Genomic DNA, 144,179 nt, shown 5'->3' with positions numbered 1-144,179 from the left:
TCTAAACTCTCCCTGCCTGCCTGCAGTGATCTGCATTGTCAGTAACGCTGATTAGTGACCACACAGTGTCTACTCTCTCTCTAGCCAGAACGAATGCGGGCTTGAGATGAATTGATTAGCCGCTGTATAGATCTATATTGTCATAACAGTGATCAGTGCGCACACACAGTCTCTACTCTCGGAAATGCCCCTCTTCGGCAATGGCTGCTGAATATACAGGTCTGTGACATCACAGAGCTGGCTGCTGATAGGCTGCATTCCGCCATGTGATTCAGGGTGATCCCGCCTACCGACCTTCCTCTCTTCCCAGGCTTCCATGCCCCATGTCCTCACATGTGTAGCCGCCATTTTAGCCCCCAGCCCGCACAATGAATTGAATGAAACGATTTTTTACCATGTATTTTAACTCCATTTCCCTTAGTTCTGCTTTACTGTATTGTATTGTTCTGGCCCACTTGATTATAATTAGGGATGAGTGAATCGACTCTGATTAATCCAAATTCGTTACAAATTTCCGGAAACATTAGATTCACAACAAATGTGAATATTGCCACGATTCTATCGCACAAATCGCTTCATTAAACTCCATTTTGTGCGGTCCAGGCTCCAGGGCATCTAAAATGGCGGATCCACATGTGAGGACATGGGGCAAGGAACTCTGGGAAGGCGGAAACAAGGGTAGGCAGGATCACCCTAAATCACATGCAGCCTATCAGCAGCCAGCCACTCCTATGATGTCACAGCCCTATATAATCGGCAGCCATATTGCGGCCAGTCACTTCAGCCTTTCTCTGCAGAGAGATAGATAGCAACAGACAGTGCTGTGTGATACACAGAATTTTTTTTTCCAGAAATGATTCACCTCCTAGTGGCTCCTGAAGCAGACACTGTTGAGGAACCTGAAGCGGACATCAGTGACATGCTGACACTTGTTGATGATGATGAAGCCGATCGCTCTTGGGAGCCGGGTGCAGAAGGGGCTTCATCATCATCAGGAGAAGAGGGTTGCAGGTTGCCCGTGAGGTAGCAGCTGAGCCAGCCGGGTGGTAGCATGGTTTGCAGTCAGCATGGTGGCAGAAATGGAAAGTCTAGAGCCAAATGTGCCCAGGGTAGACCACCTGCTTCGCGGCAGCCTACCTTCCCGGGACGTAGTGAAACAGGGGTTCCTGGAGTCGGCGGCAGTAGCAGTCAATCAGTGCGGACTGTTGGTGGGAAAATCAGCTACTCAGCGGTGTGGCAGTTTTTCATTAAGCATCCGGAGGAGGTTAACCTGGCCACATGAAAGATGTGTTGGCAGAAGGTCAAGCATGGCCAGGGTCCCAATGTGGGCAACACGGCCCTGCATCAACAGAGTCACCATAAAGCGGCCCGGTGAGAACCGTGGTTCCGATGTGGTGGTCCAGCCTGCTGCATCACCCTATGGCACGCCGCTCCCTGTTTCAGCCAGCCAAGGCTCCGCGGCCTCAACTGAAGGGAGCTGTGTCATACCCATCTTCTGTTGCTCCAGATGCTCCTGCTCCTCCTACTTCAAGTCAGTCATTCCTCCAGCAATCCATTGAAGAGATGTCCAAGAGACAACAGCATGCATCCACTCATTCAACTGTGCAGAAGCTGAATGTGCTCCTGTCCAAGTTGCTGGCGCTGCAGTCCCTCCCTTTTCTAGTGGTGGACTCTGCACCTTTCAGATAACTGATGGCTTGTGCCAAGACGAGGTGAAGAGTGCCAAGCCGTCAATTCTTTGCGAAGAAGTCAGTACCAGCCCTGCACAATATTGAGAAGGTGGGCCAGTCGGTGTGTACCAAAGTGCACTGCAACACCGACGTGTGGAGCTGTAACAACGGTCAGGGACAATACATGTCCTTTAAGGCCCACTAGGTGAATGTGGTTCCTGCACGGCCACCACAACAACAACTTGGACAGGTCACGCCGCTTCCGCCTCCACGCTCTCAGGCCATTGGTCCTGTGACAGTGTGTGACTCCGCCTCCTCATCCTCCACCATGTCCTCAGCCTCCACTGCAGGGACAAGTATCAGTGCCCCTCCATCATACCATGTGTACAGAGGTGTCATGCTGTTCTTCACATGGTTTGCCTTGGCGAATGGAGTCACACAGGGGAGGAACTGCTAAAAGTAATTCATCAAGAAATTGAATCATGGCTTACTCCACGAAAACTGGAAATGGGAACCATGGTGACTGACAACAGGAAGAACATCTTGTCTGTTGTCACGATGCCGGCTGGCAGGTAGTGGATCCTCTGTGCCAGAGAGGGATGGCGAGGACCGCGCTAGTGGACCGGTTCTAAGCCACTACAGGTTTTCACCAGAGCCCGCCGCAAAGCGGGATGGTCTTGCTGCGGCGGTAGTGACCAGGTCGTATCCACTAGCAACGGCTCACCTCTCTGGCTGCTGAAGATGCTGAAGATAGGCGCGGTACAAGGGAGTAGGCAGAAGCAAGGTCGGACGTAGCAGAAGGTCGGGGGCAGGCGGCAAGGATCGTAGTCAGGGGCAACGGCAGGAGGTCAGGAACACGGACTAGGAACAGACAAGGGAACGCTTTCACTAGGCACAAGTGCAACAAGATCCGGCAAGGGAGTGCAGGGGAAGTGAGGAGATATAGGGAAGTGCACAGGTGGGAGCCAATTAAGCTAATTGGGAAGATTGGGCCAGGCACCATCATTGGTGCACTGGCCCTTTAAATCGCAGAGACCCGGCGCGCGCGCGCCCTAGGGAGCGGGGCCGCGCGCGCCGGGACAGGACCGAGGGAGAGCGAGTCAGGTACGGGGGCCGGGGTGCGCATCGCGAGCGGGCGCTATCCGCATCGCGAATCGCATCCCGGCTGAAGGCGGGACCGCAGCGCACCCGGTCAGTGGATCTGACCGGGGCGCTGCAACAACGAAGATGAGGCGAGCGCTCCGGGGAGGAACGGGGACCCGGAGCGCTCGGCGTAACAGTACCCCCCCCCTTGGGTCTCCCCCTCTTCTTGGGGCCAAAGAACCTGAGGAAAAAAAACTCAATTTTTCCGAGATGAGGTCCGATGCAAATTAGGAGGGGTTCTGTGTGGAAACGTACGAGACAGTCCAATCTTTTATTGTAAAAACAATAGATGTAGAGGGGTCTGGCGAGACTGGTCACAGGAACGTAGAACCTGTTGATGAGAGAGGCCAAAAAAAAATTTCCTGCGGATCCGGAATCCAAGAAGATCAAAGTAGAGAAGGAGAAGGTAGAGGCAGATATCCGCACAGGCACAGTAAGGCGTGGAGAAGCAGAGTTGACATCAAGAACTGTGTCACCTTTGTGCGGAGTCAGCGTACGTCTTTCCAGGCGGGGAGGACGGATAGGACAATCCTTCAGGAAGTGTTCGGTACCGGCATAGTACAGGCAAAGATTCTCCATGCGGCGTCGTGTCCTCTCTTGAGGTGTCAAGCGAGACCGGTCAACTTGCATAGCCTCCACGGCGGGAGGCACAGGAACGGTTTGCAGAGGACCAGAGGAGAGAGGAGCCGGGGAGAAAAAACGCCTCGTGCGAACAAAGTCCATATCCAGGCGGAGCTCCAGACGCCATCCGGAAAAACGCATGTCAATGCGAGTGGCAAGATGAATGAGTTCATGTAGGTTAGCAGGAGTCTCTCGTGCGGCCAGAACATCTATAATGTTGCTGGATAGGCCTTTTTTAAAGGTCGCGCAGAGAGCCTCACTATTCCAGGACAACTCGGAAGCAAGAGCACGGAACTGAATGGCGTACTCGCCAACGGAAGAAACACCCTGGGCCAGGTTCAGCAGGGCAGTCTCGGCAGAAGAAGCTCGGGCAGGCTCCTCGAAGACACCACGGACCTCAGCGAAGAAGGACTGGACTGTGGCTGTGGCAGGATCATTGCGGTCCCAGAGTGGTGTGGCCCCAGACAAGGCCTTTCCAGAAAGGAGACCACGGCAGAGTCTAGAGTCCTCATCAAATTTGTCCGGCAGAGACAAGCAGGGGTTAGGAGCGGCCGGTTGCTGCGGAGGAGTTGCAGGAGCCGGCGGAGGAGATGGTTGTTGCAGTTGCAGCTGCTGTAACTGTGACTCCAGTTGCTGTGTCACGGTGGACAAGTATGCCAGCTGGTGATTTTGTTGGGTGATCATCGTGGAAATGTCGGCAAGACTTGACAGCGGCACCTCAGCGGAATCCATGGCCGGACGCTGCGGAGGAGTTGCAGGAGACGGCGGAGGAGATGGTTGTTGCAGTTGCAGCTGCAGTGTCAGTGGCAGCAGCTGCTGTAACTGTGAGTTCAGTTGCTGTTCCACGGAGGACAAGTATGCCAGCTGGTGATTTTGTTGGGTGATCATCGTGAAAATGTCGGCAAGACTTGACAGCGGCACCTCAGCGGAATCCATGGCCGGATCTACTGTCACGATGCCGGCTGGCAGGTAGTGGATCCTCTGTGCCAGAGAGGGATGGCGAGGACCGCGCTAGTGGACCGGTTCTAAGCCACTACAGGTTTTCACCAGAGCCCGCCGCAAAGCGGGATGGTCTTGCTGCGGCGGTAGTGACCAGGTCGTATCCACTAGCAACGGCTCACCTCTCTGGCTGCTGAAGATGCTGAAGATAGGCGCGGTACAAGGGAGTAGGCAGAAGCAAGGTCGGACGTAGCAGAAGGTCGGGGGCAGGCGGCAAGGATCGTAGTCAGGGGCAACGGCAGGAGGTCAGGAACACGGACTAGGAACAGACAAGGGAACGCTTTCACTAGGCACAAGTGCAACAAGATCCGGCAAGGGAGTGCAGGGGAAGTGAGGAGATATAGGGAAGTGCACAGGTGTGAGCCAATTAAGCTAATTGGGAAGATTGGGCCAGGCACCATCATTGGTGCACTGGCCCTTTAAATCGCAGAGACCCGGCGCGCGCGCGCCCTAGGGAGCGGGGCCGCGCGCGCCGGGACAGGACCGAGGGAGAGCGAGTCAGGTACGGGGGCCGGGGTGCGCATCGCGAGCGGGCGCTATCCGCATCGCGAATCGCATCCCGGCTGAAGGCGGGACCGCAGCGCACCCGGTCAGTGGATCTGACCGGGGCGCTGCAACAACGAAGATGAGGCGAGCGCTCCGGGGAGGAACGGGGACCCGGAGCGCTCGGCGTAACATCTGTGCTGGGACAAGGAAGCCTGAGACATGCGCCTTGCATGGCACACGTGTTCAATCTGGTTGTAAAGCTGTTCCTGAATTGTTTCCCCCATTTGCAAAACATCAACAATGGGAAGGAAACTTTGCATGCATTTAGCCACTCGTACACCGCAAAGCACACCCTCCTTAAGCTGCAGCGTCAGAACGGCATCCTCTAACATAGTCTGATTTGCGATGTTTCCACACGTTGGAATTCCACCCTCAATATGTTGGACTGACTATACGAACAGAGAAAAGCCATCACCAATTTCTTGATGATCCAAGCGGATAGGGGGACTCCCCTGTGTAACTAATACGTGACATCTGCCGCTTGCTCAGGCACTTTGAGGAAGCCACATTGTTAGTCAGTCGCCAGGATTACGGGATTAGCAACGTCATTCCACTGCTTCATCTACAGCACATGCTGTAAACAATGGCTGGTCAGGGCACTGGAGGCATGGTGCCTACATCTCACAGCCTCATGAGCCCTGTGGGGGCTGAACTGGAGGAGGAAGAGGAGGAGGGGGAGGGATACAGTGGAGCACAGTTTAGGTTTCGCGAGATGGCCAGTTTTTCTAGTCATCTGACAGGAAAGGAGAAGCAGGAGCAGCTAGAGGAGCTAGAGGGTTATAAGGAAGGCTAGACAGAGGACCCAGACACACCGTGGCAGTATGCAGTGGAGATGGAGACTGGGAGTCCTTCTGAATCACTTGCACAAATGGCACGATGCATGATCACGTGCTTGCTTAGTGACCGCCGAATTGTCACCATTCGGCAGTGGGATGACTTCTAGCTCTCCACCTTATTGGACCCTCACTATCACCACAAAATGCTGGCCTTTTTTACACCCACTGGAAGGGAGGACAAACTGATCTACTACAGAGACATCCTACGTATAGAGATGTCGCGAATTGTTCGCTGGCAAACAGTTCCCGGCGAATTTCGCATGCTTGCGTTCGCATCGCCGGGCGAACATATGTGTAGTTCGATCCGCCCTCTATACTTTAACATTGCAGTAAACTTTGACCCTGTGAGTCAGAGTCAGCAAACACATTACAGCCAATCAGCAGCAGTCCCTCCCTTCCAGACCCTCCTACCTCTTGCACGGACGCCATTTTAGCCTCATTCAGCATGCTGCAGGCTTAGGAAGTGGAGGGTTAGAGAAGCTGCTCCTGCTGTATAGGGAAAGCGATAGCTAGGTTGCTGCTAGGTGGTGTATTCAGGGTCCAGTTTACTCCTAAAGCACTAGTGTAACATCTGCTTTAAGGACAGCACCCAAAAAAGCCCTTTTTAGGGCTGAAAGATATCAGTCCTGGTTGGGAGGGAACCGCTGGTTAAAAGGGGTACTCCAGAATCAAACTTAAGTTCCTTCAAGCAACAATCTACTACAGTATTCAAAGGGCTGAAAGATATCAGTCCGTTAGTCTTGCAACAGCTGGAGGCACCCTGGTTGGGAGGGAACCGCTGGTTAAAAGGGGTATTCCAGAATCAAACTTAAGTTCCTTCAAGCAATTAACTACTACAGTATTCAAAGGGCTGAAAGATATCAGTCCGTTAGTCTTGCAACAGCTGGAGGCACCCTGGTTGGGAGGGAACCGCTGGTTAAAAGGGGTACTCCAGAATCAAACTTAAGTTCCTTCAAGCAACTATCTACTACAGTATTCAAAGGGCTGAAATATATCAGTCCGTTAGTCTTGCAACAGCTGGAGGCACCCTGGTTGGGAGGGAACCGCTGGTTAAAAGTGGTACTCCAGAATCAAACTTAAGTTCCTTCAAGCAAATAACTACTACAGTATTTAAAGGGCTCAAAGATATCAGTCCGTGTGTTTTGCAACAGCTGTAGGCACCCTAGTTGGGGGCCACTGCTTAAAAGGGGAACTCCGCTGGCAAGCTTTTTTTCTTTAAAGCAACTAACTACTACAGTATTCAAAGGGCTGAAATATATCAGTCCCTGTGTTTTGCAACAGCTGGAGGCACCCTGGTTGGGGACCACTGCATAAAAGAGGAACTCCGCTGGCAAGTTTTTTTGCTCATTGTCACACTAGTGCAAATCACATTAGGTGTGGCAGTTGTGCAAATAAAAAAAAAATACCTTTTTTGGCTGTTAAATAAAATCAATCGTCACTGTTAGTTCACATCACAGTTGCCATTTTTCCTGCCTGCAGGGCAAATTGTGTCACCCTAGTGCAAATCACATTATGTGTGACAGTTGTGCAAATAAAAAAAAAAAACCTTTTTTGGCTGTTAAATAAAATAAGTCGTCACTGTTAGTTCACGTCACAGTTGCCATTTTTCTTGCCTGCAGGGCAAATTGTGTCACCCTAGTGCAAATCACATTAGGTGTGACACTTGTGCAAATTAAACCAAAAAAATTACAGGCAGAGGAAGGCCACCCCGCAGGGGCCATCGTGGTGCTGGGATTCCCTTTAGCCCTAAAATGGCCAGTGTTCAGAGGTCACGTACCCTGAACCCCCAAAGTCTTAGGACTTAGTTGACTGGCTATCACAAGACACCCAATCTACTACTAAAGCTTCCGCTCAGAACATTGACGCACCGTCCTTCTCCTCCTCTAGCTTAGCTTCGGGCACCTCTCATGCTACCACTTGCCCGCCTGCCGCCACCACCAACACTAGCACCACAGCAGCTTTACTTGATCCGTCAGAGGAGTTATTTACACATCAGTTTGAAGACATGAGTGATGCGCAACCATAATTGGCAGAGGATGTAGTTAACAGGGATATGTCTCAGTCAGGCAGCATTACACATATGGACGTACGGTGTGATGATGATGTTGTACCCGCTGCTGCTTCCTTTCTTGAGGTGTCAGATAGCGGTAAAGGTGTTGATGATGACGATGTGTCCGTGGATGCCACGTGGGTGCCCGCTAGAAGAGAAGAAGAGGGGGAAAGTTCAGATGGGGAGACAGAGAGGAGGAGGAGACGAGTTGGAAGCAGGGGGAGGTCGTCGCAAGGAGCTAGTGGCACAGTCAGACATCATGCATCGGCACCCGGGGTGAGCCAGACGGGACGCCAATCAATGCATGTTGTTGCCACCACCAGAATGCCGTAATCGCAGAGCTCAGCAGTGTGGCCTTTTTTTTGTGTGTCTGCCTCTGACAACAGCGAGGCCATTTGCAACCTGTGCCAGAAGAAACTGAGTCGTGGGAAGTCCAACACCCACCTAGGCACAACTGCTTTGCGAAGGCACAAGATGTCCCATCACAAACGCCTATGGGATCAACACGTCAGTACAAGCAGCACACAAAGTCGAAGCCGCCATCCTCCTCCTGGTCCAGCATCTTCAGCCAGATCAACCACTGCTGCCCTCCTTGCCCCCTCTCAACCATCCGCCTCTCCTTCTCTTGCCTTGAGCAGTTCTTGCTCATCTGCCCACAGTCAGGTGTCTGTCAAGGAGATGTTTGAGCGCAAGAAGACAATGTCTCAAAGTCACCCCCTAGCCCGGCGTCTGACAGCTGGCTTGTCGGAACTGCTAGCCCGCCAGCTTTTACCATACAAGCTGGTGGAGTCTGAGGCCTTTAAAAAATTTGTAGCCATTGGGACACCGCAGTGGAAGGTACCCGGACAAAATTTGTTTGCACAAAAGGCAATCCCCAACCTTTACTCCATTGTGCAAAAGGAAATTATGGCATGTCTGGCACACAGTGTAGGGGCAAGGGTCCATCTGACCACTGATACCTGGTCTGCAAAGCATGGTCAGGGCAGGTATATCACCTACACTGCACACTGGGTAAACCTGGTGATGGCTGCCAAGCATGGAATGCGTGGCTTTGCAGAGGAGTTGGTGACACCGCCACGACTTGCAGGCAGGCCTGCTGCCACCACCTCTACTCCTCCTACTCCATCCTCTTCCATAACATCCTCGGCTGAGTCCTCTTCCACTGCTGCGTTTTGCTCCACATCAACGGTGCTGCACTTTTTCTGCTGCTGCAATTTTTCTGGCCGCTGCTTTCATCTTGATTTTATGAAAAAATTTATTTTGCAAAGGATTTCTCTGTGATTTTCACCGTCCCGCATCATAGAGTCTTCTGGACTTTCTGATAATTTAAACTTGAATTTTCCAGAGTAATAACCATTACACAAAGGAAGGCTTGTTGCGTGTGATTTTTAAACTTACATTTTAAAATAAAATACAGAGAGGGATGAACTCTGTTTCTTTATTTGATGAAAAAATGTATTTAGAAAATAATTTCTTTGTCTGTTTCTCCGTCCTGCATTATGGAGTCTTCTGGACTCTTTGATATGCGCTTGTTCTTATTTTTCAGCCATGTGTACATGCCTAATTTTTCTGGCCTCTGGTGCTGCACTTTTTATGCTGCCGCAATTTTTCTGGGCGCTGCTACAGCTGCCAAATTTTACCAAATACCCAATTTTTACCAAATACCAAATTTTTGAGCCATGTGTACATGCCAAATTTTTCTGGTACTCTCTGCTGACATCTCTGTCCATTTTAGCAACCGTGCATATTAGATGTATGGTAAGGGTAGCATGGTGGCTCAGAGGTTAGCACTGCTGACTTTCAGCGCTGGGGCCTTGGGTTCAAATCCCACTATAGGCTGCCTAAAGGGGGGAATCTATGTGCTGCCTAAAGGGGTATCTAAATATGTGCTGCCTAATATTGTGGAATCTATGTGCTGCCTAAAGGGGGGCTCTAACTATGTGATGCCTAAAGGGAGGTTCTAACTATGTGCTGCCTAATATGGAGGAATCTAACTATGCGATGCCTAAAGGGGGGCTCTATGTGCTGCCTAAAGGGGGCTAAAGCACGTTATTCCAAACCATTTAGGAATGTTAGGTGATTTATGCCCTTTATGAATTAAAACCAGACTCTGCATCAACTATGTAATTTTCCATGGGAGTTTTGCCATGGATTCCCCTCCAGCACGCCACAGTCCAGGTGTTAGTCCCCTTGAAACAACTTTTAAATCACTATTGTGGGCAGAAAGAGTCGCTGTAGGTTTTAAAATTTCGCCTGCCCATTGAAGTCAAAGGCGGTTAGCCGGTTCGCGAACTTTTGAGGAAGTTCGCGTTCCGCGAACCGAAAATGTTATGTTCGCGACATCACTACCTACGTAGTCAGTTGGCCGATGCACCATCGTTCATCCACTCTCAGGTCCTACTCGGGGGCCCTCTGCGCTCACCTTCCACTGCCATGGCTGCTGGGGAGGGGTGGGGGGATCAGGAACAGTACCAGCTCCATCAGCAGCAGCTTGAGTCTACAGTCCCTGATGTAGTAGCTTTCTTCAACCGCATAGTGAAGCAACTCATCAGCAGCAGGTAGACCTGGACCAGCAGGTGATGGCATACCTTAACATGACCATGCAAACACACCTTGAAGATCCGCTGAACTTCTGGGCAGCCAAACTTGATTTCTGGCCTCAACTAGCAGAGTTTGCCCTGGAAAAGCTGTCCTGCCCGGCCAGTAGTGTGCCATCAGAGCGGTTGTTTAGTGCGGCGGGGGCATTAGTAGCCCCAAGGAGAACTCATCTGTCCACACAAAATGTGGAGAGACTGACCTTTGTGAAGATGAATCAGGCATGGATCAGCCAGGATTTCCACCCACCAATGCCTGATGCATTAGAGTAGATTGACCATGGTGCCACACCAACATTTTACAAATATGGATATTCAGCCCCTATATTGTCTCCTCATGCTGCTGCCACCTCCATGCTATGTCATTCAGCCACTATATGGTCTCCTCATGCGACCACAAACTCCAGGCTGTGTCATTCAGCCACTATATGTTCTCATCAAGCTGCTGCCACCTTCACGCTCTGTCATTAAGCCACTATGTGGTCTCCTCATGCTGCCACAAACTCCAGGCTTTGTCATTTAGCCACTATATGTTCTCCTCATGCTTCCTCCAACAGCAGGCTGTGTCATTCAGCCACTATATGGTCTCCTCATGCGGCTGCCACCTCCTCCGTGTTCACTCCGGGTCTGATTACGGGCGACCACCGGGCCGTCACGCCTTCGCCCCCGTGTGACGTCACGCCTCCGCCCCCGTGTGACGTCACGCTCCGCCCCTCAATGCAAGCCTACGGAAGGGGGTGTGATAGCTATTTACTACCATTCTGGCCCACCTGCTTAGAAATGTTTCATAAACTGTGACTCCACAAAACATTTGCCACAGGGACCTGTCCACTCTTCCTTGGACTCCCTCTATCCATGACCCTATTCCTCTTCTATTACTCATCCCCATAGGTTTGTACATGCAGTAGCTGAAGACCATATCTTACCCTTTACTTTCATTTGGGGGAACAGGCCTCTAGGCCATTCTTCTTTGACTATGTGCAACTATGACATTTTGTTTCTACTATATTTGGGCAGATGAATCTTAAACGCTCCACTATATATATATATATATATATATATATATATATATATATATATATATATGCTGCTTCTACCCTATAAATCACTAAATCTACCCCCCCCCCCTTTTGCAATGCCTGGGAGATAAAGATTGGTAAACAGTTTTTCAAAACCCAGTTTTTCAAACCCCAAAATGCTTATATCAGTGATTGCTACAGAAGCACAGGAAACTTTCTTTAAAGTGGTACTCCGGCCCTAAGACATCTTATCCCCTCGGGGAGCTGCACGCCGCACTGCCAGTTCAGAATCTGCGTGTGATGACCACGAGGCCAGAGTATTGTGATGTCACAACTCCGCCCCCGTGTGATTGCGGGGCCCCCCAGCAGTGGGATAAGATGACTTAGGGCTGGAGTACCCCTTTAAATTTTTATTACAATGGTGCAGAGTTCCAGCATCTCTCCATGGATAGCCCCTTAAGGACCGGGGGGTTTTCCGTTTTTGCATTTTCATTTTTTGCTCCTTGCCTTTAAAAAATCATAACTCTTTAAATTTTGCACCAAAAAATCCATATGATTGCTTATTCTTTGCACCACCAATTCTACTTTGTAATGACGTCAGTCATTTTGCCCAAAAATCTACGGTGAAATGGAAAAAAAAATCATTGTGCGACAAAATTGAAAAAAAAAACGCTGTTTTGTAACTTTTGGGGGCTTCCGTTTCTACGTAGTACATTTTTCGGTACAAATGACACCTTATCTTTATTCTGTAGGTCCATACGATTAAAATTATACCCTACTTATATAGGTTTGATTTTGTCGTACTTCTGGAAAAAATCATAACTACATGCAGGAAAATTAATACGTTTAAAATTGTCATCTTCTGACCCCTATAACTTTTTTTTTTTCTGTGTATGGGGCAGTATTAGGGCTCATTTTTTGCACCATGATCTAAAGTTTTTAACGGTACAATTTTTGCATTGATAGGACTTATTGATCGCTTTTTATTCATTTTTAAATTATATAAAAAGTGACCAAAAATGCACTATTTTGGACTTTGGAATTTTTTTTGCACGCACGCCATTGACCGAGCGGTTTAATTAATGATATATTTTTATAATTCGGACATTTCTGCACGCGGTGATACCATATATGTTTATTTTTATTTTTATTTACACTGTGTTTTTTTATGGGAAAAGGGGGATGATTCAAACTTTTAATAGGGGAGGGGTTAAATGATATGCATTCACTTTTTTTTTCACTTTTTTTTTGCAGTGTTATAGCTCCCATAGGGACCGATAAGACTGCACACACTGATCTTTATCATTGATCACTGGTTTCTAATAAGAAACCAGTGATCGATGATTCTGCCGCATGACTGCTCATGCCTGGATCTCAGGCACTGTGCAGTCATTCGGCGATCGGACAGTGAGGAGGCAGGTAGGGGCCCTCCCGCTGTCCTGTAAGCTGTTCGGGATGCCGCGATTTTGCCGCAGCCCACTGAGTTAACCGGCATGGTTTCACTTTCGCTTTTAGCCGTGCGGCTCAGCTCTGAGCGCGCAGCTAAAGGGTTAATAGCGCGCGGCGCCGTGATCGGCGCTGCGCGCTATTAGCGACGGGTCCCGGCTTCACTATGACGCCAAGCCCGCCATGATATGATGCGGGGTTACCGTGTAACCCCGCGTTATATCACGGGAGCAGGACCAAGGACGTACCAGTACGTCCTTGGTCCTTAAGGGGATAGTATCCATCAGCTTTTGGAAACGGTACTTAAAGTGATGACAGAGGTGACAGGAGTTGTTATTCCCAATATTCCTGTTTCTACACTTTTATTTACGTTCAGTTTTGCCCTCCACATCTATTGAGGAATGCTATGCTGAGATAACACACATTCAAAAATGGAATAAACGATAGAATTACTACCTCTGTTGATTATTGTTATTTTTACACTTATACGTGTTATCCCTGGCTTACTATTTGTTGAACAATAACAAAAGGATACCTTTGAGCTAGTTTGAAACCTTTTGCCATATTTGATTACTACCTGTTTGACTTGAAAAATGTATAAAAACTTTGAATATAAAAAAAATGTTGCTGGGGCCTCACTAAGCACCAGAATACATCCTTTATCTTTAAAGGGGTACTCCACTGGAAAATATTTTTTTCTTTAACCCCTTGGGGATGGAGCCCATTATAACCCTAAGGACGGGTGCAATTTTTTCAAATCTGACCTCTGATATCAGCAGTCATCCCGGGCCGATCACTGCCCAGTGAGTGGCGGTGATCAGAAATGCAGAGGGCGTACAGGTATGCCCTCCATTCTTAAGTGATAAGACGCGAGGGCGTATCCATACACCCACCATCCCCAACAAGTTCATCACCTGGTGCCAGAAAGTTAAACAGATTTGTAAATTACTTCTATTAAAAAATCTTATTCCTTCCAGTACTTATCAGCTGCTTTATGATCCACAGGAAGTTATTTTCAAACGTATTTTCTGTCTGACCACAGTGCTCTCTGCTGACACCTCTGTTTATTTTAGGAACTGTCCAGAGTAGGAGCAAATCCCCATAGAAAACTTTTCCTGCTCTGGACAGTTCCTGAGACAGACATAGGTGTCAGCAGAGAGCACTGTGGTCAGACAGAAAGGAAATTCAAAAAGAAAAAGGACTTCCTCTGTAGAATACAGCAGCTGATAAGTACAGGAAGGATTAAGATTTGAATGGAAAACAGAGGTACCATATGAACAGAGGTTGTCTTCATGGTTTGCTAAGTTTCCCTTACTGCAATAGTATAAATAAAGGTTAGTGCCTTGGGTATTATAATATCAATGAAATTTAGATTTGAACTTAGTTTTGGAATCTAAACTGTATGTTTTTGCCTGTTTGCAGTCCCAAATGCCATGTGTTCCTTTGTAAGCACTGGGGATATTTACTGCTTAGCAATGAATTAAACAAGCAATTAATTATGTATGGCTAGTAATTATCATAGGCTGCAGCCATTGTGCTTTATGCAATATGTTTTATTGTTGCAGTTTTATCTTCTGGCCTGAACATTTACGTTAATGCACTTATCTTGAACTACATAGCTACAGTTATAAATGGAGTGGATGTTCCACATTGCTGAAAATTTAATAACATTTTAAACATACTACTTCTTAGGAATATTGTATACAATAGCCATCATGCATCAACGACGTCTTAAGGAAATGCGCACCCCTTGTTGCCTATATCAGCCAGTGACGTACGGCTTTTATATTCTAAAGTGCACAGGAAAGAAGAAGCATGATGTCTGATTGGTGACTAATGGAACAGAGATACTTCTCCAAGACCAATTTGATACATGAGGATCACTTTTGTTATTCGTTTAAACGTACATTATAGTCATTTATCAATAGAGTTCTTTAGAGTTAAGTGTAGTGTTGCATATTGCCGTATAAATGTGTCAAAACTTTAAAGAGGTACTCCGGTGGAATTTTTTTTTTTTTAAATCAACTGGTGCCAGTAAATTACTTCTATTTAAAAATATTAACCCTTCCAGTACTTATCAGCTGCTGTATACTACAGAGGAAGTTCTTTTCTTTTTGAATTTATTTTCTGTCTGACCACAGTGATCTCTGCTAACACCTCTGTCCATGTCAGGATCTGTCCAGAGCAGGAGAGGTTTGCTATGGGGATTTGTTCCTGCTTTGGACAGTTCCTGACATGGACTGAGGTGTCAGTAGAGAGCACTGTGGTCAGACAGAAAAGAACTTCCTGTGGAGCATACAGCAACTGATAAATACTGGAAGGATTAAGATTTTTTAATATAAGTAATTTACAAATCTGTTAAACTTGCTGGCACCAGTTTATTAAAAAAAAAAATTCTAACTGGCCTTTTCATAAGATTGTAAAGAGAAATCAAACAGCAGTCATTTAAAACTCTTGTCCTCCAAATGTTGTTACACTACTTTTTTGCACATCTGACCACTGTCACTTCAAGCATTAATAACTCTGGGATGCTTTCACTTATGAATTTTATTCAGATTTTTTCGTAACATATTCTACTTTAACATAGTGGTAAATTTTTGCTGATACTTGCATGATTTCTTGGTAAAAATTCAAAAATGTCATGAAAAGTTAATTTTTTTTGCATTTTTCTAACTTTGAAGCTCTCTGCTTGTAAGCCAAATAGACATTCCAATTAAATTATATATTGATTCACATATACAATGTGTCTACTTTATGTTGGCATCATAAAGTTGACATGTTTTAACTTTTGGAAGACATCAGAGGGCTTCAAAGTTCAGCAGAAATGTTCAATTTTTTTCAAATAATTTTCAAAATTGGAATTTTTCAAGGACCAGTTCAGTTTTGAAGTGGATTTGAAGAGCCTTCATATTAGAAATACCCCATAAATGACCACATTATAGAAACTGCACCCCTCAAAGTAATTAAAATGACATTCATAAAGTTTTTTTTAACCCTTTAGGTGCTTCACAGGAATAGCAGCAAAGTGAAGGAGAAAATTCCAAATCTTCATTTTTTACACTCGCATGTTCTTGTAGACCCGGTTTTTGAATTTTTACAAGGGGTAATAGACTATATCCTCACTATATCTCTTGTTACGTTTCGTGAGGGGTGTAGTTTCCAAAATATTTTTTTTCGTTTATGTCAGAACCGCTGTAAAATCAGCCACCCCTGTGCAAATCACAAATTTAGGCCTCAAATGTACATAGTGCGCTCTCACTCCTGAGCCTTGTTGTGCGTCCGCAGAGCATTTTACGCCCACATATGGGGTATTTGCATTTTCAATGCTCCCAGCATGTCTGGACAGTCAGTAGCTGTCCTGAAATGCTGGGAGTTGCTGTTTTGCAACAGCTGGAGGCTCCGTTTTGGAAACACTGCCGTACAATACATTTTTCATTTTTACAACAGGGCTCCGAAGTAAGAGAGTGCCATGTGCATTTGAGGACTAAATTCGGGATTGCATAGGGGTGGACATAGGGGTATTTTGTGCCAGAAATTCAAAATTAGGGTGCCTCTAGCTGTTGCTAAACTACCAGCATGCCTGGACAGACAGTGGCTGTCTGGAAATGCTGGGAGTTGTTGTTTTGCAACAGCTGGAGGCTCAGTTTTGTAAACACTGCCGTAATATACCTTTTTTATTTTTATTGGGGGGGGACAGTGTAAGGGGTGTATATGTAGTGTTTTACCCTTTATTATGTATAGTGTTTTTAGGGTACATTCACACAGGCAGGGGTTTATGGTGAGTTTCCCACTAGGATTTTGCATTGTGACGGAAAACTACAACTCCCAGCTGTTTGGGCATGCTGGGAGTTGTAGTTTTGCAACATCTGGAGGGCTACAGTTTAGAGATCACTGTATAGTGGTCTCAAAACTGTAGCCCTCCAGATGTTGCTAGGCAAATACTCACCGGCTTTCGTAGGATCGCTGCACCATGGAAACACATCGCCATCCTCTGCTGCCCGCCGCCAATCGCAGATGGTAGGTGGACCTCCGGCGCCAGTCACCATCGGTTCCCCCGCTCTGTCCGGACTACAGTGGTTAAAGCATCATATCACAGAAAAAAGAATTATTGTATATATGTTACTCACGAGGTCATGCAGATGCTTTAGATGTCTTTGGTTATGTGTCTAGCTACTGTTTTTAGCTCACAAATCCCTCTGGTCTGCTGCTCACTCATTCTTTCCCCCCCTCCGATCCCCTGGGCCAATGTATGAGATACATACAATAAAACCCTCCCATACTGCGGTGTTACACTTAGTTTAACATGCTTACCAGGCCTGTGTCTATCCTGTTTGGCAGGCATCGGAGGGCTGCACTGATGGGTGACGTCCTTCTGTGCTGTGCCAGCACCTCCGCGCAAAGTCAGGGACGTCACACGTCAGACCCGGCAGCCACTGCAGCTCACGGAAAGTGGACTGCGGCGTCCAATCCTGCTCTGCGCTGACAAATACTGGCCAATACATGGCCGGTATTTGTCAGTGAATTGCCATACCCCCGCATAACCCTTGGCGTACCCCTAGGGGTACACGTACCCATGGTTGAGAACACCTGCTCTACATAGGGAGCCAATCTATAAAGCGTCTCCAGTAAGTCTCCTTCCCCTCTGACACCATATCTATGGCTTCAGGTATGTTAGTGATTTTAAAGCAGTGAAATAAAATAGTACTTGAAATAAAATAGTACTTGCTTGCTCACAAATTAAAGGAGTTATCCCCCATAAGGGGATTTTAGTACATATCTGGCAGACAGTAATGGACATGCTTAGGAAGGATCTGCACTTGTCTTGGGGCTAAATGGCTATGTTGTGATATTACCATAACACTGTGGCTATCTTTTTGTGAACTGGAATTTCCTGTTTGAGTTTACTTCTTTGCCTACAAATCCCATAATTCCATTTTCCGCTCTCCCACACATCAGCCACCCCACCAATGGAAATTTAAATGAGCTGCATCCATTCAAAAGACCTGTGTTTTCCAATCAGGGTGCATACAGCTGTTGCAAAAATACAATTTGTTGCAAATTGATCTATCTCCCACCAAGCGAATGCTCTACCCATTGAAGCAGACTGGCTCCCTGTCATCAGCTGACTATTGATGTCAGGTCTCGGCCGCAACCTGGGAAAAACCTGAGACAGCAGTAAGTTTGTATGCTGTTAAAAAGAAATATTGGGGGGAAAATCACATAAGAATTGTGAGAATACCATCACACACACATACAGACACTATATTATGAACTACACTAACTTTACAGCCCCTGTAGTCAAATAAAAAAAAGAATAATTCCTGGAATACCATTTTAATTCATTGGAAGTAGTCTTCTCAGCTTTGCTGTGAATAGATGTGTGATTACATGGACATTGGGTGTTATTTATCAATTTTTCCTGTTGACAGTTTCTTTTTACCCTTTTTTTTCACTTTGGTTTTCGTGGACATGCACCAAATTTATCATTTGGTGCAAGTTGTTAGTCATTTTGGCTCAAATGTTGAAATCAGCTGTTCACAGCGCCTTTTGCACAGAACTTACTGCTACAGAGGAAAGCGTATTTTACCATGTAGAGCAGCCATTTCGGTGTTCCTCCTGCAGTATATCAGCAGGCGATAGCTTGCTAATTGTATTTGTAAGATTTTCTTTTTTTTTTTTTGTTTCCTAAAAAATAAGGACACTGAAAATAGTGGCACATTGGTGAAAGCACCTGTTCATTTTACTACTTGTCTTCTATTAGAAAGAATCAAACAGGGAGCCTGATAACATTTTTTTCTTGCATATTTTTCGGACTTTTTGAGACAGTCTATCTGAAGGCATACCTGTTATTTCAGGTAACATAAGAATAATATGCCCTGTGAGGAGCAGCACTATTTCTGGCCATTATATAACTTGTATATATATATCACTTTTCTTCAGATGTCTGCTCTGCAGGCTTCATCTATAATTTGCAGCTCTCCCAGAGCTGCTGGAAGGAGCACCCCCCCCCCCCTACGTATATTTGTATTGCTGGTCTTGCAGACACAGGACAAAGCTGAGAGAGACGATTTTCAAAGTGGAATACAGTCTCACAGTAGAGTGGGGGGGGAGCGTAGAACAGGAGAAAGAAGCATTATTTTGCTTGTACTATTGATCTATACAAAGTTTGTACAAATGAAAGTTCTTATTTAAGTTTCTAATTTCTAGTCCAAGTTTAGACAAACTATTAATAAGCTTATATTAGGCAAAGAAAATGCAAAAGATTATGGCAAGTTTTTGTGGTATGAGGCATCACATTTTAAGTCATGCCTCTTTTTGATCCATGTCATGTCCCTTGTTGTAAGTCACAGGTGAGGCACATTTTTACAGTTTCTTTTTGGTGGAATATTCATAATAAATGTGTCACACCAGCCACAGTTTAGGGTTAAAGGCCAATATGCACATTTCTTCCAAAGTTTTAATTTTGCATGGGCAAACTTCAAAGTAGACTGATTAGTAATCCAAATGTTCCTTTGTTTGCCTTGTCAGATGTGTTTTGAGGTTTCTTACCTCTGTTTCAATAACCACAGCAGTTATACACACATACATTGCAGAATGTTATATATAGATAGAAATGGGCGCCAGAATCAGCAGCTGGTGCGTATCTAAAAAGGTGTCATAGATCTGCGCTGCAGTAGCGCTACTAGCTGACGTGTGTCAATAAACATGTCAGCAGACCTACAGTATTTGTGGTTCATTCATATTAAATCATCAGTAATTTTATTTCTAAAAGCAATCTTAAAATACTTGAATCTTCATATAAAACCTTCCATACAAGCTAGCTTGATAGTATGGCTTAGTGAGACTGATCGGGTCATACATGTGCTGTTTATGGGAAACTTTCTCACAGTTTATCATGTTCCTGTTTGCGCACGTGTAGTACGCTGGTGAAGAGGTGTTTCCCTAAACAGGGGGACTGCAGCGGGATGGATCGCTATTAAAGAGGTGTTTTCTTCAGCAGAGGGACTGCAGTGCATTCTCAAAAGGAGTGCTCACTAAAAAAGAAAAAGAAGAAAAACCAAAAACATCTACTTTTTACCATCTACCCAAGGTCCACAAGGACCAGACCAACCCACCCGGTCACCCCATAATATCAGGCTCAGGATCAGTGACCAGCAATGTATCTCAATATGTTGACCTCTTACTGCAAAATTATGTAGTTAAATTGCCATCACATCTAAAGGACACACCAAGTCTAATCCAGATCATAAAGGACCAGGAATAGAAATCTGGATACAAATGGACTGCCGTTGATGTAGCAGCCCTATATTCCAACATTCCCCACCAGAAGGGCATCAATGTAATGAAATCTACACTGAGAAGAGACTGCCTAATGCCAGCATTCATTTTGGGCATAATCACTTTTGCTTTGAAGGAAAAATCTACAGACAAACTACAGGTACTGTGATGGGGACGCGTTTTGCCCCATCATTTGCTAACTTATATATGGGGCGTATGAAGAGGAATTTATTTACAGTGCACACAAATGTAAAGACAATATCGTCCTATAAAAGAGGTATATAGACGACTTGCTTTTTATTTGGGAGGGTACCGAAGAATCATTTAAGACTTTCACGGAATACCTGAATTCAAATACCTGGCACCTAACATTATTAGGAAAATGCAACACTACATCTATTGAATGCCTGGATCTGAAACTCACATCTGAAGGGTCCAAAATCATCTAAAAAATTTTTTTCAAAAAAAATATCCCATTTTGCCAATTTTACAGACTACGTATGAACTGCACAAAAACAGACTTTGTAACGCAAAGCAAAGTTATGAAAAAGAGAATAATGGAAAAAGGAAATCCCAAGAAAATAGTCCAAGATGCCTACCAAAAAGCATATACATCCACCAGAGCTGCAAATACAAAAGAAAAAGGGAAAGAACCTAAGAAGACCAACAAGGATGAAAAAGGGTGTGAAAAATTCAGGTATAACTTCATCACAGACTACAATGCAGATAGATACAAAATCAACAAAATAATGGAAAAACATTGGAAGGTCCTACTAAAGGTCCCTTTCTCAAAGAGACTTTACCAAAAAAAAACATGCTTCACATACAGGAGAGCAAAAACGATAAAAAAATATGGTGACTTCGAGCCGCCTGAGAGGAGAAAAACAAACAGGAACAGATAATGAGAATACTAGGAATAATGAGAATGGCTGCTTTAGGGGCGTGGCTTGGCTGCAGAGGGAAATGGACGCTTGATCTTTGAGCTCCGGCACACAGCGACTTACTCAGCATCTTACCCCGAGTTATAGCTGCCTATTCTCCTCACAACCCCTTCCAACTGCTGTCTAAACGGCACAGCTCAATATGTCGACTCGCAGGAGGAACAGGAACCTCGGGAAGCCGAAAAAACTTACCGACTTCTATACGGCCCCGGGCAGCCGCAGCTCCCAAGATGGCGCTGGCCAGTCTTCTCGGGGACCGCGCGGCAACAATGGCGAAGCCTCTCATCCCACTCCGGCTCTGTCCACGGGATCGCAACGCCGCAGCATTTCACTGCCTCCGTCACCCGCTTCTACTGGGGACACTCTGGGACTTACCACGGCGTTGGAGCAGCTCATCCACCGGCCTCCGGAGGCCGCGTCCTCAAGGTATGCACCGCTGCAGTCCTCTTCCCTGCCTCCTTCCCCGGCTTCTGCTAGTCCTCTGAAGCAAAGGCCCCGCATGTCCCAGGCTGCTGGTGGGGACCTGACAGAGGGATCTCTTCCATCCGACCCTGAAAATACGCAGTTCTTCACTGATTTCCCTGCTGCAGATGTCCCTGTCACTGAGGTCACTTTAAAAAACATGCTCCTGGCGCTCACCTCCACTTTATCTGCTACTGTGCAACAATCATTGGCCCCGATACGATTGGCCATAGGCGAAGCGGAAAATCGCATTCAACATACAGAGCAGAAAATGGCGGAATTCGCTCAATCCCATAATGACCTCATAGACGTTCACTATGATCTGGAGTCGGAGGTTCAGGACATGAGGAGCAAAATCGCTGATCTAGAGGATAGGTCAAGACGCAATAATATTAAATTCAGGGGCATACCAGAAGATGTGGCGACTAAAGATCTGACCTCTTACCTTTACGGACTTATGTCTGCTCTGCTGCCAGATACCTCACAAAAGGATCTCCTCCTGGATAGGGCCCACAGGGTGCCTCGACCACAACATTTGGCAGAGGATGTCCCCCGGGACGTACTAGTTAGAGTGCATTTTTACCACATAAAAGAGGCGTTGATGGCCAAGTCGAGGCAAAGAGATGCAATCCCAGAAGAATATCGCATGGTCTCCCTGTATACTGACCTGTCGGCTGTCACCCTGCAAACTCGCAGAAGCCTGGCCCCCATTACGGCTGCCCTCCGGGACCACCAGATTATGTACAAGTGGGGCTTCCCAACGCGTCTCCTCATCCATAAAAATGACCGTCTGCATGTCATTAGGTTCCCTCAAGACTGAGCCCGTCTACTCTCGACATGGGGGGTGGACGTGCATCTACCCCCCAGTGAACGTTCCTCCTCACCTTCTCGTTTACAGTCAGACTGGAAGGTGGTTTCCCATCGCAGAAAGGGTCATACTTGAACTAGTGCGCATCTTGATGTGCTCGCTCCTCTGCATTCTACAAGTGACTCTTCTACCCCGTTTTGCTGTGATGAATATTACTCACCACATTCTGGACCTTCTCGGTTCCCTGGACCTTTGGGAATCCTTTGTTCCTGGTTTTTCTTTGTTCTCCCTTGTTTTGTCTTCCCTCCCCCTTCCCTCCCTAACTGTCTTTTCTAGGTGCTGTGCGACGAGAGGCAAAACTTTAACACCCAACCTGGAGCTCCCGTTGACTACCGCTTCATCAGAGACTCTCTTCTATAGCATATTGAACTGTAAATATGGTACTTAAGTTTGCTTCCCTGAATGTGAATGGTCTAAACTCCCCCCGCAAGAGATCTTATTTATGGGCAGAGGCTAAATCCCTAGCTTGCGATGTTTTTGCTGTACAGGAGACGCACCTCTTAGCGACTGACGCACACAGAGTACAACACCCTATGTTTCCCCACATCTTTCACTCTCACTTTGGGTCAAAATCTAGGGGGGTTCTGCTTGCCATCCGCAACTCGGTGGCGTTTCAGCCTACTCAGGTTGTTTCAGACAGAATGGGATGGTACGTTTTGATAGTGTGTAATATAAACAATGTGACTTACACCATTATGTCCATTTATGCCCCTACTAGGAAACAAATGGCGTTTACTAGGAAAATTTTCCGTATCTTACACAAATACCAACAGGGAAGTGTTTTACTATTGGGCGATTTTAATGCAGTAGCTGACCAAACAGTAGATCTCTCTAACCCAGATAGACTTCGACCCGTCTCACTGCATTCCCTTTTCCTCCAGGAAGACATGTTTGACATTTGGCGCATCTATCACGCTAATGAACGGGATTATTCATTTCACTCCCAGGTTACCAACAACTATTCTAGAATAGATATGATCCTAGTGGACAAATCCCTCCTAGACTCCCACAAGACCTCCACGATTGGCCATCTTAAATGGTCGGACCATAGACCGATCACTCTTGACATACAGGAACGGGTAGCACCTTCCAATGCTTATCTGTGGAGATCCAACAAATTTTTACTCAAACATCCCACATATAGAGTCGAATTACTGGCAGATCTGTCTTCTTATTTCTCTATTAACTCGTCCCCGGACATATCCCCCTAGACATTGTGGAACGCCCATAAGGCTGTTATCAGGGGCTCGTTTATCAAATGGGGGCACATAGTTAAGAAACAACGCATGACATCTCTGCTTGCCGAACAAGATACCTTAATGTCAGACAACATGAAGCACCCTTTCCCCCGATTACACGAACAGATACGGGTGGTACGCAACAAAATCCAACAGCTTTTTCATGATGACTACGCTAGAAAATCCCAGAAATTACGACCACATTATTATGCATTTAATAATAAAACGGGGAAGTTACTAGCCTCTCGCCTGAAGGATAAACATGTGAAGCCTAAGATTCCGTTTGTGTGGAGCGGTAACCCCCCCCATAAAATCCTTCATCCGAAACACATTGCTGATAGCTTCATGTCCTTTTACTCAGAATTATACAATCTGGCCACCGACCCACTGACCCACTAACCCACTCAGTCGGACATAGACGCCTTCTTGTCACATATTTCATTGCCGAACCTCTCTCCCTCCCAATTAGAGACCCTGAATGCTCCCCTCTCCATGGCCGAACTTAATATAGTCATAAAATCCCTCCCCGTAGGGAATTCCCCGGGTCCAGATGGACTTACGGCTGGTTATTATAAAGAGTTCTTTGAGATTCTTTCTCCCCACCTACTGACCTTTCTTATGGATGTAATGGCCACTGGAGCTACCCCTAGAGAGAACCAGGAAGCAATTATAGTGGCCCTACCTAAAGCGGGGAAGCCGCCGGATAGACCCTGTAACTTTAGGCCCATTTCCCTATTAAATATAGATTTAAAAATATATGCTAAATTACTATCCAATAGACTAGCCCCCCTGCTCCCACATTTGATATCAGCCGACCAAGTGGGATTTGTACAAGGTAGGCAATCATACGAGAACACTAGGAGAGTCTTGAATCTCCTTCACCATCTGGAGTCTGAGGGTATTCCCTCTGTTTTTCTGGCCCTGGACGCCGAGAAGGCGTTCGACCGCATTCACTGGGGATATGCCTTTTCGGTGCTCCAGGGCATTGGTTTTACTGGCCCCATCTTACTTGCGATTAAAGCCTTATATTCTGCCCCCCATGCAAAGGTGTTTGTGAACGGTGCTTTGTCTACTGATTTCGATATCACGAATGGAACTCGCCAGGGCTGCCCACTGTCCCCCCTAATATTCATTCTCTGTATGGAGCCGTTGGCTCTCATGCTGAAGAATTCGTCTGCTATCCATGGAATTGAGATCGGTTCCCGCTCCCACCTACTATCATTATACGCGGATGATATTATATTAACCCTCGCGAACCCAGTTGGGTCCTTGGCGGGTTCCATCTCTGTTATTGAAGATTTCAGTACCGTTTCATATTATAAACTCAATGTGTCCAAATCGCAGGTATTACCTATGAATCTGTCTATAGCAACAACCTCCCAGTTACAATCTGCCTACCCTTTTGACTGGAGGACTGATTATATCTCTTACTTGGGACTGAAACATACACTTAGTTTTGCTGACCTATACACTTGCAATTATGTTCCGTTTCATCAATCGTGCAAGTTGGATATGGACAGAATGGGTAGAGTGGAGATATCATGGCTAGGCAGGATAGCCTCGTTTAAGATGCTGCTGTTACCCAGGCTGCTTTATCTCTTTAGAAACCTTCCTATTTCCATTCCCAAACATTTCTTTGCCAAGATGCAGTCACTTCTCTCCTCATATGTATGGAATCATAAACGGCCTAAAATTGCACGACATATCATGATGCAACGCAGGGACCATGGGGGCCTGGGTCTCCCTAATATTCACAACTATTATATTGCGACCCTAGCCAGCCAGATACGCTCATATTGGGCACCTGACACATCCTCCCCCTGGTTACATATAGAGACTCATTGGAGCAGACCTGTGGACACTCGCACTTTGCTGTTCTTGCACACTTGGGGCCTTACCTATCCCCAGACATTATCCCCTGTGATGCTTGCAGGTCTGCACTGCTGGGACTCCCTACACTCCTCAGCTCTACACCCACAGGAAGCGTGGCCACCATCTACCCCTCTTGCCGTACTTATTTACAGGCTTAGATGTATCACGTTGGATGTCACTAGGGCTTAATACCATTTCGCTACTGTACAACAATGGGTCCTTACGCTCCTTTGAGGCCTTAAAAATTTCCTATAGTTTAGATAACCGAGATTTCTTTAAATTTCTCCAAATTAGACATTTTCTACAGGGGAAGGCCTCTTTCGTCTGGGTCTATGATCCGACGGTATATCGCTTGTTGGGTACACGGCAAAGAGGTCTAAGGGTAATTTATGATGCTCTCAGCCCTAACACCCCCCTGTCCGCCTGCGCCCCACTCAAGAAATGGAGCGAGGTCTTACACATTAATATCTCGGAGGAAGACTGGAAGAAATCTTTCCGGTGTGTTGGAGGGCCCTTCCGTGTGTTTCTCATCTAGAGGCAGCTATAAAAACGAGACTCCGCTGGTACCTGACACCTGACAGACTACATCTCATCTACACGGACGCCTCACCCTTGTGCTGGAGGTCCTGCGGACACCGGGGTACCCTTCTACACATCCTGTGGGAGTGCCCCCTAATACACACATTTTGGGGGAAAATAGAAGTAATGCTTCGCACTGTATCAGGCTTACAGGTCTCTATGACCCCTGCCTTGGCCCTACTATTGATAGGTATCCATGACTTTCCTCCATCCTTTAGACCCCTTTTCTGCAAAATTCTTGTCTCTGCTAAACTTGTCATAACACGACATTGGAAATCGACCACTACCCCCTCCATGGGAGAACTGCTTGCCTTACTCCACCAATCCTTCCTTAGTGAACGCGCAATGGCGTATAACAATTGCAGCCTGGGTGCCAGCATCAAACTATAGCACTCCTGGCCCTTCCCGGGCTACCTACCAGGGACTCTGTAGTTAGGTTATTTATGATGTACCTAGATATTGCTAGCCATCTTAGCTCATAATAAAGTGCCTATATCCTCCTTCCATTCCTTTCTCTCCCCTTTCCCTCCCTATACATGTTTTCTTCTCATGTTCGCCAGGTGTTTTGGTTCTGGTATGCCTACATAGTTGCACGAATCTGGAAGAGAACCAATGTTATGCCTTGTATAAACTATAGTGTTCATCGGTATTCCATTATGATTACTCTTCATTGATTGACTCTGTACGTATTATCCTTTTTCATATACCTATCTGCATACCTCATGTTATGTATTTTGTTACCTTGTAAACTCAATAAACATATTGAAACAGAGAATGGCTGCTTTAGGTGCAGAGCAAAAACCTGTGAACTATGTAAGAACATAAACCACGGAGCCAGAACATTTATAAGCAATCAAACTGGAGAAACCTTTAGAATTAAGAACAAACTGGATTGTAACTCAACAGTTGTGATATATGTTATTGAGTGTGGATGTCGTTTATCGGGCGGACGTCTCAAACACTAAAAAAAATGTATGAGCGGACACCGCTTAAATGTGACACATAAGTTCTTGAAACACAGCGTGTCCAAACATGCGACAGAAAAACATGGTAATAGCTTTGGAGATTTCAAGGTTACCGCGATTGAACAAATACTGGAAGATAGCAATTATTGATTTGGAAACCTATGCAGAAGAGAATCCTTCTGGATATACAAAATGGACACGTTGTCCCCGCTAGGTCTAAATCAAAATATTGATAATGTGTAAGGAGAATACAATCGGAAAACCCATAAACGCCTTTGGGTTTACCCATCTTAATAAATAACACCATATAACGATGGATCCATATTCAAAAAATACCCGTACATATTTATATACCCATCTATCACACATAAAACATCAATACACAACAAGTAGAAATCAATACCAGGTTCACCATATAAATGATATATATTATATATATGTCATATCATAAATCTAAGTATTGTATATAAATATATATATATATATATATATATAGCACAGGAGAATTAGAGCAGCACGTCCCACAATGATGTGATAGCGGTGCAAGCAGCGAGTGGAGCCCCGGTCAAGGCAATTCAGACATCTAGGAAGGATGCCGCAGCACACGGAAAGTTCAAAAGTGTAAACAGTGGTTTATTCCATGATAATACAAGTTAGCAACGTTTCTGCTGCCAGTGCAGCCTTTGTCAAGCAACAAAATGGTGACCATACAAAATATTTATATGCAAATGAACAAACAAATCAATCAAATCAATTAATGTGAATACAGTGTAAAAAATACATTTAAGATATAGGGTAATTAAAACCACTATAATATACATATTGCACAAGTGCTCTGCAGTGATTTAAAATCAATATACATATGCAAGGACTGCAAGTAAAGTTATAAACAGTATAGCATTGTAAATAGTCTTAACAAGATTACATGTGTACCTAATAATTAGAAACGGGGGCTGAGTGGTCACATGATCCCGACTCGTCTCCATGCAAACCGCCGTTGCTGTGGGTAACAGCAGAGCTGTGGTGTGTGTTGGTAATCGCAGGACGCCAGGAGCGGCCGCGCGGCTCCACCGTGTCAGCTGACCAGGGTGTCACGTGACCGCTCCTAAGTCCGGGCATGCGTATTGAAGAAAATGAGCGTTGTACTGCCATGGTGGTTAAGGGAAAAAAGAGGGGAAATCTAATCTATCTAGCTGAAGTCTCTCAGGGCAAAAGAAAAAAGGATCCTATGTGTATATATAGTGGATAAAAAATCAAGTGTATAGACATTAATACCCTGGGTATTTCCTCAGGAGGAAGGGTATATAAAAAAAAAGAGGCAAGTTGAAAATAAGTAGAGAATAAATACATATAAGGTGATAAATAAAGAAATATGCAAAAATGGAAATACAAAAATAAAAAAATAAATAAAATAAAAAATAATAAAAATGTAAATGAAATAAAAATAAAAAAATAGAAAAATAAATAAATAAAGATGGATAAATAAATAGAAAAATATGAATATAAAGAGTATTAAAATAAAAAAGTAAAATAAAAAAGATAAATATAAATGAAGATGATTTTGATTTTGGACTGTAATCTAGCCCGGCTCCATACATGATTAGCACGCACATCGGGCTATAAAGGCCCAGCACCTCAGTTGCCCGTGCTCACCCCAATCTTATGGAGACGAGTCAGGATCATGTGACCACTCAGCCCCCGTTTCTAATTATTAGGTACACATGTAATCTTGTTAAGACTATTTACAATGCTATACTGTTTATAACTTTACTTGCAGTCCTTGCATATGTATATTGATTTTAAATCACTGCAGAGCACTTGTGCAATATGTATATTATAGTGGTTTTAATTATCCTATATCTTAAATGTATTTTTTACACTGTATTAACATTAATTGATTTGATTGATTTGTTTGTTCATTTGCATATAAATATTTTGTATGGTCACCATTTTGTTGCTTGACAAAGGCTGCACTGGCAGCAGAAACGTTGCTAACTTGTATTATCATGGAATAAACCACTGTTTACACTTTTGAACTTTCCGTGTGCTGCGGCATCCTTCCTATATATATATATATATATATATATATATATATATATATATATATATATATATATTAATCATGCAATTTATATCCAAATTTTATACCTATACATACCCTATATATACCTATATTTCTATATACCTGTACTTATATATACCTATGCATTCCAGCAAATCACAAATATATAACAAATATGACCTACCTGTACAACACATAAAACAAATTCAAATGGACTCTCTCAATCATCTAAAAAAAAAAATACCGTGGACCCAGTAATCCATAGAGCCTATAATATTCTTTTAAACATGAACATATATACTATAACAAATAGGCTCATAATAGAATATGCCAGAGCTTAATTTTATTTTTATTCTATATTAACACTTTTACCAAGAACAGATCTTTTTAGTTATTCACACAGATTTTTTAGCCATTTGAAATAATATATGCCTCATAATCAATCTATAACTGATAGGGCTGCAATCCCACAATTCAGGGGAGCGCTCCTCTCACAATCCCCTATATATGCGCATGATACCAGTTAATATCTTCTGTAACATCACCAGCGCAACACTATTAATACCACAAGCACAATACTATTAACCACTTACATACCGTGCTGGTTTGCAGCGCTGCAGTCCCTCTGCTGAGGAAAACACCTCTTCAATAGCGTTCCATTCAATACTACTAAGAAGCTATATACTGTGCTGAGTTGCAGCGCTGCAGTCCCCCTGTTTAGGGAGTATTTTAAGATTGCTTTTAGAAATAAAATGACTGATGATTTTTTTATGAATGAACCACAAATAGGTCTGCTGACATGTTTATTGACACACGTCAGCTAGAAGCACTACTACAGCGCACATGTATTTTTAGATACGCACCGGCTGCTGATTATGGCGCCCATTTGTATCTATATATAACATTCTGCAATGTATGTGTGTATAACTGCTGTGGTCATTGAAAAGGAGGTAAGAAACCACAAAACGCGTCATAAAAGGCAAATAAAGGAACATTTGGATTACTAATCAGTCTACTTTGAAGTTTGTCCATGCAAAATTAAAACTTTGGAAGAAATGTGCATATTGGCCTTTAACCCTAAATGGTGGCTGGTGTGACACATTTCTTATGAATATTCCACCAAAAAGAAACCGTAAAAATGCACCTCACCTGTGACTTACAACAAGGGACATGACATAAGTCAAAAAGAGGCATGGCTTGAAATGTGTTGCCACATACCACAAAAAATTGCCAGAATTTTGGTGCATTTTCTTTGCCTAAAATAAGCTTAATAATAGTTTTTCCAAATTTGGACTAGAAATTAAAAACTTAAATAAGAACTGTCATTTGTACAAACTTTGTATAGATCAATAGTACAAGAGCATCCACTCGAAAAATCCTGACGGCTGCCCCGTTACTCCAATACGCTAAAAGGCTTTTAAGGTTGCTGTGTGCCAAACACATAATAAGGTGAGTAGCTTTTCTACACTACTCATCTTGAATACCAATAGTATCAAACATACTGCCCAATGGGAAGCTCTGTCTTGTGCTTTTTCAGTATAAAGTTTTAATTCTGTTATAATTCCCCCCCCCCCCCCCCCCCCCCAAAAAAAAAAAAAAAATGCAAAGGAAAAACCACAAGTGTTCATTCTCTAAACATTGCTTTCCTGGGCTTTTTCTGATATAAATTTACCAATATGATACAGTTGCTTCAAATGTTCCAAAAAATATAAAAAATAAAAACACCCCAATGTGATTCATCATTATCCACAATATGTAATAATAATTTCTCAAATAATAATTCCTCGTTATAAATGTTACAAAAAAAATAAAAATATTACGGTAATGTCCTTCTCCTTCCAGTATAAAATTATTGCATCTTGTATATTCTGGGAAATATTTATCTTGCTCCCACAAAATATAATTAAAAATATACAAAAAAACAACAAAAGAACATTTCTTCCTATATTGGTAGCAGTGAAACATTGGGATATATGGCTCTGAGACTGCAGCGTACAATAGATGAATAACATATTAATGATTATTGCTTTGTCTCTGAAAAATGAACGGCTGCATCTTCCGAAATATTAAAATGTCCAGAAAGATTTATTTAGGAGAGCAGTTTTGTAAACTAAGGCTTTTTGTCAGTGTTAGTAGTTTGTTAAAAGTAATAGTTCTTTAAGGCTTGGTGTATAAAGCTTATGCTAGGAAATAGTTTAAATTTAAATTATAGTTCTCTGTAATGATATGTAGAGATCACATTGTAAAAGAAATTACAGTTAACAAAGGGATTTCTTATTAAATACATGTATGGCATTTCTGTGGCGATGTATTGAAAGAGAGGCACATTTGCACTTTAAAGCAAATACTAATAACCCCATGAATAGACGAGGTTATAACTATTTGAGCTATCATTATTTTGTATCTCCATAGTTCTTTCCAACACAGCTACATAGGCTTTTTTGTTCTTTTATAAATGTTAGTGCCCAGGAGAAAGTTTATTGAAAGAGCATTCAGTCGTCATTATAAGTCATACAAAAATCATAGCATGATAGTACAATATACAACGCAGGTTCCTTTAGCTATACACTGTACCACATGCTGCACTAACATTCTGCTCCATCACTCATTATCGAAGAAACAAAGTTAAAATACAATACATTAAAGTGTGTGATCAGGGAGGGGTGTGGGATCTATGGAGGTGTGGTGGTGGGGGAATCACAGGGCCAAACTACTCAGCAAACATATGGGGAGGTGAGAAAGTAGAGGGCATTACTGTCACCGGACTGTCCAAGATGGAATAGTCTGTAAGCAAGCAATCTGTAAGTGCCCAGGGGGCATTTCCCAGCACAGCAATAGCCCAATTTTAGCCAGCCCATCTCTTCTTATTCACTGCCTCTATGTCTTTACCACCCTTTGAGTGACAGCCACTAGGGTGTAAGTGGGAACTTGCTAGATCCTGGCTAACAACCCTTGGGTACTTGATCCTCATTTACATATTAGGAAAAATACTTGAATATCTATGCTGGAAAGAGCTATGAAGATAAAAAAAAGGTATGCCCAGCATCATGATAACTGGTCCTATCTAGCCACCAGATTCATTATACTTGTACACCCTGTTATCTTGATGACAGGTTGGCTTTGAGATTGCAACTGGAAGTTACCATCCCACTTATCAGATTATCCGATAGGAGTCAGATCGGACAAGAAACATAATTTTTACCTTGGACCATTGGTTGCCAATCAGTGGTTCAAGAGCCACATAGGTTGCAACTAGAGATGAGCGAACTTTTAAAAAATTTGATTCGGCCAATTAACCGAATTTTCAGAAAAAGTTGTTTCGGACCGAATTTATTTGCGGCAAATCGCTATTAAAAACAGCTATTTCTGGCCTACAGAGAGCCACAATAGGGGTGTAGAGCGCTTTGCCTTGTCCTAACATGCATAGGGAGTGTGCTGTGCTAGTGAAATAATACTGTTATTCAGTATGATATGCAGATTACAGTCATTGCTATTAGAATCACTGCTGCAGAGCATCGATGTGGCAGCAAGGAGACCATATGGTGTCAAAATTGAAGAGAATATAATAGAATGTAATTGTAATTTAATTTGAATGTATTTAAATTTTTTGACAAGCCAGTCTGGGGAGCATCAAGCTGGCAGTTCTCCGCCAGGCGAGATACCTCCTGTTCCAGCCCCTGCCTCTCAGCGCCTCCCTGACTATGAAGGTGCAAATGTTTCATTTAATCAGTTATGGTTCATTGTTATCATTCCAAGCTGTTCCATTGGATTCTCGTGATAATTCAACAGGTAATATGATGAAGACGACCATAGGGCCTCAGTATTGAAAAGATTACATTTATTTTTTTAAATTTACATTTAAGATTTATATTAGATTCCCAAGTTTAATGTTCCATTGTTTACTTTTAACTTATACTGTATGACCACAACACCTAATCTAACAAGGAGTCACATGGTGGCACAATGACAGAGCCTAGAGGTGGCAGCAGCATGAGGAGACCATACAGTGGGGATAAAAAGTTTGGACACCCCAGGTAAAAAATGTTATTAATGTGCATAAAGAAAGATGGAAAAATCTCCAAAAGGCATCAAATTACAGATTAGACATTCTTATAATATGAAAAAAACAATATTGATATAAAGATAGTGCCTAAAACATAACTTTTAATGAGTGTTTATGTCTAGAAAACACACAAAAAATTCTAAGTGAGCTCATCACCATTAAAACAAGTATTAAACAGCAAGCTGATAACTTAGTCTGAGCCAATAGTTTTCCAGACTCAGTTATCCTCAAAACAATATTGCTACCCTCGGACCTGTTCACTTGTGGACAGACATCCACTATGCTACCCCCTTCAAAGCGTTTCTGTCACTTTGTAATGAGTGACGTCATCAGGATGGCGGAATGTCTTTTTAGATGTATATATATTGATAGCAATGACTTATGACCAGGAGCAGTTGCCTATCTCTCCTGTATACATATAATTGCGCAGCACAGTGGAGTAATAAAATGTTTATATTATCTACATACACTACATACACTGTTTATCCATGGGCATATAATTGCATTGCATTTGCATTAGCTTAGTTTCACCATTATGTGATCAATGCGATCGCCCTGTGGAGTGAAAAAGTTTTTCCTGTAAGAAAATCAACAGAGAGACATCTTATATGGTTCCAAGCGACTGGAGTTGTCCGTCATATAACTTGGATACCTAGAAAAAAGGAAAGACATACAGTGGCTAGTCTCTCAGTCCGATGTCCTGAGAAGAAACGTTTTTATTCAGCAATGCTGTTACTCACTGCGACGTTCCTCTCTTCATAATCTGGCTGCTGAGCAGAACCTGCCGTGTGCAGGGAGCCGTGACTGTCCGGCTGCTGCTGCTCGCGCTCAGTTACACTGGCGTCTTGCCTCATATCCTGTTCCGGCACTCCCACATCAGCTGTGAGCACACCCCCCATCTGACGTTGACACGGAGGTGAGTTCTGGGATTCCCTTGTACACAGGGATTCTCTGCTGACGTATGTCAGAGTCCGCACTCAGCATGTGAGGCTGTATCTAAACGAATCTGCTTTTGGTCTCTGTTATAGCTCTCAGCCAACACTGCAAATGTTCATGCCTAAATATTTAGGTTATGTTTGAAGGAATTCTGCGCAGATCAAGTCCATCGGACTTAATCCCTTATACATCAGCCAACTTATCTCTGCATATATTGGTGCCTTACTTCATGGGCCTCCAGCTGTTTCCAGCACCTAGCAAGATTACGTATGGGGGTCCATATGAGTGTATTTCCCCAAATCCCCACTATTTTTCCATATGGCAACTGGGACCAGCTTGTTCATATAAATATCTTAGGTCATGATATTTGGATCTAGTTTTAATTTTTTCTTTATTTTTTATTTCCAATATATTTTTTTTATCAAAGTCTATATCACCTCTATACTAATATTGTTGGGTATGGATATACTGTAATCTAGTCTCGAGCCATCCGTCAACTGAAATTCCCGATCTCTTAGTATATAGGAAATGTTGTTTTTTGTCTTACTTTTTAGTTGAGTGACAGCATAGTGTTGTATTATGCAGGTGGATACCTATTTTTTTGTGGCGGAGTGGGGGGGGGATTAGGTCGGGGGTCCAGGCCTGCCTCAAATCTAGGTGTAGGGGATATAGTAGGGCCCTAGGGAAGGTGCTCTATCATAACCCTGTTTTTCCCTATCCTCTGGCGCTAATCCTAGGCGGGGTGGCCGCCCTAAAAAGGGAGGTCCCGCTCTGGAACCTCCTAGCTTGTCCCCTAGTCCACCCTCCCGCTAGGAGATGTACTACCTCCTGGGGACTGGCTACAATCCTCCCTCACTACCTATCACACATCTCCATCCCCACTCCGCCTAGTCAGCTTACTACAAGAAGCATCCAAAGTTCAGCTGTTCATTCAATCCCCTTGGTGCCGTGGTTCCCAGGTCATATATCCACCGACTTTCACGTTGTTGTAATAGTTGATCAAGATCACCCCCTCTAGGGATTTTCTCTAACTCCTCAATTCCCACAAAGCGTATTGCTGATGCTTCTCCATTATGGTAAGTATTGATGTAATTGGCTAGGGGTGTGTCCCTTGAATTTTGTATATATCCCCTATGTGTTCAAGGATACGCTTGCGGAAGTCTCTTATCGTTTTTCCCACATATAATAGTGGGCATGTACAAAGGCCCACATAGATAATAAATTTCGTGGAGACTTCCGGTTCCAGCGCGCGGATGTGAGGAGTAGTGAAGGAGAGCTCCGGCCAGACCGCTCCTTATCCCCGTTCCTGCTAACTTAATCGGCAATGAAACAAAACCTACCTGGTGCTGCGGGCTACTGGAGAGGGTCGGGTACCAGATGGACCACTTTGTGCATCGGAGCAGTGACGGACAGGGCCAGATAGCGGGATCACAAGCGCAGCTCTGTGGGGAACCGGAGGCAGGGAAAATGGCAGCGGTCCGCGCCACTGCTGAGGAGTCTGCTTCACCTCAGCTCATAGATGCCGCAGGTATGCTTACTGGACTGACCCCTGGGTCTGATGATACCCTGATTTCAGGACTGCCTTTCTCATTCAAATCGCTTGCCACCTTAATGGCTGCTGAGGTCACTAAAATGCTCTTACCTGATTTAAAAGTGCAAATAGACAGCTCAATTGCCTCTGCCCTAACGCATATTCAAGGAGCGGTGTCTCTCCATACTAGTCCGCTAGCAGAGCTGGAGAAGAGCGTAAATGTAATGGAAGAGGAGATGATGTCCACTAAACAAAAGTTACAGCAGTTTGTCCGCCTCACTAAAACTTTGCAGGATAAGACTGATGATTTAGAAAATCGCTCCCGGAGGAGCAATCTCAGACTGGTAGGTCTGCCTGAAGCCATACTGTCACACCAGTTATTTACTATATGTGCAGATGAGGCGCCACAAGCACTGGGACTTCATATTAAAACTGTAGTAGAAAGAGCTCATAGACTGGGCCCAGTGAGACCAAAAGCTGCTGACACGACCACCAATGCTGATAACAGACCAAGACAGGTGATCGCTAAGTTTCTCAACTATGCTGACAAAGCATTGCTCTTAACAACATACAAAAAGCTGGTGTCTCCTCTGCTTATCCGCGGTCACAAAGTGTTGCTGTTTAATGACTTTTCAGCGGAGATGGCGAAGAGACGAAAAGCTTTTTCCCCGGTTTGTTCACAATTAGTGGCCCAACAACGGAAATTCACCTTGCAATATCCTGCGACTCTCCGCATCTTTAAATGGGATGGCACTACTGAGTCTTTTACTACACCTGAAGATGCTATGGCAGCCCTAAATCTGCGAGCTGCAGTTGAGGGTACTGCTTCCCTGGAGACACACAAGCGACGACGTCATAGAAGTCCTCCTACTCCGTCGGTGGAAATGGAATGACATTGTGGTGCTTATCTTTTTTTTTTTTCCTGGATTTAGTTACTAACTGAACTTCTTCTGAACGACCTACAAGACTGTCTCTTCAAGAATCTTGCCCACTGTGGTGAGATGGACTACCCACTGGTCCAACTGTATTTTTCTTGTTGTACCTATATTCTCCTTTAGACTTTCATTACCCATGAGAAGGTCCCGGCCTGCTCGAGTTTCTTTTGCGGTAGACTTTGTTATATGATTCTCTAGCACATATTTTCCGTATCCCCAAATTTTTTCTCTCTCTTTCTTTCTCTTCCCCTTTTTCGTTCCCTGCTTCTTTGTTTTCCTATCTTATTGTCTTGTTCTTCCTCTCCCCGTTTCTGTATGGCCCTAAGTCTTCTTATCTTTTTCCTATTTTCGAGGTCTGGAGGCCGAAGCCTCTGTATATGTGATGTTGTTACCACTCAGTAACATGAGGGGGTGGGTTTGCGGGAGCCCAGTGGAAATCCGCGGAAGAAGAGAAGTCCTGGATTTCCCTTTCTCACTTGGACCTGAGTGGTCTGTATTGGATTGGGATTCACAATGTGTTCCTATGGTTTATATGTTTACCAATGTTATTTGTTGTATGTTGCTCTCCCGGGGGGGTTGTGTCACACTGTTTACGCTAAATACTAGTCTTTCTCATAGCATGCTTCATGATAAGTATACACCTAGGTCTCGATTAGTCGTTAGACATTGTGATATATGAAAGTAATTTTGTGGAATAATAAAGGCTTACATTCTCCTGAGAAGCGCTCATCGGTTTTGCGACACTTGCACAAACTCAGAGCAGATGTTGCGCTTCTCCAGGAAACACATCTGACTAGGGAAGATTTTCCGAGAATGCATAAGATGTGGGTGGGTATGGTTATAGGATCTCCAGCGGTCAATAGAAAAGGGGGAGTGTTGATATTGATACATAAACGGTTAGCACAGAATATTCAATCTCATTGGGAAGATGGAGATGGAATGTTGCAACACATCCTTCTGCGGGAGGGGGAGGTGCCTTACATTATATATAATGTATATGGCCCACAATAGGGGAAAACTGCTTTTTTTGACACCTTAACATCTCACATTTTACACGATAAAGAACAATATATTGTAGTGGGAGGAGATTTCCACACGGTGTTACATGCATCGGAAGACAGGAGAAGGGAAGCTAGTAATATTCCACATAATGAACTTTATTTACAATCTCTCCTTCAAAACAAGGGCTTATAGATGCGTGGAGACACCTTAACCCAACGGAACGGGAGTTCACACATTTTTCGCACCCGCACCAGTCGTGGTCGCGATTAGATTACCTCTTGGTTTCATATCCCCAATTTACACCTGCGGTTCCCCAGGGGGGTGATAGAGTGTGGAGATTCCCTTCAGTGATGGTCAAGGATGAATCTTTTGTTCAGTTGTTAGGCCGCTGGTGGGAGGAATATGCCACATTAAATGAAGCACACACAGATGACCCTCACTTGTTCTGGGAGGCCGGGAAGGCATTATTGAGAGGAAAGATAATAGCACATGTCACTTATCATAAGAAATTGGCGAGGGAAAAATATGATCATTTGACTGTACAGTTAAGGCGCACATACACTGCTTTTCTAGGTGATCCGACTCCGGTTAATAAATAGGCATGGGTTCAGGCACAACGTGACTATGAGATAGCCCAGACTGCGATTACTGCTTATTACAATGAAAAATTTAAGGCAGAATTTTACAGATTTGGTAACAAGTCGGGGAAATTGTTGGCCAACATGGCTCGTGGTCAACGACCTCTGGAGCCTGTCAGACCTCTTAGAGACAAGATGGGGGTGCTCCATAAGCAACCTAGACAAGTGGTAGAGGTGTTTAGACAGTTCTATCAGGACTTATATACTGCTCAACCTGTTGATCGTGTTGCAGGTGCTCAATTCTTAAATGCCATCACACTTTCTGAGTTGTCTGTAGAGGATAAAAATTTCCTAAATTCACCCATCACATTGGAAGAGGTCTCTCGGACGATCTCTCACTTGAAGAATTGTAAGGCACCTGGCCCTGATGGGTATACGGGGGAATTCTTTAAGAGTTTAAAGGACAAGCTCGGCCCAGTTTTACTAGCGGTTTATGATCGCATGTTGTCGATGGGGGTGTGACTCCCATCTGGCAACCTAGCTCATATCAAAGTTTTACATAAGGAGGGTAAGGACCCTTCTCAACCTGGAGCCTATCGACCAATATCACTGATAAATGTAGACTCCTCTCCAAAATCCTGGCTGATAGGCTAGCAGCTCTTTTGCCATCACTGATAGGGTCGCATCAAGTTGGCTTTGTCAAAAACAGAGCTGCGGTGTTTAATTTGCGAACAGTGTTGGCAGTCCAAGGGGAGGTGCTGTCTCATCCATACTCCAGCCGGGTACCAGCATTATTGTCTTTAGATGCCGAAAAGGCTTTTGATAATGTTCACTGGGCCTAGCTGGAGTTGGTCTTAAACAAGGCGGGAGTAGAGGGTCGTTTTCGGACATATCCGTCCGCCCTGTATAATAGTCCTATGGCACGCATACATCTACCAAGTCATTTATCTACCCCATTTCACCTGCAAAAAGGCACGAGGCAGTGGTGCCCCCTTTCACCCCTGCTTTTTAATCTAGCATTAGAGCCACTGGCGCAATACTTTCTTCAACATGATGTTTTTGAGGGAATCCCAGTGGGGACGGCGGAGGTTAGAATTAGCTGTTTTGCCGACGATATATTATTGTATATGAATAAACCAGAGATGCAACTACCTGCCGTTTTTCGGGTGTTGTCCACTTTTGGGTCGTTGTCAGGGTACAAGGTCAATGTTGATAAAAGCCAGTTGCTGTTCTTGGGGAGTGGTTCCCATAGTCCAACCCAGGTGCCTTTAGTTCAAGTGGCTCAAAAATACATTACTTATTTAGGTATTAAATTAGGCCGCACTCCGCTTTCCCTTTATACACTGAACTATCCCCCTTTGTTCACTAAGATTGAGAGAGAATTGAACAGATGGCAACATTTGCCCCTCTCTTTTTATGGTAGGGTCCAACTCATCAAAATGATGAGTTTTCCAGTTACTTTATCCTCTGCAGACGATTCCTCTATTATTGCGCCATACCGATGTGAAAAGACTTCATGCTAGTTTTACTAGATTCATGTGGGCGGGTAAACGCCCTAGAGTGGCTTATGATACCCTATGCCTTGGTAGGGAGAAGGGGGGATTGCAACTACCTAATGCCCGATTATATAACTTATTCGCCAACTTTAGACATGTCAGGGATTGGATATTTAATACCGCTTATTTCTCTAACACATCTTTAGAATGAGAACTTTGCCCGTTGGGGTCCGTGTCAATACTATTTCACTTACCTTATAAAGATATTCCTAGCTCCTTAAGACGAAATGTATTGTTTAGTGACACTTTAGCGACATGGAAGGCGCTCCGGAAATTATGTGGGCTGCCTTGGTGCCTGTCTAAATATTTCCAAATATGGCGCTCTCCGGTGCGTGATCATTGCACCAATAGTCCAGTAGGTAGATTGTGGCGGTTGATGGGTATCAATACTTTTAAGGACTTTCTAACTGACTCCACTGGGACGATCATGTGCTGGAAGGATTTTCAGGGCAAATACACTCTTCCTGACTCCCACTAGTGGTTGTACAACCAGATATGCTCCTTTCTGCATGATATGGTGAATGGGTACAAGACAGTGGAGAGACCTAATGATTTTGATTGGTTGATGGGAAACACGCAGTCCCGCCGTTCCCTTTCGCTGATCTACGCAACCACCAGGGATATAGCATTACGGGGATGGGGGGACAAGGCTCTTGCAAAGTGGTCCTCCAACATTGATGACATGGATCTTGCTCCCTACTTACTAGAGGGTCTCTTAGCTGTGAATAATTCCTACCCTAATGCACAACTCAGAGAGATACAGTGGCGTATCGTACACAAGGCTACCAATGCATTTAACTGGGGAGGTACACCACCATTTTTTACTCATTGCCCATCCTGTCAACTACATGGTGCGGATTTGTGGCATGGTTTATGGGAATGTCCGCAGGTATCTAAGGTCTTTTCTGATTTTTTATTAATATTAAAGGTTTGGGAAAGACAATTACCACCCAACCCAGAAACATATGTATTCCATTATATACCAGCGAGGGAATCAAATCCTCCGAATAGAGGTAAACTGCCTAAGGGTATACACTTACTCATTTTAGTTGCCAAATTGTGTCTACTCAGACACTGGCTTCAACCGACTGTACCGACTATATTGTACCATTCAATATTGCATAAAGAGATGTTGCTGTCCATCAGTTGTTCAGAATTACATGCCAAATCCTTTTTTACCAAATGGAAACGCTATTTGCAATATTTACCTGATGCAGTAGAAAGGCATAGAATAGTAGTATAGCGTATTTCCAACATACTACCAGGTATCTGACGGAAGCCCTTAAGGACACACTAGGTAACCTAAAATTACCGTCTTAATATGTTAAGGTTGTCTGGCATATTGACTGGTGCTCTTGTCCGATCACATTATTAGGGAGTTGCTCGCTAGCATATTAGTGTGATTGACCTTGGGGAGAAGGTTTAATAGATGAGCATATTTATATCTTGGGGATGAAGAGGGGTGTGGCTTGACTCAGGAGTTATTGGTTGTTGCTTATAGGTTGATGTTAGAAATGTTTGATATGACCTAGCTAACAATTTTGCTCTTATGAAAATAGATCCAGAGCCGAAATCATATGTTTATCTTCATACAGCATAATACTGTACTTTATTGACTGTGTACCACCTATAACATTGTTATGTATGCATTGTATTTTCTCTGGTTCGATGAATAAAATATATTAAAAATAAAAAATTTTGTCGAACAATGAATAAAACTCCTGACCGGTTTGTTTGTATTCGGAATCAATTTGGTTTTACATATATATATATATGGTTAAAGGTTCGACAATGTCCAGATGGGAAACATCCCTGTGGAGGAGGGTTACTATTCAACCATGTTTTACCTCTGGGCTCAGTTGACAGATGGCTCCTGACTAGATGGTCTCTTACGCTCTTTCCCTTCATGAAGGTTATTTGTGGATTTTCCCCAATGGCATCTCTAAGGTCCGTATCCATGCCGAGGATGTGCCAATATTTATTAATTATCATCTGTATCTGGTCACTTGCCTCATCATATCTGCCAATGATTCTTAAGGGACCACTTTGTACAGTTTCTGGCTTGGTTACAAGGAGTTCTTCCCTTGGGGTTCTTAAGGCATGTTTATAGGCCTGATTTAGGACATATTCGGGATACTCCCTTTCCCTGAAACGATGTCTCATGTCCTTCGCTTGTGTTTTATATTCCCCTAATTCCGAACAATTCCTCCTGAGGCGGAGGTACTGCCCCTTGGGTATACCCTTTTTTAGGGGCCCAGGGTGGCAGCTTTCCCACCTCAGGAGGCTGTTGGTGGATGTTTATTTGCGAAAACTGTGCTCTGTAGGATGCCATCTGGTCCTTTGCTAATTTTTACATCCAGGAACGCTAGTTCCAATGGATGTATTTCATGTGTGAAGAAGAGACCGATCTCATTTTTATTGAGTGACTGGATAAACTCTTCAAATTCTCCTCTAGATCCTCCCCACAAGATGAACGCGTCATCTATAAAACAAACCCATATATGTGAAATTTCATTGAATCTTTCCAACTCATCTGAAAAAGTTACAGTTGCCTCCCACACCCCTAGTACCATATCAGCATAGGACAGGGCACATGGGCTGCCCATGACCGTTCCTTTTATTTGATGGTAGGTGTGGCCATTAAACAGGAAATAGTTCCTTGTCAGTACAAATTCCAGTAGCTCTAGTACAAATCTGTTGTGTTCAGCAAATTGTACCCCTCTGGATGATAAATAATTTCGTGTCTGATCGAAGAATACAGGGCCTCCACGTCAATACTGCACAATACCGTGGTTTCCTCCACACTTACTCCTTCTAGTTTTTTAAGGAGATCTGTGATGTTGCAGAGATACGATGGTAATGTTTCCATGAACGGTCTAAGAATCTTGTCCACGTATACCCCCACGTTTTGGCTCAACCCTCCTATACCCGATACTATGGGTCTCCCCTTCAAGGGGGTTAATCCTTTATGGATTTTTGGGAGAGCATAAAATGTGGGGGTAACCGGACATTTTGGGATAAGGAATTCCCTCTAATTCTTATCTATCAATTTATTGACAAATGCTCTGTTGACAATTTGTTCTAATTCCTGTTTAAATTTACATGTAGGGTTCGCCAATAGTACATCATATGTGTTTTTGTCATTAAGCAGATTCAGGCACATCTTGATGTATTTTTTTTCTATTCAAAATCACTAAGTTACCTCCTTTATCTGAAGGTTTAATAAGGATGTCCTTATTGCATTGTAGTTCTTTCAATGACTTTCTTTCACCCCTGGATAGATTGTCTCTTCCCCGGGGTGGTGGGAGAGCCCTGAGATCCCTCAAAACTAGATCTAAAAATACATCAATATGTGCTGTTTCACCAATCGCCGGGAATGTTTTGTTCTTAAGTCTGCAATCAGAGAAGGGGCCCTCATTAATTGGCTCCTCGTTTGACTCCATGAGTTCTACGAGATCCCTGGTGGTTCTCAGATTCTCAACTGTCAGACCCTGCTCGTGAGCCTCCTTTCTTTCCTTTACTTTATGGCATTCATGCCATTTCAGCTTCCGGCCAAAGAGGCATAGATCTTTAGTCCATTCAAACGAGTCAACTCTGACAGTAGGGACAAATGACAGAACCTTACAGAGTAATTGCAACTGAAAATTGGTTAGTTGATATTCAGATAAATTTACAATTTGTGGGGCATAATGCTTTTTTCCTTTTATTAGGGATTTTGAGGAGGGCGCAGTTGGTATGGGTCCCTCTCCAAAAAAGATGAAGAAGCAGATGAGGAGTGTAGAGCCGTGGGGGGGGGGGGGGGTGGGCACATGTTCTATTATTGCCTCTTGCTCTTCCCCTATTCCTATACCCAAATTTATTGGAAATAAAAAATAAAGAAAAAACAAAAACTAGATCCAAATATCATGACCTAAGATATTTATATGAACAAGCTGGTCCCAGTTGCCATATGGAAAAGTAGTGGGGATTTGGGGAAATATACTCATATGGAGCCCCATACATAATCTTGCCAGGTGCTGGAAACAGCTGGAGGCCCATGAAGTAAGGCACCAATATATGCAGAGATAGGTTGGCCGATGTATAAGGGATTAAGTCCGATGGACTTGATTTGCACAGAATTCCTTCGAACATAACCTAAATATTTAGGCATGAACATTTGCAGTGTTGGCTGAGAGCTATAACAGAGACCAAAAGCAGATTCTTTTAGATACAGCCTCACATGCTGAGTGCGGACTCTGATATACGTCAGTAGGGAATCCCTGTGAACAAGGGAATCCCAGAACTCACCTCCGTGTCAACGTCAGACGGGGGGTGTGCTCACAGCTGATGTGGGAGTGACGGAACAGGATATGAGGCAAGACGCCAGTGTAACTGAGCGTGAGCAGCAGCAGCCGGACAGTCACGGCTCCCTGCACATGACAGGTTCTGCTCAGCAGCCAGATTATGAAGAGAGGAACGTCGCAGTGAGTAACAGCATTGCTGTATAAAAACGTTTCTTCACAGGACATCGGACTGAGAGACTAGCCACTGTATGTCTTTCCTTTTTTCTAGGTATCCAAGTTATATGACGAACAACTCCAGTCGCTTGGAACCATATATGATGTCTCTCTGTTGATTTTCTTACAGGAAAAACGTTTTCACTCCACAGGGCGATCGCATTGATCGCATAATGGTGAAACTAAGCTTATGCGAATGCAATGCAATTATATGCCCATGGATAGACAGTGTGTAATATAGATAATATAAACATTTTATTACTCCCCTGTGCTGAGCAATTAAATGTATACAGGAGATATAGACAACTGCTCCTGGTCATAAGTTATTGCTATCAATATATATACATCTAAAAAGACATTCCGCCATCCTGATGACGTCACTCATTACAGAGTGACAGAAATGCGTTGAAGGCGATAGCATAGCGGATATCTGTCCATAAGTGAACAGGTCCGAGTGTAGCAATATTGTTTTGAGGATAACTGAGTCTGAAAAACTATTGGCTCAGACTAAGTTATCAGCTTGCTGTTTAATACTTGTTTTAATGGTGATGAGCTCATTTAGAATTTTTGGTGTGTTTTTTTAGACATAAACACTCATTAAAAGTTATGTTTTAGGCACTATCTTGATATCAATATTGTTTTTTTCTTATTTGGCTTGCCGGATAGTACCACCTAGTGGGGCGGATGAGGCCATTACTTTACTCATCATAATTATTGATTTAAGATTCTTATAATATGTCAACAAAACTTAGATTTTATTTCCATCATTTACACTTTCAAAATAACAGAAAACTAAAAAATGGCATCTGCAAAAGTTTGGGCGCCCTGCAAAATTTATAGCATGCACTGCCCCTTTGCAAAGCTGAGACCTGCCAGTGTCATGGATTGTTCTCAATCATCATCTGGGAAGACCAGGTGATGTCAATCTCAAAGGTTTTAAATGCCCAGACTCATTTGACCTTGCCCCAACAATCAGCATCATGAGTTCTTCAAAGCAGTTGTCTAGAAATCTGAAACTGAAAATAGTTGACACTCACAAAGTTGGAGAAGGCTATAAGAAGATAGCTCAACATTTTCAGATGTCAATATCCTCTGTTCGGAATGTAATTAAGAAATGGCAGTCATCAGGAACAGTGGAAGTTAAAGCAAGATCTGGAAGACCAAGAAAATATCAGACAGAACTGCTTGCAGGTTTGTGAGAAAAACTATTAAAAACCCACGTTTGATTGCACAATCCCTCCAGAAAGATCTGGCAGACACTGGAGTTGTGGTACACTATTCCATTATAAAGAGATAATTGTACAAATCTGGTCTTCGTGGAAGAGTCATCAGAAGAAAACCTCTTCTACGTCCACACCACACTTTGCAAATGAACATATAGACAAGCCTGATGCATTTTGGAAACAAGTTCAGTGAAACCGATGAGGTTAAAATTGAACTTTTTGGCCGGAATGAGCAACGGTACGTTTAGAGAAGAAGGGGAACAGAATTTAATGAAAATAACCTCTGTCTAACTGTTAAGCATGGGGGTGGATCAATCATGCTTTGGGGTTGTATTGCAGCCAGTGGCACAGGGAACATCTCACGAGTAGAAGGAAAAATTGATTCAATATAATTTTAGCACATTTTGGATGCTAACTGAAGTTAAAGAGAGGATGGCTTCTACAAATGGATAATGATCCTAAACACACCTCAAAATCCACGGGGGATTACATCAAGGGGCGTAAACTGAATGTTTTGCCATGGCCTTCACAATCTCCTGACCTCAACATAATTGAAAATCTATGGATAGACCTTAAAAGAGCAGTGCGTGACAGACAGCTCAGAAATCTCAAAGAACTGGAAGACTTTTGTAAGGAAGAATGGGCACATTAATACAAATTTTTACCTGGGGTGCCCAAACTTTTGATCCCCACTGTAATCTGACAGAATGACACAGCCTGGAATTGGCGGCAGCACGAGGAGACCATATAGCGGCAGAACGACCCAGTCTGGAGGTGGTAACAGCCTGACAAGACCATAGAGCCTCACAATAGAGAAGATTAAAGATATTTATTACATTTTAAATTGCAGATTTTTAGATATATTAAAAAGTTTAATTTAAGGTGCCATCAGCATGAGGAGACCATATGTTGGCACAATGACACAGCCTGGAGATGGTGGCAGCATGAGTAGACAATAGGGCTTCACAATCCCTAAGATTAAAAGATTAATTTTAAAATTGAAATTGAAGATTTCTGGTAGCTGGTGCTACAGTAAAATATTTTTAGGAAATGTCCCAGGCCCAGCAGCATCAGTAAACCATATAGTGGCTGAATGGCACACCCTGGAGCTGGCGGCAGCATGAGTAGACAATAGGGCTCCACAATCCCTAAGATTAGAAGATGCATTTTAAAATTGAAATTGAAGATTTTGAAAATGAAATTGAAGATTACACTCCAAGTTTTAATGTCCCGTGCCCCGGCGTGTGGTTACAAAGGACCAAATCTAACAATCAGTCACATGTCACATGGCGGCACAATGACAGAGCCTTGAGGTGGCATCAGTATGAGGAGACCATATAGTGGCTGAATGACCGCTTGGAGTTTGTGGCAGCATGAGGAGACAATATAGTGGTTGATTGGCACAGCCTGGAGTTTGTGGCAGCATGAGGAGACCAAATAGTGTCTGAATGGCACAGCCTGGAGGTGGCTGAAGCATGAGGAGACCATATAGTGGCTTAATGGCACAGCCTGGAGGTGGTGAAGCATGAGGAGACCATATAGTATCTGAATGGCACAGCCTGGAGTTGGCTGAAGCATGAGGAGACCATACAGTGGCTGAATGGCAAAGCCTGGAGTTGGCGGCAGCATGAGTAGAACATATAGTTGCTGAATGGCACAGCCTGAAGGTGGTGAAGCATGAGGAGACCATATAGTGGCTGAATGGCACAGCCTGGAGATGGTGAAGCATGAAGAAACCACATAGTGGCTGATTGGCACAGCCTGGAGGCAGTAGCAGCATCAGGAGTTGTGAAAGTGACCCAGTAATAGAGTTGTGCAGTGGGTGGCAATACCAGTACCCGGTGATGAAGGTGGGTGAAAAAAGGTCTGATGCGGAGGAATGTTTTTAACTGGGGAGCAGCGCCTTTAATCTTTTTGGCACTATCTATATTTGTGAAATGTTGGTGTGACACCATGGTCAATCTACTCTCATGCATCAGGCATTGGTGGGTGAAAATCATGTTTGATCCATGCCTGATTCATATTCACAAATGTCAGTCTCTCCACATTTTTTGTGGACAGATGAGTTCTCCTTGGGGTGACTATGGCCCCTGCCTCACTAAACACCCACTCTGATGGCACACTACTGGCCGGGCAGGACAGCTTCTCCAGGGCGATCTCTGCTAGTTGCGGCCACAAATTAAGTTTGGCTGCCCTGATGTCCAGCGGATCTTCAAGGTGTGTTGGCAAGGGCATGACAAGGTATGCCACCACCTGCTAGTTCAGGTCCTGCTCCAGGTCTCACTGCTGCTGATGAATTGTTTCACTATGCGGGTAAAGAAAGGTACTCATCAGCGACTGTAGACTCAGGTCGCTGCTGATGGAGCTGGTACTGCTCCTGCACCCCTCCCCAGCAGCCATGGCAGTGGATGGTGATCGCAGGGGGTCCCCCGATTCAGACCTACGAGAGGATGGACGATAGGCATTGATCACATAGGATGCCTCTGTAGTAGGCAAGTTTTTCCTCCCTCTCAGTGGGTGTAAAAAAGGCCCCTATTCTGTGGGGATAGCGAGGGTCCAATAAGGTGGAGGGCCAGAAGTCATCCCACTACCGAATGGTGACAATTCAGTTGTCACTACGCAAGCAAGTGAGCATGCATCTTGAAATTTGTGCAAGTGACTCTGAGGAACTCCCTACCTACATCTCCACTGCACACTGCCACGGTGTGTCTGGTTCCTCTGTCTCGCCTTCCTCATAACCCTCTAGCTCCTCTGGCTGCTCCTGCTCCTCCTCTACTATCAGATTACTAGAAAAAAAAACATTTAGCAAAACCTAAACTGTGCTCTACTGTGCCCCTCCCCCTTCTCCTCGAGTTCAGCCCCCACAGGGCTCATGTGGCTGTGAGATGTAGGCGCCACGTCTCCAGTGCCCTGTCCAGTCATTGTTTCCAACACGTGTTGTAGGACATGAAGCAGTGGAATGACGTCATTCATCCTGGTGACTTACTAATAATGGGGCTTCCTCAAAGGGCCTGAGCAAACGGCAGGTGTCATGTATGAGCTGCCACTGGTTGAGATTGAAGTTACACAGGGGAGTACCCCTATCCGCTTGGATCATCAAGAAATCGGTGATGGCTTTTCTTTGTTTGTACAGTCGGTCCAACATATGGTGGGTGGAATTCCAAAGTGTGGCAACTTCACAAATCAGACTATGTTGGGGGATACTGTTCTGACGCTGCAGCTCAAGAGGGTGTTGTCACGATGCCGGCTGGCAGGAGGTGGATCCTCTGTGCCAGAGAGGGATTGGCGTGGACCGTGCTAGTGGACCGGTTCTAAGTCACTACTGGTTTTCACCAGAGCCCGCCGCAAAGCGGGATGGTCTTGCTGCGGCGGTAGTGACCAGGTCGTATCCACTAGCAACGGCTCAACCTCTCTGACTGCTGAAGATAGGCGCGGTACAAGGGAGTAGACAGAAGCAAGGTCGGACGTAGCAGAAGGTCGGGGCAGGCAGCAAGGATCGTAGTCAGGGGCAACGGCAGGAGGTCTGGAACACAGGCTAGGAACACACAAGGAAACGCTTTCACTGGCACAATGGCAACAAGATCCGGCGAGGGAGTGCAGGGGAAGTGAGGTATACATAGGGAGTGCACAGGTGAACACACTGATTAGAACCACTTGCGCCAATCAGCGGCGCAGTGGCCCTTTAAATCGCAGAGACCCGGCGCGCGCGCGCCCTAGGGAGCGGGGCCGCGCGCGCCGGGACAGGACCGACGGAGAGCGAGTCAGGTACGGGAGCCGGGATGCGCATCGCGAGCGGGCGCCACCCGCATCGCGAATCGCATCCCGGCTGGAGGCGGTATCGCAGCGCACCGGGTCAGTGGATCTGACCGGAGCGCTGCAGTAGCGAGAGTGTAGCGAGCGCTCCGGGGAGGAGCGGGGACCCGGAGCGCTCGGCGTAACAGTACCCCCCCCTTGGGTCTCCCCCTCTTCTTAGAGCCTGAGAACCTGAGGAGCAGACTTTTGTCTAGGATATTGTCCTCAGGTTCCCAGGATCTCTCTTCAGGACCACAACCCTCCCAATCGACCAAAAAAAAAGTTTTTCCTCTGACCTTTTTGGAGGCCAGTATCTCCTTTACGGAGAAGATGTCCGAGGAGCCGGAAACAGGAGTGGGAGAAACAAGTTTGGGAGAGAAACGGTTGATGATGAGTGGTTTAAGAAGAGAAACGTGAAAGGCATTAGGAATACGAAGAGAAGGAGGAAGAAGAAGTTTGTAAGAGACAGGATTAATCTGGCACAAAATTTTGAAAGGACCAAGATAGCGTGGTCCCAATTTGTAGCTAGGGACACGGAAGCGAACATATTTAGCGGAGAGCCATACCTTGTCTCCAGGAGAAAAAATGGGGGGAGCTCTTCTTTTCTTATCAGCAAACTTCTTCATGCGTGATGAAGCCTGTAAGAGAGAATTTTGGGTCTCTTTCCATATGGTGGAAAGATCACGAGATATTTCATCCACAGCGGGCAAACCAGAGGGCAAGGGAGTAGGGAGGGGGGGAAGAGGGTGACGGCCGTACACCACGAAAAATGGGGATTTGGAGGAAGATTCAGAGACTCTGAAGTTATACGAGAATTCGGCCCATGGTAGAAGATCTGCCCAGTCATCCTGGCGGGAGGAAACAAAATGCCGTAAATAATCACCCAGGACCTGGTTAATTCTTTCTACTTGCCCATTGGATTGAGGATGATAGGCAGAAGAAAAGTTTAATTTAATCTTGAGTTGTTTACAGAGAGCCCTCCAGAATTTTGACACGAATTGGACGCCTCTGTCCGAGACGATCTGTGTGGGCAACCCGTGAAGACGAAAAATGTGTACAAAAAATTGTTTTGCCAACTGAGGCGCTGAAGGGAGACCAGGAAGAGGGATGAAATGTGCCATCTTGGAGAATCGATCAACGACCACCCAAACAACAGTGTTGCCACGGGATGGGGGTAAGTCTGTAATAAAGTCCATACCAATCAGAGACCAAGGCTGTTCGGGGACAGGCAGAGGATGGAGAAGACCAGCGGGCTTCTGGCGAGGAGTCTTATCCCGGGCACAGACAGTGCAGGCTCGCACAAAATCCACAACATCCGTCTCCAGAGTCGGCCACCAATAGAAACGAGAGATGAGTTGCACGGATTTCTTGATGCCCGCATGACCTGCGAGATGGGAGGAGTGACCCCATTTGAGGATTCCGAGGCGTTGGCGTGGAGAGACGAAGGTCTTCCCTGGAGGAGTTTGCCTGATGGAGGCTGGAGAAGTGGAGATCAGACAGTCAGGAGGAATGATGTGTTGCGGAGAGAGCTCTACTTCCGAGGCATCCGAGGAACGAGAGAGAGCATCGGCCCTAATGTTCTTATCGGCAGGCCGAAAGTGAATTTCAAAATTAAATCGGGCAAAGAACAGAGACCACCTGGCCTGGCGAGGATTCAGCCGTTGGGCAGACTGGAGATAGGAGAGGTTCTTGTGATCGGTGTAAATAATAACTGGAAATCTTGATCCCTCCAGCAGATGCCTCCATTCCTCAAGTGCTAATTTAATGGCTAGTAGCTCTCGATCCCCGATGGAGTAGTTCCTCTCCGCCGGAGAGAAGGTCCTAGAAAAAAAACCACAAGTAACAGCATGCCCGGAAGAATTTTTTTGTAGAAGGACCGCTCCAGCTCCTACTGAGGAGGCATCAACCTCCAATAGGAAGGGTTTAGATGGGTCAGGTCTGGAGAGCACGGGAGCCGAAGAAAAGGCAGACTTGAGCTGTTTAAAGGCGTCTTCCGCTTGGGGAGGCCATGACTTAGGATTGGCATTCTTTTTGGTTAAAGCCACGATAGGAGCCACAATGGTAGAAAAATGTGGAATAAATTGTCTGTAATAATTGGCGAACCCCAAAAAACGTTGGATAGCACGGAGTCCGGAGGGGCGTGGCCAATCTAAGACGGCAGAGAGTTTGTCTGGATCCATTTGTAGTCCCTGGCCAGAGACCAAGTATACTAGGAAAGGAAGAGATTGACATTCAAACAGACATTTCTCCATTTTGGCATAAAGTTGATTGTCACGAAGTCTCTGAAGAACCATGCGGACATGCTGGCGGTGTTCTTCAAGGTTGGCAGAAAAAATCAGGATATCTTCCAGATACACAACAACACAGGAATATAAGAGATCACGAAAAATTTCATTAACAAAGTCTTGGAAGACGGCAGGGGCGTTGCACAGGCCAAAGGGCATGACCAGATACTCAAAGTGTCCATCTCTAGTGTTAAATGCCGTTTTCCATTCATCCCCCTCTCTGATGCGGATGAGATTATAAGCACCTCTTAAGTCCAGTTTGGTAAAGATGTGGGCACCTTGGAGGCGATCAAAGAGTTCAGAGATGAGAGGTAGGGGGTAGCGGTTCTTTACCGTGATTTTATTAAGACCGCGGTAGTCAATGCAAGGACGTAGGGAGCCATCTTTTTTGGACACAAAGAAAAATCCGGCTCCGGCAGGAGAGGAGGATTTGCGGATAAAGCCCTTTTTTAAATTTTCCTGGATGTACTCAGACATAGCAAGAGTCTCTGGGGGAGAGACAGGATAAATTCTGCCCCGGGGTGGAGTAGTGCCCGGGAGGAGGTCAATAGGACACTCATAAGGCCTGTGAGGAGGTAGAGTCTCAGCTTGTTTTTTGCAAAAAACATCCGCAAAGTCCATATAGGCCTTAGGGAGACCGGTTACAGGGGGAACCACAGGGTCACGACAAGGAGAACTGGGAACCGGTTTAAGGCAGTCCTTGAAACAAGAGGAACCCCAACTCTTGATCTCCCCAGTGGACCAATCCAGGGTTGGGGAATGGTGTTGAAGCCAGGGTAGTCCGAGGAGAATTTCGGAAGTGCAATTGGGGAGGACCAAAAACTCAATTTTCTCGTGATGAGGTCCGATGCACATTAGGAGAGGCTCCGTGCGGAAACGTATGGTACAGTCCAATCTTTCATTGTTAACACAATTGATGTAGAGGGGTCTGGCGAGACTGGTCACCAGGATGTTGAACCTGTTGATGAGAGAGGCCAAAATAAAATTTCCTGCAGATCCGGAATCCAAGAAGGCCATAGTAGAGAAGGAGAAGGTAGAAGCAGATATCCGCACAGGCACAGTAAGACGTGGAGAAGCAGAGTTGACATCAAGGACTGTCTCACCTTTGTGCGGAGTCAGCGTACGTCTCTCCAGGCGGGGAGGACGGATAGGACAATCCTTCAGGAAGTGTTCGGTACCGGCACAGTACAGGCAGAGATTCTCCATGCGGCGTCGTGTCCTCTCTTGAGGTGTCAGGCGAGACCGGTCGACCTGCATAGCCTCCACGGCGGGAGGCACAGGAACGGATTGCAGGGGACCAGAGGAGAGAGGAGCCGGGGAGAAAAAACGCCTCGTGCGAACAAAGTCCATATCCTGGCGGAGCTCCTGACGCCTTTCGGAAAAACGCATGTCAATGCGAGTGGCTAGATAAATGAGTTCATGTAGGTTAGCAGGGATTTCTCGTGCGGCCAGAACATCTTTAATGTTGCTGGATAGGCCTTTTTTAAAGGTCGCGCAGAGGGCCTCATTATTCCAGGATAGTTCAGAAGCAAGAGTACGGAATTGTACGGCGTACTCGCCAACGGAAGAATTACCCTGGACCAGGTTCAACAGGGCAGTCTCAGCAGAAGAGGCTCGGGCAGGTTCCTCAAAGACACTTCGAATTTCCGAGAAGAAGGAGTGTACAGAGGCAGTGACGGGGTCATTGCGGTCCCAGAGCGGTGTGGCCCATGACAGAGCTTTTCCAGACAGAAGGCTGACTACGAAAGCCACCTTAGACCTTTCAGTAGGAAACTGGTCCGACATCATCTCCAAGTGCAGGGAACATTGAGAAAGAAAGCCACGGCAAAATTTAGAGTCCCCATCAAATTTATCCGGCAAGGATAGTCGTAGGCCTGAAGCGGCCACTCGCTGCGGAGGAGGTGCAGGAGCTGGCGGAGGAGATGATTGCTGAAGCTGTGGTAGTTGTTGCTGTAGCATCACGGTCAGTTGAGACAGCTGGTGGCCTTGTTGCGCTATCTGTTGTGACTGCTGGGCGACCACCGTGGTGAGGTCGGCGACAACTGGCAGAGGGACTTCAGCGGGATCCATGGCCGGATCTACTGTCACGATGCCGGCTGGCAGGAGGTGGATCCTCTGTGCCAGACAGGGATTGGCGTGGACCGTGCTAGTGGACCGGTTCTAAGTCACTACTGGTTTTCACCAGAGCCCGCCGCAAAGCGGGATGGTCTTGCTGCGGCGGTAGTGACCAGGTCGTATCCACTAGCAACGGCTCAACCTCTCTGACTGCTGAAGATAGGCGCGGTACAAGGGAGTAGACAGAAGCAAGGTCGGACGTAGCAGAAGGTCGGGGCAGGCAGCAAGGATCGTAGTCAGGGGCAACGGCAGGAGGTCTGGAACACAGGCTAGGAACACACAAGGAAACGCTTTCACTGGCACAATGGCAACAGATCCGGCGAGGGAGTGCAGGGGAAGTGAGGTATACATAGGGAGTGCACAGGTGAACACACTGATTAGAACCACTTGCGCCAATCAGCGGCGCAGTGGCCCTTTAAATCGCAGAGACCCGGCGCGCGCGCGCCCTAGGGAGCGGGGCCGCGCGCGCCGGGACAGGACCGACGGAGAGCGAGTCAGGTACGGGAGCCGGGATGCGCATCGCGAGCGGGCGCCACCCGCATCGCGAATCGCATCCCGGCTGGAGGTGGTATCGCAGCGCACCGGGTCAGTGGATCTGACCGGAGCGCTGCAGTAGCGAGAGAGTAGCGAGCGCTTCGGGGAGGAGCGGGGACCCGGAGCGCTCGGCGTAACAGGTGTGCTTTGCTGTGTACGAGTGGCTGAAGTGCATGCAAAGTTTCCTTCCCATTGTTAGGATGTCTTGTAAATGGGGGGGAGGGGGGACGGACTTCAGGACCTGCTTGACAGTAAGCCTTGCTCCGATTTCTTTGCAAATGACTTTTAGCAGTTCCTCCCCTGTAAGATTCCATTCGGCAAGGCAAACCATGTGAAGAAAAGGCATATCACCATGCCCTGCACACATGGTATGCTGAAGGGGCACTGAGACTGGTCTGGACAGTGGAGGCTGAGGACACGGTGGAGGATGAGGAGGCGGAGTCGCACACTGTCACAGGACCAACGGACTGAGAATGTGGAGGAGGAAGCGGCATGACCTGTCCAAGTTGGTGTTGTGGCTGTGCAGGAACTGCATTCACCCAGTGAGCCGTAAAGGACATGTATTGTCCCTGATCATAGTTACAGCTCCAGACGTCGGCGCTGGCATGCACTTTGGTACACACGGACAGGCTCAAGGACTGGCCCACCTTCTCTTCCACAAAATTGTGCAGGGCTGGTACTACTTTCTTTGCAAAAAAATGACGGCTTTGCACTCTCCACTTTGGCTCGGCACAAGCCATCCGTTCTCTGAAAAGGGAGGGACTGCAGCACCAGCAACTTAGACAGGAGCACATTCAGCTTCTGCGCTGTTGGATGAGTGGGCACATACTGTTGTGTCTTGGACGTGGCTTCGCAGATCGATTGGTGGCGGAATGATTGACTAAAAGTAGGAAGAGCAGGAGTATCTGGAGTGAGAGAAGGAGGGTATGACACACAGCTCCCGACTGAAGTGGTGGAGCCTTGGCTGGCTGAAAAAGGGAGTGGCGGGACACTGGGTGATGCAGCAGGCTGGACCACTACATCGGAGCCACGGTTCTCCAAGGCCGTTTTATGGTGGCGAAGCATATGTTGATGCAGGACCGTGGTGCCAACATTGGGACCCTGGCCATGCTTCACCCTCTACCGACCTATCTTGCATGGGGCTATGTTAACCTCATCCAGATGCTTGATGAGAAACTGCCACACCGCCGAGTAGCTGATTTTCCCACCAACAGTCTACACTAATTGACTGCTACTGCTGCCGTCTCCACTACCTCCCGGGAAGGCAGGCTGCCGCGAAGCAGGTGGTCTCCCCCGTGCACGTTTGGCTCCAGAATTTCCCCTTCTGCCACCATGCTGACTGCCAACCATGCTACCATCTTGCTGGCTCAGCTGCTGCTTCAGGGGCAACCTGCAACTCCCTTCTCCTGATGATGATGAAGCCCTTTCTGCGTCCAGGTCTCAAGTGCGATCCGCTTCATCGTCATCGGGTTGTGTCTGTATGTCACTGATGTCCTCCTCAGATTCCTCAGCAGTGTTTGCTTCAGGACCCTGAGCGCTGACAACACCACCTCCCACATCACTCTCCTCATCACTACTTGCCCACCTAGCGGAGGAAGCATTGGATGTCTTCTCCACTTCTTTGCTGGTCAGTAGCTACTGACTGTCCTCTATTAGATCGTCCTCACTGAATAGTGGAGTTTAACCCACAGCATAAGATACTTTCTTAGGGGAGGGAACAGCATAGGACAGAGGTAATGGGAGGACAGGGACTGCTCCCAGGCTATGCCAACTGAGGGTTGTGTCGGAGGAAACCACCGACTGTTGACTGGTGGTATCAGATGTCACTTGACATAAAGTGGATGACCGTGTTAACCAATCAATGAAGGCAGATGTGTTGCTGATCGAGAAACGACTGCTAGCTTATACCAGGAGCGCTCAGGCCTCTTGCTGTGACTCCTGCTGCCACTCGCCCCTAGTCTGCTGTGCCTGATGAGTTTAGGCCTCTGCCACTTCTCTTTGCACATCCTGGCACTTATCTGCCTGACATACTTAGTGTATATATGAGTGGAGTAAAATATGCTTCACTACGCTTAAAACAGTATTTGTCTAGAACAGCAGCAGGTGTGTACTTTTTCCTGTTCTTTCACAGTATCTAGGCCCTTGACAGATTAACATTTACAAAAGAGTACACTACTTAGATGTACATATGTGGTATGCACTTATGAGGGCAATAAAATGCGCCACAGTACCCTTAAAAAAGTGTTTGATTATAACACCAGCCAGTGAGTACTTTTGCCTGGCCTTTCACAGTATCTAGGCCCTTGACAGATTAACAGGTACAAAATAGTATACTACTTAGATGTATGTATATGGTATGCTTTTATGAGGGCATAAAAATGCGCTCCAGTACACTTAAAAAAGTATTTGAGTACAACACCAGCCAGTGAGTACTTTTGCCTGGCCTTTCACAGTATCTAGGCCCTTGACATATTAACAGGTAGAAAATAGAACAGTACTTAGATGTGTATATGTGGTATGTACTTATGAGGGCAGAAAAATGCACTACAGTATGCTTTAAAAAAAAAACGATTTGAGTAAAACACCAGCCGGTGAGTACTTTTGCCTGGCTTTTTAAAGTATCTAGGCCCTTTACAGATTAACAGGTACAGAATAGTACACTACTTAGATAAACATATGTGGTATGCACTCATGAGGGCATAAAAATGCGCTACTGTACGCTTAAAAAGTATTTGAGTATAACACCAGCCGGTGAGTTCTTTTGCCTGGCTTTTCATAGTATCTAGTCCCTTGACAGATTAACAAGTAGAAAATAGCACACTACTTAGATGTATGTATGTGGTATTCACTTATGAGAGAAGAAAAATGTCCTACAGTACGCTTAAAAAAGTTATTGGAGTAAAATATCAGCTGGTGATTACTTTTGCCTGGACTTTCACAGTATCCAGGCCCTTGACAGATTAACAGATAGAAAATAGTACAATACTTAGATGTACATATGTGGTATGCACTTATGAGGGCAGAAAAATGCGCTACAGTATGCTTAAAAATATATATTTTTCCACAACCCCAGCAGTACACAAAAGTGCTGGAGCACACAAAAGCTGTGTACTAAACTCAAAATTGCACTCTGTCAAAGACTATTAGGAATGGACTGCTGGGTATTATACCGTCTACAGACTGGTATAACCAGTAGATGATTTGTTGTGGAACAAAGACACAGAATTGAGCTGAAAAATTGTGCCTCCTCTGCTAAGGTTTATGAAGTTGAGGCAGCTTGTTGAAATGTATGAGGCAACACACAGCTTTCTGCCCCTCTCTGTAATACAATGCTGTAGAAAGTGACTAGGAGGTTAATGCCTGCAGCTGCAGTAAAAATCCTTTTCAGTGAAAAAAAATCACTGCTCTCTGTCCACCAGAACGCTGATGTGACTAGGAGGTGAAATGCTGCTGGAAGGAGCTTTTCTGTGTAGCACACACACCTGTCCGTCCTATCTCTCTGCAGTGTAATAAATGAAGTGACTGGCCACAGTATGGCTGCCGATTATATAGAGCTTTGACATCACAGGGGAGACTGGCTGTTGATAGGCTGCATCCTGCAAGTAATTCAGGGTCATCCCACCTACCCCACTTCCCGCCTTGCCTTCCCAGAGTTCCTTGCCCCATGTCCTTACATGAGGATCTGCCTTGGAGCCTGGACCGCACTAAATGGAGTTTAATGAAGCGATTTGCGTGATAGAATTGCGGCAATATTCGCATTTGTTGCAAATCTTTCATGAAATTCGTAACAAATTTGGATTTGTCAGCTTCAATTTGCTCATCTCTAGTTGCAACCAAACTGTGTGGCTCATTGAAGCCTTTTATAATGGCCATATGCACAGGTTACAATATCATTAGAGATGAGCGAACGTTTCAAAAATTTGATTCGGCCGATTTGCTGAATTTTCCAATAAAGTTAGTTTTGTTACAATTTTTTTTGCGGCGAATCTATATTAAAAAAGGCTATTTCTAGCCTACATACAGCCTCTATAGGGGTATAGAACACTTTGCTGTGTTCTAAAACGCATATGGAGTGTGCTGGATTAGTGAAATAATACTGTTATTCAGAATAACATGCAGATTACCGGCATTGCTTTTAGAATCACTGCCGCACAGCAGCACAATTACAGAGCCTGGTGGTGGCATCAGTGTCAGGAGACCATATAGTGACTGAATGACACAGCGTGGAGGTGTTGGCAGCATGAGGAGACCATATAGTGACTGAATGGCACAGCGTGGATGTATTGGCAGCATGAGGACAAAATATAGTGGCTGAATGACACAGCCTGGATGAAGCTGAAGCATGAGGACACCATATAGTGGCTGAATGACACAGCGTGGAGGTGTTGGCAGCATGAGGAGACCATATAGTGGCTGAATGGCACAGCGTGGAGGTGTTGGCAACATGAGGACACCATATAGTGGATGAATGGCACAGCCCGGAGTTGCCAGAAGCATGAGTAGGCACTAGGCCTTCACAATCCCTAAGATTAAAAGATGATTTAAGAAATGTAAACCGAAGATTTTGGATAGCGGGTGCTACCAATGAGAAAATTTGAAATTCCCAGACCCAGGCCCAACAGCGGCATCAGTAACCCATATATTGGCTGAATGACACAGCCTGGAGTTGGCTGATGCACGAGTACACACCAGGGCTTCACAATCCCCCCCAAAAAACACCACAATTTTAGAAATTTTTGAAAAAGATTTTGGATAGCGGGTGCTACCTATGAGAAAATTTGAAATGACCAGACCCAGGCCCAACAGTGGCATCAGTAACCCATATATTGCCTGAATGACACAGCCTGGAGTTGGCTGATGCACGAGTACACACCAGGGCTTCAAAATCCCTCCCAAAAAACACCACAATTTTAGAAATTTTTGAAAAAAAAAATCTGTATTTTTGTAAAACACCAGCTGGTGGATACTATTGTTTGGACTTTGACGGTTTGGAGCACCTTGACAGATTAACAGGTACTAAATGGTACAATACTTGGATGTACGTATGCGGTATGCACTGATGAGGGTAGTGATATGCCTAACTATTAGCAGAAAAAAAAATCTCTATTTTTGTAAAACACCAGCCGATGGATACTATTGTTTGGACTTTGACGGTTTGGAGCACCTTGACAGATTAACAAGTAGTAAATGGTACAATACTTGGATGTACCTATGCGGTATGCACTGATGAGGGCAGTAATATGCCTAACTATACGCAGAAAAAATCTGTATTTTTGTAAAACACCAGCCGGTGGATACTATTGTTTGGACATTGACGGTATGGAGCACCTTGACAGCTTAACAAGTACTAAATGGTACAATACTTGGATATACCTATGCGGTATGCACTGATGAGGGCAGTAATATGTGTAACTATACACAGAAAAAACTCTGTACTTTTGTAAAACACCAGCCGGTGGATACTATTGTTTGGACTTTGACGGTATGTAGCACCTTGACAGCTTAACAGGTACTAAATGGTACAATACTTGGATGTACCTATGCGGTATGCACTGATGAGGGCAGGAATATGCCTAACTATACGCAGAAAAAAATCTGTATTTTTGTAAAACACCAGCCGGTGATTGCTATTGTTTGGACTTTGACAGTATAGAGCACCTTGACAGCTTAACAGGTACTGAATGGTACAATACTTGGATGTACCTATGCGGTATGCACTGATGAGGGCAGTAATATGCGTAACTATACGAAGAAAAAACTCTGCATTTTTGTAAAACACCAACTGGTGAATACTATTGTTTGGACTTTGACGGTTTGGAGCATTTGACAGATTAACAGGTACTAAATGGTACAATACTTGGATGTACATATGCGGTATGCACTGATGAGGGCAGTACTATGCCTAACTATACAAAGAAAAAAACTGTATTTTTGTAAAACACCAGCCGGTGAATGCTATTGTTTGGACTTTGACAGTATGGAGCACCTTGACAGCTTAACAGGTACTAAATGGTACAATACTTGGATGTACCTATGCGGTATGCACTGATGAGGGCAGTAATATTCTAGTAGCTATTCGCAGAAAAAACTATTTATTTTTAAAAACAGCCGATGCATTGCCATAGAATGAAATTTGCCATAGAATGAAATGCTCCGCCTTCATCACATCCTATTGGCTCACACTTGTCACATGACATATTTAACCGTCACGCATCGACGCGCACAGCAGTCTCAGTTTGGCTATCACAGGGAGAGGATCTCCTCTCCCTGTGATAGCTGAAGCTGCATGGAGCCATCCGAAGGCAAATCTCATTTTATTGCAATGCATACAGACTGTGCATGGCCAGCTGGCCTCCCTACGCAAATTGCGTAGGGAAGGACAACTGAGCAAGTGCAATACTAACTTTAGCCCTACGCTATTTGCATAGTGCTGCGCCTGCGCAGTACTACTTTACCTGTGCCCGATGCTCCACTGTATGTTCCCCGCTCCCTGAGAGTTAACGGGGGACAGGGAGTAGAGCTGCGGGCATGGGGTGTAGTAAGCGCTCGCGGGGAGGCACGCTGATGAAAGTGCTATCGGGCATAGGGGTCCCGATAGTGCTGTCGATCGATAGCGCTGGCGGGAGGCACGCTGACAGCGCTATCGGGCATAGGGATCCTGATAGCGCTGTGGATCTATCGCGCTCGTGGGGAGGCACGCTGATGACAGCGCTATCGGGCATAGGGATCCCGATAGCGCTGTAGATCTATAAACACTAAATGTAATAAAAGAGTAAATGTATGAGCCGTATGAGCTGAGTAAATGTATGAGCTCCGTGCAGCTTCAGCTATCACAGGGAGAGGAGATCCTCTCCCTGTGATAGCCAAACTGAGACGGCTGTGCGCGTTGATGCGTGACGGTTAAATATGTCACGTGACAAGTGTGAGCCAATAGGATGTGATGGAGGCGGAGCATTTCATTCTATGGCAAATTTCATTCTATGGCAATGCACTGGTGAATACTATTATTTGGACTTGCACAGTATGTAGCCCCTTGACAGATTAACAGGTACAAAATGGTACAAATACCCTACAGTCCACTGAACAATCACAAATTTCAGAACAGTGGCAGGACCCAACAGTGCAGCACAACAAGAAAAAAAAATCCAGGGATTAAACCCTAAATTGCACTCTGTCACACAATTCTGAGCAGCAGAAGATTTGTGGAGCAAAAAAAAAATAAACTCAATTGGGCTGAAAAATTAGGAGATAAGATGCTTCAGTAAGTTCAGGCAGCTTGGAGATCTGTATGAGGCAGCTGACAGCTATCTGCCCCTCTCTGCTGCAATGCTCAATAACGTGAATAGGAGGTTTAGCTATCAATGATCCTTCTCAGTGTTACAGCAAAGTACTCTAATGCTGATGTGACTAGCAGTTGCAGTGTAACGCTGTGGTATGAGCTATTCACACACAAACAGTCCCGTCCTCTCTATCTGAGTGCATAGATGAAATGAAGAGAGGCAAGATGGCCGCCGATTATATAGGGGCTGTGACATCACAGGGGATCTCAGTGAACACATGTGATTCAGGATCAGCCCGCCTACCTTCATTCCCGCCGCTGTTTCCCGCCCTCCCATAATCCCCTGTCCCATGTACTCACATGTGGATCCGCCATCTTAGGTCTCCAATAGCCTGGAACGCTGTAAAATTGAGTTTAATGAAGCGATTTGCGCGATCGAATCGCGGCGATATTCACATTTGTGCGAATCAAATTTTTCATGAAATTCTAAACGAATTAGTGTTTGCCGTCTTCGATTCACTCATCTCTAAATATCATATTCACATTGACAATATTGAAAACACATCCTAACTCATTAGCATTGCTAGTAACCATTGGTTTCTTGGTCACCTCTCTTACCAAAATCCTTTACCCGATTACTTAGTTTGGTGGTGCAGCCACCTCATATTCCGATCTCATATTCTGTCCTTAGATTCTGACCTCATATTCTTTCCTCATTTGCCTTCCTCATATCCTATCCCCTATACTAACTATTCTCTCGCACAGTCGGCAGGATGTTTAAAAGTCCCAGCAATCTCTGCTGCCTGAGATTAACACCAGGAGATGTACCGAAAGTTCCAAAGACTTGTATGAGACTTCAGATAGAACCCCCACCCTTACTTAAGGGATCGTGTTAGGGTTGATTTAATTCCACTTTATTTTTAGTAGAAACTAGCTTAGTACCCGGCCTGGCCCAGCTTTTCCTTCCTCATCCTTGTTTTGACTTCATATCCCAACCCCACATATTGTTGTCATATCCCAACCCCATATCCAGTCCTCATATCTCAACCTCATATGCCGACCTCATATCCCATCCCCATATCCTGTCCTCATATCCTGTCCTCATATGTCGACCTCATATCCCGACCTCCTATCCCGACCTCCTATCCCAGCCTCATATCCTGACCTCCTATCCCATCCTCATATCTCGACCTCATATCTCGACCTCCTATCCCGTCCTCATATGCCGTCCTCATATCTCAACCTCATATGCTGACCTCCTAAATCGTCTCCTATCCTGTCCTCCTATCCCATCCTCATATCTCGTCCTCATATCCCAGCCGCATCCCATCATATCCTGACCTTATATCCCGACCTCCTATCCCGTCCTCCTATCTTGACCTCTGATCCTGTCCTCATATCCCGTCCTCATATCCTGACCTCATATCCAGTACTCCTATCCTGTCCTCCTACCTTGACCTCATATCCCGTCCTCATATCCCGACCTCATATCCCATCCTCATATCTCGACCTCCTATACCAACCTCCTATTCTGACCTCATATCCCGTCCTCATATCCTGACCTCCTATCCCGTCCTCCTATCTTGATCTCATATCCAGTCCTCATATCCCATCCTCATATCTCGACCTCCTATCCCGACCTCCTATCCCGACCTCCTCTCTTTGTGAGATGGGGTGTGGCTTGCAAGCCGGATTGACACATTCACCAGGAGATGCAGAGCGGAGCTTGTGGAGTAAGGTACTGGAAGTCCCATATACTCGCATGGGACTTGAAACAAAAACCCATCTTTTATGTAAGGGTGTAGGTAAGGGTTAATTTAACTATCATATCTTTTTATTTGACATATAAGTAATATGTTCACCAGATATTATTGAAATATCTCCAACTGTACGGAAGTTATGTGAAAACATACATTTCCCATTGATTTGCATGGAACTTTAAACAAAAACCCCGACCCTCACAAATGGGGGTAGTTAAGGGTTAAATTAACTATTCTATATTTTAAGTGGACATATAAGTAAGATGTGACCAAGTATTATTGAAATATCTCCAACCGTTTGGAAGTTATGCAGTAGCATAAATTTCCCATAGGACTTTAAACAAAAACCCTGACCCTGGCAAATAGGAACACACACACACACACACACACACACACACACACATACACACATTGGGGGACATTTATCAAAGAATTTAGTAGATTTTTTTTGCTTAAAATTGTCGCAAAATTGTCGCACGTGCGCCTACGCTCTTTTTTTAATGTTCAGTGTCCTAAGCAAAAAATTTAAATCTTGCTTCCCAAAGCAACAAGTTATTTTTGACTTGCAGTGGTCAGATATCTTTCAAGTGCGAAAGTCGCAAAAAAGTCGCATCGCATGTAAAAAGCTACTAAATTTACTCCAGCTCAGACATGGAGCAGAAAAAGCCACTACCAAAGCAAAAAAAGAAAAATTGCTTACATGAAAGAAATTTATCAACAGGCTGAAAGCAGTTGATAAATAAGTCGCACATAAGCAAAAAAAATTGTAAGAAAAAAATAACTAAAAAAAGGAATACATAAGCAAGCATTGATAAATGTCCCCCATTGAGTTTTACATATATATATATATATATATATATATATCTATATATATATATATCTATATATATATATATATATATATATATATATATAGTATACGTGTACCAAGTTTCATCAAAATATCTCCAGCCATTTGGAAGACATGCTGGAACATACATATGTTGATATATATATATATATATATATATTCAGTTCTCCAATGGGAAATTGAATGTGCTTTCCTTCAGGAGAAGAAACAGAATTGGCTCTCTGGTTCTACTTATTGTAGGTAAACTAGCATCATTGCACAAAGCTTTCATTGAAATTATAGATTGTTACTGATACAAAAGAAACTTTTGTACACATGGAAAATGGGTCACTATCTCCTTCTACTAATGCATGTACCCCTTTTTCTTTCTACACAGTAATACGGTGCAAATGGCAAAAAGAGGAGGAAAATACTATTAACTTTACAGCTCTTGTTATTTTATGAAAAAAAAAAAGCGGCACCATTTTCTTTCTGACTCTTTAATCCATGTGTGTCCTACTTTGCTTATTTACAAGAAAATCAAAGCATTTCTATTACCTTTGTTTTGCCTAAGCTGAGCAGCAGTAGAGCCAAAGCATTCATCATTATAGAGGGATCAATACATAATTATCAGCACAGCATGGCCCATATGAATAGAGACTTGAAGGAACGATTTAGTGATAAAAAGCAGACAAAAGAATGCCGTTCCCTCCGGCAGGTTTGGTCACTCTTTGTTTCTTGCTTTATATAAAGAGAAATTGCAATCACTAAAGAATGAATCATCAAGAAAGTGGAAAGTAGTCGCCTGTAACTAAGGAACTTATCATTTCAGACCTTGCTCCAAAATAACACACAATGTGATTAACTAATCGCAGAACTTACTGGAAATTTCTACGGTATGTTTGTATAGAAAGCGAATTAAAGCGCAACACCAATGTTTTTATGGCAAATAAGTATTGCGCAGCAGCATAATTTTTCAAAATGATCTTCATTTTGGTGGAGACGCCTAGGTGCTGTGCAAACTCGTCACCAGCACGGGACCCAGTGCCATAGAGTCACATTATGCTGGATCTCACACTGGAGTTTAAGTTTGCACAGCTATGAGAACAGCGGAGGGGAGAACAGCGCCATTCTCCCAAATTCAAAATGAACATAATTGAGAAAAATACATGGTGCTGCATGAAGGTCATTTGACATTGAAGTTTTAGACCTAAAACATAAATCTCAAAAAATTACTATAGATGGATATACTAGCATATAAAAAAGCTTTCTTTCTAAAGAAGCATCATGTTGGCGGCAAGGGTGTACATGTCTCCATTCTGGGAATGTAAGGCTAGGTTCACACTACAGAATTTCCACCCAGAAAAATTCTGGTCTGAGATTTCAAGTATGCACTGTTCAGCGAAATCCGATTGCCAGCAATGGGATTCTGCTGCACTGGAATTTCTGAGTGAAATTTCAAAGCGAAAATTCACTGGAAAATTCTGTAGTGTGAACCTAGCCTTAGAAGTCCAGTCTTGGTTGGTTCCATTCATTGTGCTATTGATTGGCAAGTCAGGCTATGTTCACACTGCAGAATGTCTGTGTAGAATTCTGCATTAATATTCTGCACAGACATTCCGCAACAGGAGTCCCTTTGATTTCAATGGCATTCTGCTGATCTGTTCTCATGGCAACAACAACATCTGTTGTGAAAATTGGGGATTTTCCTAGTCTTGGTGACGGAAAATATAGATTTTATTAAAGACAGGAGGCGAACATTTTGCAAACTCTTCTTTACTACTCAAAGGTATAGCAGCAAGATAGAACATAAGGTACATGAAGAAAAAAAACGTTATATATGCAAATAAGGTGAGCAAGGCAGCCAATCAGCGGTTAGCCTAGGTGATAAGAGGCCAGGTGAGGTAATATGCGTCCTCTTCTTTGATGCCAATGTAACCATAAGAATTATAACAATACATAACACGTGAAGTAAGAAGTCTCTATGAAGGAACTATAGGAGAAGTCCATAACTAAGAATTATCTTGGAGGTGAGAAGATATCTAGAAGAACTTCCGACTGAACGAAAATGGAGACCGAGTCTTTCAACCATAAACTGGAGAAGAAATTTCTTAAGGTCTAGAAGTGGAGAAGCTGTATTTTGCCACGAAGAATTCCACCAAACAGGGTAATTACACTAAAAAACACAAATATAAACAATAATAATAACAATGGGAAGGGTATAAAGGGAGGGAAAATGTTCGCCTCCTGTCTTTAATAAAATCTATATTTTCCGTCACCAAGACTAGGAAAATCCCCAATTTTATTACAAGACCGGAGGCTCCATTTTGCAAGTTTAAAGCTAATAAATATATAACTTGAACAGATTATAATAAGAATAAAAATATACATATAATTAAACAATTGCCATTGAAACATGAGGGTCTGGTCTAAAATAGAAGGTCTTAAAAGTTGATTCTGAGTCCCAATTAGCAGCTTTTAGAACATCTGAAAGAGATACACCAGATTGTCTCAATTTTGTGGACATGGCTCCTCTAGAAGAATGAGCTCCAAATATAGAAGTATCAATTCCTGCTAACTGCATGATCTGTTTCATCCATCTGGCTAGAGAAGGAGATGAAACCGGACGGTAAGGTCTACAAAAGGAAATCAATAATTGAGAATCCTCAGGGTTGCGAAAGGATTCCGTTTGTCGTTCGTATGCTTGTAAACAAGATACAACACAAATATGTTTTTGTTGAGGAAAAAATGGATAAAAAACTGAATGGAGAGCGGTCTTTGTACGTCTAAAGACAGAAAAACGCACGCCGTCAGGTAAGTATTGTCTATGAGATATATCAAGGGCTCTTACGTCAGAAATCCTTTTAAGAGAAATAAGACACAATAAAGCAGTAAGTTTTAAAGATAAAAACTTCAGAGAAAGAGAATTGTTATCACCAAGTGAAATGATGTATTGTAAAAGTAAATTAACATCCCAGGTAGACTGGTATTTGGGTTGAGGAGGACGTCTGAATTTTATGCCCTTCATTAATTTACAGACCAAAGGATGTTTTCCCACTGAGAGGGAAAAAATTGGAGAGTGGTAAAAAGAAATAGCTGACCTGTAGACGTTAATGGTACGATAAGCTTTTCCTGCCTCAAAAGATGATGATAAAAAATTTACTATATGATTTAGAGGTGCATGTACGGGATCCAAATCCCGTTGCATGCACCAATTAGACCAAATTTTCCAGGCTGATCTGTAAGCAGAAATTATAAATAAAAAATATTTATGTGAACCAGTCCTCAAAAGCACAGGGGAGAGAAAAAGGAAAAGACTAGTGGAGATGGGATCCAAGAATGGTCTTTATTATATAAAAAGGATATATATGACCAATCGCCTAGCAGGGCCCTTGCTAAAGGCGAATGGAATATACTGGGTAAAAAATAGATATAATAAAAATACAGAATATAGTAGGATTAAAATGAGATAAATATGATGGGTAAGTAGCACCAAAGAAAATTCATTAATTAAATATCTGCTGCATATATCAGGAGAAAACGTTCTCAGTCCATATAATTCATAGGGATATTTCAATGAAAAATCCACAAGAAATGTCCAGAATGAAAAGTCCCAATTAGTTTGGGTGTGTCCGGAGTAACGATATATGGTAGTGAGTGTAGCGACAATAGCTACAATAGGAAATTCATGGACAGGTAATGCAGACAATGTGGCAAACACTGTCAGCGATGAAGATGTCAAGTCTCGGTGCACAGCACCACTCACCCTCCTTTGGAGTCCTCAGGTCCGGGCTGGCACGGCTGAGTCCGGCACTCTGGATATCAATGCCCGCCTGGGTGGTATGCTGGGTGAATGGCTGAATCTCCGGGGGTCCGAGTGTCCTGGGCTGGCACGGGAGGCGTCCGGCCTTGGGGAGGATGATGTCCAGGAGTAACTCTGCCGACCGGGGCTGTGAGAGGATGCAGGTAACAGGTGGTGCGGATTGCACGTATGAATAAGGTGCTAACAGCGCGCATGCAGCAGTGGTCCCGGAATCGCGGGCATCCAGCTGTTGCAATTGGAATATGGCAGATACAGTCTATTTGAAGTGATATACACTTATGGATAAGGTGCAGATAATGGGCTAGACGCGTTTCAAGGCCACAGGCCTTTTCTTCAGTAGCTATAGGTGTGGATAAAGGGTGGAAATGCTGGTTTTATATAGTCTCCATACAGTGATGATGTAATACTAATTGGAAAAGAGGAAAAAGTGGAGACTGGAAGTTTCAGGTATGTTGTAAAATGGGTAATGGATCCAGATAGAAAATGGGAATAGGGAAGAGAAAAAAGAAAAGAAAACATAGGGATAAAGATGGTGAATTAAATAAGAGTGTGAGTCAGGAGAAAAAATAAATAGATAAATAAATAAAAATAATGGTCATTGGGTATGTGTAGAGATGCACTATGGATCAAGACTATAGTGGAAATCATGAGAAAAAATATGAATAGTAGAATTCTTAAAAGGTGTGTGAAAAAATAAATAAATAAATAAATTAAATAAATAAATAAATAAATAAGTATTTTGATAAAAAAGTGAACTGCAATGCAAGATATGATAATGTATTGATAATGATGTAAATGGTACATATGTAGTTTATGGTGTGTATAGAAATTAAAATTATATAAAGTTAAGCCACAGTGGGAATGGATTAATTGATGAAATTTAGTAAAAATGTATATAAAAATTAATTGATAAAAGATAGAAATTAATTAATAAAAAATATGAAAATGGATGAATATGATATAAAAAAATATAAAAATGTAAAAAAGCAGGAGGAGGGCACTTCAAAGGAGAGGTCCATAGACATGTTCTGTGGATAGTCTTGGGGAGGCTCACCCCCAAGGGCCGTCACTGGGTCGATAAACGGCCAGCCAGTGACGGGTCGTGAGGGAGAGCCACGCCACAAGATAAGATCAAAGGAACCCAAAGACTTCAAGCTCTGCGTTCAATCCTCTTGGAATTATGGTGTCAAAATCAAAAATCTTTCTTGATTCTGCTTTGGACATCTTCATAATGTAGTCACCACCTCGCCAACATCTTCTTACATTTTGGATGGCTAGAAAAAAGAGATCTGATGGATTTTGATTATGATGTTCAATGAAGTGGAGGGATAATGGATGTGTTTTTAACCCTTTTTTTATATTGTAGATGTGTTCTGAAATGCGTATTTTTAATTGTCTCTTTGTGCGGCCTATGTATTGTTTTCCGCATGTGCACTGGATTAGGTAAATTACTCCCTTGCTGTGGCAGGTAAGACATTCAGATATTTTGTGTGTGTAGTTGTTGGATGTAGAAGTTATTTCAGTGATTTTTTGGGGAAAGTTGGTGATTTTACAAGCTGAGCAACTTCCACATCTGTGGAATCCTTTAGTTTGTAGCCATGTGGATGATGTTTTGGGATTGGTTGGTTGTCTGACAGTGGGGGCGACTTGGATGCCCAAATTTGGGGCTTTGGTGTAAACTATAGGTGGGTGTAAGGGGATATTTTGACCGATGATTTTATCCTTCATTAAAAAATGCCAGTTGTTTTTGATGATCCTCTCAATTTTTTTATAATCTTTGTTAAATGGTAAAATTATTTTTGGATCATCGGTTTGTGATAGTGGATCTCTTTCTTTAGGAATAAAAATTGATGATCTGTCTAAAATACGAATTTGATTAAAAGATTTGTCTAAAATGTTTTTTGGATAGTTTTTCTCCAAGAATTTGTCAGTAAGGGTTTGTGCTTCTTCTTCGAATTTAGTCTGTGAAGTGCAGTTTCTTTTAAGCCTGCGGTACTGGCCCATTGGAACGTTTAAAAGCCACCTGGGTAGGTGGCAACTATTAAAAAGAATAAAACTATTTTTGGCTACAGGCTTATGGTACGTACTGCAGGTTAATTTAGGTATATCTATAGTGATTAAAAGATCAAGGAATTCTAAAGTGCCTGTGCTTATATGGGGGGTAAAATTTAGGTTCAAATTGTTAATGTTAATTTCTTGGATAAAATCTTCCAACAAACATTTAGGGCCTTTCCAAATAAAAACAATGTCATCAATGTAGCGCCGCCATAGTACGAGATCCGCGCCGATCCTGGGAGTAATGTATCGTTCCTCCCAGGCTGCCATAAACATGTTTGCGTAACTGGGCGCGAATCTCGTACCCATGGCGGTGCCGGTGGCCTGTAGATAAAATTCGTTTTCAAAATAAAAATAATTGTGGGTTAAAATGAAATTAATGGCTTGAAGGATAAAATCTATCTGTTCTGGTAAAATGTCATCTTTAGTTAAAAAATGTTGGACTGCTTTTAGGCCATCAGTGTGTTTGATAATCGTATACAGGGAGCTCACATCCAAAGAGATTAGAGTGTATTCAGGTTCCCATTTGATGTTTTCTAATATCTGTATGGCTTGAGTAGTGTCTTTAAGATAGTATTCTGTAGTTTGGACGATAGACTGAAGCAAACGGTCAATGAGTTGGGACAAGTTGGATGTTAATGAATTTATCCCTGATACAATGGGGCGGCCAGGGGGGTTGGTGGAGTCTTTATGGATTTTGGGGAGACAGTAAAAGACAGGTAGTCTTTCCTGTGTCCCTAGAATAAAATCATATTCTTTTGATGAGATAATGTCAGATTGTAGTGCATTATCGCATAACGTTTTCAATTCTTTACTAAATTCAGTTGTGGGGTCTGACTTCAATTTGGTATAGGTTTTGGTATCTGATAATTGTCTTATGCATTCATTTGTATATTTTTCTGTATCCAATATCACGATACCGCCCCCTTTATCTGCCGGGCGGATCGTGATGTTGTTGTTGTTTTGTAATTCTAAAATAGCTCTTTTTTCTTTAAAAGTGATATTGTTTTTTGAATAGGATTTTAGGTTTAATTTTCTGATGTCCGTCTCTACAGCTTTTTTGAAAGTGAGGATATCTGGACCTGCTTCTTGTTTTGGGTAGAATTTGGATTTTAAAGTGCAATTAGTGCGGGTATAGATGGTGGTGGGAGTGGTAGGGTTAGTTATGGGTTGTTTGATAAAATATTTTTTAAGACAGAGTCTTCTTATGTATTTTTCTACACCAATAAATGTGTCAAATTTGTTTAGTGGTTGGCTTGGTGCAAATTTTAAACCTTTATTAAGTAGTTTAGTCTGAGTATCAGTGAGAGATGTTGTGCTAAGGTTGAATATGATATTGGATTTGTCTAGTTGGTTTTCCCTATTTTTTGTGGGGGTTGTGTTCCTCGTAGTGGCTCGTTTCTGTCGTCTTCTAACCCTCTTTTTTTGTTGGGGTGTTCATATGAAATGTGGGAGTGGGGGGAATGGGATGAATCTCGGCATGTATCGATTGTGTTTTGAGGGAACAGTGTGTTGGATTGTGTGTGGGTAAGTGACGTGTTGTGGGAGGGTATCGTGTTGTGTTGGGTGTCCTGGGTGGTTGATAAGATTGATGTGTGTGGTGAAATCTGTGATAATTTCTGTGGGGTTGTGGGGAATAGTTGTGTGAATGATATTGGTTGTGATATTGTGAAAAGTGTCTGTGTGGATGGTACTGGTTGTGGTAGTTGTGTCTGTAGTGGTTTTTTGGAGACTGATAGGATGGTCTTGTTCTCTGTCGCCCTAAAAAATGATGGTCACTATTGATTTCGTTAAGAGGGGCAAATCTATTTTGAGTTGGAATATTATATTTCGTTTTAGTCTGTTCTGTTTGTTGTTGTTGTATTTTATCAGTCTCATCATTTTTGTTAGATAATGTATTTTTTTGAATTTGCCAAGATAATTTTTTAGATTTTTTCTGTGTGATTTCTTTTTCTAGAGTGTCTAGACGTTTCATGGTAAGGTCCTCATATTTTCTATATTCTTCATCTATGGTGTATGTTTCTAGAATAGTTTTCATTTGTTCAATTTCTTTGTCTAACTCTTTGACTAATTCTTCTCTCCTTTCTATAACAAGTTTTACAATGTCTATGGACTGCTCCCTCAATAGATTGTCCCACTTAGTGTTGAATTCTGGGCTGCTAAGGTCTCCTGCAGCATTTTTAAAAAGAGTGAGACCTTTAGGGGTGAGACCCAAATTTAAGTACTGTTGTAAACTTTTAACTTCCCACTGTTGTTTAAGTCGTTTGCATAATGTGTTTTCTAGTTGTCTGAATATTTGTGCAGTTGTTAGGCTGTGTTCTGAGTTCTTGGAGGATTGAGAAGAGTTGAGAGTAAAATCATTGTCTGAAAAGCGGAATTCTTCAATAGATCTTTTTTTGGATTCTAAGTGTGTCCAGATATTCATTATGGGGTATTAGAAATATTCAGAGTATAAGAGAAAAAGAAAGAGGAAAGAGGAAAAAGAGTAGGATATATCTCTAAGGAGCACTAAAACACAGGGGGAATAAAGGTAAATAGGAAATGTAAAATATGTGTAGCTCACTTAGGATAAAAGAAATAATGTGCTTGAGGTTAAAGGTGTTGCCTTCACCCAAAAGGCCTAATGTAATATGTAGAAATTATAAATAAAAAATATTTATGTGAACCAGTCCTCTAGACACTCTAGAAAAAGAAATCACACAGAAAAAATCTAAAAAATTATCTTGGCAAATTCAAAAAAATACATTATCTAACAAAAATGATGAGACTGATAAAATACAACAACAACAAACAGAACAGACTAAAACGAAATATAATATTCCAACTCAAAATAGATTTGCCCCTCTTAACGAAATCAATAGTGACCATCATTTTTTAGGGCGACAGAGAACAAGACCATCCTATCAGTCTCCAAAAAACCACTACAGACACAACTACCACAACCAGTACCATCCACACAGACACTTTTCACAATATCACAACCAATATCATTCACACAACTATTCCCCACAACCCCACAGAAATTATCACAGATTTCACCACACACATCAATCTTATCAACCACCCAGGACACCCAACACAACACGATACCCTCCCACAACACGTCACTTACCCACACACAATCCAACACACTGTTCCCTCAAAACACAATCGATACAAGCCGAGATTCATCCCATTCCCCCCACTCCCACATTTCATATGAACACCCCAACAAAAAAAAGAGGGTTAGAAGACGACAGAAACGAGCCACTACGAGGAACACAACCCCCACAAAAAATAGGGAAAACCAACTAGACAAATCCAATATCATATTCAACCTTAGCACAACATCTCTCACTGATACTCAGACTAAACTACTTAATAAAGGTTTAAAATTTGCACCAAGCCAACCACTAAACAAATTTGACGCATTTATTGGTGTAGAAAAATACATAAGAAGACTCTGTCTTAAAAAATATTTTATCAAACAACCCATAACTAACCCTACCACTCCCACCACCATCTATACCCGCACTAATTGCACTTTAAAATCCAAGTTCTACCCAAAACAAGAAGCAGGTCCAGATATCCTCACTTTCAAAAAAGCTGTAGAGACGGACATCAGAAAATTAAACCTAAAATCCTATTCAAAAAACAATATCACTTTTAAAGAAAAAAGAGCTATTTTAGAATTACAAAACAACAACAACATCACGATCCGCCCGGCAGATAAAGGGGGCGGTATCGTGATATTGGATACAGAAAAATATACAAATGAATGCATAAGACAATTATCAGATACCAAAACATATACCAAATTGAAGTCAGACCCCACAACTGAATTTAGTAAAGAATTGAAAACGTTATGCGATAATGCACTACAATCTGACATTATCTCATCAAAAGAATATGATTTTATTCTAGGGACACAGGAAAGACTACCTGTCTTTTACTGTCTCCCCAAAATCCATAAAGACTCCACCAACCCCCCTGGCCGCCCCATTGTATCAGGGATAAATTCATTAACATCCAACTTGTCCCAACTCATTGACCGTTTGCTTCAGCCTATCGTCCAAACTACAGAATACTATCTTAAAGACACTACTCAAGCCATACAGATATTAGAAAACATCAAATGGGAACCTGAATACACTCTAATCTCTTTGGATGTGAGCTCCCTGTATACGATTATCAAACACACTGATGGCCTAAAAGCAGTCCAACATTTTTTAACTAAAGATGACATTTTACCAGAACAGATAGATTTTATCCTTCAAGCCATTAATTTCATTTTAACCCACAATTATTTTTATTTTGAAAACGAATTTTATCTACAGGCCACCGGCACCGCCATGGGTACGAGATTCGCGCCCAGTTACGCAAATATGTTTATGGCAGCCTGGGAGGAACGATACATTACTCCCAGGATCGGCGCAGATCTCGTACTATAGCGGCGCTACATTGATGACATTGTTTTATTTGGAAAGGCCCTAAATGTTTGTTGGAAGATTTTATCCAAGAAATTAACATTAACAATTTGAACCTAAATTTTACCCCCCATATAAGCACAGGCACTTTAGAATTCCTTGATCTTTTAATCACTATAGATATACCTAAATTAACCTGCAGTACGTACCATAAGCCTGTAGCCAAAAATAGTTTTATTCTTTTTAATAGTTGCCACCTACCCAGGTGGCTTTTAAACGTTCCAATGGGCCAGTACCGCAGGCTTAAAAGAAACTGCACTTCACAGACTAAATTCGAAGAAGAAGCACAAACCCTTACTGACAAATTCTTGGAGAAAAACTATCCAAAAAAACATTTTAGACAAATCTTTTAATCAAATTCGTATTTTAGACAGATCATCAATTTTTATTCCTAAAGAAAGAGATCCACTATCACAAACCGATGATCCAAAAATAATTTTACCATTTAACAAAGATTATAAAAAAATTGAGAGGATCATCAAAAACAACTGGCATTTTTTAATGAAGGATAAAATCATCGGTCAAAATATCCCCTTACACCCACCTATAGTTTACACCAAAGCCCCAAATTTGGGCATCCAAGTCGCCCCCACTGTCAGACAACCAACCAATCCCAAAACATCATCCACATGGCTACAAACTAAAGGATTCCACAGATGTGGAAGTTGCTCAGCTTGTAAAATCACCAACTTTCCCCAAAAAATCACTGAAATAACTTCTACATCCAACAACTACACACACAAAATATCTGAATGTCTTACCTGCCACAGCAAGGGAGTAATTTACCTAATCCAGTGCACATGCGGAAAACAATACATAGGCCGCACAAAGAGACAATTAAAAATACGCATTTCAGAACACATCTACAATATAAAAAAAGGGTTAAAAACACATCCATTATCCCTCCACTTCATTGAACATCATAATCAAAATCCATCAGATCTCTTTTTTCTAGCCATCCAAAATGTAAGAAGATGTTGGCGAGGTGGTGACTACATTATGAAGATGTCCAAAGCAGAATCAAGAAAGATTTTTGATTTTGACACCATAATTCCAAGAGGATTGAACGCAGAGCTTGAAGTCTTTGGGTTCCTTTGATCTTATCTTGTGGCGTGGCTCTCCCTCACGACCCGTCACTGGCTGGCCGTTTATCGACCCAGTGACGGCCCTTGGGGGTGAGCCTCCCCAAGACTATCCACAGAACATGTCTATGGACCTCTCCTTTGAAGTGCCCTCCTCCTGCTTTTTTACATTTTTATATTTTTTTATATCATATTCATCCATTTTCATATTTTTTATTAATTAATTTCTATCTTTTATCAATTAATTTTTATATACATTTTTACTAAATTTCATCAATTAATCCATTCCCACTGTGGCTTAACTTTATATAATTTTAATTTCTATACACACCATAAACTACATATGTACCATTTACATCATTATCAATACATTATCATATCTTGCATTGCAGTTCACTTTTTTATCAAAATACTTATTTATTTATTTATTTATTTAATTTATTTATTTATTTATTTTTTCACACACCTTTTAAGAATTCTACTATTCATATTTTTTCTCATGATTTCCACTATAGTCTTGATCCATAGTGCATCTCTACACATACCCAATGACCATTATTTTTATTTATTTATCTATTTATTTTTTCTCCTGACTCACACTCTTATTTAATTCACCATCTTTATCCCTATGTTTTCTTTTCTTTCTTCTCTTCCCTATTCCCATTTTCTATCTGGATCCATTACCCATTTTACAACATACCTGAAACTTCCAGTCTCCACTTTTTCCTCTTTTCCAATTAGTATTACATCATCACTGTATGGAGACTATATAAAACCAGCATTTCCACCCTTTATCCACACCTATAGCTACTGAAGAAAAGGCCCGCGGCCTTGAAACGCGTCTAGCCCATTATCTGCACCTTATCCATAAGTGTATATCACTTCAAATAGACTGTATCTGCCATATTCCAATTGCAACAGCTGGATGCCCGCGATTCCGGGACCACTGCTGCATGCGCGCTGTTAGCACCTTATTCATACGTGCAATCCGCACCACCTGTTACCTGCATCCTCTCACAGCCCCGGTCGGCAGAGTTACTCCTGGACATCATCCTCCCCAAGGCCGGACGCCTCCCGTGCCAGCCCAGGACACTCGGACCCCCGGAGATTCAGCCATTCACCCAGCATACCACCCAGGCGGGCATTGATATCCAGAGTGCCGGACTCAGCCGTGCCAGCCCGGACCTGAGGACTCCAAAGGAGGGTGAGTGGTGCTGTGCACCGAGACTTGACATCTTCATCGCTGACAGTGTTTGCCACATTGTCTGCATTACCTGTCCATGAATTTCCTATTGTAGCTATTGTCGCTACACTCACTATCATATATCGTTACTCCGGACACACCCAAACTAATTGGGACTTTTCATTCTGGACATTTCTTGTGGATTTTTCATTGAAATATCCCTATGAATTATATGGACTGAGAACGTTTTCTCCTGATATATGCAGCAGATATTTAATTAATGAATTTTCTTTGGTGCTACTTACCCATCATATTTATCTCATTTTAATCCTCCTATATTCTGTATTTTTTATTATATCTATTTTTTACCCAGTATATTCCATTCGCCTTTAGCAAGGGCCCTGCTAGGCGATTGGTCATATATATCCTTTTTATATAATAAAGACCATTCTTGGATCCCATCTCCACTAGTCTTTTCCTTTTTCTCTCCCCTGTGCTTTTGAGGACTGGTTCACATAAATATTTTTTATTTATAATTTCTACATATTACATTAGGCCTTTTGGGTGAAGGCAACACCTTTAACCTCAAGCACATTATTTCTTTTATCCTAAGTGAGCTACACATATTTTACATTTCCGATCTGTAAGCAGATCTGGTACCTGGAGCCCAGGCATCTGAGAGAATCTCTCTAGATGTGTTAGAAAATTCGAAATTTGATTCTGTTGACCCGAAACCAACCAGGCTATTAAAAGAAGGTTGTTGGAAGTTATGAGAGGATGTGGATTCCCTGAAGGATTCTGGAGGAGAAACAGATGAGAAGGAAGTAGTCGAGGGAAATCGATAATCATCTCCAAAATTTGGGGGAACCAGGACTGGGTTGGCCACCACGGGGTGATGAGAGTTACGGTTAATCTCTGAGATTTGATTAACAGAAGAACTCTCGGAATCAGTATGAAAGGGGGAAAAGCATAAAGGTTTTCCGAAGGCCAATGTTGTGGTAGAGCATCTATGCCCTCTGCTTCTGGATCGGGGCGCCAACTGTAGAAACGACGGACCTGTCGATTCAGGCGAGATGCAAAAAGATCCAGGTCTATAGGACCCCAAAGGGAATTGATGCGAGAGAAAACTTGGGGGTCCAATTGCCAGTCGCTGGAATCCGTGAGGAAGCGAGAATTCCAGTCTGCGATGGTATTGGAAAGACCTGGTAAGTATTCTGCCTTGACAATGATGTTCCTGTGAAGGCAATAGCTCCAAAATTCCTTGGCGATATTGGCTAAAAGAAAGGATTTGGTACCTCCGAGTTTGTTGATATATTGAACTGCGGAGATATTGTCCATCCGTAGTAGGATGCAACAATCTGACCTGTTCTTCGCAAAGCTCTTGAGAGCGAAGAAGCCTGCCAGCAACTCCAAACATTTGATGTGAAAAAGAGACTCCTCTGGAGACCATTTTCCTCCGGTTGAAGAGGTACCGCAACGAGCTCCCCAACCAGATCGGCTGGCGTCTGATTCTAAGATCAGGTCTGGGACGGAGTTGAAGATTGTCTTCCCGTTCCAATCTTGTAAATGTCTCAGCCACCAAAGAAGTTCTTCTCTGGTGTCGGAGTTTAAGGCCACCTCGTCCGAATAACCTAGACCGTTTCTGAGGTGTTGAGCTTTCAGACGCTGAAGAGCTCGATAATGAAGTGGGGCTGGAAAAATCGCTTGAATTGAAGCGGAAAGAAGGCCCACTATCCGAGCTATTGAATGTAGGGAAACTGTTTGTTTGTTAAAGACAGAATAAATTTCTCTCCGAATGGTCTTCATTCTCCTGGGGGGAAGACTGAGTAAGGCAGATTGTGTGTTTATTAAGAATCCTAAGAATTCTATCTCTTTGGAAGGGGAAAGAATTGATTTCTCCAAATTGATGATAAAACCTAGGTTGGAGAGAAGAAAATGAGTCCACTGGATGTGTAGTCGAATTAGAGATAGAGATTGAGCCATCAGAAGAATGTCGTCCAAATAAATAATTAGACGGACACCACGGGCCCGTAAAACTGCAATTACTGGCTTGAGAAGTTTGGTAAAACACCATGGGGCTGAAGATAGGCCGAATGGTAGGCAGGTGAATTGCCACTTTTGATCCTTCCATAAAAATTGGAGGTAAGGTTGAGATTGGTGGTGCATGGGTACCGTAAGATATGCATCCTTGAGGTCTATTTTTGCTAACCAATCTTCTGGTAGCAGTAGATCTCTCAACAGATGGATGCCCTCCATCTTGAAGTGTTGATAACATACGTAATTGTTTAGTGTTTTTAGATTTATGACCGGCCTGTATCCCCCGTCTTTCTTTTTCACCAGAAAAAGATTGCTCAGGAAACCCGGAGTATGAATAGGCACTGGGATAATTGCATTCTTGGAACTTAGTTCCATAATTTCTGCTTCTATGAGAATCTCGTTCTCTTTTGAGAAATGAATTGGTTGTGGTATCTCCATCTGAGATGGAGGGAGAACGAATTCTATTTGATATCCTAGGATTGTGTTTAGAACCCAAGTATCGGATGTTATCATGGCCCAGACATGGGAAAAATATGCAATCCTTCCTCCCAATGGTAGTGGGGAAGAAAACATCTGATAAAGGCTTACCTGCGTTGGGTCTGGATCTTGGATAGCCACGGTGTCCTCTGGCTCTCCACGGTCTTCCTCTTGTTGGGAAAAACGGGCTGGGTTGGTAAGTTGGAGTTGGGTTCTGGAATCTGTCTGGTCTTGGTGGGGCACGGGAATATTGTCTGTCTTGATAACTGCGGCTGGGAAAATTGCCCCTTCTTTTCCCAGCCTTGGGTAAAACCCGTGGTTGAAAAACTTTCTTAAGTGATGTTTGGGCCTTGTCTAATGAGGAGAATAGGGATACGTATTTATTTATTTCTTTTATAAACGTATCGCCAAAAAGCAAGCCCTCCGTGGGAGAGTCCGGTTCGGTGGTAGCTAGATTAATCAACTGGGGGTCTAGCTTTAGCAGAATGGACCTTTTCCTCTCTGTACATATGGAGGAGTTAATACCACCAAAAATGCAAAGGGCCCGTTGAGCCCATCCTTTAAGGACTTCCAGATGTACTGGTTTACCTGAAGTACTAGCCTCCTCAGTGAGGTCCAGGATTTTTGTTAGAGGACCAAGGAGGTCCAAAAATCGGTCTTGGATCGTCCGAAAGGAACGATCCACCCCTTTTTTGGGATTTTTTCCTGTTTTGTTAAGGTATTTCACCAAAGAGGGATCAATGTCAGGGGTAGAAGATAGATTATGTGCAAGAGTAGGTCTGGGGCATTCCGCCCTTAACTTGTTACGGATGGTTTATCAATGGGTTTTCTCAACCAAATGTTTAAATATTGGGCTACCTGAGGGTGAGGTTCCCATTCCCCAGAACGGGGGTGCTTAAGGAGACTCGGATCAAAATATGGTATACCCGAGCTATCCGTGACTGTAGTTTTAGGGACCTCCGCAGTTAAATTAGGATCCTCATTTTCTGAGATATCCTCATATTCTGAATCAGATTCAACCACAGAAACCTCATCTTCTTCATCAGAGGACTGGTCAGGGGAAGTGTTATATGAATCCGGTTTATTTCTACGGGATTCTTTATTAACCCGGTAGACTTGTTTCTCCTCCCGGGTAGAGGGTATGAGATGCCCCTTTTTTGCATTGGTATTTTTGCTTTTTGAAAAAGCTATATGTGGAGCCTGGTCCTTACTCACTTTTGATTTTTTGTGAGATTTTGAGGGACCGGTAGACATAATAGGCCTTTTATGGGAGGCCTTCCCTGACTTTCCCCATCCTCTGGCTAATTTTGAAGTGGAGTCCTTCGCGGACCAAAATTGATCCGACGGGGTAGAGGGTCCCGCCTTAGGGGATTTTTGTAATTTATCCTGAGCCATAATTAAGGCTACTGACTGTGCCACAATATCAGGGATACTGGCCATCGCATTCCGGACAGATAAGTCCACCAAAGATTGTATAGCTTTGCCATCCATATTATCCATTTTATTGGTGTCCATAACATTGGATGAGTCCTCATTGGCCATAATGTGTATATATAGAATTTAGGGGAATTATGAGGAAAAAACTACAAATTAAGCGGCCAAAATAATAGGTACAGAGCAGAAAAAATATATATATGCCTATATGAATACATATAGTTATATGGCCTGGGTAAGGAAAAGTTAGCTAATGACAGGGCTAGCTGAAAAACTTTTATATCAAACAAGCGCCAATAGGTGGCACTATAGGCTAAAAAATATGAAGAGGATAGACCAGCAGTATTATAATGGAGCAGAAAAAACACTGAGGCTGACGAGAGAGGCTGTCTTCTATGAAGCGTCCCGCTGACTGACAGGAAAAAGATTCCAGTGAGGTCAGTCACGGAACGGGGGGAGGGGTTAAAGGGCGCGAATCTGAGAACCAGCTCGCGTAGTATCGCGAGAAGTCCGGCAGAGCCGGGACTAGCGACACTAAGGGAAAAAGACGCTGATAATAGAAGACTGAAGAAAACGACCAATGTACGGGGCAATATGGGATGAAAAACCCAAGGGGAATGAGAAGTAAGTGCAGTGAGAAAATATATATATAAAGAAAGGGAAGTTATGAGGGGTTTAAGAAAAAACGAAACTAATGCAATATAAAAGGGGGGTATATATAAGGCATGTATAACCCATATACATATATATATATATGCAATATGTATGAGTGAATTTATTAAACTATAAGAGCACAATATATAATCAGGAGTAGACTGTGACAGTATACTTATCTTCAGAGCGGAGCAGCAAAGAAGAGGACGCATATTACCTCACCTGGCCTCTTATCACCTAGGCTAACCGCTGATTGGCTGCCTTGCTCACCTTATTTGCATATTTAACGTTTTTTTTCTTCATGTACCTTATGTTCTATCTTGCTGCTATACCTTTGAGTAGTAAAGAAGAGTTTGCAAAATGGAGCCTCCGGTCTTGTAATAAAATCCTGATTCTGGCACCCCCAAAAACATTGAACCTGTCTGTGTGACGGTGCATTTCCGTGCTGTCCTAGCGCCGGCATGATTTGTTGACTCTCCACTGTCTGTGCAATGAATGCACAGAGATTTTTTGTGCGGACACTCCATCATGTGAACATAGCCGAACTGTTCAGTGCTTCACTCTACAGAAATGTACTGTTAACAAACTGGTCCAAGGGTTATGCAAAAGCATTTATGGGAATCAAATACTAAACTATACTGTTATTTTAAGAGGGCACCTCTCTCTTCTGGATGTCACCAGGGACATCAGAAATGTGGGCTACAATAAATAAATAAATAAAATCAATAAATAGTATAAAATAGGGCAGAGTCGTGATGTCACATACTTCCGTTCCCGTGGTCGGGACCCAGACCCTCCTGCGCTTCCAGAGCAGAAACAGGTGGGTGCCGCATGCTGTATTGCGGGGGTCCCCAGCGGCGGGACCCCCGCAATCAGACATCTTATCCCATATCCTTTGGATAGGGGATAAGATGTCTAGGGGTGGAGTACCCCTTTAATGGCAGCCTGCAATTTGATGTAAATGCATTGTCATCTGTCATCTGCAGACTGCTGTCCATAACTCAAGTTTAAGGTATTGTATAGATCTTATATGGCAGCCATTGAGGCCCTTAAAAAAACCTTTGACTGCCATTGATTACCATTGCCCCCCAGCAATTGCATCAAATGAGACTGACATGCAGCTCCCAACCCCTTAGATGCCCCAGTTACCCTTTCACTGAGATATCTAGGGAGTTAAAAGACCATCAGCAGAATGAGCTCTGTTGCTGGTTAGTAACAATGGCTGACAGCTGCAGATAGCACCTGCCGCCCAGTGTATGGGCCTTGAGCCTAAGTGTATACTATGTCCATGCACTTCCACCACATTTACAGAGGTTGGGGTTAAAAGTCTATTTTTTTTTACTGAAAGCAGTTATACAAAACATTCCCAAATATTTCACACATCTCCCACCATCTCTGTAGAAAACAATGTGGTTACAAATCTATCTCTTTCCATGCAAAAATACTGGATCCTCAATCAAGCAGAGACATCATTTTATAAGTTTGTCCATGATTGACACTTGCTTACTCTACTTTCTCTGCTCTTTTTGACATCATCCGCCTCTAAGGATGCATTAGAAATGTTGGCACCCCATAAATCATGCCAAGCAGAATGATCATCTCACTATTTTACATAAATCATATTCTCAAGAGAAAAGATCATATACACATATTTCTTTTTACTTTGTAATAACAAAGATGTTTTATTTTGTGTGATCTCATATAGGGATGAGCATATCGAATCTGAAAAATCCGAATTCGTTACGAATTTCAGGAAAATTTTGATTTGTAATAGATAGATAGATAGATATACAGCAACAGGAGAATACAGCAGCACACTGCTAGCACAAAGATATAGATGAAACTTGAGTATATAGATAAAACATGAGTATATAGATAGAACATGAAAAGCTATACAGCTGTAATGCAATAAATGAAGATATGAAACTATGAAATTATGAGGTACTTAGCTTGCAAATTTGGCGCCAAATAGCGTGGACCGTCCCACCACGGTAAGGTGACCTCATTCTGGGACGGACCCTACACTGTGAATATGCCTCTGTGTGAACAGCACAGCAGGCATGCAAGGTCTGAAACATCCAAGGCACCTTATGTACACCTACTAGAGGTGGGTGGGGTGCAGGAGCCAACATGGAGGTAGCCACTCCCCCGTATGTGTAATACAACCAAAGGATAAATTGGCCAGCACTATTGATCCAAACTATTGTAAAAACCTGGCTTGCAGGTGCAGGCTGCTGGGCTAAATATACAGCAACAGGAGAATACAGCAGCACACTGCTAGCACAAAGATATAGATGAAACATGAGTATATATGGGGGAGTGGCTACCTCCATGTTGGCTCCTGCACCCCACCCACCTCTAGTAGGTGTATATAAGGTGCCTTGGATGTTTCAGACCTTGCATGCCTGCTGTACTGTTCACACAGAGGCATATTCACAGTGTAGGGTCCGTCCCAAAATGAGGTCACCTTACCGTGGTGGGACGGTCCATGCTATTCGGCGCCAAATTTGCAAGCTAAGTACCTCATAATTTCATAGTTTCATATCTTCAATTATTGCATTACAGCTGTATAGCTTTTCATGTTCTATCTATATACTCATGTTTTATCTATATACTCATGTTTCATCTATATCTTTGTGCTAGCAGTGTGCTGCTGTATTCTCCTGTTGCTGTATATTTAGCCCAGCAGCCTGCACCTGCAAGCCAGGTTTTTACAATAGTTTGGATCAATAGTGCTGGCCAATTTATCCTTTGGTTAGATAGATAGATAGCAAAACAAAACAGCAGCACTCCGGTTAAGATGAAAGCGTGTCAGGCTTTATTCATCAGATGCCACGACGTTTCAACCATCTCTCAAGGTCTTTGTCAAGGATACAGAAAAGCATTTTTACAGCAACGATTCACCTCCAAGTCACATCAGCGTTCCATTGCCGAGAGGGACAGAGAGCAGTGTGTTGCACAGGAAAGCTTTTTTACAACAGCGATTCACCTGAAGCCCAAATCCAGCCTAGAAGCACTGATACAAAAGGAAGTGAGGTTGAGAGAGAGAGTGCAATTTTGGGTGTGGTACACAGCAACTGTGTGCTGCAGCACTGGTGTGTACAAAAACTGAAGCGCTTAACGTAACACCTGCGCTCTGGCCGGACACGCCTGCCATGAGAACTCTCTGCTTATGTCCCCGCTGCTGGCAGGGCTGGGATTCGCATGGCGGGACATGCCCGCATGAGAATCCAAGCCCATCACTCACCTTCCTTATCTTCCGCCTCTCTGTGTCCTCGCAGCTCCGGCGCACGTGCGCGCTGGAACTCTTACTCTTAAAGGGCCAGTGCTAATTTAATCAAGTGTCCACAACTGTCCCCTGTCCTTAAATATAGGCTCCTCCCTTGTTCCCTGCCGGATATTTGGTTACCTTGTGCCATAGTGAAAGTCTGTGTCCCTGTTACTGTGTTCCTGTTCCTTGCTACCTTATCTCCCCCTGCACCTGTGTTACCTGCCCTCACCTACTGCCATCTTGCCCGTCCTGCCAGTTTCCTTCTGTACCACGCCACCTCCCAGCTATCTGTGTAGACGAGTCATGCCAGGGGTAGCCTTAGACTCCGCTCCCTGGCACGGCTCACGTCATCTTCCACACAGGCCCAGAGGATCCACCACCTGCCGTGTCCCATTACAGTTAAAGTCTTAAGGGCCTAGATACTGTGAAAGCCCAGCCAAAAGTACACACCTGCGGGTGTTGTAGACTTATACTGTTTTAAGCGTACCGGAGCGCTTTGTCCTCCCCTCATAAGTTCATACCACATACCTACAGCTAAGTGGTGTACCATTTTGTTCCTGTTAAAGTCTTTAGGGTCTAGATACTGAGAAAGGCCATCCAAAAGTACACACCTGCTTGTGATATAGACAAGTATGTCAGGCAGAGAAGTGCCAGGAAGTGCACAGAGGAGTGGCAGAGGCCTAAATTCATCAGGCAGAGGTCGCAGCAGACTAGGGGTGAGTGGCAGCAGGAGTCACAGAGAGAGGCCTGAGCTCCCGGTATAAACTAGCGGTCATGTCTCGACCAGGAACCCATCTGCTGTGATCGATTGGTTGACACGGTCAGAAGTTACATCTGACACCCTCAGTCAACAGTCGGCAGGTTCCTCAGACACAACCCTCAGTTGGCATGGCCCAGGAGCAGTCCCTGTCCTCCCATTGCCTCTGTCCTATGCTGTTCCCTCCCCCACAGAAGTATCTTATGCTGTTGGTTCAGCTCCACTATTAAGTGAGGACGATGTACTAGAGGACAGTCAGCAGCTACTGCCCAGCCAAGAAGTGGAGGAGACATCCGCCGCTTCCTCAGTAGGGATGAGGAGAGTGGCGTGGGAGATGGTGTTGCGAGCGTTCAGGCTCCTGAAGCAGACACTGTTGAGGAACCTGAGGAGGACATCAGTGAGTCACAACTCGTTGATGATGAAACCGATTGAACTTGGGAGCCGGGTGCAGAAGGGGCTTCATCATCATCAGGAGAAGAGGGTTGCAGTTTTCCCGTGAGGCAGCAGCTGAGCCAGCAAGGTGGTAGCATGGTTGGTAGTCAGTGTGGTGGCTGAAGTGGAAAGTCTGGAGCCAAACGTGCTTGGGATAGACCACCTGCTTCGCGGCAGTCTACCTTCCCGGGAGGTAGTGGAACAGGGGTTCCTAAAGTCGGTGGCAGTAGCAGTCAATCAGTGCGGACTGTTAGTGGGAAAATCAGCTACTCGGCGCTGTGGCAGTTTTTCATCACTTATCCAAAGGATGTTAACCTGGCTACATGCAAGATGTCTCGGCAGAAGGTGAAGCGTGGCCAGGGTCCCAATAATGGCACCACGGCCCTGCGTCAACATATGCAGCATCACCATAAAGCGGCCTGGGAGAACCACTGCTCCGATGTGGTGGTCCATCCTGCTGCATCACCCAGTGGCACACCGCTCCCTGTTTCAGCCAGCCAAGGCTCCATCACCTCAGCCAAAGGGAGCTGTGTATCACACCCATTTTCTGTTGCATCAGATGCTCTTGCTCCTCCTAATTCCAGTCAGTCATTCTGCCAGCAATCCATTTGCAAAGCCATGTCCAAGAGACAACAGTATGCGCCAACTCATCCAACGGCACAGAAGCTGAATGTGCTGCTGTCCAAGTTGCTGGTGCTGCAGTCCCTCCCCTTTTCAAGTGGTGGACTCTACACCTTTCAGAGAACTGATGGCTTGTGCTGAGCCGAGGTGGAGAGTCTCAAGCCGTAATTTCTTTGCGAAGAAGGCAGTGCATGCCATGCATAATTTTGTGGAACAGAAGGTGGGCCAGTCCTTGAGTTTATCTTTGTGTACCAAAGTACACCTAGCGCCGACGTGTGGAGCTGTAACTATGGTCAGGGACAATTCATGTCCTTAACGGCCCACTGGGTAAATGTGGTTCCTGCACAGCCACAACAGCAACTTGGACGGGTCACGCCGTTTCCTCCTCCACGCTCTCAGGCCATTTGTCCTGTGACAGTGTGCAACTCCGCCTCCTCATCCTCCACCATGTCCTCAGCCTCCACTGTACAGATAAGTCTCAGTGCCCCTCCAGCATAACATGTGTGCAGGGCACGTCGGTGTCACACTGTTTTTTACATGGTTTGCCTTGGCGAACTGAGTCACACAGGGGAGGAAGTGCTAAAAGTCATTCATCAAAAAATCAAATCATGGCTTACTCCCCGAAAACTGGAAAGGAGAACCATGGTTACTGAAAACAGGAAGAACATCTTTTCTGCGCTGCAACAAGGAAGCCTTCATGGCACGCATGTTCAATATGGTTGTCAAGGGGTTCCTGAAGTCTTCCCCCCATTTGCAAGAATGGGAAGGAAACTTTGCATGCAATTCAGCCACTTGTATGCCGCAAAGCACACCCTCCTTGAGCTCCAGCGTCAGAACGGTATCCCCCAACATAGTCTGATTTGTAACGTTCCCACATGTTGGAATTCCACCCTCCATATGTTGGACCGACTATACGAATAGAGAAAAGCCATCACCGCATTCTTGATGGTCCAAGCAGATAGGGGGACTTGCCTGTGTAATTCCAATGTCAACCAGGGGCAGCTCATATGTGACACCTGCCGTTTGCTCAATCCCTTTGAGCAAGCCACATTATTAGTCAGTAGTGAGGATTATGGGATGAAAGACATCATTCCACTGCATCATTTACTAAAGCACGTGTTGGAAACGATGGCTGGTCAGGGCACTGGAGATGTGGTGCCTACATTTCACGGCCACATGTGCCCTGTGGGGGCTGAACTAGAGGAGGGGGGACTTGGCACAGTAGAGCACAGTTTAGGTTTTGCGAAATGGGCATTTTTTCTAGTTATCTGACAGGAGAGGGGAAGGAGCAGGTTGAGCAGCTAGAAGGTTATGAGGAAGGTGAGACAGAGAACCCATACACATTTTGGCAGTATGCAGTGGAGATGGAGGCAGGAAGTCCTTCCGAGTAACATGCACAAATGGCAGGATGCATGTTCATTTGCTTGCGTAGTGACCGCCGAATTGTCACCATTCGGCAGCGGGATGACTTCTGCCTCTCCACCTTATTGGACCTTCGTTACCGGCACAAAATGGAGGCCTTTTTTACACCCACTGAGGGGGAGGAAAAACTGACTTAGTACAGAGACATCCTACGTAGTCAGTTGGCTGATGCCTATCTGCGCCATCGTCCATCCTCTCGCAGGTCTGTCTCGAGGGGCCCTCTGTGCTCACCTTCCACTGCCATGGCTGCTGGGGAGGGGTGGGGTGGCAGGAGCAGTACAGCTCCATCAGCAGCAGCCTGAGTCTACAGTCGCTGATAAGCAGCTTTCTTCACCCGCATAGTGAAGCAACTCATCAGCAGCAGGTATACCTGGAGCAGGACCTGAAACAGCAGGTGGTGGGATACCTTGACATGCTCATGCCAAAGCACCTTGAGGATCCACTGGACTTCTGGGCAGCCAAACGTGATTTGTGGCCGCAACTATCAGTGTTTGGCCTGGAAAAGCCGTCCTGCCCGGCCAGTAGTGTGCCATCAGAGCGGGTGTTTAGTGCGGAGGGGGCCATAGTAACCCCAAGGAGAACTCGTCTGTCCACGAAAAATGTGTAGAGACTGACCTTTGTGAATATGAATCAGGCATAGATCAGCCAAGATTTCCACCCACCAATGCCTGATGCATCGCAGTAGATTGAGTAGATTGACCATGGTGCCACATCCAAATATGGATAGTGCAAAACATATTTAAGGTGTTGCTCCCCATTTACAGACATTCCTCCGCATCAGACCACAAGTAAGTATTGAGAATATACATTAGCTAAAACATAACTTTTCTTAGGATAAAATACAGTATATGTACCCATTTTTTTTTAATCAAACAAAAGAAAAGGTGTCCAAAAAGCACCATGTGCCACCTACAACACCAAGTATTGATGTGATGCACAGACCACTAAAAGATGGAAGGGAACAACGAATGGTCCATTGTAACCGGTGGGGGTAAAATCTTCCCCTGTAAGGCCATACTCTCGCATTCTTAATTCCTTTCTTAGGAAGTGTACTTACCCAATAAGGGTGGTCCCACACAAGAACCTCTCCCTATTTCCAGCTAAAAACACTGCCATTTTACAGGGTTTTTAGGAGGAAATAGGGAGAGTTTCCTGTGTGGGGCCGCTGTGTTTAGGGCGAGTAACACTTGCCAAAAAGGGAATTAATATGGCGAGAGAAGGGCCTTACAGGGGATTAAAATAAATACAACAAATACATAAATGCACCCACTGCAGGGTACTTGTCATTGCATTCTGGGGTCCGGGTGGCAGGTAGCTGGATCTAAGCGTGGATACATTGTGTATGCGCTCAGAGACAATGCCAGGAGTTTCGCGCAAGAGTGCGTGTTTCTTGGAGGCCAGAAGAAGCACGCACTCTCGTGCAAAACTGCCGGCGTTGTCCCTGAGCGCATAGACCATGCGTCCATGCTGAGATCTAGCTACCTGACACCCAGACCCCGGAATGCAGTGACAAGTACCCTGCGGTGAGTGCATTTACGTCTTTGTTGTATTTGCTTGCTGATACATTATCTCTAGTATATGCACCCCACAGGTGTCACCACACTTACTCACCGCTGAGGCTGATCACTGATTCTACTTAGGTGATTATTCCGTCTAGTGTGCCCTCCTTATTTTGTCTTGCACTGGTCCTTACAGGGGATTTTTTTACCCCCACCTGCTACAATGGACAATACCTTGTTCCCTCCCACCTTTTCCAAGAAAGTGTTACTCGTCTTGAAAAGGGCGGCCCCACAGAGGAACCTCTCCCTATTTCCACCTAAAAACCCTTGTTACGCTATGCGCTCCGGCCTCACACGCTGGCAGTGAGCGCATGGTCCCCTTACCTTCTGCTGCCGACGGGGCTGGGACTCGCACTGCAGGACGCGCCCACATGCGAGCCCCAGTCCGTCACTCTCCGGGTGTTTCCCCTGCCTCTGCTTCCACCTCTCTGCTCCGGCGCATGTTTCCCCGTCCCTTAGGGCGTGCGTGTGCCGGAGCTTTAAGATTTAAAGGGCCAGTATGCTCATTAGTGTAACCACCTGTGTCTTGTTGATAAATTCCTCCTCCCTCCTCAGTTCTCTGCCCGATCTTTGTTGCCTTGTGCCCTAGAGAAACCATTCCTGTCATGCCGAGCGTTCCGTGTCCCGCCGCTTCCCCAGACCGCTCGCAGCGTGCCCGTGTATGCAGCGCTCCGGTTGCGAGCGCTGCTTCCATGTCTCCGGTGGGGACGCGATCCGAGGTACGGGACGTGCCCGCTCTCGGATCGCGCCCCGTGTCTCTCATCTGCCCCGTCTTCCTGTTCAGTCCCGGCGCGCGCGGCCCTACTCTCTAGGGCGCGCGCGCCGGGTCTCTCAGATTTAAAGGGCCAGTACACCATTAATTGGTGACTGGCCCAATTAGTCCCAAGCTCTTCCTACACTATATTAACCCACTTCCCCTTCCTGTCCTTGCTGGATCTTGTTGCCTAGTGCCCTGTGAAAGCGTTTCTGTGTGTTCTATTGCCTGTTTACCCAGACCCTTGCCGTTGCCCCTGATTACGAACCGTTGCTGCCTGCCCAGACCTTCTGCTATGTCCGACCTTGCTCTTGCCTTGCCTTGTGTATCGCGCCTGTCTGAGCTGTCAGTGAGGTTGAGTCGCTATCGGGTGGAATGACCTGGGGGTTACCTGCCGCTGGAAGTCCATCCCGCTTTGCGGCGGACTCTGGTGAAAAACAGTAACCTCTTAGATTCCATTCCCCTGGTACGGCCCACGCCATCACCTCACTGAGACAGAGGATCCACCACCCGTGTCCTCCCTGCATACCAGTTCGGATCCTGACAGTAGATCCGGCCATGGATCCCGCTGAGGTCCCGCTTCCCAGTGTCGCTGACCTAACCTCCGTGGTCGCCCAGCAATCACAGCAGATCGCACAACAAGGACAACAGCTGACTCAGTTGACCGTTATGCAGCAACAGCTTCTGCCACAACAACAGCAACCATCTCCTCTGCCAGCTCCTGCATCTCCTTCGCAGCGAGTGGCTGCTCCCAGTTTCCGCCTGTCTCTTCCAGACAAGTTTGATGGGGACTCTAAACTGTGCCGTGGGTTCCTGTCCCAGTGTTCCCTACACCTGGAGATGATGTTGGGTCAATGTCCTACAGAACGGTCTAAGGTGGCGTTCGTGGTAAGCCTTCTGTCTGGAAAGGCCTTGTCATGTTCCACACCGCTTTGGGACCGCAACTATCCTGCCACTGCTTCTTCTCAGAAGTACGTAGTGTCTTTGAGGAGCTAGCCTGGGCTTCATCAGCCGAGACTGCTTTGCTGAATCTTGTCCAAGGGAGTTCTTCAGTGGGCGAATACGCCATCCAGTTCCGCACCCTCCCCTCTGAGCTATCCTGGAATAATGAGGCTGTTACGCCGAGCGCTCCGGGTCCCCGCTCCTCCCCGGAGCGCTCGCTTCACTCCCTCCGCTGCAGCGCTCCGGTCACGTCCTCTGACCCGGGGCGCTGCGATCCTGCTGCCAGCCGGGATGCGATTCGCGATGCGGGTAGCGCCCGCTCGCGATGCGCACCCCGGCTCCCCTACCTGACTCGCTCCCCGTCTGTTCTGTCCCGGCGCGCGCGGCCCCGCTCCCTAGGGCGCGCGCGCGCCGGGTCTCTGCGATTTAAAGGGCCACTGCGCCGCTGATTGGCGCAGTGGTTCCAATTAGGGTTTTCACCTGTGCACTTCCCTATATTACCTCACTTCCCTTGCACTCCCTTGCCGGATCTTGTTGCCTTAGTGCCAGTGAAAGCGTTCCTTGTGTGTTCCTTGCCTGTGTTTCCAGACCTTCTGCCGTTGCCCCTGACTACGATCCTTGCTGCCTGCCCCGACCTTCTGCTACGTCCGACCTTGCTTCTGCCTACTCCCTTGTACCGCGCCTATCTTCAGCAGCCAGAGAGGTGAGCCGTTGCTAGTGGATACGACCTGGTCACTACCGCCGCAGCAAGACCATCCCGCTTTGCGGCGGGCTCTGGTGAAAACCAGTAGTGGCTTAGAACCGGTCCACTAGCACGGTCCACGCCAATCCCTCTCTGGCACAGAGGGTCCACTACCTGCCAGCCGGCATCGTGACAGTAGATCCGGCCATGGATCCCGCTGAAGTTCCTCTGCCAGTTGTCGCTGACCTCACCACGGTGGTCGCCCAGCAGTCACAACAGATAGCGCAACAAGGCCAACAGCTGTCTCAACTGACCGTTATGCTACAACAGTTGCTACCACAGCTTCAGCAGTCATCTCCTCCGCCAGCTCCTGCACCTCCTCCGCAGCGAGTGGCCGCTCCTGGGATACGCTTATCCTTGCCGGATAAATTTGATGGGGACTCTAAGTTTTGCCGTGGCTTTCTTTCCCAATGTTCCCTGCATCTGGAGATGATGTCGGACCTGTTTCCCACTGAAAGGTCTAAGGTGGCTTTCGTAGTCAGTCTTCTGTCCGGAAAAGCCCTGTCATGGGCCACACCGCTCTGGGACCGCAATGACCCCGTCACTGCCTCTGTACACTCCTTCTTCTCGGAAATCCGAAGTGTCTTTGAGGAACCTGCCCGAGCCTCTTCTGCTGAGACTGCCCTGTTGAACCTGGTCCAGGGTAATTCTTCCGTTGGCGAGTATGCCGTACAATTCCGTACACTTGCTTCAGAATTGTCCTGGAATAATGAGGCCCTCTGCGCGACCTTCAAAAAAGGCCTATCCAGCAACATTAAAGATGTTCTGGCCGCACGAGAAATTCCTGCTAATCTACATGAACTTATTCACCTAGCCACTCGCATTGACATGCGTTTTTCTGAAAGGCGTCAGGAACTCCGCCAAGATATGGACTCTGTTCGCACGAGGCGTTTCGTCTCCTCGGCTCCTCTCTCCTCTGGTCCCCTGCAATCTGTTCCTGTGCCTCCCGCCGTGGAGGCTATGCAGGTCGACCGGTCTCGCCTGACACCTCAAGAGAGGACACGACGCCGTATGGAGAACCTCTGCCTGTACTGTGCTAGTACCGAACACTTCCTGAGGGATTGTCCTATCCGTCCTCCCCGCCTGGAAAGACGTACGCTGACTCCGCACAAAGGTGAGACAGTCCTTGATGTCTACTCTGCTTCTCCACGTCTTACTGTGCCTGTGCGGATGTCTGCCTCTGCCTTCTCCTTCTCTACAGTGGCCTTCTTGGACTCTGGATCTGCAGGAAATTTTATTTTGGCCTCTCTCGTCAACAGGTTCAACATCCCAGTGACCAGTCTCGCCAGACCCCTCTACATCAATTGTGTAAATAATGAAAGATTGGACTGTACCATACGTTTCCGCACGGAGCCCCTTCTTATGAGCATCGGATCTCATCATGAGAGGATTGAACTTTTGGTCCTCCCCAATTGCACCTCGGAGATTCTCCTTGGACTTCCCTGGCTTCAACTTCATTCCCCAACCCTGGATTGGTCCACTGGGGAGATCAAGAGTTGGGGGTCCTCTTGTTCCAAGAACTGTCTAAAACCGGTTCCCAGTAACCCTTGCCGTAACTCTGTGGTTCCTCCAGTAACCGGTCTCCCTAAGGCCTATATGGACTTCGCGGATGTTTTCTGCAAAAAACAAGCTGAGACTCTACCTCCTCACAGGCCTTATGATTGCCCTATCGACCTCCTCCCGGGTACTACTCCACCCCGGGGCAGAATTTATCCTCTCTCTGCCCCAGAGACTCTTGCCATGTCCGAATACGTCCAGGAGAATCTAAAAAAGGGCTTTATCCGTAAATCCTCCTCTCCTGCCGGAGCCGGATTTTTCTTTGTGTCCAAAAAAGATGGCTCCCTACGTCCTTGCATTGACTACCGCGGTCTTAATAAAATCACGGTTAAGAACCGCTACCCCTTACCCCTCATCTCTGAACTCTTTGATCGCCTCCAAGGTGCCCACATCTTCACTAAATTGGACTTAAGAGGCGCCTATAACCTCATCCGCATCAGAGAGGGGGACGAGTGGAAAACGGCATTTAACACCAGAGATGGACACTTTGAGTATCTGGTCATGCCCTTTGGACTGTGCAATGCCCCTGCCGTCTTCCAAGACTTTGTCAATGAAATTTTTCGTGATCTGTTATACTCCTGTGTTGTGGTATATCTGGACGATATCCTAATTTTTTCTGCCAATCTAGAAGAACACCGCCAGCATGTCCGTATGGTTCTTCAGAGACTTCGTGACAACCAACTCTATGCCAAAATTGAGAAATGTCTGTTTGAATGCCAATCTCTTCCTTTTCTAGGATATTTGGTCTCTGGCCAGGGACTACAGATGGATCCAGACAAACTCTCTGCCGTCTTAAATTGGCCACGCCCCTCCGGACTCCGTGCTATCCAACGCTTTTTGGGGTTCGCCAATTATTACAGGCAATTTATTCCACATTTTTCTACCATTGTGGCTCCTATCGTGGCTTTAACCAAAAAAAATGCTGATCCCAAGTCCTGGCCTCCTCAAGCAGAAGACTCCTTTAAACGACTCAAGTCTGCCTTTTCTTCGGCTCCCGTGCTCTCCAGACCTGACCCTTCCAAACCCTTCCTATTGGAGGTTGATGCCTCCTCAGTAGGAGCTGGAGCTGTTCTTCTACAAAAAAATTCTTCCGGGCATGCTGTCACTTGTGGTTTTTTCTCTAGGACCTTCTCTCCAGCGGAGAGGAACTACTCCATCGGGGATCGAGAGCTTCTAGCCATTAAATTAGCACTTGAGGAATGGAGGCATCTGCTGGAGGGATCAAGATTTCCTGTTATTATCTACACCGACCACAAGAACCTCTCCTACCTCCAGTCGGCCCAACGGCTGAATCCTCGCCAGGCCCGGTGGTCTCTGTTCTTTGCCCGATTTAATTTTGAGATTCACTTTCGTCCTGCCGATAAGAACATTAGGGCCGATGCTCTCTCTCGTTCCTCGGATGCCTCAGAAGTTGATCTCCCTCCGCAACACATCATTCCACCTGACTGCCTGATCTCCACTTCTCCTGCCTCCATCAGGCAGACTCCTCCAGGAAAGACCTTTGTTTCTCCACGCCAACGCCTCGGAATCCTCAAATGGGGTCACTCCTCCCATCTCGCAGGTCATGCGGGCATCAAGAAATCTGTGCAACTCATCTCCCGCTTCTATTGGTGGCCGACTCTGGAGACGGATGTTGGGGACTTTGTGCGAGCCTGCACTATCTGTGCCCGGGATAAGACTCCTCGCCAGAAGCCCGCTGGTTTTCTTCATCCTCTGCCTGTCCCCGAACAGCCTTGGTCTCTGATTGGTATGGATTTTATTACTGATTTACCCCCTTCCCGTGGCAACACCGTTATTTGGGTGGTCGTTGATCGATTCTCCAAAATGGCACATTTCATCCCTCTTCCTGGTCTTCCTTCTGCGCCTCAGTTGGCTAAACAATTTTTTGTACACATTTTTCGTCTTCACGGGTTGCCTACGCAGATTGTCTCGGATAGAGGGGTCCAATTCGTGTCTAAATTCTGGAGAGCTCTCTGTAAACAACTCAAGATTAAATTAAATTTTTCCTCTGCATATCATCCCCAGTCCAATGGACAAGTAGAAAGAATTAACCAGATCCTGGGTGATTATTTGCGACATTTTGTTTCCTCCCGCCAGGATGACTGGGCCGAATTCTCCTTCCATGGGCCGAATTCTCGTATAACTTCAGGGTCTCTGAATCTTCCTCCAAATCCCCATTTTTCGTGGTGTACGGCCGTCACCCTCTTCCCCCCCTCCCTACCCCCTTGCCCTCTGGTCTGCCCGCTGTGGATGAAATTTCTCGTGACCTTTCCATTATATGGAGAGAGACCCAAAATTCTCTCTTACAGGCTTCTTCACGCATGAAGAGGTTCGCGGATAAGAAAAGAAGAGCTCCCCCCGTTTTTTCCCCTGGAGACAAGGTATGGCTCTCCGCTAAATATGTCCGCTTCCGTGTCCCTAGCTACAAGTTGGGACCACGCTATCTTGGTCCTTTCAAAATTTTGTGTCAAATTAATCCTGTCTCTTATAAACTTCTTCTTCCTCCTTCTCTTCGTATCCCTAATGCCTTTCACGTCTCTCTTCTCAAACCACTCATCCTCAACCGTTTTTCTCCCAAATCTGTTCCTCCCACTCCTGTTTCCGGCTCCTCGGACGTCTTCTCGGTCAAGGAAATTTTGGCTGCCAAAAAGGTCAGAGGGAAAAAATTTTTTTTAGTAGACTGGGAGGGTTGTGGTCCTGAAGAGAGATCCTGGGAACCTGAGGACAACATCCTTGACAAAAGTCTGCTCCTCAGGTTCTCAGGCTCCAAGAAGAGGGGGAGACCCAAGGGGGGGGGTACTGTTACGCCGAGCGCTCCGGGTCCCCGCTCCTCCCCGGAGCGCTCGCTTCACTCCCTCCGCTGCAGCGCTCCGGTCACGTCCTCTGACCCGGGGCGCTGCGATCCTGCTGCCAGCCGGGATGCGATTCGCGATGCGGGTAGCGCCCGCTCGCGATGCGCACCCCGGCTCCCCTACCTGACTCGCTCCCCGTCTGTTCTGTCCCGGCGCGCGCGGCCCCGCTCCCTAGGGCGCGCGCGCGCCGGGTCTCTGCGATTTAAAGGGCCACTGCGCCGCTGATTGGCGCAGTGGTTCCAATTAGGGTTTTCACCTGTGCACTTCCCTATATTACCTCACTTCCCTTGCACTCCCTTGCCGGATCTTGTTGCCTTAGTGCCAGTGAAAGCGTTCCTTGTGTGTTCCTTGCCTGTGTTTCCAGACCTTCTGCCGTTGCCCCTGACTACGATCCTTGCTGCCTGCCCCGACCTTCTGCTACGTCCGACCTTGCTTCTGCCTACTCCCTTGTACCGCGCCTATCTTCAGCAGCCAGAGAGGTGAGCCGTTGCTAGTGGATACGACCTGGTCACTACCGCCGCAGCAAGACCATCCCGCTTTGCGGCGGGCTCTGGTGAAAACCAGTAGTGGCTTAGAACCGGTCCACTAGCACGGTCCACGCCAATCCCTCTCTGGCACAGAGGGTCCACTACCTGCCAGCCGGCATCGTGACAGAGGCCCTCTGCGCGACCTTCAAGGAAGGCTTATCCAGTCACATCAAAGATGTCCTGGCCGCACGAGAAATTCTTGCTAACCTGTCTGAACTCATCCATTTGGCCACCCGCATCGACATGCGTTTCACGGAAAGATGTCAGGAACTTCGTCAGGAAAAGGATCTTGTTCACACCAGGCGGTTTCCCTCCCAGGCTCCTCTCTTCCAACGCCCTTTGAAATCTGTACCTGTGCCTCCTGCTGAGGAGGTTATGCAAGTGGATCGGTCTCGCCTGACCCAACAAGAGAGGACTTGCCGTAGGAATGAAAACCTGTGCCTATACTGTGCAAGCACCGAACATTTCCTAAAAGACTGTCCTATTCGTCCTCTGCCACAAGCGGTCTCCACCCAGTTTCTTCCTGCTAGGTCTCCATGGCTACTCCATTGCCAGGTCTTCCTAAGGCCTATCAGGACTTTTCGGACGTCTTTTGTAAGAAGCAGGCAGAGGTCTTGCGTCCACATAGACCCAAGACTGCCCTATCGACCTGCTCCCTGGTACCACACCGCCCCGTGGTAGGATTTACCCACTTTCTGCCCCTGAAACCCAAACTATGTCTAAGTACATACAAGAAAACCTCAAAAGAGGGTGTATCCGGAAATCTTCTTTCCCGGCTGGAGCTGGATTTTTCTTTGTCGCTAAAAAGATGGATCTCTCCGCCCTTGTATTGATTACCGCGGTCTCAATAAAATTACAGTAAAAAATCGCTATCCTCTGCCTTTCATCTCCAAACTCTTCGACCGACTGCGAGGTGCCAAGATTTTCACCAAACTTGATCTAAGGGGCGCATATAACCTCATCCGCTTTTGAGCAGGCGATGAATGGAAAACCGCCTTCAATACCAGAGATGGTCACTTTGAATACCTAGTCATGCCTTTTGGCCTATGCAACGCCCCAGCAGTCTTTCAGGACTTTGTTAATGAGATTTTTCGGGACATGCTGTATTCCTGTGTGGTAGTCTACCTTGGCAACATCCTCCTTTTTTCCTCCAACCTAGAGGAACATCGCCTTCATGTTCGTCAATTGCTCCAGCGACTACGCCAAAATCAACTTTACGCTAAAATTGAGAAGTGTCTATTCGAACGCAGCAGTCTTCCCTTCTTGGGTTACATTGTGTCCGGACAAGGTCTTCAAATGGACCCTGTTAAACTTTCTGCGGTAATGGATTGGCCTCGTCCCACTGGCCTGCGAGCAATGCAAAAATTTCTCGTATTTGCAAATTACTATCGTCAATTCATTCCCCACTTCTCCACCATCGTTACTCCTATTGTAGCACTGACTAAGAAAAATGCTAATCCGAAATCCTGGCCGCCACAGGCGGAGGAAGCCTTTAATCAGCTCAAAGCCGCCTTCTCCTCTGCTCTAATCTTGTCCAGACCTGATCCTCGGAAGCCCTTCTTCCTCGAGGTTGACACCTCCTCTGTTGGAGCCGGAGCTGTTCTCCTGCAAAAATCCGCTAAAGGAAAAGATGTCACTTCCGGATTTTTCTCCAAAACTTTTTCACCTCCAGAAAAAAATTATTCCATCGGAGACCGAGAACTATTGGCGATTAAGTTGGCCCTTGAGGAGTGGAGACACCTTCTGGAAGGATCCCTTCACCCTATCACCATCTATACAGATCACAAAAATTTGTCTTATCTCCAATCCGCCCAGCGGCTAAATCCTCGTCAGGCTAGGTGGTCGTTGTTTTATTGCCCGTTTCAACTTTCAGATCCATTTTCGTCCCGCAGACAAGAATGTCAGAGCTGATGCTCTATCTCGTTCCACCGATGCCTCTGAAGCCGAGACCCTTCCTCAGCACATCATTCCCTCTGAGTGCCTGATCTCTTCTGCTCCTGCTTCTCTCGTACCTGTCCCTCCAGGAAAGACTTATGTTCCTCCCCGTCTTCGCCTCCGGATCCTCAAATGGGGCCATTCCTCCCTTCTGGCTGGTCACGCTGGAATAAAAAAGACTTTATAGTTGATTGCCAGACACTATTGGTGGTCCTCCATGGAAAAGGATGTGACCAATTTCGTACGAGCCTTTACAGTATGTGCACGTGACAAGACCCCTCGTCAGAAACCTTCTGTTCTTCTCCATCCGCTGCCCATGCCTGAACAGCCTTGGTCCCACATAGCCATGGACTTCATCACTGATCTTCCTGTATCCCATGGCAGCACTGTCATCTGGGTGGTCGTTGATCTTTTTTCCAAAATGGCTCACTTTACTCCGCTTCCAGTCCTTCCTTCTGCACCACAGTTGGCAAAGCAATTTTTTCTGCCGATCTTTCGTCTTCACTTGCTTCCCATGCATATCGTCTCGGATAGAGGCGTTCAATTTGTGTCTAAATTTTGGAGAGCTCTCTGCAATCAATTAAAGATCAAATTAAATTTCTCGTCCTCTTACCACCCGCAGTCCAATGGACAAGTGGAGAGAGTGAACCAGATCCTTGGTGACTACCTGCGACATTTTGCTTCCTCACACGAAGATGATTGGGTCGACCTGTTACCCTGGGCTGAATTCTCGTACAATTTCAGAAACTCTGAGTCATCCGCCAAGTCTCCGTTCTTTGTGGTGTACGGCCGTCACCCGCTTCCCCCCCCCCTCCCCATCCCCACTTCCTCTGGAGTACCTGCCGTAGATGAATTGACCCTGGACTTCTCCACTATCTGGAAAGAGACTCAAAAGTCGCTCTCACTGGCCTCTTCTTGCATGAAGAAACATGCGGATAAGAAAAGAAGAACTCCTCCTGTCTTTGCCCCTGGTGACAAAGTGTGGCTCTCTGCCAAATATATTTGATTTCGTGTCCCTAGGTACAAGCTGGGTCCTCGTTACCTCGGGCCATTTAGAGTCAAAAGTCAAATCAACCCTGTCTCCTACAAGCTCCATCTTCCTTCTTCTCTTCGTATTCCTAACTCCTTTCATGTATCCCTTCTCAAACCTCTCATTCTTAACCGCTTTTCCCCCAAGGTCACCGTTACTGCTCCTGTCACTGGGTCCTCTGACGTCTTCTCGGTAAAAGAAATCCTCGCTTCGAAGGTCGTCAGAGGTAAAAAAAAAATTCTTGTTGACTGGGAGAATTGTGGTCCCGAAAAGAGATCTTGGGAGCCCGAGGACAATATCCTCAACAAGGAACTCATCCATAGGTTGCTGGGCTCCAAAAAGAGGGGGAGACCCAAGGGGGGGTACTGTCCCCGGAGCGCTCGCGGCATGCCCGTGTATGCAGCGCTCCGGTCGGCACCGCTGACCGCGAGCGCTGCTTCCATGTCTCCAGTGGGGACGCGATCCGAGGTACGGGACGTGCCCACTCTCGGATCGCGCCCCGTGTCTCTCACCTGCCCCGTCCTCCTGTTCAGTCCCGGCGCGTGCGGCCCCGCTCTCTAGGGCGCACGCGTCGGGTCTCTCAGATTTAAAGGGCCAGTGCACCATTAATTGGTGCCTGGCCCAATTAGTCCTAAGCACTTCCTACACTATATTAACCCACTTCCCCTTCCTGTCCTTGCCGGATCTTGTTGCCTAGTGCCCTGTGAAAGCGTTTCTGGGTTTTCCATTGCCTGTGTACCCAGACCCTTGCCATTGCCCCTGACTACGAACCGTTGCTGCCTGCCCAGACCTTCTGCTACGTCCAACCTTTCTCTTGCCTTGTCCTTGTGTACCGCGCCTGTCTCAGCTGTCAGTGAGGTTGAGTCGCTATCGGGTGGAACGACCTGGGGGTTACTTGCCGCTGCAAGTCCATCCTGCTTTGCGGCGGGCTCTGGTGAAAACCAGTAACCTCTTAGATTCCGTTCCCCTGGTACGGCCCACGCCATCACCTCACTGACACAGAGGATCCACCACCCGTGTCCTCCCTGCATACCAGTCCAGATCCTGACAGTCCACCCGTGTTCACCCTGCATACCAGTCCAGATCCTGACAGTTCCTTTGTATTGCCCTGCCGTGTACTAGATCTCCTGCTCTTGTGACCTTGACCTTGCTTCTCTGCCGCCTGCCTACTGAAGTTTTGCTATGTCCTGACTACGCTACTGTGCTGCCTGCCCTGACCTACAGCTATCCTGCCTACGAGTTGTCTCATCCCTTCTGTGCTTCGCATCTCCTCAGCTGCCTTTGTGGTCGAGCCGTTGCTGGGGGTTACGACCTGGGTGTTGCCTGCAACAGCAAGCCCATCCTGCTTTGTGGCGGGCTCTGGTGAAGACCAGCGGCACCTTAGGCTCCGTTCCCTTGCACGGCCCGAATCATCTGCCACACAGGTCCAGCAAATCCACATACACCGGAGTTCCTGTTTTCAGTATCGTGAGTGTTACAGTAAGATCCGGCCATGGATCCCGCTGAGGAACCCCTGCCTGAAGTTGCGGATCTTTCCTCCATTGTGATATGTCACTCACAGCAGTTGTCCCAACAGGCGCAGCAATTTTCTCAACTTGCAGCCATGATACAACAGCTTTTGGCCTTGCAACAGCAGCAGGTACCACAATCTGGCCCACTCCCTCCTCCAGCTCCTGCAGTCTCTCCTGGCTCCCAGCTGTACCTGCCTTTGCCTTCCAAGTATGATGGGGATTCCAAGTCATGCAGAGGCTTTGTTACACAGTGATCCATGCATTTGGAGTTCATGTCTGAACTGTTTCCGACTGAACGTAGTAAGGGGCCTTTGTCATTAGTTTATTTTCTGGAAAAGCCCTGGCTTGGGCTACACCCCTTTGGGACCGTGGTGATCCAGTATCCTTCAACTTTTCGGCATTCTTGGCCGAATTTTGCTGTGTCTTTGAGGAACCCACACGTGCCTCTTCAGCTGAGACGGCGTTGCTGAATCTATGTCAAGGACATTCTACCGTTGGTGACTACGTGGTTCAGTTCCGCATTCTAGCCTCTGAACTTGCCTGGAATGAAGAGGCCTTGTGTGCCACATTTAAAAAAGGACTGTCAAGCAGGATTAATGAGTCCCTTGCAGCATGAGATCCTCCATCTTCTTTGTCTGAACTTATCCACTAGGCCACACGCATTGTTGTGCCTTTTGCCGGAAGACAGAAGGAATTGCGCTTTGAGAGGGAATCTGCCCGCCTTACACCTGTGTCCCAACGTTCTCCTCTTCTGTCTCTTGCGCCTCTTGCCAAAGAGGTCATACAAGGAGATTGTCCTCGTCTTACGCAGCAGGAGAGGTCACGAAGACGCAACGAGAATTTGTGTTTGTACTGTGCTAGCCCGGAGCACTTTCTCAAGGACTGTACTGTTCGTCCGCACCTAGGGTATGTGGGAGAGGCATCCCTGGGTGTGAATACTACCTCTCCACACTTAACTATGCCTGTACAAGTCTTCACTTCAGCCAAGTCTTCCTTCAACGCTACTGCATTTTTGGACTCCGGATCTGAAGGTGACTTTATTGATGTGGCTTTAGTCCACAAGTATCATCTTCCTCTCACTCGGCTTGCCAAGCCCTTGTTCATCTCCTCTGTAAATGGACAAAATCTGGGCTGTAAGGTTCACTTCCATACTGAATCTCTCGTCATGCAAGTGGGAGTATCGCATAAAGAGAAGATTGAATTCTATGTTCTGCCACACTGTACTTCTGAGATTCTTCTTGGTCTTCCTTGGCTGCAACGCCATTCCCCGCAACTGGATTGGAGAACTGGAGAAATCATTTGCAGGGGACAATCCTGTCAACATTTTTGCCTCCAATCTGCTCTGCGTAAAGTTGTTTCTCGTCCTCCACCTTTACCTGGCCTGCGGCCACCTTACCAAGATTTCTTAGATGTCATCTGCAAGAAACAGGCTGAGTCTCTGCCGCCACATCGTCCTTATGACTGCCCTATTGATCTTCTGCCTGGTACCACTCCTCCTTGTGGGAGGATATATCCTCTTTCAGTTCCTGAGACCAAAGCCATGGCTGAGTATATCCAGGAGAATCTCCAAAAGGGATTTATCCGTAAGTCCTCTTCTCCTGCAGGAGCAGGTTTCTTCTTTGTAGGGAAGAAGGATGGCTCACTCCATCCATTCATTGACTACAGGGGACTTAACAAAATCACGGTCAAGAACCGTTACCCTTTACCTCTTATCTCAGGACTTTTTGACGGTTTACGTGGTGCCAAGGTCTTCTCCAAGCTGGACTTACGCGATGCATATAATCTCATTCGTATCCGCAAGGGAGATGAATGGAAAATGGCCTTCAATACTCGTGATGGACATTTTGAGTATCTTGTTATGCCATTTGGTCTGTCTCAATGCTCCAGCTGTTTTCCAGGAATTCGTTAATGACATCTTCCGTGATCTTCAATACACCTGTGTTGTCGTATACCTTGATGACATCCTGATCTTCTCTTCCAACTTAGTGGAGCATCATGCTCATGTTCGTCTGGTTCTTCAGAAACTACGGAAGAATCATCTCTACGCCAAATTTGAGAAATGCTTGTTCTAAAAGTCTAGTCTTCCGTTTCTTGGCTACATTGTCTCTCATCAGGGCATGCAGATGGATCCAGAAGAGTTATCTGCAGTTTTGGATTGGCCTCATCCCTCGGGCCTATGTGCAATTCAACGCTTTCTGGGATTCGCTAACTATTATCGTCAGTTTATCCCACATTTTTCATCCTTGGTTGCTCCTATTGTAGCTTTCACTAAAAAAGCATCCAATCCTAAGTCTTGGCCTCGAGAGGCTGAAGAGGCCTTCTCCCGTTTGAAGTCTGTGTTTGCCTCTGCTCCCGTGCTTACAAGACCTGATCCAGAGAGGCCCTTTGCGTTGGAGGCTGATGCCTCATCTATTGGAGCGGGAGCCGTCCTCACACAGAAAAACGCCAAGGGCAAGAGTGTAACTTGTGGGGTTTTCTCCAAGACTTTCTCTCCTGCTAGGAGGAATTACTCCATTGGAGATCGTGAACTCCTCGCTATTAAGCTAGCTTTGGAGGAATGGTGACATTTACAGGAAGGTTCTTCTCATCTGGTCAGCATCTACTCCGATCATAAAAATCTTCTATACCTTCAATCTGCTCAGCGTTTGAACCCCCACCAGGCAAGATAGTCACTGTTCTTTTCCCGTTTCAACTTCTTCATTCACTTCTGTCCTGCAGACAAGAACATCAGGGCTGATGCACTCTCCAGGTCCTCTGACATCATTGGTTTGGACTCCACGCCTAGGCACATTATTCCTCCTGACCGTTTGATTCCTGCCGCTCCTGCCGAGATTCAGCAAATTCCTCTGGGAAAATCCTTTGTGCCCACCAGATTGAGACGCAAGGTCTTGAAATGGGGTCATTCTTCCTTGACAGCAGGACATCCTGGAATACGCAAGACCCTACTTCTTTCCCGACACTACTGGTGGCCCCATCTTGAACGTGATGTTTCTGATTTTGTTCGGTTCTGTGTAACTTGTGCCCGTGACAAAACTCCTCGGCAAAGACCTGGAGGACTCTTACAGCCTTTACCCATTCCAGGGACTCCCTGGTCCCATATCGCCATGGATTTTATAACCGATCTGCCACCTTCTCATAATAACACTGTCATCTGGGTCATGGTAGATCGGTTTTCCAAGATGGCTCACTTCATTCCTCTACCAGGTCTTCCATCTGCTCCACAGCTGGTGAAGTACTTCTTGTCGCATGTCTTTCGTTTACATGGTCTTCCACAACATATCTGTTACGCCGAGCGCTCCGGGTCCCCGCTCCTCCCCGGAGCGCTCGCTACACTCTCTCCGCTGCAGCGCTCCGGTCAGATCCACTGACCCGGGGCGCTGCGATTCTGCTTCCAGCCGGGATGCGATTCGCGATGCGGGTAGCGCCCGCTCGCGATGCGCACCCCGGCTCCCGTACCTGACTCGCTCTCCCTCGGTCCTGTCCCGGCGCGCGCGGCCCCGCTCCCTAGGGCGCGCGCGCGCCGGGTCTTTGCGATTTAAAGGGCCACTGCGCCGCTGATTGGCGCAGTGATTCCAATTAGTGTCTTCACCTGTACACTTCCCTATATCACCTCACTTCCCCTGCACTTCCCTGCCGGATCTTGTTGCCATTGTGCCAGTGAAAGCGTTCCTTGTATGTTCCTAGCCTGTGTTCCAGACCTCCTGCCGTTGCCCCTGACTACGATCCTTGCTGCCTGCCCCGACCTTCTGCTACGTCCGACCTTGCTTCTGTCTACTCCCTTGTACCGCGCCTATCTTCAGCAGCCAGAGAGGTTGAGCCGTTGCTAGTGGATACGACCTGGTCACTACCGCCGCAGCAAGACCATCCCGCTTTGCGGCGGGCTCTGGTGAAAACCAGTAGTGACTTAGAACCGATCCACTAGCACGGTCCACGCCAATCCCTCTCTGGCACAGAGGATCCACTACCCGCCAGCCGGCATCGTGACAGTAGATCCGGCCTTGGATCCCGCTGAAGTTCCTCTGCCAGTTGTCGCTGACCTCACCACGGTGGTCGCCCAGCAGTCACAACAGATAGCGCAACAAGGCCAACAGCTGTCTCAACTGACCGTTATGCTACAACAGTTACTACCACAGCTTCAGCAGTCATCTCCTCCGCCAGCTCCTGCACCTCCTCCGCAGCGAGTGGCCGCTCCTGGGCTACGCCTATCCTTGCCGGATAAATTTGATGGGGACTCTAAGTTTTGCCGTGGCTTTCTTTCCCAATGTTCCCTGCATCTGGAGATGATGTCGGACCTGTTTCCCACTGAAAGGTCTAAGGTGGCTTTCGTAGTCAGCCTTCTGTCCGGAAAAGCCCTGTCATGGGCCACACCGCTCTGGGACCGCAATGACCCCGTCACTGCCTCTGTACACTCCTTCTTCTCGGAAATCCGAAGTGTCTTTGAGGAACCTGCCCGAGCCTCTTCTGCTGAGACTGCCCTGTTGAACCTGGTCCAGGGTAATTCTTCCGTTGGCGAGTATGCCGTACAATTCCGTACTCTTGCTTCAGAATTGTCCTGGAATAATGAGGCCCTCTGCGCGACCTTTAAAAAAGGCCTATCCAGCAACATTAAAGATGTTCTGGCCGCACGAGAAATTCCTGCTAATCTACATGAACTTATTCACCTAGCCACTCGCATTGACATGCGTTTTTCCGAAAGGCGTCAGGAGCTCCGCCAAGATATGGACTCTGTTCGCACGAGGCGTTTCTTCTCCTCGGCTCCTCTCTCCTCTGGTCCCCTGCAATCTGTTCCTGTGCCTCCCGCCGTGGAGGCTATGCAGGTCGACCGGTCTCGCCTGACACCTCAAGAGAGGACACGACGCCGCATGGAGAACCTCTGCCTGTACTGTGCTAGTACCGAACACTTCCTGAGGGATTGTCCTATCCGTCCTCCCCGCCTGGAAAGACGTACGCTGACTCCGCACAAAGGTGAGACAGTCCTTGATGTCTACTCTGCTTCTCCACGTCTTACTGTGCCTGTGCGGATGTCTGCCTCTGCCTTCTCCTTCTCTACCGTGGCCTTCTTGGACTCTGGATCTGCAGGAAATTTTATTTTGGCCTCTCTCGTCAACAGGTTCAACATCCCAGTGACCAGTCTCGCCAGACCCCTTTACATCAATTGTGTAAACAATGAAAGATTGGACTGTACCATACGCTTCCGCACGGAGCCCCTTCTAATGAGCATCGGATCTCATCACGAGAGGATTGAACTTTTGGTCCTCCCCAATTGCACCTCGGAAATTCTCCTTGGACTTCCCTGGCTTCAACTTCATTCCCCAACCCTGGATTGGTCCACTGGGGAGATCAAGAGTTGGGGGCCCTCTTGTTCCAAGGACTGTCTAAGACCGGTTCCCAGTAACCCTTGCCGTGACTCTGTGGTTCCCTCAGTAACCGGTCTCCCTAAGGCCTATATGGACTTCGCGGATGTTTTCTGCAAAAAACAAGCTGAGACTCTACCTCCTCACAGGCCTTATGATTGCCCTATCGACCTCCTCCCGGATACTACTCCACCCCGGGGCAGAATTTATCCTCTCTCTGCCCCAGAGACTCTTGCCATGTCTGAGTATGTCCAGGAAAATTTAAAAAAGGGCTTTATCCGTAAATCCTCCTCTCCTGCCGGAGCTGGATTTTTCTTTGTGTCCAAAAAAGATGGCTCCCTACGTCCTTGCATTGACTACCGCGGTCTTAATAAAATCACGGTTAAGAACCGCTACCCCCTACCCCTCATCTCTGAACTCTTTGATCGCCTCCAAGGTGCCCACATCTTTACTAAATTGGACTTAAGAGGCGCCTATAACCTCATCCGCATCAGAGAGGGGGATGAGTGGAAAACGGCGTTTAACACCAGAGATGGACACTTTGAGTATCTGGTCATGCCCTTTGGCCTGTGCAACGCCCCTGCTGTCTTCCAAGACTTTGTCAATGAAATTTTTCGTGATCTGCTATACTCCTGTGTTGTTGTATATCTGGACGATATCCTAATTTTTTCTGCCAATCTAGAAGAACACCGCCAGCATGTCCGTATGGTTCTTCAGAGACTTCGTGACAATCAACTCTATGCCAAAATTGAGAAATGCCTGTTTGAATGCCAATCTCTTCCTTTTCTAGGATATTTGGTCTCTGGCCAGGGACTACAAATGGATCCAGACAAACTCTCTGCCGTCTTAGATTGGCCACGCCCCTCCGGACTCCGTGCTATCCAACGCTTTTTGGGGTTCGCCAATTATTACAGGCAATTTATTCCACATTTTTCTACCGTTGTGGCTCCTATCGTGGCTTTAACCAAAAAAAATGCCGATCCCAAGTCGTGGCCTCCTCAAGCGGAAGACGCCTTTAAACGACTCAAGTCTGCCTTTTCTTCGGCTCCCGTGCTCTCCAGACCTGACCCTTCCAAACCCTTCCTATTGGAGGTTGATGCCTCCTCAGTGGGAGCTGGAGCTGTTCTTTTACAAAAAAATTCTTCCGGGCATGCTGTCACTTGTGGTTTTTTTTCTAGGACCTTCTCTCCGGCGGAGAGGAACTACTCCATCGGGGATCGAGAGCTTCTAGCCATTAAATTAGCACTTGAGGAATGGAGGCATCTGCTGGAGGGATCAAGATTTCCAGTTATTATTTACACCGACCACAAGAACCTCTCCTACCTCCAGTCTGCCCAACGGCTGAATCCTCGCCAGGCCCGGTGGTCTCTGTTCTTTGCCCGATTTAATTTTGAGATTCACTTTCGTCCTGCCGATAAGAACATTAGGGCCGATGCTCTCTCTCGTTCCTCGGATGCCTCAGAAGTTGAACTCTCTCCGCAACACATCATTCCACCTGACTGCCTGATCTCCACTTCTCCAGCCTCCATCAGGCAAACTCCTCCAGGAAAGACCTTTGTTTCTCCACGCCAACGCCTCGGAATCCTCAAATGGGGTCACTCCTCCCATCTCGCTGGTCATGTGGGCATCAAGAAATCTGTGCAACTCATCTCCCGCTTCTATTGGTGGCCGACTCTGGAGACGGATGTTGTGGACTTTGTGCGAGCCTGCACTATCTGTGCCCGGGATAAGACTCCTCGCCAGAAGCCCGCTGGTTTTCTTCATCCCCTGCCTGTCCCCGAACAGCCTTGGTCTCTGATTGGTATGGATTTTATTACTGATTTACCCCCTTCCCGTGGCAACACTGTTATTTGGGTGGTCGTTGATCGATTCTCCAAAATGGCACATTTCATCCCTCTTCCTGGTCTTCCTTCAGCGCCTCAGTTGGCTAAACAATTTTTTGTACACATTTTTCGTCTTCACGGATTGCCTACGCAGATCGTCTCGGATAGAGGCGTCCAATTCGTGTCTAAATTCTGGAGGGCTCTCTGTAAACAACTCAAGATTAAATTAAATTTTTCTTCTGCATATCATCCCCAGTCCAATGGACAAGTAGAAAGAATTAACCAAGTCTTGGGTGATTATTTGCGACATTTTGTTTCCTCCCGCCAGGATGACTGGGCAGATCTCCTTCCATGGGCCGAATTCTCGTATAACTTCAGAGTCTCTGAATCTTCCTCCAAATCCCCATTTTTCGTGGTGTACGGCCGTCACCCTCTTCCCCCCCTCCCTACCCCCTTGCCCTCTGGTCTGCCCGCTGTGGATGAAATTTCTCGTGACCTTTCCATTATATGGAGAGAGACCCAAAATTCTCTCCTACAGGCTTCATCACGCATGAAGAGGTTCGCGGATAAGAAAAGAAGAGCTCCTCCCGTTTTTTCCCCTGGAGACAAGGTATGGCTCTCCGCTAAATATGTCCGCTTCCGTGTCCCTAGCTACAAGTTGGGACCACGCTATCTTGGCCCTTTCAAAATTTTGTGTCAAATTAATCCTGTCTCTTACAAACTTCTTCTTCCTCCTTCTCTTCGTATCCCTAATGCCTTTCACGTCTCTCTTCTTAAACCACTCATCCTCAACCGTTTTTCTCCCAAATCTGTTCCTCCCACTCCTGTTTCCGGCTCCTCGGACATCTTCTCTGTCAAAGAGATCTTAGCCTCTAAAAAGGTCAGAGGGAAAACTTTTTTTCTAGTGGACTGGGAGGGTTGTGGTCCTGAAGAGAGATCCTGGGAACCTGAGGACAACATCCTAGATAAAAGTCTGCTCCTCAGGTTCTCAGGCCCTAAAAAGAGGGGGAGACCCAAGGGGGGGGGTACTGTTACGCCGAGCGCTCCGGGTCCCCGCTCCTCCCCGGAGCGCTCGCTACACTCTCTCCGCTGCAGCGCTCCGGTCAGATCCACTGACCCGGGGCGCTGCGATTCTGCTTCCAGCCGGGATGCGATTCGCGATGCGGGTAGCGCCCGCTCGCGATGCGCACCCCGGCTCCCGTACCTGACTCGCTCTCCCTCGGTCCTGTCCCGGCGCGCGCGGCCCCGCTCCCTAGGGCGCGCGCGCGCCGGGTCTTTGCGATTTAAAGGGCCACTGCGCCGCTGATTGGCGCAGTGATTCCAATTAGTGTCTTCACCTGTGCACTTCCCTATATCACCTCACTTCCCCTGCACTTCCCTGCCGGATCTTGTTGCCATTGTGCCAGTGAAAGCGTTCCTTGTATGTTCCTAGCCTGTGTTCCAGACCTCCTGCCGTTGCCCCTGACTACGATCCTTGCTGCCTGCCCCGACCTTCTGCTACGTCCGACCTTGCTTCTGTCTACTCCCTTGTACCGCGCCTATCTTCAGCAGCCAGAGAGGTTGAGCCGTTGCTAGTGGATACGACCTGGTCACTACCGCCGCAGCAAGACCATCCCGCTTTGCGGCGGGCTCTGGTGAAAACCAGTAGTGACTTAGAACCGATCCACTAGCACGGTCCACGCCAATCCCTCTCTGGCACAGAGGATCCACTACCCGCCAGCCGGCATCGTGACAATATCGTTTCGGATCAAGGTGTGCAGTTTGTCTCTAAGTTCTGGCAAGCCCTTTGTAACCGTCTGGACATCAATCTGGACTTCTCCTCGGCCTACCACCCTCAGTCAAACGGTCAGGTACAAAGGGTCAATCAAATCCTTGAGACTTATCTTCGGCATTTTGTTTCAGCTTTCCAAGATTATTGGGTCGACCTTCTCCCCTGGGCCGAATTCTCATATAATCTTAAGGATTCCGAGTCCACGAAGTCGTCTCCCTTTTTTGTTGTTTACGGACTCCATCTCCATCCTCCTCTTCCTCTCCCAGTCTCCTCCGGTGTGCCTGCTGTTGATTAGCTGGTCCGTGACTTCTCCACCATCTGGCAACAGACCCGACACTCATTGTCCCAGGCTTCTTCACGCATTAAGGCGCAAGAGGATAAAGGTAGAAGACCTCCTCCGTCCTTCTCTCCTGGTGACATGGTGTGGCTTTCATCCAAATACATCCGCTTAAGATCCCCTGTTACAAGCTGGGTCCCCGCTACCTTGGTCCCTTCCATATTCTACAAAAGATCAATCCTTATCCAAAGAGTTGAACAAAGGCACAAATAGCAACCTAGGCCACTTGTAACTACTCTCACAGAAAAGGAGGCAATCTAGGTGAAATTTAACAAAAACATTTATAATCTTTATTTCACAGTACATTAAAAGTACATACACATTAAAATCACGAGAGGCATGATATGGTGGTCAGACAAACACACACTGAAAAGCAGAGTGAGACTGTCCCAAATATTAAACTTGAGGATAAATACAAATAAATAAGCAATAATAGTTCTGTCTGTATATACAATAGTATCCTCCAACATGCAATGAAATAGCTGACTAAACACAATTAGTAAAAATGTAAATGGATGGAGGTAATAGTATACCAGATGATATAATCAGATGGAGTAATAGAATAGGGGAGACTGAAAATGAAAGCAAAACATATATAATCAACAGTACCAGTCATGCACCCTATAGAGGAACATCTCACCTACCCCGAACGCGTTTTCGCTATTCGCTTCATCTGGGGGCGTGTCTCAGGTTGAAAAGAATGGAGTATAAATAGCCAGAACCTACCTATCCTAAGACGTCGTGTCTAATAACTAAAGTAACACACCTGTTAGGTTAGTGTAGTCATAACCCTGCGCTCCGGAAGAAACTATCTGGTGTAGCACACACCAGGGAAGCGGATGCCGGGACATCATCGGCATCTAAGTGACGTAGGTAGTCACGTGACTCGTCGGCATCACATGACAAAAGGCGCTCTTAGTATCGCGCGACTTGCGCGCAAGTCAGGAACTGAATGGGAGGATGGGCTTGCGGCTACGGCGTCTCACGTGATACTGATCACGTGATGTGCCGGCGCCGAGCGTCAAGGCAACAGTTGCTAAGCGCTTAGTACACAATAGGTAAAGACGTGCAAAAAGAAAACACTATAGTGAGGAAAAAGTGCATAGTAAAGTGAAAAGCAACTTACCAGCCAAGAGGTGTGAATGTGCCACCATCACCAAAAAAGTGAAACCTAATTGAAGCAAAAGCAAAATTATTAAATACATTAACAACATTAAGCTGGAAAAGAGAATAACCTGATATACAAATGTTTATTATTAATAGCATAATAATTATAAATATATGGGGGTGTGTGAAAATGTGAATGTGAGAGAAAATTGGTGCATGTATATATATATATATATATATATATATATATATATATATATATATGTGCACCAGGGAATTGGGTGAAAATGAATAAAATTGTGAATAATTATACATCTAATTTGTCTAAAACTAAAAATAGGATAAAGTGTAATGGTGATAATACTAATAGGGTGACAATGGTGAAGAGCAAGTGCGGTAGTGAATGTGAACACTAGTAGAACATAATTATATACAAATAGTAATATCTGTAAAAATTGATCATATGAACATTTCAAGTGTACAATAATGACTAAAAAGTGTATTAAAAAATACTGCATGATACAAACTGAATATATAAGTTAGAGTGAATGGTAGTTAAAACGACTATAGCAACAATAATATAAAGTTATAAGTGCAATGCAATAGCAAGATCTCAAGACTATGTCTTGCTTATAACCATACATGATACACAGGAGAATGTTCAACAATAAAGTACATGACTGGAAAAGGAGGGGATATGAACAACATTTCATCTTGGACAGGCGTCATCGGGATCGGATAGGTGTCTGGAATAAAAAAGAGGTGATCAGTTTGAGATTGTCACGGACATACAACTCTTTGCTTGAAAGCTTATTTTCAAAAACATTTTCCACAACAAAACAGATGCTTCCTTTTGTACTTCAAGAAATGAAATGATGGCTTTTCAGGCACTGGTGGACTTGGCTGACGACAACGACCAGATGATGCCTGATTGTTTTCCAAACTCGTTACTCCCCAAGTCTCGTAAGTGTCCCCCTACTTCTATTTCTCCTAATGTTGATCTGTTTGTACAATTGGTCTCGAACGATCTCGAAACACTGGTCTTTCGGGGTTGCTTTAATAACTGTTCCAAGTCAGAACATCAAGCTATTGAACAGTTGAAAAGTTTGGAAGGTGTGGTTATAAAGCCCTTGGACAAGGGGGGCAACATTGTTATTTGGCCGACCACATTATATGAAAAAGAAACATTCAGACAACTTAGAGACCCAAACTGTTATCAACGTCTAACCTTTAATCCACTACTGAAATTTAAGGGGGGACTCCTGTCTTTACTCTCACAGGCAGTGACATCTGATGACATCATTTCCTTGAAACAGAAAAATTGTCTCATGATAGAGAACCCCATGATTGCGACTTTCTATTTACTTCCGAAAGTTCACAAATTGGCATCAACACCCCCAGGTAGGCCAATTGTGTCAGGACGGAACAGTCTGTGTGAACCTATCTGTAAGTTTTTGGATTTTAATTTGAAATCAATTGTTGATACCCTGCCATCTTTTTTAAAGGACACAACAGACGCCCTTCGTAGGATGGAATGTTTGCACCTTGAATCTGACATGTGGATTGTCACCTGCTACGTCGAATCTTTATACACGTCCATCCGGCATGATGACGGCCTTAGAGCAGTACAGGCATTTCAGATGATGACAGGTGTCGAAGATCAGAGAGGTGAGTTTCTTTTGAAACTGCTGAGATTTGCCCTCACCAATAACTTCTTTCTATTCAAAGAGAAATACTACCTACAAAAGCAAGGTACCGCAATGGGCGCGGCCTTTGCGCTCGCCTATGCTAATCTATTCTTAGGAGCCTGGGAAAGAGAGATTTTTCTCACTGATCCCCCCTCTCTCATCAACAGGGTTGAAATGTGGGCCCGCTACATCGACGACATGGTTTTTATCTGGAAAGGGTCATTGGAGGAACTGGAAATATTCATGGGTCAACTGAATTCCAACACATTGAACATCAAACTTACTCATAAGGTGGGTCGCCAGAACATGAACTTTTTAGATGTGTTGTTTTCTGTTGATGATGCTGGCTTTATACAGTCAGATCTATTTAGAAAACCCACTGCCACCAATTCCTTACTTCATGCCCAATCATCTTACCCACGCAGTCTTATCAAGGGAATTCCTATTGGTCAATTTCTTAGACTAAGGCGAATTTGCTCCACAGACATGAATTTCGAGTCGAGAGCCATGGAACTTTGGGAGCGCTTTCGGGAACGGGGCTACAAGGAAACCTGGATCAGGAGGGCCTACTTACGGGCGAAGCATGCTAAACGCGAAGTGCTGTTACAGTCCAAATCTAGAAAAGACACAGATGACCAGGTGAGATTAATTTCCACATATCATGGCCAAGTAGCTCAAGTACAGGACATTCTCTCCAGATACTGGAAGGTCCTAACAATGGATCTGGTATTAAAACTGTACATATCTGAAAATCCTTCTCTGACTTTTTGGAGATCCCCAAATTTGAAGGATCTCCTAGTCAGGAGTCATTATAAACAAAAAAACAAACCATTATTTGACGCCAAGAAATCAAAATGGGGGTGCTCCCCGTGTGGGAATTGCGTAGCATGCCCTAACATCTGCAGGGACACCAAATTCAAAAATTCAGATGGTACAAGAAATTTCAAAATCACCCACAACATCTCATGTGGCACGACAGGGATCATTTATCATGATACCTGTCCCTGTCGATCTATTTACGTAGGGATGACCACAAGGGAATTGAAGAGAAGAAGAAGAGAACACGTCCTTGGTATTGTAGCGGCCAAAGATGAACCAGATGCATCCAAACTCACCACGATACCGCGACATTTCAAGCTTCACCACGATTGTGACCCCAAAGGCCTCATGGTAAGAGGCATCGATCGTATATTTGTGGGATCAAGAGGGGGTGATCTAAAAACTAGATTAGCCCAACTTGAGACTAGGTGGATACACCGCCTTAAAACATTACATCCCCATGGCTTTAATGACCATATCAGTTATGCTCCATTTCTATAAATTGCAAGTTCCGTGTGTGTCCAAAAACTTGGTCTTAGTGTCTCTTTATCCCCTGTGTTAGGGGATACTTAGGTTGTACTACTATACCTTTTTATTAGTTTTTATTAGGTTTTAATCCTCCTCTTTTTTCTTCCTCTTTTTTTTTTTCTTCTTTTCTTTTTCTCCTCTTTTTCTTTCTTTTTTATTCCAGACACCTATCCGATCCCGATGACGCCTGTCCAAGATGAAATGTTGTTCATATCCCCTCCTTTTCCAGTCATGCACTTTATTGTTGAACATTCTCCTGTGTATCATGTATGGTTATAAGCAAGACATAGTCTTGAGATCTTGTTATTGCATTGCACATATCACTTTATATTATTGTTGCTATAGTCGTTTTAACTACCATTCACTCTAACTTATATATTCAGTTTGTATCATGCAGTATTTTTTTATACACTTTTTAGTCATTATTGTACACATGATATGTTCATATGATCAATTTTTACAGATATTACTATTTGTATATAATTATGTTCTACTAGTGTTCACATTCACTACCGCACTTGCACTTCACCATTGTCACCCTATTAGTATTATCAACATCACACTTTATCCTATTTTTAGTTTTAGACCAATTAGATGTATAATTATTCACAATTTTATTCATTTTCACCCAATTCCCTGGTGCACATATATATATATATATATATATATATATATATATATATATATATATACATGCACCAAATTTCTCTCACATTCACATTTTCACACACCCCCATATATTTATAATTATTATGCTATTAATAATAAACATTTGTATATCAGGTTATTCTCTTTTCCAGCTTAATGTTGTTAATGTATTTAATAATTTTGCTTTAGCTTCAATTAGGTTTCACTTTTTTGGTGATGGTGGCACATTCACACCTCTTGGCTGGTAAGTTGCTTTTCACTTCACTATGCACTTTTTCCTCACTATGGTGTTTTCTTTTTGCACGTCTTTACCTATTGTGTACTAAGCGCTTAGCAACTGTTGCCTTGACGCTCGGCGCCGGCGCATCACGTGATCAGTATCACGTGAGACGCCGTAGCCGCAAGCCCATCCTCCCATTCAGTTCCTGACTTGCGCGCAAGTCGCGCAATACTAAGAGCGCCTTTTGTCATGTGATGCCGCCAAGTCATGTGACTACCTACGTCACTTAGATGCCGACGATGTCCCGGCATCCGCTTCCCTGGTGTGTGCTACACCAGATAGTCTCTTCCGGAGCGCAGGGTTATGACTACACTAACCTAACAGGTGTGTTACTTTAGTTATCAGACACAGCGTCTTAGGATAGGTAGGTTCTGGCTATTTATACTCCATTCTTTCTAACCTGAGACACGCCCCCAGACGAAGCGAATAGCGAAAACGCGTTCGGGGTAGGTGAGATGTTCCTCTATAGGGTGCATGACTGGTACTGTTGATTATATATGTTTTGCTTTCATTTTCAGTCTCCCCTATTCTATTACTCCATCTGATTATATCATCTGGTATACTATTACCTCCATCCATTTACATTTTTACTAATTGTGTTTAGTCACCTATTTCATTGCATGTTGGAGGATACTATTGTATATACAGACATAACTATTATTGCTTATTTATTTGTATTTATCCCCAAGTTTAATATTTGGGACAGTCTCACTCTGCTTTTCAGTGTGTGTTTGTCTGACCACCATATCATGCCCCTCGTGATTTTAATGTGTATGTACTTTTAATGTACTGTGAAATAAAGATTATAAATGTTTTTGTTAAATTTCACCTAGATTGCCTCCTTTTCTGTGAGAAAAGATCAATCCTGTTTCCTACAAACTCCGTTTGCCTGCTACGTTACGTATACCCAATTCCTTCCACGTCTCTCTCCTCAAGCCTCTTGTTGTAAACCGGTTTTCTCAGAAGAATCCTCCCCCAACACCTGTCTCCGGCTCATCAGATGTCTACAAAGTTAAGCAGATCCTTTCTGCCAAAACTGTGAGAGGTAAACAATTTTTTTTGGTCGACTGGGAGGGTTACGGTCCTGAGGAGAGATCTTGGGAACCTGAGGAGAATATCCTGGTGCGTGACCTTCTCAGGAGTTTCCTCTCTTGTAAAAGGAGGGGGAGACCAAAGGGGGGGGTACTGTTACGCTATGCGCTCCGGCCTCACACGCTGGCCGTGAGCGCATGGTCCCCTTACCTTCTGCTACCGACGGGGATGGGACTCGCACTGCGGGACGCACCCGCATGCAAGCCCCAGTCCGGGTGTTTCCCCTGCCTCTGCTTCCACCTCTCTGCTATGGCGCACGTGTCCCTGTCCCTTAGGGTGTGCGCACACCGGAGCTTTAAGATTTAAAGGGCCAGTACGCTCATTAGTGTAACCACCTGTGTCTTGTTGAGAAATTCCTCCACCCTCCTCAGTTCTCTGTCGGATCTTTGTTGCCTTGTGCCCTAGAGAAACTGTTCCTTTGTATTGCATCTCCTTAGCTGCTTGTGTGGTCGAGCCATTGCCGGGGGTTACGACCTGGATGTCGCCTGCAGCAGCAAGCCCATCCTGCTTTGCAGCGGGCTCTGGTGAAGACCAATGGCACCTTAGACTCCGTTCCCTGGCACGGTTCGAGTCATCTGCCACACAGGTCCAGTGGATCCACATACACCGGAGTTCCTGTCTTGTTCCTGTTCCTGGGAACTGGCAGTGTTTGCATGTGGAAATAGAGAAAGGTTCATGTGTGTGTCCGCCCATTTTAGGGCAAGTAACACTTGCCAAGAAGGAAATTAATAATGTGAGAGTAGAGCCTTACAGGGGAAGTTTTTACCCCCACCAGTTACAATAAACCGTACGTTGTTCCCTTCCACCTTTAAGAGGTCTTTGCATCACATCAATACTTGGTGGTGTAGGTGGCCCATGGTGTTTTTTGCACACCTTTCCTTTTGTTTGATTTCAAAAAACATTTTGTGTACATATATTTTATCCTAAGAATATTATTGAAAGTTAAGTTTTACGTAATGCATATCCTCAATACTTACTTGTGCACACTAACACTTTTACAAAAGAGACCGTTTTCTTCTGTCTACCTGCCTCAGCTATTATTCTGATCCTGCCACTCGCCTGATGCCACAAATCTGATGCCAAGTTATCCTTTTTTCACCCACCTTTGTCACCGGGTACTGGTATTGCCAACCACCGTCCCACTATGTCACCGGGTCACTTTCAGGACTCCTGATGCTGCTGATACCACCTCCAGGCTGTCTTATACTGCCACCATATGTTGTCCTCATGCTGATGCCAGCTCCAGGCTGTCTCATTCTGCCACCATATGTTTTGCTCATGCTGCTGCCGCCTCCAGGCTGTCTCATTCTGCAACTATATGGTCTCCTCATGCTTCCGCAAACTCCAGGCTGTGTCATTCAGCCCCTATATGGTCTCCTCATGCTGCTGCGAACTACAGGCGGGTCATTCAGCCACTATGTGGTCTCCTCATGCTTCCGCCACCTCCAGGCGGTTTCACTGTACCGCCATGTGGTCTCCTCATGCTGCAGGCCCATTAAATAAAACTTTTTAGGTTCAGCTATTTGAAATCTTCAATTTAAATCTTAAAAAATATATTTCATCTTTTCAATTGTGAGGCCCTATGGTCTCGTCAGGCTGTTGCCACCTCTAGTCATTCAGCAACTATATCCATGCTGTGTCATTCAGCCACTATATAGTCTCCTCATGCTGCCCACACCTCCACGCTGTGTCATTCAGCCACTATATGGTCTCCTCATGCTGCCACCACCTCCACGCTCTGTCATTCAGCCACTATATGGTCTCCTTATGCTGCCGCCACCTCCACGCTGTGTCATTCAGCCACTATATGGTCTCCACATACTGATGCCACCTCCAGACTCATTGTGTCATTGTGCCACTCTGCGACAGTGATTCTAATAGCGATGCCTCTAATCTGCATGTCATACTGAATAACAGTATTATTTCACTAACCCAGCACACACCCTATGCGTGTTACAGCAAGGCAAAGTGTTCTACACCCCTACTGAGACTCTCTGTAGGCCAGAAATAGCTGTTCTTAATTCAGATTCATCAAAAATAAATTTTATTGAAAACATTGGAGAATAGGCCGAATCTAATTTTTCTAAAATTCACTCATCTCTAATCTCATATATTCAGTTATTATTTGTGTAGTGAACAATATATTTCAAATACATCTGTTTGTGGATATATATATATATATATATATATATATATATATATATATATATATATATATATTGTGATAAGGTGAAAGGTATTGTGGTGGATGGGCAATATGTGTCACCAAGGCTCCTGGCTTTGGTGAAGTAAGAGCCGGTATTCATTCAGTGTCTGTGCTGCAATGCAGACTGACACTATGGCCATAATATGGCTGGAAGGCCAATCAGGGACAGCTCTTACTGGGAATGACCAAGTGCAGGGTGGGGGTCATACCCCACAATCCAGGCTGCCTTTTGTTGGCCTTAAAGGCAACCTGTTTCACCAGCTGTGGGGGATTTGCTTGTTGCAGCTTACACTGCCAGAGAGAGCTGAGTGTGGAGTTCTTCCCTACGTTTGCTCCAAGGTTGGAAGCTGGTGAGCAGCCTGCCTGGAGGCCTGGAAAAGACTTGCTTGATGCCGCATGGCATGGTCTCTGGAGTGAATAAACACCTAAGGAACACCTTTGTTCTGCATTTAAAGACTGTTTGCTGTGTGACAAGTGTGAATAAAACACTGAACTTTGATTTGGAAAATACTGCTTCCTGGCCTCTATACTGCAACCGCACCTATTTGCAAGAGTGAGTCATCACTATATATATGGCACATCACTATTTTTGGACATTATATATGGCATTTTTAACAGCTCCATCTCTAATTTTCAGTTATCCCTAAACTAATGGATGGAGACTAGCTACTACTGAAGAGAGGTTCCTGTTACCTTACATCTCTATGGCATACCCTCAGAAGCAGCAGCATCTAGGACATTATAGAGAAGAAATGAGCAGTGTTAGCTGTGAATCCAGCAATGGGGTAAGAAGATTTAATGCTAACTAAATGTTTCTTTCTTTCTTCATAAATACTTAAGTATTTTATTAAGTGTACTTCAGTATTTTCCCATATATGATTGCTGCAGAGCTTTATGGCCTCTGTGCAGCGACATACATTCTTCATATAGAGGTTTTATTGGAAAATAGATCAAGATTGCCACTGGGACTTTTGTTCTAAATCTGTACACCGTAGTACTGTCCCTTGTGTCATGTGTGAAGCAACTACTGCAACTACTGCACAACAGTTCTACAATAAATACAAACATCTACCTATGTCTCTTTCTTTGGACATTTATCAATAGCTGCTAAAAGGTTACCAATGACCACACAAGTAGGATATTTGGAAGCATAGCCATACAAAGAGGTTTATTACAAATCTGATGATTCCAAAATCTACCTTTTTGGTCATAAAAAATATAATGTTTAGGCCAAATCAAACATAGTACCCTGGCACTATATGGTGGCATTAAATTAAAATACATTGTCATCATGGTTTTCTTTATAATGGAAACCATGATGTCATTGCTAGACCTGTCAAGTGATGGACATTAGCTGTGCTCAATATACCACACTATTAACAGGGTGCATTTGGTTTGATTGTGGTGTGCACATTATGGTGGGAAGAATAGCGCTGTATGCTGTGCTGTTCTTTTCCTCTCACACGGTAATGTGAACATAGCCTAAGAGCTCAGACCTGCTTCTAATTGAAAAAGTTTGGCAATAAAGAGCTTAAAAACTTTTACAAAAAAAAAAAGGCAGAAAACTGCAGTGATCACATCTACATAGCTCCTATCCAGGGAGACTTAACACTAAAAAATAACTTAATGCCAGCATACCGGGAGTTAATAGCTATCCATTCAATTGATAGGTCATATGTGTGGTCCCAAGTTGTTATACCATAAAGAATGAAAATGATGCAGAAGTAGATTATTCAGGATGGACTATTACATTGATTATGGTTATTTTTTTTATTATTTCTTTTTTTCTCTCTCACAGTTCATGATCCAACAGTCAACTCTCTCCAGAAAGCTTCCATAAACCCAAATAGATAAATATGCAGTGGATGAAAAAGTGAACAGCTTGTTCCGCATAACTAAATAGTTTGCTTCTAAATTGTCTTGGAAGTGATGAGGAAATTGCTTTTTTTAATTAGATTTAGTCAATGTAATGACCATATCCTAATAGAGCCGTTATGAAAGTTCTTCTGTTAATTGTGAAATGCATTCTGTGCAAGGGTTAATGTTTAACAAAGTGCAAGGACATTTCTGAAATAAAGTTATGTTCACCTCTGTTATCGTTATCATCTGCCAGATTTAGAAGCCATTATCTGCACAAAAGGCTTGTCTTAGGGAAAACACTGCACAAGTCTGCAAGTTCGGCAAATTTCCATATTAATTTAGACCACATAAATAAACTGAGAGTCGACATAGGCGTCAGTGAAAATTGGCTATAGCTTAATAAAGACCAATTTAACCTATGTAGATTCCTAAGACTTGGTAACAAAAAGCAATCAGACAGTGATTTTTAATAACATTTGTAGCAGCTGTGGGCCATATGGTATTTGACTATAAAATGTTATTCCAAAGACGTGACTCTGAGATGCTACAAAAAAGACACTCTTCACCACCAAGGTGTCTATCATGTTGTTCCCATGATCTGGTAAGGGAATGAAAGGATAAACAGAAGTGACGGGGGCGCATGCGCGCGGCTCACGAGTGCGGACGCAAGTAATGTGAGCTCCGTGCCCACCACACCGAATTAAGCTCCTTTAAGCGCCTTAACGGCTCCACAAGCGACAGGACTGACCGTCCGATCCCACCATGTCCTCCAGGCGAAACAGGCAGCAGAGGCAGAAGATTTCGGGGAGATTATCCCAGTCAATCCCCGAGCTGTTCCGCGCCTCACCAGCCACCAAGATGGCGCCGACATCTCCTCCACACTCTGACCAGCAGTCGGACGGGGAAGACGGAGCAGCCGCTACACTGCATTCTACTGCCGACATGTACCGGAGTATCCAGAAGCTGTTCCGCACCGAGCTTCAAAAGGCGGTGAGTGACTTTTCTCAGCAAATACAAGCGCTGGGCCAGCGGGTAGCGGATAATGAAACCCGGCTTGATGAGCTGGCTGACACGGCAGAGACTGATCGCCGCGATATAGATGCCCACAATGATAAGCTAGAAGCTCTGGAGCTAAAACTGGAGGATATTGAAAATCGCTCGAGGAGAGCTAATCTTCGTATCAGGGGCTTACCTGAGACCACCACCGACCTTAAGGGGACTGTTACGTCACTGTTTGCGGCCCTCCTCCCGCAGACTGCTCCTGAACTGCTTCGTATGGACAGGATTCACAGGGCCCTGGCCAGACCACGCAACCCTGACACTCCTCGAGATGTTGTGCTTAAGCTGCACTATGCGGAGGTTCGGGACTTGATCTTGTCGGCTACCAGGAATGCCCCCAGCTTGCCAGCTGTACCCCCAGAAGTCCGGATTTACTCGGACCTGGCCCCTTCCACGCTGGAGAGGAGGCGCTCCATGCGCTCAGTTACCCTAGCTTTGCAACGTGAGCAGATCAAATATAGATGGGGATTCCCGTTTTCCCTTTCCTTTCAAGTTCACTGTCCGATCCTTGGCCGCAGCGCAGGAGGCCCTTCTTAAAGAGCGCATCGCTTGGTCCGATGCACCCCCACTACCACAACAACAGGGTCGCCCTGCTCGAACCTGGACAGTGGTCCCTTCCACTTCTCGCCCAGCCGACACCCTATCCCGGGCCGAAGAGCGGATTACCTGATTTCCATATGGCATTGTTCCCTGGATGGACTGGTGGACTAAGTTCCTGTTTATTTCTGCTCAGTCCTTTGTCCATATGTGTTATGCAGGAGTAGGTGATGGCTGGACTGCATGTTCTCTCAACTCCCAAGATGGAAGTATGTCACTCCACTCTGGAGTGGGTTGTGACTCTCCATGTTCTTCTCTTTGTTTTTTGTTTTGTATTGTCTGTTCTGTCAGTTTTATGTATGGTTTGTGGTATGCCACCATTGCATTCAGGCTCTTGTGAGCCCTCAGGGAAGCCTTCATTGCTTGTTATTAGTCCGGGGCTGCCTCTTAGTATATCTATTGCTATGTGGGGGGGTTGCTTAGCTTTATGTGTTTTCGGGGGTGATGTGTCGTATTTTATCTCATAATGTGAGGGGACTCAATTCCCCCTCTAAGCGCCGGAAGGCATTTAAGGATTATGTACGTCATAAACCAGACGTTATCTGTATACAGGAAACTCACTTTACTCCCTCTTCTTTCCCCTCCCACCTTCATCCTGCTTACTCTAGGTCTTATCTTTCCTCTTTTCATACTAAGTCCCGTGGGGTTGCTATCTGCTTTCATAACTCTTTTCCCTTTGATGTGTCATCCGTACAGACCGACCCCGAGGGTCGTACTTTGATTATACTAGGTACGTTATACGGTAAAAATGTGTGTTTGGTGAATTCCTACGCACCTAATGTTGACCCTATTTCCTTTTTCTTATCCATATGCTCCAACCTGTCCTCCCTCTCTTATGATGTTCTTTTGTGGGCGGGTGACTTTAATTTTGTATTAAATGGTAAGGTGGATAGGTCCTCTAATGCTCCCTTCAGACGTTCTGGTGCCCAGCACCGTACCCTGTTAGACCAGTTTCGCTCGTTGTCCCTAGCGGACACTTGGAGAGAGCATAACGGCTCCGCCCGTGGGTACTCTTATTACTACCCCTCCCACCAGCAATATTGCCGCATAGACTGGATCCTTACTAATACTACTACTCTACCCAACCTGTTATATTCTAGACATATATTGTCCTCCTGGTCTGATCACGATGTGGTGTTGACTGTACTGGACCTTGTGGGTCGCCCTACCACTCCGTCTAGCTGGAGATTGAATGAGGCTCTTCTGTCTAACCCAGCGGTGAAGCAACAGGTCTCAGACTCTCTGAAGTCGTATTTTGATATGAATTTGACTCCTGATAGTGATCCCATCTGGGTGTGGGCGGCTCACAAGGCCCACATACGTGTTACCTTTATTGCTATAGCCTCTGGTATCAAGAGGGACCGAGATAAATATGTCACAGTCCTAGAGCATAGACTATCTAAACTGTCCCTTGCCCATCAGTTACACCCCTCTTTATATCTTTATAAGGCTCTCCGTGACACTAAACTGAAGTTGGATGCGGTTTTGTCTCACCGGGTGGAGCGGGCTATCCGTTGGACAGGAGCTCTTTATTATAGATTCGATAATAAACCGGATCGGTTGCTAGCCCGCCAGCTGAGACGAAGACGTATGCTCAACTATGTTCACAGACTGCAAATTCACCCAGGTTCGTACTCCTCACACCCTCAACACATCTACAAGGCTTTCTATGATTTTTACTCCCGTCTATATTCTGAACCTCACCCTCCGCCTGACTTCTCCTCTTGTTTGTCTTCTTTTCTTGCCTCTGCAAATCTTCCTTCTCTCAATTCTGATGATAAAGAGGCTCTGGGAGGCCCTATAACTGAGGAGGAGGTCACCGATATTATTTCCAGCCTTAAATTGGGGAAGGCCCCTGGTCCGAATGGACTGTCAGCCCATTATTACAAAAAATTTGCCCCCATCTTAATACCCCATTTGACGTCCTTGTATAATAAGATGTTTTCGGCTTCTACCCTTCCCTCTGAGTACCTGGATGCACATATTGCTGTCATTCCCAAACCCCAAAGGGACCCCCAATTAGTTTCTAATTATAGACCGATTTCCCTGATAAACATTGATACCAAAATCTTAACGTCTATCCTAGCCCATAGACTTAATTCCATCCTCCCCCGTCTTATCCATCCCGATCAGGTCGGATTCATCCCGGGCCGTCAAGCTCCTGATGACCTCCGTAAGGTCCTGAACATTCTTCATTGGAGCTCCTCGAAATCCATACCCCTACTGGCATTGGCCCTCGACATCGAGAAGGCCTTTGATAGCGTCACCTGGCCCTATCTATTTGGTGTGCTCCGTTACATGGGATTTCCGGGCCCCTTTGTACACATTCTCAGCTTGCTATACTCCAATCCCTCTGCTTTCCTCAAACTGCCCGCCATCTCTCCCTCCCTGGTCAGGATCCGCTGTGGCACCCGCCAGGGGTGCCCCCTGTCGCCGGCTCTTTTTGCGCTGGCGATGGAGCCCCTGGCGGCCACGATCCGCATTTCCCCTGATGTGACGGGAGCGAGGATAGGCTCCGACCACTATAAACTTAGTTTATTTGCAGATGATTTACTTCTCACCATCACCAACCCACTTGTCTCCCTCCCTAATTTGTTTAGTATCCTTTCCCGATTCTCAGCCCTTTCGGGATTACGAATAAATAACTCCAAATCAGAGACCCTTTTCCTCCATGTCCCGCATAGTACTCAAAAATTGATCAATTTGAACTTTGGCTTCCCAGACTCTATCTCTAAACTTTCCTACCTGGGCACTGTCCTTACTCCATCTATCTCTACGTTGTATCAGGCTAACTATCCTCCGCTTTTTCAATCTATTCGTTCTGACCTTCGATCCTGGGACCTGCCTTTCCTGTCATGGCTGGGACGGGTTCACACCGTTAAAATGGTTGTGCTCCCCCGTCTTCTCTATCTGTTTCGTTCTCTCCCTATCCCTGTCCCGCCTGCTGATCTACGAGCCCTGCAAAGAGATGTGTTTCGTTTTATATGGCGTGGTAGAGCCCCCCGTATCCCGAGGAAAATTATGTATTTCCATAAAAGATTGGGGGGTCTGTCAGTACCAAACTTTGCTACATACTACCATGCAGCAAGGCTAGCTCAGCTTATGCTGTTCCACGCCCCCTCTGGCACTCCTCTATGGGTCCGCTTGGAATCCTCCCTCATCTCTCCGTATTCTCCTTCTGCTCTTCTCTGGTCTATTCCACCTGTCTCCCATCTTCTCCCATCTTCTGCTTTGTTGACTCTGTACTCTCCGGTTTAAGTTTTCATTACAATCTGGTGCTTCTCCCCTCACTCCTCTCTTTCATAACCCCTTTTTCCTCCCTGGTCTCCATACAACAGCATTTGCGTGGTGGACGTCTAATAATTTCAGATATCTTCATGATTTTTTGTCCCATAACAAATTGACGACGATGGAGGCATATATAACTCAACACTCACCCCCTAGTTCTGAGCTCCTCCGTCTTCGTCAAATTTTTTCCTTTTTGTCCACACTGTCCCCACCCTCTAACACTGTCTCCTCATCCTTCTTTGAATCTACCGCTTTATACTCACCACTCCGCTCTGGCCTGCTTTCCCTGGTCTATGCACACCTCAACTCTCCTCCTAAGGGTTGTAAACTCCCCTTTATGCAACAATGGGAATCCGATCTCCATATTACACTTACTCCAGATAAATGGCAGGAATGTTGTGAGCTTCTTAGTAAAGGTAGTTGGCAGGTATCTCTTACTGAAACATCCCTGAAAATTCTTCATAGGGCCTATTATGTCCCCTCTAGGCTCCATGCCATTTATCCAACTGTCTCCCCATTATGTTTCAGGGGCTGTCCCCTGGCGGGGAACATGTATCATATCTGGTGGGGTTGCCCTATTGTTAGACGATTTTGGAATTCTATAGTCACACTATTGAGAGAAGTTTGTTCCTCTAGATTCCCTCTGCAACCTGCCTTTTGTCTACTGGGGGCCCATCCTACTAAAATGCCTAACAAGGTTTTCCGGCTGGCGCAGTTTATTCTTTTAGCTGCACGTATACACATTGCAGCTAGCTGGAAATTACCGTCCTTGTCCATACCAAGGGTAGTGGATCGGGTTAATGTTATTATGTTGGCGGAGAAACTCAATGCTATTAAAGAGGATGCGGTAGATAGATTTGAGTCTGTATGGTCCTCTCTTCCTCTTATTCCCCAGACGTTAGATATCCATTCTCACTGTATTAGCCTCCCTGGCTCATCCCTTGCTGTTCTAATATGTATTGCATACCCGTGTTTAGTTGTTTAAGTTTTCTCATTGCTATTGCTATGTTGACACCTGGGCTGCATCCCGGGAAATGTACAGCCTTGTTCAAATATCATTAACCATAATAAACTTGGTTTTGTTTGTTGCTAAACAGAAGTGACTACTGAATTTAGCATATTTATGACAATTAAGTATACTTAAAGGGGTATTTCTGGAAAAAATGTTTGTTTGACTATGTTAGTGTAGTTCATAATATAGTGTCTGTACCAGTGTTTGATGGCTGGTCTCGCAATTCTCATGTGATCTTTGCCCTAAAGTTTATTTTTAACACCATAAAAAATGAGTATCGTCTTAAGTTTTCCCAGGTTGCAGTGCAACCCAAGACATTCCATCACTAATCAGGTGCTTAAAGAGAGCCTGTCCTTGCTTCAATGGGTGAATCGACTGCTGGGTGTGGGGGATTAGATCATTCTCCACAGGGCTGCAGGGAATTGTAGCTCAGATTAGCTCAGCTGTACTGCAATGGGTGGGGTTAATGATGTGTGGGAGGGAGAAAAGTTACCTGGTACTTGTAGTTGGAGGGAGGGAACTCCCACAGGAAAGAGCCATTTCACAAAAAGAAATCAGAAGCATTATAAGGGATTCACAATACATCTATTTAGCACTAAGACAAGCATATATACTTCCTAAACATGTCCATTACTGTCTGGCAGGTAAATACTTAAATTACTTTATGATGGATAACCCCTTTAAATCATTTAAGTAAGCAGTCCAGTAAATACACAGTGTTTCTATCACTAAACCACCTCCTGTCTTGCCTTGTTTTAAGTATATTACACTCCCTTCCCTGTGTTCAGCCTTCAGTCTCCTTCTGATCAGTCACAATCGTACTCTTTGTTTTAGATTTCAGATTTTATCCTTCTTTCTCTCCCTCAATCAATGCCAGGATACTCTAACAAAGTATCACATGAGCAGCCAGAACCAGTATCAAATTTACCTATCAAGGGAAAGTATAACTATTCTTCCATCTATAGTCTCCTAAATAAGCTAAGAAACTATAAGGGTATCTTCACACAACAAAAGTCCACACTGATATGGATGCGGAATCAGCACCAACTTCCTCCTCCAAATCCACATGGAAATCTCATATTGACATTAATGGGAATTGGCTTTGACCTTCCACACAACACTGAAAAATCAGCATGATTTATTTCATAACCGCATCATTGATTTAGTACTATGTCACTTATCTGTGTGCGTCCACATGGAATCACTGCATATTTCAATTTGAGAACCATGTGTAAATCCATATTAAAAAAAATGTATGTTTGAAACAACACAGATTTCCGATGCAGGTTCCACATAGATTTTCAGCCTCTTAATTTTGCCATGTTAAACCCTAAGAATACATTCATAAATGCTATGCTCCTCAATTTTAGCTGTGCAGTAAGAGCTGTCTGATTACCATTTGCTTTCCTCTGGATACAACTATCACCAGTCCACCACCGCCTGCTACACCAGGCCACCACCCCTGCTTCTGCCTACAACTCCTACAGGGCCTATGTACACACAGATTCAATTCCCCTTTCTTGTACTTTGTGTTTTACTGAACTGCTGCTGCTACTTCTACCACCACCCTTCCTGTTGCTACTACCAGGCCTACACATACACTAAACATGATCCCCAAAAAAATTGATAATTTTTTGCGTTTTCACTTCTTCATTTCTTCCCTTTTTATGACACCAATCCTGTTGCAACTACAAAAAAAGAAGAGAATTTTCTGAACCCATTAAAAAACAAAAAAGACAACAAAAAAAACATTGCGTCTTTACTTACCAGCCGCAAAACCTATTGCAACTCTCAAATATGTTTACAAATGTTATTTCTTCACTATTTTGAGACACCAATCTGCTGTAACTCTGCAAATAAAAAGTAAGACAGGGCCATGGCCTATGTTTAGGAATTACCACTTTCCGTAACCACATGAAGCAATATCACAAGGCCTGGCTCCAACTATCACTAGTCCACCAAAGCATTCTGTCCACTGGCCACAGCTAAAACTAATTCACCAATGCCTGCTGGCTGAAGCTATCACATGTCCGCCATTGCCTGCTGGTTACAGCTATCACTAGTTCACCAATGCCTGCTGTCCAATGGCTACAGCCACCACTAGTCCACCACTGCCTGCTGACATTGAAATGCGTATTGTACTACATAGTCATACTCTTAAACCCTCGGTATAAAGCCAGAATGGGGAAATTTTTATACCTTCCAAGAAGGAGGATAAATGAAATTTTTATAGGGAAAAGCTAAGCAGCCAAACAGTTAACTCTATACTACCTCTGCCAGCCCTTACCTTGTAAGAGGAAGAAGCCGTAGCAGCAACATCTTCACGTTGGAGTACATGATGGTTACAAAGTTTTTACATCTGGTATTCCAACCAGGCCTACCCATACACAACCTGCCGTGATCCCTAAAAAAATTGATAATTTTTTTCAACAATGAAATGTTTTCAAAGGCTATTTCTTCTTCACTATTTTGCGACACTGTCACTAAAAGAGACGCTTGGAAAAAGCCATTGCGTCTTCCGATACCTCAGTTTCATACTCTATGCAACTTCATCTCATTGTTAAAAAACATACAAAATTCACTAGGTGTTTTTAAACATGTTATTAGGGCTACACAATGTTTTAGAGTTTTTTGGCAGTGTTATACATGTTTTTGATGCTTATTGAGGATTCTTGAATTGCCAGTTCAAAAGCTTAAAAAAGCAGTTCAAAAAGTTTTAAAAGCTCACTCAACTCTACTCACCTTTCCCATCCCAGTGGTGTATGGTCCCAGCTCAAAACGGAAGTCACGAGGGCAGGCGAGTCTGGACAAAAACATTTTCCTGAGCTTCAGCTGGCTAGACAACCCCTAAAATCCAAATTTTTATTCTTTCAGCCAAAGCTATATTTCATGCAGCAGATAATTCTGCAGTGTGAACAGTGCAGCAGAAACACATTAAAAACAATGGGAGGCTGCTGCACCGGAATTTCTGAGTGGAATTACTGAGCAGAATTCCACTCGAAAAATCCGTAATGTGAATGGCTCCTTACTTTGAAGGAAGGCTGCCTTATAGGAAGCTCCAAAATTTGCTATCAATCTAACTCTAAATGACTGTCAATTTGAAGTTTCTTCCATGTATTCTCTTTGGGAAAAATGTTACCTTTTGCCTCAGCTCGGTTAACCTCATGTCCTACACCATGCAGAGATTTCTTTCATCAAATGATGATGCTAAATGTACAAATCATTTATGTTAAAGTTCATTTTAATGATTCAATGGACAATTGCAAAGCACAGCAAAGAACAGATTCTGCCAGAGCCCACCAGAGGACCATTTTATCACGTCTGCCCTAGATCATTACCCAACTCACTAGTCAATACCCACACTTTGTTCTGTAAACATTAGCACTGGAAAACACAGAATCAATACAATACAGTGAGACAATTATTAGTCGTTGTAAGGCCGTGTTGATGAAGTTTAATTGTATTGACATCTCTGTCACATCACATCAAAGTCCTGCTAGATCATATTGTAAATTACAACCCCTGAGACCAACAGCAGGAAATGGTGTGGGAAATACAAAGATTAATGTAGAATATTTATCCCTTGCCTGTCAGTTCATTTAGCTTTAGTCTCTCTTGCTCCATTGACCATGTAGTTATTGATGCACATTAGAGGTTATTTTTTCCCAGATGAGCTAAATAGTGTAATAATAAAGTGAAAGAAATATCCAATGCAATATGTCAAATACCATCTCTAAAACAAATACATTTTGACATTTTACTATATAGTATATATTATAAATGAGGAATAGCAAGCCGTATTATTGAAAGAAACTTCGTAATAACATAATCCTAACAACATCAGGAAGATAGATATGAATGACGACAAAGGGTTACTGCTGTGTCCCTCCACCAAATATAGAAAATATAGTTTTGGATTATAATGGTTTCAGAAGGTAGACTGCAACGATGATGACCAGTGTTTTTATTTTTTTATTCAATAAAAGGGTTAACAAGGGCTGTGGGGGAATGTTTTTTTTTTAATAAAAATGTTTTTTCAATGTGTCTTGTTTTTTATAATTGAATTTTCAGGGTTAGTAGTGGAAGCCGTCTTATAGACGGAATCCATTACTAAGCCAGGGCTTAGCGTTAGCCCAAAAATCAGCTGGCGCTAACCGCCAATTATTACCCTGGTACCCACCACCACAGGGATGCCAGGAAGAGCCAGTACCAACAGACCCGGAGCATCAAAAATGGCGCTCCTGGGCCTAGGCGGTAACAGGCTGGTTTTATTTAGGCTGGGGAGGGCCAGTAACAATGGTCCTCACCCACCCTGGTAACGTCAGGCTGTTGCTGCTTGGTTGGTATCTGGCTGATACTGAAAATAGGGGGAACCCTAGGCGTATTTTTTTTTATAAATAAAAAAGTGTGTGGTTCCCTAACTTTTTTCAGTATCAGCCAGATACCAACCAAGCAGCAACAGCCTGACGTTACCAGGGTGGGCGAGGACCATTGTTACTGGCCCTCCCCAGCCTAAATAACGCTAGCTTGTTACCTCCTAGGCCCAGGAGTGCCATTTTTGATGCTCCGGCCCTGTTGGTACCAGATCTTCCTGGAACCCCTGTGGCGGTGGGTACCAGGGTAATAATTGGAGGTTAGTGCTAGCTGTTTTGGGGGCTAACGCTAAGCCCCTGCCTAGTAATAGATTATGTCTACAAGACACCTTCCACTACTAAGCCTGAAAATTCAATTACAAAAAAAAGCAACACATTGAAAACATTTTTTATTTAAAAAAAAAACACTCCCTCACAGCCCTCTTTAACCCTTTTATTGACATTTAAAAAAACGCTGTTCATCATCGCAATCCACAAAAGAAAAGAAAAAAGAAGTTTAGTAAAATTTTTTGTTTCCACACACCAGCAAAACGCAAGTAAAAAACGCAAGAAAAACTGACAAAACACAGGAAAAAGCTGTGACAGTTTTTCTGTCTTTTTTTGCTGATGGACAAAAAACCTCAATGGAATCCTGGCCTCAAAGCAAAAGCAAAACAAAATCCCTATGTCCACTTTTCCTGTGAGGTAGAGAAAGAGTGTACAGTAGAGCAAGGGGGGGCGTTTCTATATTTGCACAAGATTTATCAAAAGAGTGCACAGCCTTAGTAAATTCTGAGCAAGAGCGTACAATAGACAAGAGTGTAAAGGGGTAGAACTGTGTCTACAATAGACACATATTGATGAATCCCCCCCTTATTCCCTATAAACAGGATAGGCATTAAAGGGGTATTCCACTAGAAAACATTTGTTTTCAAATCAAATGGTACCAGAAAGCTAAACAGATTTGTAAATGACTTCTATTAAAAAATATTAGTCCTTCCAGTACTTATTAGCTGCTGTTATGATCCATAGGAAGTTCTTTTCTTTTTTAGAATTTTTCTTTCTGCCTGGCCACAGTGCTCTCTGCTGACACTTCTATCCATTTTAGGAATTGTCCAGAGCAAGATAGGTTTTGTATGGGGATTTGCTCCTACTGTCCTCTGGACAGTTCCTAAAATGGACAGAGGTGTCAACAGAGAGCACTGTGGTCAGACAGAAAGTAAATTAAAAAAAAAGAAATTAACTTCCTGTGGATCACACAGCAGCTGATAAGTACTGGAAGGATTAAGATTTTTTTTAATAGAAATCATTTACAAATCTCTTTAACTTTCTGGCACCAGTTAATTAAAAAAAAAAACTTTTCCAGTTGAGTACCCCTTTAAGTGTCAGATCATGAGGGTCTGACTGCTGGAACAACTGCAATTTTGTGAACTGGGACTCTAGTTTTGTTTTGAAAAGGAGTGGAGGGTTGTGCATGCATGCTGCCTTATCATGCATTGTCTATGGCAGTGGTTCTTAACCTTGTTAGAGGTACTGAACCCCACCAGTTTCATATGCGCATTCTCCGAACCCCTCTTAATTGGACAAATAAAATATGATTTTTTTAAATTCAAAACATAGGAGGTATATATTTAAGTATATATTTATACATAGGTGCACAAAATGAACAACACCATTAAGAACAAAACCATGAAAACATGATTTTCACACAAAAGGCCGGCAGTATGTTCCCCCACATTAGGTGCAATATAGTACCCCACATTAGGTGCAGTATAGTCCCCCCACATTAGGTGAAATATAGTCCCCCACATTAAGCTGGCAGTATGTTCCCCCACATTAGGTGCAATATAGTCCCCCACATTAGGCCGGCAGTATGTTCCCCCACATTGGATGCAATGTAGTCCCCCCACATTAGGTGCAATATAGTCCCCCACATTAAGCTGGCAGTATGTTCCCCCACATAAGGTGCAATATAGTCCCCCACATTAGGTGCAATATAGTCCCCCCACATTTGTTGCAATATAGTCCCCCACATTAAGCTGGCAGTATGTTCCCCTACATTAGGTGCAATATAGTCCCCCACATTAGGCCGGCATTATGTTCCCCCACATTAGGTGCAATATAGTCCCCCCACATTAGGTGCAATATTGTCCCCCACATTAAGCTGGCAGTATGTTCCCCCACATTAGGTGCAATATAGTCCCCCGCATTAGGCTGGCAGTATGTTCCCCCACATAAGTTGCAATATAGTCCCCCACATTAGGCCGGCAGTATGTTCCCCCACATTAGGTGTAATATAGTCGCCCACACTAGGTGCAATATAGTCCCCCCACATTAGGTGCAATATAGTCCCCCACTTTAGGCCAGCAGTATGTTCCCCCTCATTAGGTGCAATATAGTCCCCCCACATTATGTGCAATATAGTCCCCCACATTAAGCTGGCAGTATGTTCCCCCCACATTAGGTGCAATATAGTCCCCCACATTACGTGCAATATAGTCCCCCAGATTAAGCTTGCAGTATGTTCCCCCACATTAGGTGCAATAAAGTCCCCCACATTAGGCCGGCAGTATGTTCCCCCACATTTGGTGCAATTTAGTGCCCCCCACATTAGGTGCAATATAGTCCCCCACATTAAGCTGGCAGTATGTTCCCCCCCATTAGGTGCAATATAGTCCCCCACATTAGGTGCAATATAGTCCCCCACATTAAGCTGGCAGTATGTTCCCCCACATTAGGTGCAATATAGTCCCCCACATTAAGCTGGCAGTATGTTCCCCCACATTAGGCCGGCAGTATGTTCCTCCACATTAGGTGCAATATAGTCCCCCACATTAAACTGGCAGTATGTTCCCCTACATTAGGTGCAATATAGTCCCTCACATTAGGTGCAATATAGTCCCCCACATTAGGCTGGCAGTATGTTCCCCCACATTAGGTGCAATATAGTCCCCCACATTAGTCCGGCAGTATGTTCCCCCACTTTAGGTGCAATATAGTCCCCCACATTAGGCCGGCAGTGTGTTCCCCCACATTAGGTGCAATATAGTCCCCCCACACTAGGTGCAATATAGTCCTCCACATTAGGTGCAATATAGTCCCCCACATTAGGCTGGCAGTATGTTCCCCCACATTAGGTGCAATATAGTCCCCCACATTAGGCCGGCAGTAAAGTTCCCCCACTTTAGGTGCAATGTAGTCCCCCACATTAGGCTGGCAGTATGTTCTCCCACATTAGGTGCAATATAGTCCCCGACATTAGGCCGGCAGTATGTTCCCCCAAATTAGGTGCAATATAGTCCCCACACATTAGGTGCAATATAGTACCCCACATTAAGCTGGCAGTATGCTCCCCCACATTAGGTGCAATATAGTCCCCCACATTAGGCTGGCAGTATGTTCCCCCACATTAGGTGCAATATAGTCCCCCACATTACGTGCAATATAGTCCCCCAGATTAAGCTTGCAGTATGTTCCCCCACATTAGGTGCAATAAAGTCCCCCACATTAGGCCGGCAGTATGTTCCCCCACATTTGGTGCAATTTAGTGCCCCCCACATTAGGTGCAATATAGTCCCCCACATTAAGCTGGCAGTATGTTCCCCCCCATTAGGTGCAATATAGTCCCCCACATTAGGTGCAATATAGTCCCCCACATTAAGCTGGCAGTATGTTCCCCCACATTAGGTGCAATATAGTCCCCCACATTAGGTGCAATATAGTCCCCCACATTAAGCTGGCAGTATGTTCCCCCACATTAGGCCGGCAGTATGTTCCTCCACATTAGGTGCAATATAGTCCCCCACATTAAGCTGGCAGTATGTTCCCCTACATTAGGTGCAATATAGTCCCTCACATTAGGTGCAATATAGTCCCCCACATTAGGCTGGCAGTATGTTCCCCCACATTAGGTGCAATATAGTCCCCCACATTAGTCCGGCAGTATGTTCCCCCACTTTAGGTGCAATATAGTCCCCCACATTAGGCCGGCAGTGTGTTCCCCCACTGTAGGTGCAATATAGTCCCCCCACACTAGGTGCAATATAGTCCTCCACATTAGGTGCAATATAGTCCCCCACATTAAGCTGGCAGTATGTTCCCCCACATTAGGTGCAATATAGTCCCCCACATAAGGCCGGCAGTAAAGTTCCCCCACTTTAGGTGCAATGTAGTCCCCCACATTAGGCTGGCAGTATGTTCTCCCACATTAGGTGCAATATAGTCCCCGACATTAGGCCGGCAGTATGTTCCCCCAAATTAGGTGCAATATAGTCCCCACACATTAGGTGCAATATAGTACCCCACATTAAGCTGGCAGTATGCTCCCCCACATTAGGTGCAATATAGTCCCCCACATTAGGCTGGCAGTATGTTCCCCCACATTAGGTGCAATATAGTCCCCCACATTAGGCCGGCAGTATGTTCCCCCACATTAGGTGCAATATAGTCCCCCCCACACTAGGTGCAATATAGTCCCCCACATTAAGCTGGCAGTATGTTCCCCCACATTAGGTGCAATATAGTCCCCCACATTAGGCCGGCAGTATAGTTACCCCACTTTAGGTGCAATATAGTCCCCCACATTAGGCTGGCAGTATGTTCCCCCACATTAGGTGCAATATAGTCCCCCACATTAGGCCGGCAGTATGTTCCTCCACATTAGGTGCAATATAGTCCCCCACATTAGGCACAATATAGTCCCCCACATTAAGCTGGCAGTATGTTCCCCCACATTAGGTGCAATATAGTCCCCCACATTAAGATGGCAGTATGTTCCCCCACATTAGTTGCAATATGGTCCCCCACATTAAGGTGCAATATAGTCCCCCACATTAAGCTGTAAGTATGTTCCCCAACATTAGGTGCAATATAGTCCCCCCACACTAGGTGCAATATAGTCCCCCACATTAGGTGCAATATAGTCCCCCCACATTAAGCTGGCAGTATGTTCCCCCACATTAGGTGCAATATAGTTCCCCACATTATGCCGGCAGTATAGTTCCCCCACATTAGGCGCAATATAGTCCGCCACATTAGGCCGGCATTATGTTCCCCCACATTAGGTGCAATATAGTCCCCCCACATTAGGTGCAATATAGTCCCCCACATTAAGCTGGCAGTATGTTCCCCCACATTAGGTGCAATATAGTCCACCACATTAGGTGCAATATAGTCCCCCACATTAAGCTGGCAGTATGTTCCCCCACATCAGGTGCAATATAGTCCTCCACATTAGGTGCAATATAGTCCCCCACATTAAGCTGGCAGTATGTTCCCCCACATTAGGCCGGCAGTATGTTATCCCACATTATTTGCAATATAGTCCCCCACCTTAAGCTGGCAGTATGTTCCCCCACATTAGGTGCAATATAGTCCCCCACATTATGTGCAATATAGTCCCTCACATTAGGCTGGCAGTATGTTCCCCCACATTAGGTTGGCAGTATAGTCCCCCACATTAGGCCGACAGTATGTTCCCCCACATTAGGTGCAATATTGTCCCCCACATTACATTGGCAGTATAGTCCCCCACATTAGGTGCAATATAGTCCCCCACATTACGTTGGCAGTATAGTTCCCCCCACATTTGGTGCAGTATATTCCCCCACAGACATACAGCCTCCAGCCATACAGTATGGCTGGAGGCTGTATGCCTGTGTACTACCCCACTTCAGTGTTCCAATCACCGCTCCTCGGGTCCGGCCATAGCAGGACCGGTGGATCGGTAGTCGGAACACCGAAGCTGACGCGCCGCTGGTAAACACTTACCAACTGCCAGCGGGCATCCTTCTTGCTTCTTCTCCGCGCTCGGTTGCCATGGGCGCACGCATGGGACATGACGTCCCTGCGTGCGCTAGTTCCCGGCGATCCCCGCGTTTTTAAAGTAAACGCGGGGCCGCAGGGACTTAACAGAGACATCCCTGTGTTCCAAAATCATCTTTCGGAACACAGGGATGTCCCATAGGCAAAAACACCCGGCGGGCCTCCCCGCCGAACCCCGGAGACTGCCTCACCGAATCCCTGGGGTTCGATCGAACCCCGGTTCAGAACCACTGGTCTATGGAGATGCCGATAATAGTCAGTGCTCGGCTATCTTGAGTAGCTGCATAGACAATGAATGGATCTGTGGTATGTATGCTCTATGTCAAAACAAGACTCGGGTCCCTGTTTTCAAGATCCACGGGGGTCCCAGCAGTCCAATCTGTCACTAATCCCCTATACAGTGGAGAGTAAATAAATGTTTTAATATGGAATACCCTTTCATTTTTAAATTAACCCCTTCCCTAAAATCAAAAAATCATAATACTTTAAATTTTCCACCTACCGACCCATATGAGGGCTTGTTTTTGTGCCACCAATTTAACTTTGTAATATCTTTTAATCATTTCACCACAAAATCTACGGCAAAACAAAAAAATATATATTTGTGTGGAAAAAAAATGCCATTTTGTAAATTTTGGGGGCTTCCGATTCTACACAGTGCACTTTTCAGTACAAATGACACCTTATCTTTATATAGATTTTATTTTACTATTTAAAAAAAATTATAACTACATGCACCAAAATTTGTATGTTTAAAATTGTCCACTTCTGACCCCCAATAACTTTCTTTTTCTGTATATAGAGATGTATGAGGGCTCATTTTTTGCGCTGAAGTTTTTCTTAGAACCATTTTTATGTCACCTTTTGATCGTGTTTTATTCATTTTTTACTAGTATATTAAGTGACCAAAAATACGTATTTCTGGACTTTGGAATTTTTTTTATACTTAATTAACATTATTTTTTTATAAATCGGATATTTACGCACTTGGCAATACCACAGGTGGGGGTGATTTAAACTTTTATTAGGGAAGGGGTTAATGCATATTTTTTTACTTTGTTTTATTTATTTTTTACACTTTTTTTTGTCCCCATAGGGGACTATAACATGCAAGCTTTAGATTGTGGCCTCGATCAAACAACTATGAATAGGGATAAGATGTTATGGTTACAGTTGTCCTTTAAGGGGTACGCCGGTGAATTAACCCTCAGGGAGGGGGGCAATAAAAAATATCTTACCTTCCTATCTCTCAAGCTACAAGCTACCTCTAGAATGCTGACATGACGTCACACAGCTGCTCATTCAATCCTGCCTCAACCTCTGATTAGATGACTGGCCTCATGGCCTCACGCTGCCAAACCAGAAACCAAGTTAATTGATTTCGGCATGACCACGGGAGCAAAGAAGGTTTTTTTTTTTTTTTTACTGTCTCCCTACCTGTGTGGATTTTACAAAGGGTCAATTCACCGAAGTAGTGTAATATCCACTAAATTGTCAAAAATGATGTCTTTGTTTTGGTGACTGATACTTTTTGCATATGTTAAAAAGATAGATGCACCTATGTATTGTGCATTTTGGTTTCCAAACCAACAAGCAATCCAAGGAGTGAAGCGCTTGGATAAATTTAGAGATCGTGGAGGTATCAGCACGGAGACCCTGACCAATCAAAACTTTTAAAAGGGTACTCTGCTGAAAACAGTTTATCCCCTATCCTTTGGATAAGATGTTAGTTTGCGGGGGTCCCAACTCTGGAGACCCCCGTGATCTCTGGTCCAGCAGCGGCGGCGTATGGAACATGGAAGCTTGCAGCTTCCGCATTTGTGATGTCACAACACACCCCCTCCATTTATGTCTATGGGAGGGGCGTGATGGCTAGTACGAAAACCCCCTAGGTCCCGAGGCAAGATGGCTGGCTATCAGTGATAGCCACAATCTTACCGGGCGCGGCGGGATGCCGCAAGTAGCGGCCAGTATCTGCATGACGTACATGTACGTCATAGATCGGGAAAACCTTCCCGGTCATGACGTACATGTATGTCATGGGTCGGGAAGGGGTTAATAGGGGTATTCCATGAAAAAACTTTTTTTTTTCATATCAACTGGCTCCAGAAAGTTAAACAGATTTGTAAATTAAAAAATATTAATCCCTTCAGTACTTTTCAGATGCTGAAATTGAGTTGTTCTTTTCTGTCTGATAACAGTGCTCTCTGATGACACCTCTTTCTGTCTCAGGAACTGTCCAGAGCAGGAGAGGTTTGCTATGGGGATTTGCTGCTACTCTGGACAGTTCCTGAGACGGACAGAAGTGTCAGCAGAGAGTACTGTTGTCAGACAGAAAAGAACAACTCAACTTCAGCAGCTGATAAGTACTGGGAAGACTAAGATAGTTTAATGGAAGTAATTTACAAATCTGGACAATAGGATGTGTGTCACGATGCCGGCTGGCAGGTAGTGGACCCTCTGTGCCAGAGAGGGATTGGCGTGGACCGTGCTAGTGGACCGGTTCTAAGCCACTACTGGTTTTCACCAGAGCCCGCCGCAAAGCGGGATGGTCTTGCTGCGGCGGTAGTGACCAGGTCGTATCCACTAGCAACGGCTCACCTCTCTGGCTGCTGAAGATAGGCGCGGTACAAGGGAGTAGGCAGAAGCAAGGTCGGACGTAGCAGAAGGTCGGGGCAGGCAGCAAGGATCGTAGTCAGGGGCAACGGCAGAAGGTCTGGAAACACAGGCAAGGAACACACAAGGAACGCTTTCACTGGCACTAAGGCAACAAGATCCGGCAAGGGAGTGCAAGGGAAGTGAGGTAATATAGGGAAGTGCACAGGTGAAAACCCTAATTGGAACCACTGCGCCAATCAGCGGCGCAGTGGCCCTTTAAATCGCAGAGACCCGGCGCGCGCGCGCCCTAGGGAGCGGGGCCGCGCGCGCCGGGACAGAACAGACGGGGAGCGAGTCAGGTAGGGGAGCCGGGGTGCGCATCGCGAGCGGGCGCTACCCGCATCGCGAATCGCATCCCGGCTGGCAGCAGGATCGCAGCGCCCCGGGTCAGAGGACGTGACCGGAGCGCTGCAGCGGAGGGAGTGAAGCGAGCGCTCCGGGGAGGAGCGGGGACCCGGAGCGCTCGGCGTAACAGTACCCCCCCCCTTGGGTCTCCCCCTCTTCTTGGAGCCTGAGAACCTGAGGAGCAGACTTTTGTCAAGGATGTTGTCCTCAGGTTCCCAGGATCTCTCTTCAGGACCACAACCCTCCCAGTCTACTAAAAAAAAATTTTTCCCTCTGACCTTTTTGGCAGCCAAAATTTCCTTGACCGAGAAGACGTCCGAGGAGCCGGAAACAGGAGTGGGAGGAACAGATTTGGGAGAAAAACGGTTGAGGATGAGTGGTTTGAGAAGAGAGACGTGAAAGGCATTAGGGATACGAAGAGAAGGAGGAAGAAGAAGTTTATAAGAGACAGGATTAATTTGACACAAAATTTTGAAAGGACCAAGATAGCGTGGTCCCAACTTGTAGCTAGGGACACGGAAGCGGACATATTTAGCGGAGAGCCATACCTTGTCTCCAGGGGAAAAAACGGGGGGAGCTCTTCTTTTCTTATCCGCGAACCTCTTCATGCGTGAAGAAGCCTGTAAGAGAGAATTTTGGGTCTCTCTCCATATAATGGAAAGGTCACGAGAAATTTCATCCACAGCGGGCAGACCAGAGGGCAAGGGGGTAGGGAGGGGGGGAAGAGGGTGACGGCCGTACACCACGAAAAATGGGGATTTGGAGGAAGATTCAGAGACCCTGAAGTTATACGAGAATTCGGCCCATGGAAGGAGATCTGCCCAGTCATCCTGGCGGGAGGAAACAAAATGTCGCAAATAATCACCCAGGATCTGGTTAATTCTTTCTACTTGTCCATTGGACTGGGGATGATATGCAGAGGAAAAATTTAATTTAATCTTGAGTTGTTTACAGAGAGCTCTCCAGAATTTAGACACGAATTGGACCCCTCTATCCGAGACAATCTGCGTAGGCAACCCGTGAAGACGAAAAATGTGTACAAAAAATTGTTTAGCCAACTGAGGCGCAGAAGGAAGACCAGGAAGAGGGATGAAATGTGCCATTTTGGAGAATCGATCAACGACCACCCAAATAACGGTGTTGCCACGGGAAGGGGGTAAATCAGTAATAAAATCCATACCAATCAGAGACCAAGGCTGTTCGGGGACAGGCAGAGGATGAAGAAAACCAGCGGGCTTCTGGCGAGGAGTCTTATCCCGGGCACAGATAGTGCAGGCTCGCACAAAGTCCCCAACATCCGTCTCCAGAGTCGGCCACCAATAGAAGCGGGAGATGAGTTGCACAGATTTCTTGATGCCCGCATGACCTGCGAGATGGGAGGAGTGACCCCATTTGAGGATTCCGAGGCGTTGGCGTGGGGAAACAAAGGTCTTTCCTGGAGGAGTCTGCCTGATGGAGGCAGGAGAAGTGGAGATCAGGCAGTCAGGTGGAATGATGTGTTGCGGAGGGAGATCAACTTCTGAGGCATCCGAGGAACGAGAGAGAGCATCGGCCCTAATGTTCTTATCGGCAGGACGAAAGTGAATCTCAAAATTAAATCGGGCAAAGAACAGAGACCACCGGGCCTGGCGAGGATTCAGCCGTTGGGCCGACTGGAGGTAGGAGAGGTTCTTGTGGTCGGTGTACATAATAACAGGAAATCTTGATCCCTCCAGCAGATGCCTCCATTCCTCAAGTGCTAATTTAATGGCTAGAAGCTCTCGATCCCCGATGGAGTAGTTCCTCTCCGCTGGAGAGAAGGTCCTAGAGAAAAAACCACAAGTGACAGCATGCCCGGAAGAATTTTTTTGTAGAAGAACAGCTCCAGCTCCTACTGAGGAGGCATCAACCTCCAATAGGAAGGGTTTGGAAGGGTCAGGTCTGGAGAGCACGGGAGCCGAAGAAAAGGCAGACTTGAGTCGTTTAAAGGAGTCTTCTGCTTGAGGAGGCCAGGACTTGGGATCAGCATTTTTTTTGGTTAAAGCCACGATAGGAGCCACAATGGTAGAAAAATGTGGAATAAATTGCCTGTAATAATTGGCGAACCCCAAAAAGCGTTGGATAGCACGGAGTCCGGAGGGGCGTGGCCAATTTAAGACGGCAGAGAGTTTGTCTGGATCCATCTGTAGTCCCTGGCCAGAGACCAAATATCCTAGAAAAGGAAGAGATTGGCATTCAAACAGACATTTCTCAATTTTGGCATAGAGTTGGTTGTCACGAAGTCTCTGAAGAACCATACGGACATGCTGGCGGTGTTCTTCTAGATTGGCAGAAAAAATTAGGATATCGTCCAGATATACCACAACACAGGAGTATAACAGATCACGAAAAATTTCATTGACAAAGTCTTGGAAGACGGCAGGGGCATTGCACAGTCCAAAGGGCATGACCAGATACTCAAAGTGTCCATCTCTGGTGTTAAATGCCGTTTTCCACTCGTCCCCCTCTCTGATGCGGATGAGGTTATAGGCGCCTCTTAAGTCCAATTTAGTGAAGATGTGGGCACCTTGGAGGCGATCAAAGAGTTCAGAGATGAGGGGTAAGGGGTAGCGGTTCTTAACCGTGATTTTATTAAGACCGCGGTAGTCAATGCAAGGACGTAGGGAGCCATCTTTTTTGGACACAAAGAAAAATCCGGCTCCGGCAGGAGAGGAGGATTTACGGATAAAGCCCTTTTTTAGATTCTCCTGGACGTATTCGGACATGGCAAGAGTCTCTGGGGCAGAGAGAGGATAAATTCTGCCCCGGGGTGGAGTAGTACCCGGGAGGAGGTCGATAGGGCAATCATAAGGCCTGTGAGGAGGTAGAGTCTCAGCTTGTTTTTTGCAGAAAACATCCGCGAAGTCCATATAGGCCTTAGGGAGACCGGTTACTGGAGGAACCACAGAGTTACGGCAAGGGTTACTGGGAACCGGTTTTAGACAGTTCTTGGAACAAGAGGACCCCCAACTCTTGATCTCCCCAGTGGACCAATCCAGGGTTGGGGAATGAAGTTGAAGCCAGGGAAGTCCAAGGAGAATCTCCGAGGTGCAATTGGGGAGGACCAAAAGTTCAATCCTCTCATGATGAGATCCGATGCTCATAAGAAGGGGCTCCGTGCGGAAACGTATGGTACAGTCCAATCTTTCATTATTTACACAATTGATGTAGAGGGGTCTGGCGAGACTGGTCACTGGGATGTTGAACCTGTTGACGAGAGAGGCCAAAATAAAATTTCCTGCAGATCCAGAGTCCAAGAAGGCCACTGTAGAGAAGGAGAAGGCAGAGGCAGACATCCGCACAGGCACAGTAAGACGTGGAGAAGCGGAGTAGACATCAAGGACTGTCTCACCTTTGTGCGGAGTCAGCGTACGTCTTTCCAGGCGGGGAGGACGGATAGGACAATCCCTCAGGAAGTGTTCGGTACTAGCACAGTACAAGCAGAGGTTCTCCATACGGCGTCGTGTCCTCTCTTGAGGTGTCAGGCGAGACCGGTCGACCTGCATAGCCTCCACGGCGGGAGGCACAGGAACAGATTGCAGGGGACCAGAGGAGAGAGGAGCCGAGGAGACGAAACGCCTCGTGCGAACAGAGTCCATATCTTGGCGGAGTTCCTGACGCCTTTCAGAAAAACGCATGTCAATGCGAGTGGCTAGGTGAATAAGTTCATGTAGATTAGCAGGAATTTCTCGTGCGGCCAGAACATCTTTAATGTTGCTGGATAGGCCTTTTTTGAAGGTCGCGCAGAGGGCCTCATTATTCCAGGACAATTCTGAAGCAAGTGTACGGAATTGTACGGCATACTCGCCAACGGAAGAATTACCCTGGACCAGGTTCAACAGGGCAGTCTCAGCAGAAGAGGCTCGGGCAGGTTCTTCAAAGACACTTCGGATTTCCGAGAAGAAGGAGTGTACAGAGGCAGTGACGGGGTCATTGCGGTCCCAGAGCGGTGTGGCCCATGACAGGGCTTTTCCGGACAGAAGACTGACTACGAAAGCCACCTTAGACCTTTCAGTGGGAAACAGGTCCGACATCATCTCCAGATGCAGGGAACATTGGGAAAGAAAGCCACGGCAAAACTTAGAATCCCCATCAAATTTATCCGGCAAGGATAAGCGTATCCCAGGAGCGGCCACTCGCTGCGGAGGAGGTGCAGGAGCTGGCGGAGGAGATGACTGCTGAAGCTGTGGTAGCAACTGTTGTAGCATAACGGTCAGTTGAGACAGCTGTTGGCCTTGTTGCGCTATCTGTTGTGACTGCTGGGCGACCACCGTGGTGAGGTCAGCGA

The 144,179-nt window shown here is 45.3% G+C and overlaps 1 long non-coding RNA gene across 1 annotated transcript; it reads left to right on the top strand.

Moving 5' to 3' along the window:
- The first annotated feature begins 44,190 nt into the window (after window positions 1-44,190).
- Window positions 44,191-120,858, top strand: LOC130357974 (uncharacterized). Its single transcript, XR_008889347.1, has 3 exons — window positions 44,191-44,253; window positions 119,517-119,664; window positions 120,678-120,858. It is a non-coding gene; the product is annotated as an uncharacterized LOC130357974 (long non-coding RNA).
- The last annotated feature ends 23,321 nt before the right edge of the window (window positions 120,859-144,179 follow it).

Source organism: Hyla sarda, chromosome 2 (genome assembly GCF_029499605.1).
Source record: "Hyla sarda isolate aHylSar1 chromosome 2, aHylSar1.hap1, whole genome shotgun sequence".
NCBI lineage: Eukaryota > Metazoa > Chordata > Amphibia > Anura > Hylidae > Hyla > Hyla sarda.
Note: the sequence above shows the minus strand (reverse complement) of the source record. Positions and strands in the feature narration are given on the sequence as shown.